Source organism: Ascaphus truei, chromosome 1 (genome assembly GCF_040206685.1).
Source record: "Ascaphus truei isolate aAscTru1 chromosome 1, aAscTru1.hap1, whole genome shotgun sequence".
NCBI classification, from domain to species: Eukaryota; Metazoa; Chordata; class Amphibia; order Anura; family Ascaphidae; genus Ascaphus; species Ascaphus truei.
Window position 1 is genome coordinate 248,354,353 of NC_134483.1, and position 108,913 is coordinate 248,463,265.

At 44.5% G+C, this 108,913-nt stretch overlaps 2 protein-coding genes and 1 long non-coding RNA gene across 3 annotated transcripts; 2 read left to right on the forward strand and 1 right to left on the reverse strand.

Moving 5' to 3' along the window:
* Positions 1-6,867: 6,867 nt before the first annotated feature.
* On the forward strand, positions 6,868-61,869 carry LOC142496180 (glyoxylate reductase/hydroxypyruvate reductase-like). Its single transcript, XM_075602670.1, has 9 exons — positions 6,868-7,078; positions 23,658-23,788; positions 32,795-32,867; positions 43,365-43,481; positions 47,799-47,887; positions 51,859-51,963; positions 53,709-53,844; positions 59,250-59,380; positions 60,165-61,869. The coding sequence occupies exons 1-9, from the start codon at positions 6,906-6,908 to the stop codon at positions 60,284-60,286; spliced, it is 1,077 nt and encodes a 358-aa protein (XP_075458785.1). The 5' UTR covers positions 6,868-6,905; the 3' UTR covers positions 60,287-61,869.
* Positions 49,334-74,720, reverse strand: LOC142496190 (uncharacterized). The gene is made up of 2 exons (XR_012801911.1): positions 74,674-74,720; positions 49,334-49,779 (listed from the first exon to the last, which is right to left on the reverse strand). It is a non-coding gene; the product is annotated as an uncharacterized LOC142496190 (long non-coding RNA).
* On the forward strand, positions 72,656-90,519 carry LOC142496186 (glyoxylate reductase/hydroxypyruvate reductase-like). The gene is made up of 9 exons (XM_075602682.1): positions 72,656-72,814; positions 80,375-80,505; positions 83,023-83,095; positions 83,799-83,915; positions 86,209-86,297; positions 86,976-87,080; positions 87,531-87,666; positions 89,465-89,595; positions 90,333-90,519. Exons 1-9 carry the CDS (start codon positions 72,729-72,731, stop codon positions 90,452-90,454), a joined length of 990 nt encoding a protein of 329 aa, XP_075458797.1. The 5' UTR covers positions 72,656-72,728; the 3' UTR covers positions 90,455-90,519.
* The last annotated feature ends 18,394 nt before the right edge of the window (positions 90,520-108,913 follow it).

Below are 108,913 nucleotides of genomic sequence, written 5' to 3' on the forward strand. Positions count from 1 at the left end.
CACACCCCCTCCTCAAACATCATTCTGGGACTTCCGTGGCTCCGGATCCACAATCCTGTCATTGACTGGACAGAGGCCACACCACTTCGTTGGAGTTCTTTTTGCTTGGAACATTGCATGTCTGCTCCAAAGGCAGTGGCAGGAATGGAGGTCACGGATCCTGACAGGGTACGGTTGCCGGGGATATACGAAGATTTCCGCGATGTCTTTGACAAACGTCAAGCAGAGGTACTTCCGCCACATCGGACGTACGACTGTCCTATCGATCTTCTACCCGGGGCCATACCTCCCAGAGGAGGGTCATACCCACTATCTATTCCTGAGACCCAGGCCATGAGAACATATATTCAGGAGAATCTCCAGAGGGGGTTCATTAAGAAATCTTCATCACCTGCGGGGGCAGGATTTTTTTTCGTCAAAAAAAAGGACGGAACCCTCAGACCCTGCATTGATTACCGGGGCCTCAACAAACTCACCATAAAAAACCGCTACCCCCTTCCGTTGATAGCCGAACTGTTCGACAAAATCCAGGGAGCCAGGATCTTCACCAAACTGGACCTCAGAGGAGCCTATAATCTGGTTAGAATCAGAGAAGGAGACGAATGGAAGACAGCATTCAATACTCGCGACGGGCATTACGAGTACCTGGTCATGCCATTTGGATTGTGTAATGCTCCTGCGGTCTTCCAAGACTTTGTCAACGACATTTTCAGAGACCTTCTGGACCACCATGTTATAATATACCTGGACGATATATTAATTTTTTCCAGATCCATGCCGGAACATATGATGCATGTCAAACAAGTCCTGCAGCGTTTAAGAGAGAACCATTTGTATGCCAAGCTCGAGAAATGCCATTTCCATCAAACATCCACCTCTTTTCTCGGCTACATCATATCGGATACCGGTCTTGCTATGGATCCTACCAAGGTCAAGGCGGTACTCGAATGGCCCTGTCCCCTCTCCCTCAAGGCCATCCAAAGGTTCCTCGGTTTCGCTAACTACTACCGGAGGTTCATTCAGGGATTCTCATCGGTAGTAGCACCCATCACGGCACTCACACAGAAGGGAGCTGATCCTACAAAGTGGACTGAGAAGGCCCTCCAGGCTTTCGAGAGAATAAAGACGGCATTCGCCTCAGCACCCATCTTAACCCATCCAGATCCTTCATTACCTTTTTTTTTGGAGGTCGACGCCTCCGATGTAGGAGCAGGTGCTATACTTTCACAGAGAAAGAATCCTCAAGCTCCACTTCATCCTTGTGCATATTTTTCAAAGAAATTTTCCTCCGCCCAAAGGAATTACGATGTAGGTAACCGGGAGCTCCTCGCTATCAAGCTGGCTTTGGAAGAGTGGAGGCACTTACTGGAAGGCACAGAGTCGCCAGTCACGATACTTACGGACCATAAGAATCTTCTGTACATTGAGGGAGCACGGCGACTAGGATCTCGCCAGGCAAGATGGTCCTTATTCTTTACTCGCTTTAACTTCCTCATTTCCTACATCCCTGGTTCAAAAAACATTAAAGCCGACGCCTTGTCACGACAGTTCCTGGTAGAGGATAACAAGGTGGATCAACAGGAGACCATTCTCCCTTCCACTTGTATTTTGGCTGCAAATACTTTTAGTGCCTTAACGGACATTACTAAGGCTCAGAACAACATCCCGGCAGGACTCAACGTTCCGGAGGACCGGTTGTTCACTCCCCGTAAATTCCAGAGGAGAGTCATGGAGTGGGGACATTCATCCAAGACTGCAGGCCATCCTGGCACCAAAAGAACTACTGAGTTCATCGAACGCACATTCTGGTGGCCCTACATGCGGAGAGACATACAAGCCTTCGTAGCTACGTGCGCTACTTGTGCTCGAAGCAAGACGCCACACAACAGACCAGCAGGTCTCCTTCAACCACTACCCATCCCAGTACGTCCATGGACACATATATCGATGGACTTCATCGTTGAGTTGCCCAAATCTAGAGGCATGGACACAATACTTGTGGTGGTGGACAGATTTTCCAAACAGGCACACTTCATCCCTATGAAGGGTTTACCCACTGCACCAATGTTATCCGAAGTTTTCATCAGGGAGATCTTCAGGTTACATGGGTCCCCTCAGGTCATAGTGTCCGATAGAGGATCCCAGTTCATCTCCCGGTTCTGGAGGGCGTTTTGTAAAAATCTGGACGTTACCCTACACTTTTCATCAGGATATCACCCCCAGACCAATGGACAGACGGAACGCACCAATCAGTCTCTGGAACAGTTTTTGAGGTGCTTTATCGCTGACACTCAGGACGACTGGGCGGAACTTCTCCCATGGGCAGAATTCTCCCACAATAATCTACAGAACGAATCATCCCGACAGTCACCATTTATGGTCAACTATGGCTTCCATCCGTCGGCACTTCCTTCCCTCATCTCCAAGTCTGGAGTCCCGGCCGCAGAGGACAGGATTCGCCACTTACTGCACCGACACACTTTATTCGAGCAAATACCCGGTATGTACCTGGCAGATACCTGGAATGCGCCGCTCCTCACCTCTGACAAGCCCCGTTGCATTTGCCTTCCCAGCCTGGGTTCATGCCTGGCTGATGGGCGGCTGATCTGTTAAATGATAATGATTAGGATTTAATAGGCTGCAATGCTTCGCGTGTCTACCAGATGGCATAAATTCATGAATTGTAATGCAGTATATATATATGTACTGTGCAGTATTGCTGCCAACGGGAATAAAATGCTTCAATCCCTGCCGGAAAATAACTCAATGCACTCGGGCAGAAAACAGTCACAAACCTCAATACACCCGGGTATACCCGAATTCGTGGGACTAGCCGAGCTCGAATAAAGTGTGTCGCCAGTGTACAAGACCTATGGCAGAAGATCCATCGGAATCTACAGCACGCTGGTATATTACACAAGAGACAAGCGGATCGTCACCGAAGAGAGGTCCCAGGGTACTCTGTAGGACAAAGGGTTTGGTTATCTACCAAAAACATTCGGCTAAAGGTAGCTTCACCCAAACTGGCACCACGTTTTATCGGCCCTTTCCGCATCACCAAAAGGATCAACCCAGTAGCCTATCGGCTTGAACTGCCAAAAAATATGAGGATTCCTTCTGTATTTCACTCATCCCTTCTCAAACCTTATCATCAAGACTCATCCTCCAAAGGACAATCTAAACCTCCGCAAACCATACTGGTAGAGGGCCAACAAGAATACGAGGTTCAGACCATTCTCAACTCCAGAATATCCAGAGGAGGATTACAATATCTTGTACACTGGAGAGGCTATGGCCCAGAGGAGAGAGAGTGGATTCCTCATCATCAGGTACATGCCAACCGCCTCATCTCTGCCTTCCACCGTAGGCATCCTGAGAAACCATCTCTGGTTCGCCCGGAGGTCTCCCCTCAAGGGGGGGATACTGTCACACTTGCCTCTGATCCGCGCGGAGACCGACTCAGGGAAGCACCACGGGGCAGAGTCATGCGCCCACGCACTGCCAGGGCAGTGCAGGCGCAGCGGCGTGATGGCGGAGCTCAGCGAGATGCATCGCGCACGCGCACGGGTTGCTCGGCAACCAGGAAGCAGGAGAACGTGAGGGAGCTGCTGGAGCCTCCCACAGGCGGAGACTTGCTGAGTAAACCGCATGACGTCATCACGTCACGACGCGCATCGCGCACGCGCGCGGGTTGCCCGGCAACCAGACCTAGCATCAGGAAAGCCTAATTGCAAGCTGTTTTTGATCAGTGTCTCTCTGACACCATTGGTGGACCAGTACACACCCCTGCAAGGTAATTGGACCCTTCCCACATATATACCTGCTTCTGCCTGTCCTTCATTGCTGAGCATAAACTCCTGTTTATGCATTGTGCTCACCGCTGCTGTCTAGTTTTGTCTTGAACTTTGTCTGACCTGTTTGACCCTGCCTGTTACTTGGATTTCTGCACTCTCCAGCACTTTGACCCCGGCTTCGTTACTCGACTACTCTACCTTCTATTACCCAGGACCTTGGCTACGAAACTCTACCTACCCGGACTCTCCAACCCTGGAACACGGCAAGTACCCTGACTACCCTGACCTCTCCAACCCTACGACGCGGTACGACTAGGACTACGCATTCCGGACAGGACTGCGTGGTTGTGGGTCGGTGCCTATTAATCCCCACCTCAGCCCCGCGGTCTTCCGTCCTGTTTGTGGTGAGCGCAGCGCGACACACGAGTGGTATGCGGTTTAACCTGGCGAATTCAAGATCCACAAAGTTTCCTCCAGCTCCAGAGTCAAAGAAAGCGGCGGTAGAAGTCTTGAACTTATCGCCTGAAAGGGAGACTGGAAATGTAAGTTTCTTAGGGAGTTCACCTTTAGAAAGGGGACGTGGAGACATTACACCCAGAGAGAGCCCCTCTGTACTCACTGGGTGTTCCCGTCCCGGACGCAGTGGACACTCCCGAACCAGATGTTCCATGGATCCGCAATAGAAACACAATCCCCCGGCGTGGCGGAACTGCCATATCGGTGTGCGGATGCGTTGTACCCCGAATTGCATTGGCTCTGGCAACTCCAGTGCAGGAGTGTTGCTGAGAGTACTGGAGAACGGAACTTGAAAGTTATGGACGCGAGTGCGCTGACGCTCTGAGCGGCGTACCTGGATACGTTGATCCACTCGGACAGCCAAATCAATGAGGACCTCCAATTGATCCGGCCTGGATTGGCGAGAGAGTTCATCCTTGATGGGATCTGCCAGGCCTTGCCAGAACACGGAGACGAGAGCCTCTTGTCCCCAGTTAGTCTCGGCTGCTAGAGTCCGGAATTCCACAGCATACTGTGTCACCATTCACCGTCCCTGAGTGATCTGGAGGAGAGAAACAGATGCCATCTCCCGACGAGCGGAAGAATCGAATACTTGTTGAAACTCGGCTTTAAATGCCGGGTAATCTTGGGTAAGGATATGGTAGCCACAGATGCAGATGATGCAGAGCACAGCAAGGTACAGGATACACTGGAACAGCAGCAGTAAAATAAAAGTCCTTTATTATAACTTCATGTTGCAGACAGGGATGGGTGCCAAAAGCCTCCTTCTTTTACGCGTTTCACGCCTATAAGGCGCTTCGTCACACTCTAAGTTTTTTTTTTTTTGCGGCCCACCTAGACTTAAACCTTGTCTATTTGGCCCTTGTTAGCATTTGAGTTTGACATGCTTGGTTTAGAGAAAAGGCACTGGTCTCTGAAATGGGCGTGTGAGAGTTTCTGCTAGGTACTGCAATAGGATTAAGGAACTTTGACAAAGATAACATTGATTCTGAAACTAGAGCTTTAGATGCAGTGGCAGGAAACTCAGAAATATCAGTAAGGGTACTCTTTAAGGCAGGAGTTTTCACATTAGTGATAGGCATATCACCTACTACAGGGGAGTCAGAGGAAGGGAAACTTGGGTTTGAAACAGGGGACTTGGAAACCTGATCTGTCAATGCAGGAAGGGAAGGCTCTAAGAAAAGAGATTTAGAGACACAGGCAGGGATTTCAACCTTCTGAGAAACTGGAGGGGTAACACTAGGTGCTGTAAAGGTTTTAGAGACAGGGACGCTGGTCTCTGGAGTGGGAATTTGAGAAGTAGCATGGGTTAAAGCAAACCCTGCAAGAGAGTCAGGAAGAGGAGTTTGACTTTGAAACAGGAGGCATAGTAAGTTCATCTCTTGGCTCTAGGAATGTGCCATTGGCTTGGGCAATGCAGGAATTTACAATGGGAGCTTCAACAGGAAATCTTGGGTGAAGGTGAAGGAACCTTGAGAGAAGCCACTGCAGCGGAGATGCTTCAGCGAAGGTGCTGCAGTGCATCAGGAAAAGGCCAGGAGTAAACGGCACTTGGAGGAAACAGGAACCAGAGGTGCAGACATGCCACAGGAAATGCTAGGGAAACCAGCGTAGCCGCTTCAGCGCGGCGAAGGCGAAGTCTGCCAGGAACAAGGAAGCAGCGACCGAGGCTACTATGCAAGAAGCCCTAGGCAGCAGGGGACTAGGCGCAGGATACAAGACACAAGGAGGCCCAGCAACTTCCTGAGGGCGGGGCAGGAACTAAATAGCACAGGAGGCCAATCAGGCCAGAGCTGCATAGGTAGGGTAATAGGAGAGCCCCTGCTGCTGCCTCATAGAATATGAATGGTGAACGGTGCTCTGAGTATATCTACTCTTTCTATCCATTCAGAGCTGCATAGGAGGCAGCAAGAGGCAGGTGATTGCAGAAGTAGGGAATAGTTTGTCTGGAACCTGCAAAGCTCCGGATGGATGGGCTCCAGCCAAACCCAGGGGCAGATTCCTGACAAAAATAGAACTAAAACTATAGGAGACAAAATTGTTACTGAAATATAAAATGGTTACTAAAATATACATTATCATTTTATATATCCTAACCTAGAATTTATGTGCTTATTATATTAATTTCTTGTCATATTTACATTGACCATCTTTGTGCTATAATAAAGGTTTATGCATCCACCACCTTTTTGTTGAAGTATTTATTATTGTCTAGAGTTATATATATTTCAGTCATCTTTGCACTGGTATTTTTCCCACTGGATGATGTGCTACCTTGGTTTATAAATGTAGCAACTTTCATGAACCCAACCAAATCTCATCTAAAATGTTTGAACCCATTCGCATCTTGTCCCAATTTAGAATGAACTTTTAAAACATTCTGTTGTATACAAGTATTCATTAATGATCTACCTATTCAGAAAGGAGGTCATAGGTGTTTTGAGGGACTTGTAACTTATTCATTGGTCAAAAGATGACTGTTATATCCTCCCACTCTCATTGTATACACAACCCCCCCCCCCCCCAACTCACTCATCTGGCACAAGTAAGATCCAAAGTCCTTACAGACCGTTTCCTAATATCATCTGGATTGCTATGTGGAGTTTCTGTTATTTGAAAGGTCTGCAGAGAACATTGGTAGCTGAGTTTAACACCTGTTGCAGGAAATCAGCAATGAAAGCTGCAGGGAAAGGGAAGCACATACCCAAGATTTATGTGACCAGACGTATCCCAACAGATGGCTTAAAGATTCTCCAGCAGTCTGGAACGTGAGTGAAGTTTTTCTATCCAACAGCTCATCCATATAGACATGCTATAGTTTATACTGCTTGCTCCCTTCTTAGTGAACATCTTTCCACTAATTTTGGTCTGAGCTGCAAAAACACGACGTGTTACTTATCAAAACTAATGCAAAAAACAGCAGCAGAGGTATCAAAAGAAAGGAGTCCCATTAAAAGCAATTGAACGTAGTAGTTCGATGAATACAATGTAGTTTTGGCCACCATTTGTAGCAGGAGTGACTTTGATGAATACACCTCATAGGGTTAAATTAAAGAGACGTCGATATTGCTGCGTTAAAATTTGTCGTAAAAAAAGGGATTACGGCGATCATTGTAAAAATAACCGCTGTATTGCCAAACAGTGATTTATTCATAAATGTGTTGCTATATTCATTCTCCGTTGCATCCAGAAAATTGCGTCTACTCAGCGTTAATTAATGCTAGCGATACAAATGTGTTAACTCTGCATTAATCAGCGATAGAGATGCAATTCTGCGTGAGAGGAGTGGGGGAGGAGGAGAAATCACAGTTTTCTACTATATGGTTATGTAAAGAGATTTCTAACAAACTCCTAAGGCACAAAATTGCTACCAATGCATTGCAAAGGAATGCCTTCATGTACCTAAGGGGTTATCATACAACACAAACACACACAAACATATCCATATATAGTAGAGGTATCTGTACTGTGTTAGCCCAGCTTAATAATCAAAAATGAATAGATTATACCGTTCCGTGGCTAACTAAATGCTTTTATTTGTACGAGCTTTCGAGATACACTGATCTCTTCTTCCGGCGGTATTATATATATAATACCGCCGGAAGAAGAGATCAGTGTATCTATATATATTGTGATGCCCACACCACGTTGTAGCATCTTTTAGTCCCAGATTAAGACAGGAAACTTAGTATTTCTCTAGATGGGGTTTATTTATTGGGATACATAATATACTAACAGGCCCACCGTCCCTTTAATTCAAAACGAAATCATAAAATAAACTCCTATTCCCCTTAGGAGACTAACTACACTTAAAGCTTTAACCCTTACTACCCGGATGGACAGCTAAACTGATTACCACCCCAAACTGGTAATAGTATCAGGGCCGCCAACAGAAATCATGGGGCCCGGGACAAATGAAAAGAGCAGGTCCCCCCCTCCCACCCAAACCCATAGCGCACCTACCACGAAAAAAATATCTTTTTGCGCGCAACTTTTACTTAACTGTTTTTTTATTGTGATACAGAAAAAAACATTACAATGCAACCTGTTTATTTTTATATTTTCAACAAAAGACAGATGACTGCCTGCCTGGGTGGGTGAGTGAGTGAATGACAGTGACTGGGTGGGTGAATTACAGTAGAATGAGAGTGGGTGGGTGAATGACAGTGGGTGGGTGGATGAATGACAGTGGGTGGGTGGATGAATGACAGTGGGTGGGTAGATGAATGACAGTGGGTGGGTGGGTTGATGAATGACAGTTGGGTGGGTGGTTGAATGACAGTGGGTGGATGAATGACAATGGGTGGATGAATGACAGTGGGCAGGTGGGTGGATGAATGACAGTGGGTGGGTGGATGAATAAACAGTGGGTGGGTGGGTGGATGAATGACATTGGGTGGGTGGGTGGATGAATGACAGTGGGTGGGTGGGCAGATGAATGACGGTGGATGGATGAATGAATTATTGACAGTGGGTGGGTGGGTGGATGAATGACAGTGGGTGGGTGGGTGGATGAATGAATGACAGTGGGTGGGTGGGTGGGTGGGTGGGTTGATGAATGACAGTGGGTGGGTGGGTTGATGAATGACAGTTGGGTGGTTGAATGACAGTGGGTGGATGAATGACAGTGGGTGGATGAATGACAGTGGGTGGATGAATGACAGTGGGCAGGTGGGTGGATGAATGACAGTGGGCAGGTGGGTGGATGAATGACAGTGGGTGGGTGTATGAATGAGAGTGGGTATTGGATGAATGACAGTGGGTGGGTGGATGAATGACAGTGGGTGGGTGGGTGAGTGGGTGGATGAATGACAGTCGGATGAATGACGGTGGATGGATGAATGAATTATTGACAGTGGGTGGGTGGATGAATGACAGTGGGTGGGTGGATGAATGAATGACTGGGTGGGTGGGTGGATGAATGAATGAATGACAGTATGGATGAATGAATGAATGAATGAATGACAGTGGGTGGGTGGGTGGTTGAATGACAGTGGGTGGGTGGGTGGTTGGATGACAGTGGGTGGGTGGATGAATGACAGTGGTTGGGTGGGTGGGTGGATGAATGACAGTGGGTGGGTGGGTGAATGACGGTGGGTTTGAATGACGGGTTGAATGACGGTTTGGTGAATGAAGGTGGGTTGGTTGAATGACGGTTGAATGACGATGAGTGAACGACGGTGAATGACGGTGGGTGGGTGAATGACGGTTGAATGATGGTTGGTGGGTAAATGTTGTGGGTGGGTGTCTGGTTGAATGACGGTGGGTGGGTGAATGACGGTTGAATGATGGTGAATGACGGTGGGTGGGTGAATGACGGTTGAATGACGGTGGGTGGGTGAATTTTGTGTGTGGATGGGTGGGAGACAGTGACTGGGTGGGAGACAGTGACTGGGTGGGAGACAGTGACTGGGTGGGAGACAGTGACTGGGTGGGTGACAGTGACTGGGTGGGTGACAGTGACTGGGTGACAGTGACAGTCAGTGACTGGGTGACAGTGACAGTCAGTGACTGGGTGACAGTGACTGTCAGTGACTGTCAATGACAGGGTGACAGTGACTGGGTGACAGTGACTGTCAGTGACTGTGGGTGAAAGTGACTGTCAGTGACTGTGGGTGACAGTGACTGTCAGTGACTGTGGATGACAGTGACTGTGGGTGACAGTGACTGTGGGTGACACTGTGGGTGGGGTGACTTACCTTGACCGGGTCGGTGCAGCTTGCCACTGGACGCTTCCCCCTCCTGACCCCGATATCCCCGTGGCAGTTGCCCGGGACTGGAGGTGGGCTTGGGGAGGGGGCGCGGGAGGTGATCTTGGGGAGGGGGCGCGGGAGGTGAGCTCGGGGGGGGGAGTGTGACGGGAGCTTTGTAACAGGCTATAATAATACACCAAATAACTGGGTTCGAACTGAACGAGGCTTAGTATAATAAAGCAGTGATCGCGCATACGCAGGAGGCTCACAGGAGTCAGTAGGGACTCGTGCAAGCGCAGGGCAAGCGTGCACGTGGCCCCAATGGTACAGAGGCCTCCACGGGACTACAACTCCCATGAGGCTCAGGGCCAAGCACCCCAGGTGTCCCCAAGTGGCCAATGAGAGGCCAGGATTCCCTAGAGCAGGGATTGATACATTTCACGGGCTTAGGAGCACGGCAGTTGAAGCTGGGAGCAGGAAGGGGGAGGAAGGGTGTAGGGAGCAAGTGGCTCCTGCACCAGGTAAGGTTATCCCCAAGCCCCAGGCAGGCCCCAATCCCTGTTAGGGTAGTGGGTAGGTACTGAGGGATGGCCCCTAGGTTAGGGACTCTGCCCTTAGGTGTGGGTAAGTGTGCAAGCTTGTCAGTGTCACGACTGTCAGTGCTGTGAGCGCTGACAAGAAGGCATGGTGTGTGAGTGCAGTGTAGCTGCAGGTACCAGGTTGGTTGCAGTGGGTTGCTGCAGGTACAGTTAGTGCAGTGGGTTACTGCAGGTATTAGCAGAGAAGTTAGTGAAAGGGGATCCGGGAGGTGAAGGGAGAGATAGTGTGGGTGCAGGGGGTCAGGGACCCGCCTGCATAAGACAGTTCTACCCCGCAGGCCCTAGGAGTATTCCCTGAAGTCACCATAGGTTGCTGTGCTGCAGGGATGGCCTATAGTGGTAGCGAGCATCACCCTTACTGAGTACCAGTTAGGGACAAAGCACAGAGTTGTGGCGGTTGCAGCCATCTGGGACCAGATGGCTGGACACCGTGATATCTGGAGACTACGTGTTGGAGGCGTCTGACCCTTTGTGAAGTTGTTGCCGGTCACCGCCATGACCGGAAGGTATATTACATCAAGTGCACCAACACCGGTCAACAGGCGCTGATCCCTGCTTAGGCGTAACTCTTTAGGGACACTGAGCGAGTGGCTAAAGAACTAAGCCTATACCAATAGTACTATACATGGACACGGTGTGTGGGGCACGCGGTGAGGGGACGGAGACGTTACTCCTGATGTGTGGGTGAGCCACTAAGGTTATACCGTTAGCGTATAAGTGTATATGTTGTGTTATTGCTACCATGCATTATTATAGTAAAACCAGTTACAATCATAAGGTGTTGTATGTTTCTTGCCCAGGGGAATCTTACATCACGGGGATCCTGGGTAAGTGGAGGCGCTGCGCTAAGTAAGTGTATAAGTGTTACCCTAGGCTCTCAGCTAGCGGAGGCTCAGATCTCCTGGAGCCACAGGTTGTGTACAATGACCAGTAGTCTCTTTGGGAAGAGTCAGAAAAAGGGCTACATCAGTCTGCTCAATTAGGCAGCAGCTGCTGCTGGGTTCTCTAGGGAGCTTAACTCTGTGTGTTGGAAAAGTCCCATAGCTGCCCTATTCCCAGCACCCAGTGATGGTATCACTATATTGTGACGGTAACTTTGTGACAGGCTATTAATAATACACACCAAAAATATAACTGGGTTGAACTGAACGAGGCTTAGATATGATAAAATATAATGTATTCCTTGAAAAAGGTGAACACAACAAGATAGTACAAATAACAACAAAATATAGACACTTACTTAAGATGGGAATGATGAAATAGTCAGAAATCGTGACTAGCAGTTCATACAGCAATCTTGAATATCACAGAAAACACGAAAGACAATTGAGTAAGGGCTGATCCTGGTTTAAATACCATTTCAGCTCTTTACTCCCAACCCTAGGCGCCGAGCTGGCTAGGAAAAATCTCTTTGAAGTAGATTGTAAGTGTAAAGGATGACACTCCCAAACCACTCAACTCCCTTTGTTCCGGCCCTAGTACAAACAATCAGGGCAGTTAACTTTTGATCACTTTTGATCACAGGACTATGCTAATTCTTCAGGATGCCCTTCCTGCCCTATTTAGCATAGCAGATGGAGTCTGCATTTTCAGAGCAGATCCAAAATCCCATATACACTTTAATATTTTAACCTATTAATAAGTTCCTTTCTGATGGGTCAAGTGGGTCGAAATCTGCTAGTTTTTAAAGCCTACAGTGACCCTACATATTGGTCACATTTCAACTCTCTGCGACCTCCAGAACCGGAGATACAGAAATGCATTTTAACACATTTTTAAAATACAGGATTCTTCCCTTTAAAAAATTAATCTCTGTTTTTCACTCTTTCCCCATTGAAATCAACGGGGTCCGCCGCCATAGCGTTGAATGGCGGGCTCCACCGTTGCCGTCAATGGGGTTTCCCGCCTTAGGCTTTCAATGGAGAAACCGCCGCCATTGAAGCCTATGGGAAAATCCAACAAACTTTACATCTGTCCATACTCCGTCTGGTTGTTCGGAGAGGGCTGGGAAGGGTCATACATTAAAGCCGGAACCTTGACTACATGCCACCCAAATCCCATCCCTCTGGTCATTCCAGAACCGGAGATATGGACTTACCTTTTTCATCATTTTACACTTAGTCGTTTTTACGCCACACGGCTTTTCCCCATTGGAATCAATGGCCGGCGCCGCCATAAACAATGCATGGTGCACGCTGCCATTAGATTCAATGGGACCTCCGCTCCGCCATTGAAGTCAATGGCGCGACCCTCCTTCTCCGCTCGACCCCTTACGGGGGTCTCTCAATCCTGGACCCGGTGTGGATCGTGAGTGGGGGTTCCTAGGAGCTAGGGGCAAAAAGAACTTTATTCCCAGGGGCCCTAGAACCTAAGATTCCCACGCCAATTGTCTTTGAACTTGACCGAAGTGATTAAACGCTTTTCAAAGACATTGTATCCGCTTTTGCGGTCTGCGGTTTGGATGGCTGCCAACCTGTTCCTCGAGGCCGGCGTTGAGGAATCTCCATTGAAGTCAATGAGCCCATTGACTTACAATGGGAAACCGCCGCTCCTCCTCTCGGACGCCACCTGCTGGTCGTCGCTGGAAACCAGGTCCAAAACCGCTACTTCTGTGATTAGAACGCATGGAGTCGCAATGGCGGCCTACGGAAGGCTGCAAAATGGAGCCTGAAAAGGCGGGAAAAGGGAACAAAGGGCTATAATCACTAAATTAACATTAACCCCTTGCCTCCCGCATCAACCCTAGTGTATGTGTGAGTGCAAACACCAGGATGAGACATTACATTTACACAGGGGAATAAACATTTGGATACTGAAGCAAGGTAAAAAACACATTACTGGACCTCAATCCAGTTAACCCCTTGCTTCCCAAGTGAGAGTAGAGGGTGGCCAAATGGGGTGAAACCCCTTTAATCCCGGGCCAAACCCCCTCTATCGTGACATATATATATTGTGACAAACGGCTTAATCCGGGGCTCCACTGTCTGTCCAGGACTGTTAGAACACGGTCTTTTAGGGTAGGTTAAATGACGAGGCGTAACGTGCTGTTCCTTTAAACAGGCTACTGCCTGGTTTATTCAGCCCCAGGCACTGAGATTGCCACACTGCATACACAAGAGACACAAGCAAAACAAAAGCCTGCTCACCTGAGCAATAACTTAACTGAGGTTTTACCCTGACTAGAATTGGGGCGGCTTATCCGCTTCCAATAAACAAAAATAAGGAACTTTGCAATTTGATAAAGGTACAAAATGATTTAACCTGTTTGGGGAGAGGCTTTTCCCCTCTCTGCTTCCAGCAGCCTTCCTGCCTCCAGTCTCTTGGGGAGAGGAACCAGGAAATCAGCCTTATATACCTGATTTCCATCTAGCAGGACAGGTGACAGAAATCAGGCAGCAGACAAACTTTGGTCTGGATCCCTCACCCCTCAGTTCCAGCACTTGCCAAACTGTGGGATGGAGTGCATGCATTCTGAGGCTGCACTTTCCAGCCTAAACAGGATACAAACTGTTCAGTATCCTGGGAGCCCTATATATGGAATTTATTACCATCCCCTGGTTTCTGTCACAATATATAGTACATATAGTGATATATATGGCATTACCTGGAAGAAGGTCCCTCTCTGTGGACCGAAACATCGGTTGCGGTGCCGGTATGTTTTAATTTTAATCTTTGGCCTACATGATGCGGTGTGCTGTCTCTTTTTCTCTTTTTGCCAGGGTCATTCCTGGTTTATTTGATCTATTGACTATATAAGGGACAAGCATCTGTCTTTATGACATGGACGGAGTGTGCATTTCTGGACTGACATGTATGTATATATATATATATATATATATATATATATATATATATATATATTTTTTTTTTCTGACTACCGGTTCCTTTTCTCCTCAATTGGTGCGCTCTTCTTGACATTTAATTTAAATGACCAGCAGATTGTTGCATCTGAAGCTGTGTGCCTCCACCTTTTTCCTTGGAATTTATTCTAGGTTGGCTGGTCTTATCTTGCCTATACTTATAGTGGCCATTATGTACAGTACATAGGCAAAATAGGCCTAATGCCAGCCTGGAGTAGGTGATAAATATTGGTGCTCTTTTTTGGAGGTGACCTGATATCTCCATGTATCAGTGTTTAGTGACTAGCATGTGACTAAATCATTAGCTGTTCATTTCTCATTTGCCAGTAAGAATGACGCCATGGTAAAAAGCCTTGCTTCTTTACTACTTGCAACATGGCTTTAGTGAATGAATAGGACACTAAATAAAACTGGTGTTAAATATCGATGAAATCTATTTTTGTATTAATTTATGGACATTAAGGGAATCCTCCCATAGTGTCTTTCTTACAATGCCAGAAACTTAAAGTCCCTCTAAAGACTTGCAGTCCATCCGAATGAAAGAGGAAAAGAAAGAAAGAAGGAAGGGGAAAAAAAAAAAGAAAGGAAAACCTATCAAAATTGTTCCCTCTGGTTCAAAAATATTATTTAAAATTTCCTTTAGTTTACACTCACCTATACTTTTGACTTAAAGGTTACTATCCTATCCTTCAGCAATTTATTTAGAAATAAATACTGGTGTAAAATTATTTTTAACAAGTCTGTAAAAATTCCTAAAAAAATAATCACCCCCAAAACGGTATCTTTGTAATGCCTACAACATCTTTTAGGATTGTTTCTTAACGTGCCTTAATATGGTATTTACTGTATAATTGTTGGAGTATATCATTGTGCCTTTGGAATGGATGTTTCAACTTAGATTTGAAAAAACATACATTTTGAACTATTAATTAAATATTAGAGAAGGTGTTACACGCCCGGGTTCTTTTACTTTGTGAGAAATCCACTATATGCTACTGTATAAGCTATAAGTTCTCTCCAACAACCGATATCTCTGTACAAATGTGAGTGCATTACCTGTGTATTTTTGTGCCACATTATACCCTTATGTACTACACCATTGTGTGCTCACTTTCTTTATCATATCCTCGGGAGGTACACTCAGCATTTATGGACCCATCTAGCCCACCAGATGCACAGATCTAATATTACCATTATCAGAGGGCTCCAGTCAGGGAGAGAAGGATCTCTGACACGTCTGTTACCTATCCATTTATTGTCAGTGAGACCTATTTAGAGATTACTGTTTGCACATATTATTTATATGGTCTGCACTATTATTTCTTCCATTTTTGTCCCTGCATATTATCTCAAGAATTGAGCGCTCCCCTCACCTGGAAGACAACGCAAGAACTTTGGACATGGACAGTCCTTTAAGGGTGTAGAGCTGCTGTTTATATATTTTTTCACATTTGGTGAAGGATATTTTATTCACTATATTTATTTGTATATTCTTTTGAAGTTCACATTTATATATCACGTTTATATCTTTTTAACAATTGTAATTAGTTCACTATTAGAAGCGCCCGGTACCATTTTTGTGTTACATCACATAGATCCCTGTCCCACCTCCCGACCCGCCTCTGCCCACAAGCCCCGCCTACCAGAGCACACGCTCTGTCTGATGGGCAAGAACATGAAAAGCAGCCGCTTGAGGTGAGCATCAGCGCTGGAGAGCACAGCCACTCTCCACTATAAATTCAGCCTACACAGCCTCACCTCTCTGCTGTATGCTTTCTCCCCGCTCTTTGGATCCATCCGCCAGGCTCCTGCCACCTCCCGATTGGCTGAATTACACAGCAGCAACCAATCAGAAGCTGCCCAGCCCCCTAGCAGCAGCAGCCCTTCTCTATCCCATGTCCGGTATTATCTCTCATATTTAACCGGACAGGGGAACCAAATACCGGACACCTGGCAACCCTAAGAGCGAGCCGGGGTGCCGGGCGGGGGGAGAGCATTGGTGGGCCCGCATGGGCCAGGCGCGTTGGGCCCCCATATGCTGTGGGACCGCCGGGCAACTGCCCAGAGTGCCCATATTTTAAGACGGCCCTGTTCCTCACATCATACTGCCATGATTATTCCTTCATCAAGCAAGTTTATATACATGTTATATCTTCGCATCAGAGTTGATACTGACTTGTGTCTGTAACCAAGTTTTGGCAGCACCGATCTATGGAACTTTGTTCTGTTCTAGTCTAAATACAAACTGAGTTGTATGTTTGTGTGTTCCAGTGTTCATTAAAAATTATATAATATGCAAAATAGCTGCTTAATGACTGATTTGCATGACTTCTATGAGAAAAAAGAAACATCAATTTTAAAAGTGGTCACATGCCTCCTCATTTATAATCAGCTATTTCTGGAATGCGTGAACGAACACAAAAAAAGCTACCTCAACAAAACATGTATAAAAATGTACAAATCGTTGGTGTTCTTCCAGTGCAGGGAATAGAGATTCATTGAAATGCAACATGGTGTATAAAGAAGGGCTTATTAAGATCATCTATGCCATCAACCAGGTGATATTCTGTAATTTAGCATTTTCTTAAAATATATACCAATACACTTTTTCATACTCAGACTATGTTAAATCCCAGCTGAAAAGGGCAGCTGATTTATATAGTAGAGAAAATTACATTGAGACATTCCTAAAATGGATTGTTGTCAGACAGTATGTGCATTAAGTAACACTTTTCACTATCGCTCTGTTGTCCTCTTCCCCTATATCGTTATATGATACAGGTGGGCTAAATTGATGCAAGGTACTCCAAAAAAATTAAGGATAAAAGAGACATATTCCCATGACTACTCTTTAAATGTCAAGAATAGCTACTCTGGAAGGTTGACATACTGCAAAGGGCTAGTTTCACTTAAGGTCAATGAATGAAAGAGTTGGTGATAGCAGTGTTTAACACCACTTTTTTCCATCAACCTACTCATAAAAATGGTCAGCCATTTAACCTACTGTAGTATTGATTAAGAACTCCCTCTCCAATGTACAGTACGAGTCCCTTCACTCACCTACACTCAAATCCCTCGGATTTCTCATCCCTGGCTACTCCTTGCAATATCCTTCTTACCACACACTTGAACAAATGCACTTTATTTATTAATCAAATATTTTACCAGGAAATATACATTGAGTACCTCTCATTTCCAAGTATATTCTGGATCATGACAAACATGTTTAAAGTAGGAAAAGGCCAAAGTCTTGAAGTAATTTCGACAGGAAGCTGATTTAAGGTACTCTAACATTTTTTCTGGGGTGATTGGTACAAGAAGGAAGAGCACCCAGATTCTTTATTGAACAGTGGGACTATACACAGGTTTCTGGAGGCATATTTAAGGAGATACGGGCTGTGTACAGAAGGAGTGAGAAGCCTGCTCAATGACTGGGTAATTTGCCCAGGACTAGAGTTACGTCCGCCCCCCCACCCTGCCGCCCACCTGTCGGCGGTATTGTGAGCCCCCCCCCGTGTCGCGGTATTGCCCTCACCCCCATTTCACACCTTACAAGCCCCCTCTATTTCCTCCTTTCTTCCTATGTATTTCTCTCCCCTCTGTCTCGCTCCTTCTTCCTCTCTCACCCGCTCTCTCCTCCGCTCCTGCCTCACATGTATTTCTCTCCCATGCGTCTCACTCTTACTCCCTCTTTTCCTCAGTCACTCACTCCCTCCCTCACCCCCTCTCCTCTCACTCACCCCCACCTTCCATCAATTACCCTACTCTCACTCAACCCCCCCCCACAAAATACATACCCAAAAAAAACCACCCCAATACATTTTTTTTTAAAACAACCCCCACCACCCAATACATATTGAAAAATACCCTCACGCCCCCCAATACATATGGAAAAATACCCCCACTCCTCCAATACATATAAATAAAAAACAATACATATAAAAAAGCCCCAATGCATATAAAAAAACCAATGCATATATAAAAGCCCCAATACATATAAAATACAAATACATATAAGTAAAAAACCTAATGCATATAAAAAAACAATGCATATATAAAAAGCTCCAATACATATAAAAAAAGCCTCAATACATATAAAAATACAAATACATATAAATAAAAACCCAATGCATATTAAAAAAAAACAATGCATATAAAAAAAACCCCAATACATATAAAATATACACTTACCTTGTGGATGGTCTTCGGGGCCTAGTGTCTGCTGGGGGCCTGGCCGGCGCTACAAGTTGGGCCCGACTTCTGGCCAGGCCCTGCTGCCAGTCGTGGCCGGGCACCGGCTCTCCATCAGCTGCCTGCAGGCTTCTCCCTCACTTTGTCCCACGCCGAGCTTCCGATATCACAGTGCACCAGGCCTCCAATACCAGTGCATCCCGGTAGCTAGGCCAAGTTTACTACCGGCGCGTTGACGTCAGAGGCCGGTCGCGTGCTGCCAGCATTGTAAGCTCAGCGGGGGACAGATAGAAGAAGCGGCCTCCAGGCAGCTCATGGAGAGCCGGGGCCTGGACGCGACCGGCATCAGGCCTGGCCAGAGGTCGGGCCCAACTTGCAGAGCCGGCCAGCCGGGCCCCTAGTAGCCTCCCGGCCCGGGACACCTATACCTTCTATCCTCCCCTTTCGGCGGCCCTGCCCCCTGCACATCACACACCTCACCCACTCCTGCACATCACACAAACAAACCCCTCTGCACATCACACACCTCACCCACTCCTGCACATCACACACATCAAACCCCCCTGCACATCACACACCTCACCCACTCCTGCACATCACACACATCAAACCCCCCTGCACATCACACACCTCACCCACTCCTGCACATCACACATATCAAACCCCCCTGCACATCACACACCTCACCCACTCCTGCACATCACACACATCAAACCCCTCTGCACATCACACACCTCACCCACTCCTGCACATCACACACATCAAACCCCCCTGCAAATCACACACATCACCCACTCCTGCACATCACACACATCAAACCCCCCTGCACATCACACACATCACCCACTCCTGCACATCACACACCTCAAACCCCCCTGCACATCACACACCTCACCCACACCTGCACATCACACACATCAAACCCCTCTGCACATCACACACATCACCCACTCCTGCACATCACTCACATCAAACCCCTCTGCCCATCACACACATCAAACCCCCCTGCACATCTCCCACTCCTGCACATCACACACATCACCCACTCCTGCACATCACACACATCAAACCCCCCTGCACATCACCCACTCCCTCACATCACACACATCAAACCCCCCTGCACATCACACACATCACCCACTCCTGCACATCACACACATCAAACCCCCCTGCACATCACACACATCACCCACTCCTGCATATCACTCACATCACCCACTCCTGCACATCACACACATCACCCACTCCTGCACATCATTCACCTCTGTACATCACACACAGAATACTCCCACCCTGCTCACCCCACCCCCCCCCCTGCACATCCCCCCCTCTGCACATAGGGTTTTCAGATGGCTTCTCCAAAAATACTGGATACAATGGTGAAAGGTGCGACACGCTCGAGACACACACACACACCTCTCTCTCAACGCCATGCTGTTTCTTCTCCTTGGCTCCACCCTCGAGCTCCTGTCACCTCCTCATGATTGGCTGCATTACTCAGAAGCAACCAATAAGGATGAAGGAAGCTGCCCAGCCCCCTAGCAACAGCCATGTTCTCTACCTGCTCAGGGAAATCCTGCGGCCCCCCAAGCCTGTCAGGTCCCTATGTCCAGAGAGGTAATACAACACACATATATGTTCAGTATTACTTCTAATTTTTTACTGGACAGAGCGTCCAAATATAAGACAGTCCGGTTCAATAGTGGACCCCAGGCAACCCTATTTGCACATCCCCTCCCCCTCCCTCCCCCCTCCTCCTTCCTCCCCCTATCCCCCCTCTCCTCCCTTTCCCTACACCTCCCCTCTCCCCCCTCTTCCTCCCCCCCATGTCCTCTGCCCCTCTTTCCTCCATGCTCACAGACAAGCGACATCTGTAGGTGTGTCGCTTTCCTCACCTACATCTGCCTGATATAATCAGTGGTGGCTTGTATTACCATATACAGTATATGGTATTTTTATCTGCCCCATTTATTTAATATTTTGTTTCTACCATTAAAATGTATTTTTTACCCTAATAAGACTGCATTTTGTTTATTACCTGGGGGCACTAAGTATTCTTATACAGAGTATCATATAGTGGTGTTGTCTCTCTGTCACAGGAGACCAGGTTTATTAACACCTTTTATACCGGGATCATTCATTGAGCAAAGCAAGGAGGTAAAATAAATTGTAATTTATTTCAGGAAACGATATACACACAATGTAACACAATTTACAGGGTTAACACACTTACTGGGAACGGGGCTAACGAATAAACTTGTCCTTTAAACAAAATTGTCACAAACGACCTCGGTAGGAGCCCTTTCCAATGACCGGGAGGTACTCACGAAAGTCCTGGAACGCAAATCGGCCTGCAATCCAAGCCACAACTGCTACGTTCTCAAAAAGCGGGATTTAGAAAATGTTCTGAGTCAAAATCTCTGAAGCCGGCTCGCGTCTATTCTTCACAGCGCATTTTTTAATATGCTGCTGATTGTTTGGTGCTTGGAATCTGCCGTCCTGATTGGCTGCAAGGCACCTTATGGGTTTCAGTGTCCCATTCACAAACCACTACAGCCTATCAGAGCGTGGGAATTCTCCTGCCAGACAATTACCGATTTGCCGGTATCAGTACATGCAAAGAAAAGATGAATGTGCTCCAGCGCTAATGCTTAAAATAATATAATGTGCTATGGACCCTACTAGTCTATACCTAAAGTGCCTAAAATATAGGAAGGCTGCCTGGAACAATGAGATTTTTGCAAATCACACACAGAAATAACAAAAAATAAACCAATGCCTAAAAGCAAATATCTGGTGAAAAAACCTGAACATACAAAATGTCCAGTCCTGTTGAACTAGGGATCTTCTGATGAGTCTTGATCGTTGTCTCACAACATGTGGAGAAAAATCCAGAGACCAATCATAGTGTATAACTGTAGAATGATTACAAAACCATAAAATCTATAAAAAAAAATTGCTGATATAACAAACATTACTTACAGACCAACACACATAAAACATGGAGACTAACTCTAACATTAAACAACACAACACTTTGTGATGAGCCAAAAAGAAATGGACTGGTTTAATAATATATACTTAAAAATAAAAATGAATAATTATAACATACACTGGGATTGTGACGTGGTGACTGTGTTCCGGATATGGAAAAATTGAAACCCTACTTGCAAGATGCAAATGGGCACAGTAGATTGTCCATTTCGGGGTCAGTGTCCACACCAGGAGATTAGATGTTCCTCCAGTGAATGGCTGGTCTTGCTGCCGCATGCACTGCCAATCTGGATGATCCCTAACGGTAACACCTCCTGAGCTGGGCTTCCTCGCTTTGTGTAGCCACTCGGTATGCCGGCTACAGACATTTGCCAAATTGCGCGCGCATACGCGGAACTGCGAATCACTCGCCTCTTCGCTTCAAGCTGATAGTCCTGCTTTCCACAGGCTCTGCAGCTACTGCCGGTGTCCACTCCACAAACATCACTACCCACAACCCTACGCATACCGTGAGGTCAGTCACTTCCTCAGGGGCTGATGGTTTGGCGCTTGGAATCTGCCGTCCTGATTGGCTGAAAGGCTCCTTATGGGTTTCAGTGTCCCATTCACAAACCTCTACAGCCTATCAGAGCGTGGGAATTCTCCTGCCAGCCAATCACCGATTTGTCGGTATTGTAAGGCCAGGTGGGCACTTTTTCTCAGTCTGCCAAGGGGCATGAGCCAACCATATTGAGCCCACCCGCTGTCCAGGCTCCACAGAGTCTGGGTTTGGGCAAATGGTGGCCGGATAGCCCTGTGTTAGCCCAGGACGGAGGTACTCAAGTATAACTACAGTACTCCTCCTGTTCTAACAACTTGGCATCCCTGAGGCTTTCAAGTTCGGACTCCGAACAGACCTTGTGGCGCCGAGCTTGGTAGCCATTTGGTCTCTCGGAACCCCAGACTCGGAAATCCCACAGTTCATTGACAGGTTATCAGTACATATACCTATTAAACATAACTCTTTAATAAAATATACTGGTCCCTGTACCTTGTGTGTTAAAAAGGTGTAAGTCCTCGTTCTGGTGTCACAGATGGAGTAAGGGGGTTTACTGCCTACACTTACTAGCTGCATCTTTGTCACACTCTAGAAATTACTTTAAAACTTGTACACACAAAAAACATTCACAGCTTCATCATATAGCTGGAGCATCCCCTAAACCCCTATACTAGGTTCAGGGTACCTGGGCATGTACCTGGGCATGTACCTGGGCATCCCCCTTATACTAGGGACCCCTGTATGTTGCAGGGATACATTAACCCCATTACAGTAATGAAGGAAATTGCAGTCAGTAACATTATAGGTATGAGCCTACAACAGTAGTCCTGTAACAACAATTGACAATAATTTTGTACGTAGATGTAATAGTGTGCACAAATTCTAAAGGTATCACAACTTAATGATATATTTTAGAAGTCAAGAAGTTTACAGTAAGCTCTTCAACCTTGGCTTTTTTCCTGTGCCTTCAAGCAATCCCTTATACTGTACATGTTCTACCTGTACTTCACAACATGGCAGTACTGCCTTCTCCACTACTCATCTGTCTGGGTTACACCATCACAGTACAGTTACATTTTAGACACAATATTCTATATGTTGGTTAGCTTTTGGGAGACTACTCTTTAAAACTGCTTTTCTCAGTTATAGATAGATCATAACAAATGCATTTAGATTGATATATTCATTGTTATAGTATTTAAAAACATGCCAAGCATGCCTGTAATTCAGAAGCATGTTTAATATGTTAAAGTTGTTGTTAAATTGGAAATGTGCTTTTAATTTAATGCGTCTCCAAAATATTTTTCTAGATAGTACTCTACCTATAAAATGTAAAGAACTACAACATTTTCATTTTAGATTTTGGTGGAACCAGCATTGTTTTTTTTTACAGTCCTCACAATCTGTAAAATGAATCCTACTGTAATGAGGAATGTTCTCACTGAAGTTTGTTGTCCCTTTTTCCATATCAGCTGTGAAATTGAGCAGTGGGACTCTGATGATCCAGTGCCACGTTCTGAACTACTCAAGAAAGTTGTTGGGGTGCAGGGTTTATACTGTCTTTTGACGGAGAAGATTGACAAGGAAGTTTTAAATGCTGCAGGTAAGTCTGCTCCACTCAAGGTCAACTCAAACAATGATTAGTAAGTATACAGATCTGTCAATCAGACACTACATTAGGCTAAGTCCCCGCTGCCTCAGACCACGCGCCCCCCCTGCAGGCAGGCGGCGCGTGGAGAGGCACTTGGGGCTTTTTCCGGTCCAAAGGGACCATTTTTGCGAGCGGGGAGGCGTGGCCAAAACGGGTGGGGGTCGGGGCCATGACGTGGGGGGGGGGGGTGGCCATGACGTGAGGGAGCGGGACCGCCCGTCAGCCGTTTAGCCCCTCAACTCCTCAGCCGTTCAGCCCCTCAACCTCTGAGCCCCTCAAATCCTCAGCCCTTCAACTCCTCACACATAAACACGCACTCAGGCACACACACAGACAGGCACACACATACACACACACAGACAGGCACTCACAAATACACACTCGGGTGGGTGGGTTTTTTGGGGGGGGGGAATCGGAGCCCGGGGGATTAGAGCAGGGGGGGAATCGGAAGGGGGACACCCCCCCCCCCAAGAGGAGCGAGTCTGTGGGAGGGAGCAGGGGGGACTTCCTTGGTGCTGCAGAGTTTATTTAAAATCACTGCTTTCCCTCCACACTCTCCTCCCCGCTCCCCGAAGCCTCCTCTCCTCATTGGCTCACAGCCACACCACGTGACGCGTCGCTGCTTGGGATTACAATTCTTTTGAATCCCCTGGTGGCTGACGCGTCATAGCGTGTAGTGAGCTGTGCAGCGAGGGGGGACTGGGACCGGCTCGGGAAAATTCCCCTGCTGGTGGGGAACGCTCGTGCGGCCGCCAGCGGGACCAGGCCCTTAGGTACATTGACGTCTAGAAATGTATCCTTAAGTTGTGATACCTCTGGAATTTAATTAGTCTACTCTTCTGCTGTTATTAGAACTTTGTAGATGTCCTCTGAACACAATATTAAGAGACATTGTTTCTTCCAGTTAAACATAAACATGGTCTGAAAAACTTTGTTTGAATTCCAAAGTAAAATAGAAATATTCCGGCCTACGTATCAAGGCCTAAGATGTGCAGTTATGGGTTAAAAGAAATCGGTTGCTATATTTTGGTCTCAGTACTGCACCACTTTTGCCTTGAAACATCGGCCATTTAAATGTATCCGGTCTCTTCTCCCACTCTGTAATAGGTGTATTGATGAATTTGTTGAGCTGTTCATTTCCCCGCCGATGAGGGTTTCTTATGAACCAGGCAGACCCATAACCTTCATAGAGATGTTTTTCTTCTAAAAGCAGAAATCCCCCCAGAGGCCGATATGAGTTTAACTCATACAATGTTTAACCCATGCAATTTTAGTATATTGCTCTCTGAGCACGTCCTGCTCTTTAAATTTTTTTTATTATATATATATATTTTAATAACTCAAATTTTATTGAGGTTTTCATGGGATTAAACAAAATGTGGGTGGGGGATATGGAAAAAAAGAAAGGGAAGGGGGAGGCATATCCAATTGTAGTACATGTATACATGTACAGTGGTGTGAAAAAGAAAGTACACCCTCTTTGAATTCTATGGTTTTACATATCAGGACATAATAACAATCAATAATCTGTTTCTTAGCAGGTCTTAAAATTAGGTAAATACAACAACTGATTTACAACAACACATGACATATTACACCGTGTCATGATTTATTTAACAAAAATAAAGCCAAAATGGAGAAGCTATGTGTGAAAAACTAAGTACACCCTTACTGCTTCCATAGTAATTAAGATGCTAAGTAGTAGTCAGGTGCTGCTAATCAAATGCCCTTGATTAATTGATCATCAGCAAGTGTGACCACCTCTATAAAAGCCAAAGTTTTAGCAGTTTGCTGGTCTGGAGCATTCAGGTGTGTGTTAACACAATGCCAAGGAGGAAAGACATCAGCAATGATCTTAGAGAAGCAATTGTTCGTGCCCATCAATCTGGGAAGGGTTATAAGTAGGGTGACCTGATGTCCCGGTTTTGTCGGGACAGTCCCGTTTTTTTTTTCATTTCTGTCCCGTTTGCGGGTCCGTCCCGGTTTTTCTAGCAGGATTTGGATGCGGCGGCGGTACGCAGGGGCGCGCGATGCAGGGAAGATGCGGTAGCAGATGAGGATTTGTAGAATGCCGGGCGGGTTGGGCTTTTAGAGAATGCCAGCTGGGCCGCAGGGGATTGGTTAAAGGATGCTGATGGCTGGGCTTTGTAGGATGTAGGGCTGGAGGACTGAGCTGGTGTGTGTTCCCGCGCGGTGCATTGTGCGTTCCCGACCTGCTGTGAGAGAGAGGGAGGCGGATGGAGAGCCGGTAAATGGGAGGAAGGATCACAGGGGAGGCCCCCGCCGCCACCAAATGGGAATCATTAAATAAGAATATATATCCTGTGAGTAAGAGCCGCGTCACCGCCTCGCACGGCCCGTGTGTACGCCGTCATCTTCCTTCCCGAGGGTTAGGAGGAACCCAGGAGAGACCTCTGCAGCACCGGGCTGCTGCTGCTGCTGGGTCCCTGCGCCTTTAACAGTCCCAGGGCCTGGGGCCCAGTGCAGCAATAATACCAAGTCCTATTCTGCCACATACTGCACCGACACACTTTATTCGAGCAAATACCCGGTATGTACCTGGCAGATACCTGGAATGCGCCGCTCCTCACCTCTGACAAGCCCCGTTGCATTTGCCTTCCCAGCCTGGGTTCATGCCTGGCTGATGGGCGGCTGATCTGTTAAATGATAATGATTAGGATTTGATAGGCTGCAATGCTTCGCGTGTCTACCAGATGGCATAAATTCATGAATTGTAATGCAGTATATATATATATATACTGTGCAGTATTGCAGCCAGCGGGAATAAAATGCTTCAATCCCTGCCTGGAAAATAACTCAATGCACTCGGGCAGAAAACAGTCACAAACCTCAATACACCCGGGTATACCCGAATTCGTGGGACTAGCCGAGCTCGAATAAAGTGTGTCGCCAGTGTATATACCCCCTTGCTCTATGCAATACCCCTTTACTGCACTGATTCATTATATATCCCCAAATCTCACCTCATGTACCCCCAACAATGCTCCCTGCCCTATTACATACCCCCTTACTGCACTCATTCATAATATAAGGATAGTGTGTGTGTGTGTGTGTGTGTGTGTGTGTGTGTGTCCCTGTGTGTGTGGCCCTGTGTGTGTGGCTCTCTGTGTGTGTGTGTGGCTGTGTGTGTGTCACTGGCTGTGTGTGTGTGTGTGTGTGTGTGTGTGTGTGTGTGTGTGTGTGTGTGTGTGTGTGTGTGTGTGTGTGTGTGTCACTGGCTGTGGGTGTGTGGGTCTTTGGGTGTGTGGGTCAGTGGCTGTGTGTTTGTGGCTCTGTGTGTGTGTGTTTGGGTCAGTGGCTGTGTTTGTGTGTGTGTGTTTGGGTGTGTGGGTCAGTGGCTCTGTGTGGGTGGGTCAGTGGCTCTGTGTGTGGGTGTGTGGTTCAGTGGCTCTGTGTGTGGGTGTGTGGGTCAGTGGCTCTTGGTGTGTGGGTGTGGGTGTTAGTGGCTCTGGGTGTCAGTGGCTCTGTGGGTGTGGGTGTGTGGGTCAGTGGCTCTCTGGGTGTAGATGTTTGGGTCAGTGGCTCTGTGTGTGGGTGTGTGGGTCAATAACTCTGTGTGTGGGTCCGTAGCTCTGTGTGTGTGTAAGTGCCTCTGGCTATGTGTGTGTGTGTGTGTGTGTGTGTGTGTGTGTGTGTGTGTGTGTGTGTGTGTGTGTGTGTGTGTGTGTGTGTGTGTGTGTGTGTGTGTGTTGGTCAGTGGCTCTGTGTGTGGGGGTGTGGATCAGTGGCTCTGTGTGTGTGTGGGTCAGTGGCTCTGTGTGTAGGTCAGTGGCTCTGTGGGTCAGTGGCTCTTTGTGGAGATAACATTTTTTTTAGATCTATTTATTATATATTTATTTATCTTGCTTTGGCTGTATCCTCCCCTCCAAATTCCGTCAACATGGCTGCGCGACGTCACGTAATGCACATTGCCATAACAACGAGCCGCTCCGTGACGTCACGCAGCATCAAGTTGATATGACAACGGGATGCATTATGGCACGGAGGCATCACGTGATGCCCCATTGTCATGGCAGCATGTCACCGCCTGACGTCAGTGTCTTGTTGTCATGGCAACAGGGGACGTCACGTGATGTAATTTGTTTTATAAATCATTTTTTTATGTGTCACGATTTTTCATTTTGAAAATCTGGTCATCCTAGTTATAAGGCCATTTCCAAACAATTTAAAGTTCATCATTCTACAGTGAGGAAGATTATTCAAAAGTGGAATATATAGCCATATATAGTGTGGGCCACCAGTAGGAATACTTGACCCGGAATGGGCCTATGAGGCATTTCAACCCTCTTGGGAGGATGGAACTATTTTGCCATGGGAGGGAGCCTAGGGGACTTGACTTGGTGGACTTGACCCAGGGCCCAGAGGGGATATTTATAATTTTTATGTTAAAGGGATTATTGTTCATGATTTTCATTATCTCTAGAGTCTGAGGTTACCATGGTAACTTTTAGACTGCAATTGGCTCTGGGGAGAGCTTCATTTTAGCCCTCCGGAATCTTTATATTTCAAATGCTTCTGTAGTTTAGCTTCCGTCCCTTACCTGTTTCCCTTGGCCCCACCAGTGTAAGTCCCGTTAGGTGCAGGCAGTGGATGGGTTTCATTCCTCCAGAAGGCCTTGTGTGCTATTGCAGCCTTAGATGCAGTAACTGTATCGAAGGGCAGGCCTAGCAACAGCCAGAGACTTGTGGGTTTGTGCTTTGTGTACTGGTACATACTTCCCCTACCACTATGAGAATTGGGAGCAGTTCCCTGAAGCATCACCGGGGAGCCTGCTGCCCAACCACTGAGGATACACTGGATTAGTTCCCTGAGGCTTCACCAGGGAGCATAAGACCCACATAATTAAAGCAGTTGGGGATGGGCCCCTGAGGCTTCTCCAGGGACCCCGTATCCCTATTCATCGTAATGATGCAGAAATAGAGGGGGGAGAATGCTCTCTGAAGTGCCACCAGAAAGGGGGGTTACCTCCTGAACACTTGGTAAAATACAGTTTGGGAACGGGCCCCTGAGGCTTCACCAGGGACCCCTGTGCACCCTCTCATCGGAATAAAGATGAGCCAAACAGTGAGGCGTACCCTGAAGCTTCTCCAGGGAGCGTGGTACCCACAAATACAGAAGGAAAAAAGGGGACAGGGCCTCTGAGGCGACGCCAGAGATCCCTGTGCACCCACCCCCCAACTTAAGGATGAAGTAAAAGTGGGGCGTTTCCTCAGGCTCCACCAGGGCGCGTGGTACCCACATAATTACAGCAGAGAACAAAATGGGGGCCCTTCCTGAGGCGACACCAGGGTGATGGTTGCCCACACACAACACCAGATGGCCCCTGAAGAAAAAGGGAGCTGCACAAGTACTTTCTAGTATTATAAAATTGTGGTTCCCCCCTGAAACGGAATCCGCATGGTTGCTGGACTTATTCTAAAATGGTGATTCCCGCCACACGTGGGAAGCCGCATGGTCTTTTTGCAAAAGTGCGTGCAGTTGCAAGCTTCGGCTGGTACTCAGTTTGCAGAAAACAGTGTGAACTGCCGAAACCACACCCCTTCTTGCTCCAGGATTGGACGATCGCATTCACAAGGGGGAGGAGCTGGGTGTGCGAGCTGAGTGTGCGAGCTGGGTGTGCCCAAATGGAGCAAACAGGATGTGAGGAGCAAGATGCACGTGTATTTCAATAGCTACAGTTGTGTATGCAGAGCTGCCTTACTTGCTCCACTATGGAAGAAATCGATCAAGTGTATGACCAGAGGAGTCCTAGTGATCAAGGACAAAGATGGAACTTTCCTGCTGGGAGTTTGTCCTCTATCCGGGTGGAGAGCTCCAAGAGATGGGTAGCTTTCTGATCTGCCACGTGCCCTACCTGCGGCCTAAACCAGAGGAGATCTACTGGCCTAATCCCAGCATGAGCACAGCATGAGCACCGAATAGTTGCTGACGCTATACACCCTGGTACGCAAGCTAACCGCGCTGGCTCAGGGATCCGCAGGCGATGCCACCAATTATTACCTAGCCATGGTATGTGAAATGTTTTATCCTGGCCTGCAAATGGTAGCGGATTATCCAAAACGGCCTGGGTGAGTGCCTTCTGTAATTCACCCGATACCACCCCGCCACCAGATTTGTGCTCTATCGTGTCCACCACAATCTAGTCCGAAGCCGTCAACCGTCAGAGCCCCACGGAGAATCCCCACCTGAGTACTGTGAAGGGCGTTCTGCTGCTGCCCCAGCAATTTTCTCCGAGAGGGAGAACTGTGCGGAGGTGACCACCGTCAGTGAATCGGAGGATAAGACGGATGACATCTATGAGGTACCGTCCGAAACTCCCTCGTCCGTGCTGAGACCTCCAACGTACCTGAGACTGATGTCGATCTGCAGGTTTCGGTGGTCTTTGCGAGTGACCTGTGGGAGATCCATGATGGTTATCTGCGCTGGAACCTGTACCTATGCTGCCGGAAGGAGATGCGTGAGGCCCACAGCTGCTGCCTACGTGGAAGTTGCCGAGAGGCACTATGACATACTGGGACTGCTGGAGCAATTTTCCCGGGATGTGTCTGCCAACACCACCCCAGATGACAACCCAGCGACCCTGATGACAGCTCCACTACCGGAGACGAGAAGGTCGCAAAGCGGTAAGGCCGGACAGGATTACCACCTGCTGCTAACTCTCTGGTGAGTGACTGGCCCGCTGTGGACCCCTTCTTCCTTCATTGCAGGGAGTGGAAGGAAGCAAAGGACTCTCTTGACGCTGCAGCCATCGCAGAAGCAAGATTTCTAAAGGCTAGAGGCCATGGTCAACTAAGCCTTGCTTGGACTGTGGACATGTCTATCGCTCCTCCTGGGGAGACTCCCAAAAGCTTTCTTGTCAGAGACGTTAGAGTGGCCACTTTGCCCAAATCTCCCCGCTTTGCCCCCAGAGTCCCTACAGACCCAATTCCTAGCAGTAAACTCTTGACCCCTTGGCCCTTGTCCCCGGTGACTCCCGTGGCCCAGAGCAGTAAGGAAAAATGTAATAGCATGTCTGTTATGTCCACACTATCTGTGGGGAAAGCTGTGCCTTGGGGGGGATCAAGTGGAACAGGGTGATGTGTCTCTGTTAGATCCACTATCTGTTGGGAGAGATAAGAATAGCATGTCAGGGTCAGTGCTCAGTACATTTCTAGTCAAGGAAGAGAGTGTAGAAACACCATTATGGGAAGGGTCCATATTTTGGGTGTTACCCAGAACAGCCAGAGAGTAGAGGTCACATGAAATTCAGCAGGGCTGAAAGAGTGCTAGTGCAAAGGTTCTGCAAGATGGGGTATGAGTATCCTTATCGCCCCGAGAATCTTATGAGGAGTGTGGAAGAACACCGGGTACAATGGGTTGAGGAAGCTATACTAGCACACCTAGCCAACACTACCAGAAGGTCTAAGTATTTTGATCTAGACAGGGCACAAGAATTACTCAAACTATGGGTAGTGGGCTGCAACATACATCCAGACAGAGTAGAATACATCTCTGAGTCTGGGAGAAGGAGGTGCTATTCCGTTAAGGTACCTGATAGTCAGGGCAATATGGTCAAGAAGCCTGACCCGGCCCACTACTACTGAAGTAGCCCAAGTACAACTCACATTAGATCCAGGTTTCAGCCGGGGGTGGCTATCTGAATGTATTAAATGTATACACATGTAATGCATATTGTGTTAACTAATTATCAGGTTGTTGGTACAGTATGCTACAGTTGAGTATACTGTATTTCCCAAGCAAGGTTATTGGAATTTCACCAGAGGGAGATTGCTACCTGTTTCCCTGGGCCCTACCAGTGTAAGTCAGGCAGTGGATGGGTTAATTCCTCCAGAAGGCCTAATGTGCTATTGCAGCCTTAGATGCAGTAACTGTATCCAAGGGCGGGCCTAGCAACAGCCAGAGAGTGTCAGCCTGGGGGAGGTACTGGCTGGGTCACATGCTGGATTGGGATGACCTGTCAGTATCAGACCTGCTCTGTTATGGGGCAGGGTTACAAGCACAACCTCAGGGTATATAAACTGGCTCGCTCACAAAAGTGGGTGTGTCTCTTTCCTCCCCCTGTGGAGTGAACAACAGCTACCCTGGTCCCATAAGGGGACACAGGAGGAGCACCATATAGAAGGAAGCTTAGATGGGCCTCAAGCCTTAAAGTAACCTTCTAGGGGAAGCAAGGAAGTAATGTGCCTGCTGTAATAGCTAATGATGCAATAAACACCATGGAACCATATGCAAGTGTGATTCACTGTCTTGGGATATGAAAAGGTGTCAGCATGGACCATCCTAATATCATAGAGGATCCTCACTGACTGCTGGCACTATCAATGAACAAAGGAACCCTGTAAACCTGTCCTGATAATCCCCACATCATCGCGGAAGTACTCAGCCCTCCTGTTACCTCACAGGTATGAACCACTTCGCACGAACGACATTAGTAGCAAACACGATCTCACTTAGGGGGGGGGGATGAAGGGGCTGCACTTCTATCTCACGAAAAAGCATCAGATTTTAAGAATAACAGGTTTTGTCTCAAGATAGACACTCACTATTTTAGACAGAAATAAAAATGGAATTGCAAGTACAATTAAATAGAGGTAGGGGGGTTATTTATTAAACGGTTATAGTGCCAACTGGGGCATTACCGCACGTAAACTCCCATAGAAGTCAGTGCAGTAATAACCTAATTAGGACTGTCACTGTTTAATGAGTAACCCCCAAGGTGTGTTTCTCTATGTGTGAAATATATGCATTTAAATGTCTATTTATCGTTTCTATTTTATATGCTTTATTATAAATACAACTTAGACCCCCAAAGTACATTGGTGTATTTCATACATATCAGCCCAGTATATTTTGATCCTAGAAGTTGTTTTTAACAGATTAACAACATTGTATTGCTCAGTGCATTTTAATGTGCAGAATATTCTCTTCATCTTACAGGACCCGGCCTTCAGGTGGTCAGCACCATGTCTGTGGGATATGATCACATATCACTAGAAGAAATGAAAAAACGGTAAAATTTCAAACATGTATCGTTGATTTTACTAGTCAAGTCACCCGCAATTTAAGCATAACCTCTTCTGTCATCGGCTGATATTGGGCAGATCCATCACACTATAACCAATAGGGGTCACAAAAGCAGCACTGCTGAGAAGTATTTACAAAGGAGAAAAGAATCCCTAATATGAGCACTCCACCTCTACTAATATAAATAATAATATAAAGCTTAATGATCTTGTGTTAATCTAAATAGAGACAAACAAATAAGAAATATACTACATTTAAAACCTAAAGGACACTATGTACCAGACTGGGTCCTATCATGGATCCCTATAATAAAGACATATTTCTAAATCCCAGAAATATGCACACGTAAAACGATGCTACACGAATATGTGTGTTGATGACCCGTGCTCTATATATTATGTAGAGTCCTACACTAGACGTGTAATATACTGGTAGGTAGCTGTGCTTTGACAAAAAGGCGCCAGTATTTAAAGTGCAAACAAATAAAGCAAGAAACAAAGTAAGTGAAGGACAAAAGGGTTTCCATCCTATATAATATATAGAATAAAACCCAGAATAGGGTGTACAAAATCAGTGCAATTAAGTAAGGCTATCTACAAATTGCCAGATGGTGTGGCTAGGGATTTCTACATTCATTTTGACTGATGTAATATCAGTGTTAAGGACGGCAATTATATCACCCCCCTATTGAGCATTGTCGAATCAGTACTCGCTAGGAGATATGAATACAGCAGGGCCCCGCTTCTCGGCGATCCGTTGATACGGCGGCACCGAGAAGGGGGCCGCCATCTTGGATCCTCAGTCGCGCATGCGCAGAACGGGCGGGTGCGCCCGGCGCGCATGGGCAGACCGTAGTTTGCGTGCGCATACTGTAGTCTGCGCGCACAGACCATAGGTCGCGCATGTGCAGAACGGCAAAAATGCCGATTTGTGCATGCAAAATCACTGAAAATCGCCGGATCCGCTTTCCGGCGATTTTCTCTATACGGCGGGCCCCTGGAACGGAACCCGCAGTATACCCGGGGCCCTCCTGTATAACCAGCTACGGAATCATACTCACCGAAACCTAGTGTTTCGGTCACGTCAATAACATCACAGTAACCTTGTCATCTAAACCCGACATGCGTTTCGTTCTCGTGGGAACTTCTTTGGCGAGTTCTGGCGTCTTTCTCGAGTGATATACTTACAATTGTAGCCAGGTAAACTGAGATGTGGGCCCTCTGAGGCAGCCACTAGTTTGAGTCGGGTTATATAATTGATTACTCTGACTAAGTATGATTCTGTATCTGGCTAAATTTATATCGTCTGTGACACACATCAGGCCACTACAACACAGCGAGTACTGATTAGACAATGCTCAATAGGGGGGTGATATAATTGCCGTCCTTAACACTGATATTACATCAGTCAAAATGAATGTAGAAATCCCTAGCCACACCATCTGGCAATTTGTAGATAGCCTTACTTAATTGCACTGATTTTGTACACCCTATTCTGGGTTTTATTCTATATATTATATAGGATGGAAACCCTTTTGTCCTTCACTTACTTTGTTTCTTGCTTTATTTGTTTGCACTTTAAATACTGGCGCCTTTTTGTCAAAGCACAGCTACCTACCAGTATATTACACGTCTAGTGTAGGACTCTACATAATATATAGAGCACGGGTCATCAACACACATATTCGTGTAGCATCGTTTTACGTGTGCATATTTCTGGGATTTAGAAATATGTCTTTATTATAGGGATCCATGATAGGACCCAGTCTGGTACATAGTGTCCTTTAGGTTTTAAATGTAGTATATTTCATATTTGTTTGTCTTTGTTTAGATTAACACGAGATCATTAAGCATTATATTATTATTTATATTAGTAGAGGTGGAGTGCTCATATTAGGGATTCTTTTCTCCATTGTAAATGCTCATAGTGCACATTCCCTAGATCACCCCTCTAGTATGTTTTTACAGCGTATAATACACTAGCTGAGCGGAGGCCTCCCTCTGTGTTCTGCTGAGAAGTAGTCACAAAAAGTTATTCAAAGGGACTTGCAAATAAGTAGAGGTACTCTGCATGGTTTAAAAAAGATCTACATGTACTGTATTAAGCAGGGGGAGAAAACCCTTTGAACACTGTTTTTATGTTGTACAAATAGGAAGAGAGGGAGGTTTTCCAAAATAAATAGCTTTTTCTTTAAAATAAATAAATAAAGTGGAATTGTAAGCTTATAAATAAAGAAGTAGTTGATCTTTGAGCATGAAAAAAAAAAAAGTAGGTAAACTCCGGGTATAAAAAACGAAATAATAGTGTTGCTCTGGGTGTAAAGATAAAACATTAGTGGAACTCCACACCACATAGTGCAGGGGTGGCCAACTCCAGTCCTCAAGGGCTACCAACAGGTCAGGTTTTCAGTATATCGCTGCTTCAGCAGTGGTGGTGCAGTCTTCGACTCAGCCACTGATTTAACCACCTGGGCCGAAGCAGTGATATCCTGAAAACCTGACCTGTTGGTGGCCCTAGAGGACTGGAGTTGGCTACTGCTGCCCTAGTACCATACTAATTTTACCACTGTTGCTTCCACCTCTAACAGTAAAGAGGATAAGGCGAGAGATATTCACAGCTGAAAATACAATTCAATACTTCTACTTTTAGTTTAAGGCATTTGTCACGGACGACACCCCTGCGAGTATGCGACCTGCATACGGGAGAAGGGTTAATACTCACGCTCGCGCTCCCACTTTTCCCGCAGAGGTCCATCAAATGGAAAATATCTCCCCTAAAGGACAAGGATCAATACACAACTCGTAAGCTGCCCCACTCTTCACCTTCGCAAAGGTTCCTCAAATGAGTAAACATCTCCCTAGATCCGTCCCAATATACCAACCACCATGAACAGCACACAAGTGGACACGTGACTTAGATATGCAACCAGGGTTAATACACTTGGCTACGCTAGCCAACTCACCTTTCACCTGTACAAGGTACCTCCAGTGAGTTAATATTAACCCCTACTCAATTGTAAATCATATCTATCCACTGCCACCATCTCAGGTATGCAAATGCGATGTCAAATTAATATTTGCGAGGGCCGCAGGTCCGTGTTTATTATAGAGAAAATTCAGCACTTTAACACACAAAAATCGGTTGTAGCAAAATGTGTCCCAAAACATAAATACTCTCTCCAGAGCGTGCAAGAGTTAATTCAGAGCACAAAGCATTACTTATTAATTGTTTTAATATATATAAAAATACAGTGCTTAGGTTACAAAAAAAAAAAAAAAGATTACAAGAAACATACAGGGCCTCATGCAGAGAGCATAGAATTTTCAAATTGGCGAATTTCATAAAAAGTAGCTTTTTTGGAGAGTTTTATTCTCCATATGCAGAAAAGTGCGAATTCTGCTATGTTTAACATGGATGCGTGTGGCGAGTTTGAATGGGAAAGATGCGCGCTTCAGAAATGTGAAGAAAAAAAAATCGCGGCTTTTTTTTCCCCTTTGCTATAGGCGGCGAGCGCCATTTTATTGCCAACTTTTCCTGGCGCTGCAAAAATGAGAAAATCGCGCCATTTCCCTGGCGCGAACAGCCGCTACATGCCGTTCGTACCTCTCTGCATTCGGAGAGTTTTAAAAATGGCGAGATGGAGGTTCTCGCCAGCCGCGAGGCGAGTTTTAGCAATAGAAAAAACAAAATGGTGCGTTTTTCGTAACTCGCCATTTTCTGCCGGTTTCTGCGCGAAATTGTACAAAAAATGGCGAATTTTGAAATAACGATGCTCTCTGCATGAGGCCCACAGTTACAATTAAATGCAAACAGCTTCTTAAAATAAAATGATAAACATAAAAGAAAACCTATACATTACCAAAAGCCATAGATTTTCCCCAGAGAGGCCACTGGTACAGAATATGAGATCTACGTGTTTTTATCCAAAACACTCCTCTGGTATGATCTGATCATCATAATCTTTGCTTCGACTTAAATATTCTTTCTTCCCATGTAAGCCACATAAACCCACCCACTGTCGAAAAACAGCTGTGAGATTGCCCTTTTTACGACAGAGTAAAATCCCTCCTACCACATAACGTTTAAACTCCCTTTCAATATCAAAATGTGCTCATAACTTTCAGTACATTCAGGCACTCATGGCGGACAGAAACAAAAAAAAGCAGCGCACTGCCAAGTGAGCCAGGTTGTATAAAAATGTTATTGAAAATAAAGCATCACCCAAAGGAGGTGTAGGGCCTCTTACGCGTTTCGCACACTAATGCGAACAATTGATAAAGCACATTAGTGTGAGAAACGCGTAGGAGGTCCTACACCTCCTTCGGGTGATGCTTTATTTTCAATAACATTTTTCATTCTTATACAACCTGGCTCCCTTGGCAGTACGCTGCTATTTTTTTGTTTCTATCTGGATTTTTCTACCAGCGGCTGGACACGCCACAAATATACTCATTGAGGCTCTAAGAGTGGGTAAGATCTTTGATTCATCATTCACTTAAGAAGAAAATTATTCTGGATGTGTGATAATATATTTTATTACTTCCAGTAGTTATTTATGGTTTCCTCCAATGAGGTCACAGCAAGGTGATTCTTCATCATTTTTGACTGCTACCTTCAGGAGGTTTTATTATATCACACTGGATACTCACACACTACCATACCCACTCCATGCAAGAGTTTAACTCATATGTTGTATTTATTGACATACTTTATTGAATTTTGTAACTATTGGAGCACCCATTTTCCTTATATTCTGAACTCATGGCGGACACAATGAGACTAAATATGACCATGTTAATCCTAAATTTAAGTGACAAATTAATATCTGTCCCTTATTACCTCTTAAACATACAGTATGTGATATCCAAAGGAATCGTCTTAAACATACAGTGTGTGATGTCAGAACAGGCCCCTCGGTGACACAATTACAGATTTGTAACTTTTATTATGCAGAGGAGATGACATCACAGGATATTCTCATTTTTAATAAAGTCATTCTTGGTTTGATACCTTCTGTAGCCACACCCCGGGCCTCCATACACCCCCTGCAGAGTAACACTTTTAAGCTTGCGGTAAAACAACCATGTTTATAAAATTTTATTCCCACGTCTGCCCTTATCTGAAGACTATCAACAACATGCAACCCATGTGGACCTTTTAAGTGAGCTCATACAGGATAACCCACCAGTTAAGTTCTGTTTTAAACCAAGCACCCACCCGTGACAAGCCTGGGCTTGTCATAAACCCAATATATATTGTATTTTTAAACTCAGACTGTAGCTCATTAACCATTTTAGCACCAAAGGGATTAAAATACGTAATATATCATGATATTATCATGACAGCATCCATCATGTAGAGTTTATTTATTAAAGTCTGGTACATACTTCACATTTTGATGGTAACCCGAGGTATATTAATCTCTGTCGGAGTTGTATGATGAATACTCGTTTGCTATTATTAGCACTAATCAATCAATTCCAGAGAAACCCAGTCACTAGGTCTGTAAAAGAACAGATCAGCTTGTGTGCCACCAATAAGTATGAGATTAGAAGTCAGTCAAAGGTAATGTTTCTAAAGGTATGACCATAAATAACCAAAGTAGTCATTGTGTCAATATAGAATTGATTCTGCATCTCACAAGCAGGGAATCTGCGGAACAAACCATTACAAAGAAATATATGAAAGCAATCAAACGTATACACTATTAATTACTACGTAATTGTCCTTATATTAGTCATGCTTTTGGGCAACACCTCCTCGTCAATATTATGATTTGTATTTTCTTTGAGACACTAATTGGTTGTTTTTATTCTGTCTCCTCTCTGTCTGATGTAACAAAAATATATTGACCTTGGTTACATAGTTACATAGTTACATAGTAGATGAGGTTGAAAAAAGACATAGGTCCATCGAGTTCAACCTATGCTAAATGTAGACAACAGATACTTTATCCTATATCTTTACTTACTCATTGATCCAGAGGAAGGCAAACAAAAATCCCCATTAAGGGGAAAAATTAATTCCTTCCTGACTCCAAGAATTGGCAATCGGATTAATCCCTGGATCAACATCCTTCCCATGTATACTTATTTGGTATATCCCTGTATACCTTTCCCATCTGAAAAGATGTCCAACCTTTTTTTGAACAAATCTATTGTATTTGCCACCACAGTCTCCATGGGTAATGAATTCCACATTTTAACTGCCCTTAATGTAAAGAACCCTTTCCTTTGTTGCTGGTGAAATTTCCTTTCCTCCAACCTTAAGGGATGGCCCCAAGACCTTAGTACTGCCCGTGGGATGAATAGTTATTTTGAAAGCTCCTTGTATTGTCCCCGAATATATTTGAATATAGTTATCATATCTCCTCTTAGATGCCTCTTTTCTAATGTAAATAAATCTAATTTAGCTAGTCTCTCCTCATAAGTTAGATTGTCCATCCCCTTTATTAATTTGGTGACTCTTCTCTGCACTCTCTCTAGTTCCATGTCTTTTCTTAGGATTGGTGCCCAAAATTGTACTCCATATTCAAGGTGTGGTCTTACTAGTGCTTTGTAAAGGGGCATAATTATGTTTACTTCCCTTCCATCCATTGCCCGTTTGATGCAAGATAAGATCTTGTTTGCCTTTGCAGCTACTGCATGACATTGGGCACTATTGCTAAGCCTGCAGTCTACAAGCACTCCTAAATCCTTCTCCATCAAGGATTCCCCCAATACAGGCATACCCCAGTTTAAGGACACTCACTTTAAGTACACTCGCGAGTAAGTACAAATTGCCCAATAGGCAAACTGCATCTCACGCATGCGCCTGTCAGCACGTCCTGAACAGCAATACCAGCTCCCTACCTGTACCGAAGATGTGCACAAGCGGGGAGACTATAGAGCCTGTTACAAATGCGTTATTTACATCAGTTATGCACGTATATGACGATTGCAGTACAGAACATGCATCGATAAGTGGAAAAAAGGTAGTGCTTCACTTTAAGTACATTTTCGTTTTTACATACATGCTTCGGTCCCATTGCGTACGTTTATGCGGGGTATGCCTGTATATCTCCATTTAATTTGTAAGTCGCCTTTTTATTCTTGCATCCCAAATGCATAACCTTACATTTATCTGTATTAACCCTCATTTGCCATTTACCTGCCCACGTTTCCAGTCTCTCCAAGTCCTTCTGAAGAGAAATTACATCCTGCTCTGATTCTATTACCTTACACAATTTAGTATCGTCAGCAAAGATGGAGACTTTGCTCTTGATCCCAACCTCAAGGTCATTAATAAACAAGTTAAAAAGCAGGGGTCCCAGTACCGATCCCTGAGGTACTCCACTCACGACTTTAGCCCAACCTGAAAAAGTTCCATTTATGACAACCCTCTGTTGTCTGTCCTTTAACCAGTTTTCAATCCAGGTGCATATATTATTACTGAGTCCAATTTTCTTTATTTTGTACACCAACCTCTTGTGTGAAACTGTATCAAAAGCCTTTGCAAAATCTAAGTAGACCACATCAACTGCATTACCCTGGTCTAAATTCCTACTTACCTCCTCAAAGAAACAAATAAGGTTAGCTTGGCAAGATTTATCCTTCATAAATCCATGCTGACTATTACTAATAATTTTGTTTTCCATAAGGTATTCCTGAATATTATCCCGTATTAAACCTTCAAGTAGTTTCCCTACTATTGAAGTCAGGCTTACAGGTCTGTAATTTCCTAGTTGTGATCTAGCTCCCTTTTTAAATATAGGCACCACATCTGCTTTACGCCAATCTTGTGGTACTGAGCCTGTGGAAATGGAGTCCTTGAATATTAAATATAATGGTTTGGCTATTCCTGAGCTTAACTACTTGAGAACTCTTGGATGTATGCCATCGGGGCCAGGTGCCTTATTTATTTAATTTTTTTCAAGTCGCTTATGAACTTCTTCCTCAGTTAACCAATTGTTCATTAATATGGTGGTTGTGGCTTCCTCCTGCAGCACTACTATTGAACTTGATTCTTCCCTGTTAAACACAGAGGCAAAGAATTTGTTTAATACCTCTACTTTTTCCTTATCTCTAATAATCTGCCTGCCCATCTCACACTGAAAGGGTCCTATATTTTCTTTCCTCATTTTTTTGTTATTAAGGTGCTTAAAGAACTTTTTAGGGTTGACCTTACTTTCTATTGCAATCCTTTTTTCATTATCCATTTTTGCTAATTTGATTGCCCTTTTGCAATTTTTGTTACATTCGTTATAATTCTGATACGATGTCTCCGTCCCTTCTGACTTAAAGAATCTAAACGCCTTCCTCTTTACCAACCTTATCTTTATTTGACATTTAAATCCTCACACTGAAAACTATTGGGACAGTAAAGGGGACCTTGAGAAATATTAGTATTAGGCCACGTCCATAGTCAGCGCGACAGCGCACGCGATGCAAACACAAGGCCGTAAGGCAATGAGCATGGCCATAGTATGCGCACGCGTGCACGAAAGTGAAAGCGCGGCCGATTTTTCGGTAGACAATTTTTTTATTTTGTTGTGTGACGGCCGGGTCACATACGCAGTTCAGTCAATGAGGGAGAACCGCTCACGTGACGTCACAAGTACGCCTACGTAAGGAAGAAACTGTGAATCACAGCTGATCTTGGACTACTCCCCTTCGTGTCTCCTTCTCCAGATCCATGTGGCCACGGATCACCTCTGCAGCAGAGCGTTGCGCGTGCCAACTATATCCGAGGCCTTAGTTCTTCTGCAACTAGATATCAGTAGTACTGAGCTAAAGAAATCACGACAATAATGGAGAGAGAGAGCGACAGACAGAGACAGCCAGAGCAGATAGACAGACTCAGGAGCTCAATATAAAGAAAATATTTTATTACTAAGTTAAACGTTTCGGTCCTCCCTCCCTTTCCAGGGTCCTTTAATGGGTTTGGAATGTAGATCTTTGTAATAAAGCAAATAAAGTGACGAGTGACAAGCAAACCCAGATATACCCTACACCTGAGGTGTAGGGTATATCTGGGTTTGCTTGTCGCTTATTTATTTGCTCTTGAGAAAGGTCCCAGTGGGGACCGAAATGTTGTCAATAAATTTAACCTTTTTGCACATACAGTAGGAGTGCCTCTTCCGTTTTCCTTATTCTGTATCTTTTTCAACAGTATGCACCCTCCCTTTACCTTTATTTTTTGCTCTGTTTTGTGTTTCTGATCAGGCCCTCTGTATACTATACTTTCTTTTCCCTCTTATTTCACATTTCAAACTCCATGCCACGGTGCAAATGTGACCTTGGTTACCATCCATGCTCTTGCCTGAGCCATGTAGTATCTGCAACTCCTACTTGATGCAGAATTCGTGCAAGAGTGTAATTTAAAGTCAGAGGCACCATTTTCCTCCTTTGCATTGAATATTTCCTAACATCATTAAAAATTAAAAAGGCAGGCGTGTGGGAACGGGGGGTAGGATTATTACACCTCCACTACCCACTTTCTGATCCATTCTCCCCCCCTCCGCCCCCCTTCTTCTTTCTCCAGTTCCTTTTTTCTTTTTCCTCTTCTTCTCTCTCTCCTTCTCGTCTTGTCCTCTTTATAAGGACATTAACCTGATAGCGCTAATGGATATGACACCGAACCACCCGACCGAAACTAACATGCCTACAGTACCTCTGAATAGACGATAAGATCTACGATACAATATGGTTCGCTGAAAAGCAATTAATTGTATTTTGCAATTCTCCATGTATGTACATTAAAGCATCTTATTGTATCGCTCTGTTCAAATGTGTATGGATGTGGTATGGATGTGGTTTGTAATCCGATTACCCAATAAATTTTTTTTAAATAAAATAAATAAAAAATGCACATTCAAGGGAATAAAATCACCTTTTTTGCACCAAAACCATGAATTTATTAATATAGAGGCAGGACCAAAGTAAACTAATGGCAGGGACATGTTTAAGGGGTTACATCTGTCTTATTGGTGCCTTTTTTTCCCTTACCAAAATCTGACACAGATAAGTGTTTTCAAATATTTGTCAAAGTTATTATGTAAACATGGTGATCTGAGACTTGGGAGGGGTTCGATTTTCCCTTTTGTTGTTGTCACTGGGTTTTCAGTTAGAGCCCTATCTCCAACCCCTCATCTTTATTAGCTCTGATAAGGACAAGGTGGGATAGGGATAGAGGGAACACTTTTTTTTTGGCAAACAATCTCCCTGCCAGAGGCCCTGAAGAATATACATACAGTATGGGTCTACTGTCCAAAGAAACAAAAGTAAGCAAATATTTGATTTGTGTCTGTACAAAATCCTATTTGCTGCATACCACGTGTTATATTGTATTTGTGAAGTGCTTTGAGTCCCACTGGGAGAAAAGTGCTATGTGGGATTTCTACTTTAAGCCAATTGAATTGTTGGATTTAATATGAAGCATCATGCTATATACAGTAAGAGTATGTACTGTAACACTCCCTTTTGCATCTTTCATTTCTTTCTAGAGGTATCCGAGTTGGATTTACACCTGATGTGTTGACGGAAGCGGTTGCTGAGCTTACGGTTGCGCTGTTGCTGGCAACCTCTCGAAGACTCATTGAGTCGGCGGAAGAAGCAAAAAAGTACCAGAAACAGATAGACAATAACAATTTATTTGTTTTGTGTGTTTTTCTTTCCATTTTTTACATTCCTAGTTCGTGCCTGTGATGAGCTCTCTCTATTTCTCTCACCTTCCTAGCGCCTTCAAAAAAATTAACATGCTGCAGCTACTGTAATACAGGGTTCTCACGGTTACTTCAATGTTCATCATTCTTTAGAGAACCACTGTAGTTATACTTAATTTTGATCATCATCATCTATAAAAGTGTGTGTGTATATATATATATATATATATATTGTGACATAGTCCAAAGATGTTAGGCAGCTTTCTGCCCCATTTTAGAGCAGAAAGTGCAGGAATAGTTAAAAATGATCCGTTCTACAGCTTCCCATTAACTCAGGCAGCTGGATGGAAAATCCAGACCACAGATTACAATGGCTCTAGTTCTCCCTCACCTGCTCTTCTAATAACATGCACAGGTATTTAGAGCAGAGAGGTTTTGCATTTCACTCTCTCTCCTTAGAGCCTGGGGGCTGGGGGTGTCGCTGCTCCCCTGTTTCCAGTGTCGGGGTTGATGGCCCCTCCAAGTATCACAGTACCAGAGGATTTGCCTGGACACCACGAACAGATAAGACAAAACAAATGGTTATTGCTGTTGCTAAAAGACTGTGCTGTATCTTGTGACCCTAAATGAAAGAGCATTGTTTTAAGCTGGGGAACCAGTTTAGTTGGCCAGCAGCTGTTAGAGAGACTGATTCTGATGTGTAGTTAGATCCCTGAAAGGGATAGGATTTTGCTTATATGATTTTGGTTTTATTTCTTGAAATAACAGTGTGGGAAATATTGTAACACTGAAATATGTGAACTGCTGAATGAAAGTATCTGAGTACCTCTAACCTTCACATGTTAAAGCTGCAGTACCTTACTTGGATGAAAATAAAGCAGGCAGAAGCCTGAGTTAAGCAGCATAATACTTTGCATGATCCTGTTTGTTGTATAATTAACCCTAGAAGACTGTGTCGGGAAGAACCCAGACAGACGTCAGCACTACAAAAGAGGGGCGTTTGTCACAATATATATATATATATATATATATATATATATATATATACATATATATACATATATATACAGTGTTCAACAAATCCATTCACTTACAGGCCCATGGCGACTGGATTTAACTCAGTGGCGAGCTCCTCATGGCCGCCCAAGCAGGGCGGGATTGGGGGCGGGAATAGGTGGAGAGTAGCTTTTTTGGTTTGGAGAGTAGATTTTTGGGTGATTTGTCAACCAATATATATATATATAGAAGAATCTTCCCGCAAACAGGACAGGTAAACGGCAGCACAGCAATGGATGAGGAGAGGCTGATGGTAGGTTTAAAAGTAGACTTTATTCAAACAGCGTGCTGTCCGGTCCTCTGACGCGTTTCGGCCCGTAGAACCTTTGTCAAAGAGTTCTTTAACATGGTTCCCTATAGGTTTTTGAGGCAAAAAGTGACACTGTGTGCTCATTTGCATGTCATTTCCCAGAATCCCTTGCTGCAGTGGAAGTGCTGTATGCTGGGTGATAATGGGGAAAGGCGGGGTTGCAGACCTGCCTAAGACATGCAAATGAGCATACAGTTGTATTTGCATATTTGCTTTCCTGTGGAGGGTTTTTGTCACTTTTTTTACTCACCATAACTTAACTCAGTATTATGGTATAGCCTATCCCATAGCCTCTTTGCATACCCAGTTAAATCAGCCCCACACCATTAAGGTCGAAACAGCTGTCTGTGGGTGGTTTTCTGGGTATGCACCTTAACCCTGGCTGTGCTCAAAGCTGTGACCATGCAGCAAGCTTAAGCCTATAGGGAACCATGTTAAAAATGGTTTTTGAGGCAAAAAGTGACACTGTGTGCTCATTTGCATGTCATTTCCTCAGAATCCCTTGCTGAAGTGGAAGTGCTGTATGCTGGGTGATAATGGGGAAAGGTGGGGTTGCAGACCTGCCTAAGACATGCAAATGAGCATACAGTTGTATTTGTGTATATATATATATATTGGAGAAACAAGAGAAAAAGCGCCCGATCCATGTGTAAAATCTGGTAACAAAATTTTAATAAAAAATCACAAGACAAATGCACACTCACAATTTGTCAATGCAAATTAAGCATTGTATGGGTAAACACATGCGCCAACAAGTAGCTGCTCGCCGAATGTTTACTTCAGTACATCAGACCTCACTGCTACCGGTGCATCACAGTCAGATGTCCCTCTGGAAATTCAGGTATACAGTCTGTTGTTCCAGCATTAGATGCTGTGTGTGGCTCAGGGAACGTCCTCCCTCTCCTAGCAGCAGACGCACGAGCTATTCCACCAAACGTAGCTCCTTGAAACCACGTGAAACCACCGTTAGCAGTGAGGTCTGATGTACTGAAGTAAACATTCGGCGAGCAGCTACTAGTGGCGCATGGGTTTACCCATACAATGCTTAATTTGCATTGACAAATTGTGAGTGTGCATTTGTCTTGTGATTTTTTATTAAAATTTTGTTACCAGATTTTACACATGGATTGGGCGCTTTTTCTCTTGTTTCGCCAATAGAATTTGCTGGGAGGTTGCTGACCCCAAAGAAGAAGCAGCCCGGACATTGTAATCTCCATACAAAATCATCAACTTTTTTTGTGAAAAACACATATATATATTTTTATAGTTAATTTTTTACACGTTTTTTATTTTTTATTTTTTAACATTTTCATTTTTTGGTTAATACATTTCACCTAATCATATTATATTTTGATAATCATATTCTTCAGTGTTTTTTGCAATAATAGTTCATCATTCATCATATTTTTTAACACACAACAATTATACATATACAATTTTTACATTTATTTTATATTTTACACACACTCACCATCAATACTTATGACCACCATCTGAGTTCCTATATATATATTTTATAATAATACATTTTTACAATTGTTTTATACGGGTCATCTGTGCTAACATTTGTTGTGGTCTGTTTGTTGTCAGGGTCTACTGTGGGGCTAGTACACACCCAGGCACTGTTGAATCTTTCAATTAATATATATATATATATATATATATATATATATATATATATATATATCCAAAAGAGGTCACTGGCACTCCTAGGAATATAGGTATAAGAGCGGTGCTTGGCCCATAAAGATGAATAGTGCATGTAATCACCAGCAAGGTGATAAAAAAGAAAGCACTCACCAGGTAAAGTCCAAATAAACTGTATTCAAAGTGTTTCACACAAATTCCAACGTTTCGATCCTCTTCTGTGCACACCTCCTTGAGAAAGATCCCTTGAAGAGGATCGAAACGTTGGAATTTGTGTGAAACACTCTGAATACAGTTTATTTGGACTTTACCTGGTGAGTGCTTTCTTTTTTATCGCCTTGCTGGTGATTACATGAGATATATATATATATATATATGGAACCATGTTAAAAATGGTTATTGAGGCAAAAAGTGACACTGTGTGCTCATTTGCATGTCATTTCCCAGAATCCCTTGCTGCAGTGGAAGTGCTGTATGCTGGGTGATAATGGGGAAAGGTGGGGTAGCAGACCTGCCTAAGACATGCAGATGAGCATACAGCTATATTTGCATATTTGCTTTCCTGTGGAGGGTTTTTGTCACTTTTTTTACTCACCATAACTTAACTCAGTATTATGGTTTGGCCTATCCCATAAGCCTCTCTTGCATCCCAGTAAAATCAACCCCACACTGATGAGACCCATCAAGGTCGAAACAGCTGTCTGTGGGTGGTTTTCTGGGTATGCACCTTAACCCTGGCTGTGCTCAAAGCTGTGACCATGCAGCAAGCTTAAGCCTATAGGGAACCATGTTAAAAATGGTTATTGAGGCAAAAAGTGACACTGTGTGCTCATTTGCATGTCATTTCCCAGAATGCCTTGCTGCAGTGGAAGTGCTGTATGCTGGGTGATAATGGGGAAAGGTGGGGTTGCAGACCTGCCTAAGACATGCAGATGAGCATACAGCTATATTTGCATATATATATATATATATATATATATATATATATATATATATATATAGACACACACGTTTAATACTTTAATACATCTCAAACGTGTAACTTATATCTCAAGAAGAAAACAGCTTGCGGTAGTGATAAAAAATGCACAGACTGCAGGAAGGAGCAGTCTCAAGTAAATTTTGAAAGGCTTCCTAGACCACTGTTAAAGTCTTCAAGGACCACTGTTTGACAACCACTGCTAAAATGTATTGTGATACTGAGAATCGATATTCCCCTATGACTCCCAAATCACCTCCTTACTTTGACTTTCTTTGCATAGTGGTGGATGGGGCACCTGGAAGCCACTGTGGATGTGTGGAAGTGGGCTTACTGACAGTACTGTGGGAATCCTTGGCCTAGGAAGGATAGGTGAGTTTTGAGAAGATACCATGAAGGCTATGTACTGTATGCATTAGCTTCCAAAGCTTATGCTTTAACATTAAATTCATGTTAAGAGCATCATCTGGACTGGAGCATGCATATTTTTGCATTAATGTACTGTATGAAGGTTGTTTCAATGTGTCTTACTTCTATGATTTGGCGTGTTAAAAGGAAATGTAACACGTTTTGCATTAATTAATTGGAGTTTAACTGTCAGCCCTCCAAAATGTTCTTAGAACATGTGAATATTCCTGATTTTGGGAACAGTCCTAATATTCTCCTACTTCTTGCCCTTGTAATGTAAACGTATCAACAATCCAAAACAATGACTTTATATAACGACTCTTTAAATGTTGGTATGTTACCGGGTGGTTTATAATTCCTTTCAGCTACAGTAGGCTAATGTTTTCATTAGGACCCCATACACAGGTGAATAAAAGTTACAATTACAGATTTTAGAAAGGATGTAGCTACCTAGAACATGTTAATATTGCATCTCACATATGATGCAATGCATATATATATATATATATATCTATGTGAGTGAAAAGAGAAAAAAGTAACCCGTATGGGAGCACTCAGGTATGCAATTGATATATTTGTTTATTTATTTGACACAGTGCAAAAAGGGATGAATAAACAGTACATGATTAAAAACACTTAAAAAAGAGGCATGGACCCTTAAACACTAATGAACAGCACTAGGGAACGACACAAGTTGTCAACCCTAAACATGAAAAGGATAGTGACTCAAAAAACACTAGGGTAAATCAAAAGTGAGTCACAACAGGTTAATGGGTTCAAAGGCACCTATACAAGGCTAAGAATAGTACACACTACACACCAAAAAGTAGACTGTACTGTCAGTAAGCCCACTTCCACACATCCACAGTGGCTTCCAGGTGCCCCATCCACCACTATGCAAAAAATATCAAAGTAGGGTTGACAACTTGTGTCGTTCCCTAGTGCTGTTCACTTGTGTTTAAGGGTAGCACCCGTGACAGGGGTCCATGCCTCTTTTTTAAGTGTTTTTAATCATGTACTGTTTATTCATCCCTTTTTGCACTGTGTCAAATAAATAAACAAATATATCAATTGCATACCTGAGTGCTCCCATACGGGTTACTTTTTTCTCTTTTCACTCACATAATTCACAACCCGTGAGCACCGCCAAATCTTACTCATGTAAAGCAAATAGTATATTTTCTTTGGCTTATGGTGGCATGTATATTGTACAAGTAGATGCGAGGTTTTTCTTCCCTATCCCTTCCCCCTCTTTTCCCCCCGTTATTTGAACATATATATATCTATATATATATATATATATATATATATAGATAGATATATATATATATATATATATATATATATATATATATATATATATATACCAATGCTTTCCCAGGCGAGAAAACAATGAAGCAGCACTCAAAGCAATATGATAAATAAATTGTATTAAAGACAATACATCAGTGCAGATCAAACCAAAGTTTCAGTCCAGAAAGGACCTTCCTCAGGGAGTGCTAGAGGACAATGGGACCCAGGAGTGTATTTATACCCATAATGCACCAGGTGTATCCAATTAGAGGGAGCTAATCAGAAAGACAGGGAGATCAGTGTCATCAGACAGCATCTCTGTTCTGCCGTGGCCATCTTATTTGTCGGAAGTAAATGAGTCATACAATTGCACATGTGACCACATAGAGGCGGTCCTTTTATGTGTAAACAAATGAGGGCTTCCTCTGTTGCTGGGGAACGATCCTATGGCATCTAGTAACCGGATATAACAGTCCATGCACATGCGCACACTTCCGTATGCAGCAATCATGGCCAGCCAGCATAAACAGCAGCGCGAGCGCCCAAAATGACCTGAATACTCCCTGCAAGACATTTCAAGTGAGGGGAGTGTTTAGTGAAAAGGACACATAGGGAAATAAAATCTCTCTCTCTCTCTCAATCTCTCTCTCGCTCTCTCAATCTCTCTCTCTCTCTCAATCTATCTCTCTCTCTCAATCTCTCTCTCTCTCTCTCCTCCCCTCCACAGGTCTTGAAAAAGAAAATATAAATATTATATTTTTTTAATTTTCAAGACCTGTGAGTGCTGGCCATCCTTCTACTGTTATTTGATTGGCCTTATCTGCTCCCAGGCAAAAGCATCTGTATACTGCACCGACACACTTTATTCGAGCAAATACCCAGTATGTACCTGGCAGATACCTGGAATGCGCCACTCCTCACCTCTGACAAGCCCCGTTGCATTTGCCTTCCCAGCCTGGGTTCATGCCTGGCTGACGGGCGGCTGATCTGTTAAATGATAATGATTAGGATTTAATAGGCTGCAATGCTTCGCATGTCTACCAAATGGCATAAATTCCTGAATTGTAATGCATTATATATTTATATACTGTGCAGTATTGCAGCCAGAGGGAATAAAATGCTTCAATCCCTGCTTGGAAAATACCTCAATGCACTCGGGCAGAAAACAGTCACAAACCTCAATACACCCGGGTATACCCGAATTCGTGGGACTAGCCAAGCTCGAATAAAGTGTGTCGCCAGTGTATTGTGGGTTCTCACTTACATAATAGCATATGTATTATTTATTATAAAATTATGATATTATGTACGGAAACACACACACACACGAAAACCCCACCTATGTGCTTTCTTTTCATCCTATTAGATAGCATGCCATGTTTGGTGGCTCACGGATTAGGCGTGTGGAATTGTATAGCTGGCCAAACAAAAAAACTTTTTGAATTATAGATAATATTGCACACTCTATAATTCTAAAATCGTATTACTACTCCACCAAAAGCTTATTGGCGCAAGTGGAGCAACATTGAAACAAACCAGTAGAAAGTTAGTACACTGTACAATGTAATTTGCCCCTGTATTTGGAGCAATGCTGCAATTTTCATTGCTTGATACTGTATCTATGGCCCTTTGTGGTGCTGTTGTCTTCCATGGCTCTGAAGTAATTATTTGAAACACAATTAAGTTCCCAGCACTCAAAGGTAAAGGATGAGTAAGTATCAAATGGATTTGCAAAAAAAATCTTTACTTAATTACAAAGAAAACACTAATGAATGAACAGTGTAGGCACGTAAATATATATGCAAACACATGCCGATACAGATAAAACAGAGCACACTGTGCTTTTTGAATTTTTGCTTGTACCTTGTCAGTTTTTTTGTGCACAAGCTTCTGAGTTTGTGGAACACTTCTCTGCTCTTGAGTACATACCTGTCTCTTGGGCTATTACATAGGCCAGGCATTGTGCAATTGGTTTCCCATCTTTGGGACTACACATTTTATATATGTCTCCTTTACTAACAAGTGAGGTCCTAACTGGGGTCTTAAGGGAAGTACCACAGTCCCCCCTGGTCAGTGCGAATGGGCCAGAAGAAAGGCCTCACTCCCTAAAACATTGCCCCCCTTGATTTTCATTGTGTTCTTTGTCCTTTTCTTTCTCTTTTTTCTCCTTTCCCCTGCCCCTTTCCTTCCCCTCCCCCCCTCGCTCCCACCTTTTTTTGGTCATCTGTTAGTTTGTGTAGTATTTCCCTCTTGCACACTGTGCTTTGATTTGTGTTCATACAGTATTTATTGTGTTTACATAGTGTGCTCTGTTTTATCTTTATCCACGTTTTTGCATATATATTTACTTTGCCAAGCTGTTTATTCATTAGTGTTTTTTGTGGTAATTAAGAAAAGAATTTTTTGGCATATCGATTTGATACTTACTGATCCTTTACCTTTGAGTGCTGGGAACTTAATTGGGTTTTTGTGTGGATACTCTCAATGGTATAGGGTCCCTCGCTTATTCCCACTGCACCACTATTGCTGTTTTGCATTGATTTATTTCTTTTTAGCGTGCTGCCTACAGTATATTGTATACTCATTCTCTAATAATTTGTGCAGTTTCCCCTTTCTCATGGTCACTGTCCATATTTTTACAGGTGAAGCCATTGCCAACCGCTTGAAACCATTCGGTGTCAAGAAATTCCTGTATAATGATGTCGCACCAAGAGAAGATTTGGCAGCAAAGATATCAGCTGAATTTGGTAAAAGCAAATATGCAAAAAAATTCTATGTATTAGGTAGTTTTGTTCTTATTTTTAAATCCTAACTAATATGACACACAGCAGTTACACAACAAGCTTGGCTAAATGTACTTCAACAACAAAGTCGTGGTTTGCAACACAGGTGATTACAGATTGTATTTATAATATTAATAATATGGAGCACTGCACATTGATAATTGGAGCCAAAGCAGTACTAGGGCTGTTATTTTCATTTTGTGTATGTTTGCATTAATGTATGGTAATTTGTTCCAATTCTGTCCGACACACATTAACTTGCAATTTGGGGCATGTCAGCAGGCGGAGTTAGTGAGGAGTTTAATGACATGTATATTATACCATTTTAATCCACACTTTGGATCAATTCACTAAATATACAAATTGGAGAAAAGTTACAAATCAATTATTATTTTGAGTCTGTCGTCACTTTTGTGAGGTGCCCTGAGGTGTACTTTACATGGAGGGGTCCCCCTGGCTTTTTGCAAAGGGGGGTTTAGCTCCATACCCCATTTCTTGACTTTTTTTCTATTATTGGGAGGCTACGCCATGTTGAATTTAGCTGTTACAGTAGATACATTCCCACTGTCATTCCATCCTAACCAGTGTGTGATGCTTAAGAGGACCCTCATAGTGCCTTTGTGTTAAAAAAAATTTATTTCCCCAATATTTTCCAATTAGGGTTTTAGGTTAACTTTTTGTAACACCATTCATGGTAAACACTTTCCCTGGTAGATTTGGCTGCATTTGTGTAGTCTTGGTACTTGAAAGATGTTTAGCATATTTTGTGTGAGTTATCTGCTTCTCTGATACTGGTGCCACTCAGCCGCTACTGCTTATCATGTTGGCTCTTAGAATTGTCATTCTTAACATTAGGGGTTTATTCTACATCTGCCAAGGTGTCTAATTGGGCTGTTGTCATCTGAAATGATCCTTTGATGTCAATTGGAAATGTCATCCTATAATGGCCCGATCGACAGCACAGCGGATGTAGAATAAGTCTCAAAAGCTTTTAACTCTCCTAGAATAGAAACACTGTCCTATGTAAATAATTTTTTTTAAGTTAAAGGCTGACATTATTTGAATTTAGGAGAAACATTTTAAGCCTGGGTATCACCAATCCTTGAGAGCTAATTTTTTTCCCATTTTCCTACCTAGCTTCAGCTAACTCTACAGAGGCAGGAATGGGAGTGCTAATGGCAAATCACATACCCTTTCAAGCGCAGGGCACACTGTCCGACGCAGGGGACAGGTTTAGTGCGAGGCCCATTACGTGCAAGACAGAACCTTTTTTTCCATCTATGCTCCTAAAGTTAAACAGGATTTTGTACTTGTGGAAATTACAACTTTTGCACAGGGTCATGTTATAGTTGGGAGCAATTTCAATATCCCCCTTAAAAGAGCATTGCTGGCTCTTTTGGCATTAAAGCCCACTATTTAATATCAGTTGGAGAATATATTAGTGCTGGAACTTAACTGTTCTCCAGCACTTGAAAATGTCTTCACCGCACATTCAATAGGGGCCAAAGGTGTTAAAACAGTAAGAACACGGCTATTAACATTCTAATATCAAGATTAGAAAAGCAGTCTATAACCGGATCCACTAGCCTCAAATACAGATTATCACACTGTGATCCTGAGTTATCTGTCATTGACTTGAATGACAGTGAACACAGCACAATATCCATATCGGTGATTAGTGAATCTCCCTGTGTATCTCTACTTTACAGTGTCCTTGGATGAGTTGGCCAAGCAGTCTGATTTCCTTACTGTATGCTGCGCTTTAACACCTGAAACACAGGGTATCTGCAACAAAAAACTATTCTCCAAAATGAAAACCAATGCTGTGTTTGTCAATACCAGCAGGTAAGGGAACTAAAAAAGGGGAAAAAAATATAAGACATGGAAGGAAGCAAAGTCTTGCGGGTCTATTCATGAAACTGCGATAAAGGGCAATATTAGACAGAAATGCATCTTGTCATATTCATCAACCAGTTTTTGCATGTCCAAAAACAGAATTTTAACAGCAGTTTTAGTTTCTAGCGAAGCAAATCTGTGCAATATGCAACCTTTGCATGCAAGCGAAGTAAACTTCCAAATGTAGGTATTCACATTCACATAAGCTGCGAAAATGGAAAGTCACACACAAAGTACTACCACATACTTTATGTCCCAAAATCACTAATGTCTTTGTGCAAATTTTATTTTATTTTCTCTCTCTGCCTTTTTAGCGCAGATTGTTTTGGGCAGTATAACGTAGCAAAACGTGCAGCTTAATGAATAGGCCCCTTCTAAAAATTAGGGAACAATACAAATAATTAAATATAGTCTTTGTCAAAGTCTAGTTGATTGATTGCCATCCGTCTCTCACATGGGGCTCAGTAAAACTTATGTTAATCGTGACAAAGACTGACATGGGATTAAAGACTCGAAAACACACAGACCTTCACCCAACACTAGCACAGAGTCATCTCTTTCTTTTACATTTTTATTTTACTCATCTTACAATTTTCTCTCTCTCTCTCTGCATTACTAGGGTCTTCCCTTTCTTCTGTCACTCTACACCCCTGTTCTCGCCTGTCTTGACTATTGCAACCTTCTACTAATTGGTTACACCTTACTATCCTTAATATTATGATCTATACTTCTTGAATCATCTTACAGTACTCAATTATCATACTCTTACAATTTTTTCCTGAAAGGCCTTTGCTAGCTTCCCATTAAAGGGGCAGGCCACATAGGATCAAACGGAACTAATAACATATATAATTATCTAAGATAATCTAATTATGATCTATTATTTTCTAATATTAGATTAATAAATAAACTATATAACTAACATTAAATAAAACAGACAGTTGCCAATATTTGGAATAGTTTGTGACAGTTTGGAAATGTCCCATTGTTTCCACGATCAATGGACACTTTGAGAAAAGGTGATTATTAAACTTGTTTCCTCCAAGTCATTGATAATGTAACCATATATATTCTCAGGTATGGCATGTCAAATAACCTACTAGAACGCCAGGGAAATAGACAAGGGAGCAATGAAGCCGAAATAAGGGCACAATAACCCTAAACATCAGGACGCAGTGGGCTCCGGTAGTACTGAAGGCAATCCCCACCATGACAGTCTTTTATCCCCATACATCTGGCCAATAGATTGCGACTCAGCCAGATATATAAAAAGGGATGGTCTTTATTCTGCAGCCACTGCATGATGTTATTACAGTGATTGCAATCAGTTGTCAGGATAGCTTCCAGGCTCCTGGATGGTACAGGCCTGCTGGTAATGATGAGGCCTCACTAGAGTAGTGGAATGCACCCAGCCCATGAGGGACTAAGCACGTCTTCCCCCCATCCTCATCCCTTGAAGAGGGAACTGCCTGAACCCCACCCTGTGAGGGCTGGGTTTATCTCTATAATGTAGGACACCTCCTCCTTGGTGCAAAAGGGGAGGGCACAGGCTCTGTATCCTTATTGGACAGACACAGAGTCCTATGTCATCTCCACTTCTGTCACTCACAGAGGCTGCAGGAGGGGGGGAAACCCCCACAGGATAGCCTGTCACTGCCTGGATCTTACTAGAACTTATATGACAGGGAAGGTAGAAAGGTATCTGGCACAACCATGGCTACATAAAAGGTATTATGGGACTTGGTGCTTTTAGTGGTGGAATAATTGATAAGAATTGTCATTAAAACTCACCTATGGTGCTAAAGTAAGGGGTCAGTGCAGAGATTCTTCCAGGTAGTCGCAAAGAACACTCCAGCAACTGGGTCAAGTCAAGTAAAGGGACAACAATGGTTAACCAACTTCTGAAGTAGCACAGCAGTGTGACTGGGGAATGGATAGTACCATGGGAATGGACTTAGTGGACTTAGCGCCTCCCACATGCAACTTCTACTCCTTCTGGTGTTAACCCCTCCAACCTCATACCCATCCCCTGCCACCCTCCCTCCTCTCTCCCTTTCTCCTGTGCCCTTTGGAATGCTCGCTCCCTCTCTAACAAGTTCCTCTCTGTATATGACTTCTTTCTCTCCCACTCCCTGCTTCTCTTTGCTATAACTGAGACCTGGCTCACTCAGTCTGACTCTGCTCTGGAAGCTGCCCTCTCCTACGGTGGCCTTTCCTTCTCCCACACTCCGTGCCCTGATGGCAGGGGTGGAGGTGTGGGGCTCCTGCTCTCCTCTCTCTGCCGCTACCGAACCCTTCCTATTCCCCCCTCTCTTGATTTTCCCTCCTTTGAGGTTCACACAGTCCAGATCTTCTCGCCTCTCGCAGTCCATGTGGCGGTCATCTATCGTCCACCTACATCTACTCATCCCCCCCTCTGCCTTTCTCTCTCACTTTGAATCCTGGCTCTCTTTCTTTCTCTCCTCAGACACCCCAGTTCTTCTCCTTGGGGACTTCAACTGCCACATTGATGACCCCTCTCTTCCTTGGGCCTCCCGCTTTCTCTCTGTAACCTCTTCTTTTGGTCTGCAACGGTGGACTGAAGCTAGCACCCACAAAGATGGCCACTATCTAGACCTGGTTTTCATTAAAAACTTTTCTCTCACCGATTTCTCCATTTCTCCTTTTCCTCTCTCTGACCATCCCCTCATCTCATTTTCTCTATCACGCTTCTTCCCCTCACCATCTCGCCCTCGTTTTTGCAGAAACCTGCGCTCTATTAACCTACCAGCTTTTGATTCCACTTTACGCTCTTCCCTCTCAGTTCTACTTCAGACCCTGACAACCTGGTCAGGAACTACAGCTGTGCCTTATCCTCCTCTCTTGACCTACATGCCCCGCTTTCGCTCTGCCGTCCTCGCCCTTCTAACCCCAGACCCTGGCTAAATTCCAACACATGCATGCTGCGTTCCTCCACTCGCTCCTCTGAACACCTCTGGAGGAAATCTCATACGCTCGCAGACTTCCTTCACTACAAATTTATACTGTCCTGTTTCAACTCTGCCCTCTCTCAGGCTAAACAAACCTACTTTTCATCACTAATCAACATGCACAAGTCTAACCCACGTCGACTATTTTCTGTCTTTGACTCTCTACTCAGACCACCGTCGGCTGCCTCCTCTTCTTCCTCCATCTCACTTCAGGACTTTGCTGACTTTAAGGAAAAGGTGGAATCCATACGTCAGAACATCCCATCTGTTGCCTCCTCCCATCCCACACCGCTTCCTAACTCTCCTCCTGCCTTTCTGGACTCTTTTTCTGCTATCTCAGAGGAGGATGTGTCACTGCTGATCTCCTCTTCTCCCTCTACCACCTGCCCTCTTGATCCCATTCCTTCCCATCTCCTAAAACCTCTTGCTCCTTCTATAATCCCTATGCTCACACAGATCTTTAACTCTTCCCTCTACTCTGGTACTTTTCCATCCTCCTTCAAACATGCAACCGTGATACCATTGCTCAAAAACAGCAAGCTTGACCCTACCTGTCCGTCTAACTATCGACCTGTCTCCCTCCTGCCTTTTGCCTCCAAACTCCTTGAACGTCTTGTATTCCCTCGATTGCTACACTTTCTCAACACCTATTCTCTTCTAGACCCTCTACAATCTGGCTTCCGCACTGCTCACTCTACTGAAACAGCTCTGTCCTGGGACCCCTTCTCTTCTCTCTTTACACACTCTCTCTAGGTGACCTAATCACATCTTTTGGGTTTAAATATCACCTCTATGCTGACGACACAAAAATTTACCTTTCAACCCCTGACCTTACACCTGCTATACAGACCAAAGTTTCTGAATGTCTGTCTGGAATATCATCCTGGATGGCCATCCGTCGACTGAAACTTAACATGTCAAAAACAGAGCTCCTTATACTTCCTCCCAAACCTGGCCCTACTGCCTCCTTTCACATTACTGTTGGAAATACGATCATTCACACAGTAGCCCAAGCACGCTGCCTAGGGGTCACACTCGATTCCTCTCTCACATTCTCCTCTCATATTCAAAACGTATCTAAAACTTGTCGCTTTTTCCTCCACAATACCACAAAGATACACCCTTTCCTCTGTTACTCGTCTGCTAAAACTCTGACTCAGGCCCTCATTCTCTCCCGTCTCGATTACTGCAATCTCCTGCTGTCCGGCCTCCCTGCCTCTCACCTGTCTCCCCTACAATCTATACTAAACGCTGCTGCCAGAATCACTCTACTCTTTCCTAAATCTGTCTCCGCGTCTCCCCTCCTGAAATCCCTCTCCTGGCTTCAGATCAAATCCCGCATCTCACACTCCATTCTTCTCCTCACTTTTAAAGCTTTACACTCCTCTGCCCCTCCTAACATCTCAGCCCTAATTTCTCGCTATGCACCATCCCAACTCTTGCGGTCTTCTCAAGGATGCCTTCTTTCTACCCCCTTTGTATCTAACGCCCTCTCCCGCCTTAAACCTTTTTCACTGACTGCCCCACACCTCTGGAATGCCCTTCCCCTCAATACCGACTAGCACCCTCTCTATCCACCTTTAAGACCCACCTTAAGACACACTTGCTTAAAGAAGCATATGAATAGCACTGTGGATATTCTGAACACGATACATAAAGCTTGGCCCCCTGCAGACGCACTTACCAGAACTCCCTCCTACTGTCTCTGTACGTTCTCCCTACCTACCAATTAGATTGTAAGCTCCTCGGGGCAGGGACTCCTCTTCCTTAATGTTACTTTTATGTCTGAAGCACTTATTCCCATGACCTGTTATTTATATTATCTGTTATTTATATGATTACAACATGTATTACTGCTCTGAAGCGCTATGTACATTAATGGCGCTATATAAACAAAGACATACAATACAATACAATGGATAGTACCATGTATAACTAACTATATCTAACCTCAGAAGAGACTCAACCCAGGTGACCGTTTATCACATAATATGGAGAACACATTTTACCGTCACCAGAGCCACTTTATTTCTACACATGGATTGTGAAAAACTTGTAGAATTGAGCTTCACAATGCAAGGCCAGTAAACACTCTCACACTGATGATACTAAAAAGGTCAAAAAGGTTGTCTGTGAGTACAGTAGGTTTACTGGCCATGCACTTCTTTAACCCAGGTTTTGATTTAAAAGCTGTGTAATAAAGCAGGCTTAAGCTTATAGGGATCCATGTTAAAGTGGATAAGAAGCAAAAAGTGACACACGGGGAGCTCTCATTTGCATGTCCTTACCCAGAATAATTTGCTGCAGTGGAATGTACAGAAATGTCGAAATGAGCAGATGCTAATTTATTTAAGTTCTAATGCACTGTTTGGTTTTACTTCATAGAGGTGCTGTAGTAAACCAGGAGGATCTTTACCATGCTTTGGTGAGTGGGCAAATTGCAGCCGCTGGGCTGGATGTTACAGTCCCAGAGCCCCTTCCTACGGACCATCCGCTCTTCCAACTGAAAAACTGTGGTGAGTCTGCGGTGGGGAATTTGCTTGTGCATAACATGACCAGCACCTTTTTATCTTCCAGTGTGATCAACAACTAATTGCTTATAGCAATAAACTTAATTATTAGGAAGGTGGCTGTAATACTGTCTGGGAGTGGATAATTGCTTCCTCTACCACATTTTCTTATTTAAATATGAATTATTTATGGAAGTTTAAATATAAATTCATTTTTCTTTGCTTACCGTTTTGATACTTCCCCTCCCCCCCCTCGTGACAGATGCACCACTGATTGTCACTGATGTGTGGAGTGAGCCTCTCTCTAATTCAGGGGAGTGTAAACTTTACCCGCTGCACCCCCCTGCCTGCACTCCCCCTCCCCCCCTGCTCGCAACCCCCTACTTACCTTGTCTTCTGTGTCAAATGACGCAGCGGGGGTCACATGACCAAGCAGCGCCATTGAAGTCACGTTGCCATGGCGACACATCACCGAAGACAAGGTAAGGGATGGTGCAGAGGCCTTACGCGATCCTCCGGCATTCATTTAAATGCCTGGGGAGAATAGCGCGGGGCCTCTGCAACCGCTGCACCCCCCCGAGAAATCTTGCGCCCCCCACTCTAGTTTATAGTGTCTGTACTCTCATAGTCCTTGAAGTAACGTAGAGAGAGAGAGACAGAGAGATATGAAACCTGATTACAAAAAAGATAGCAATGCTTTTATTGCTCTAACTGTAGAAAGACCTTTCCTTTGAAGATGAGGAAATGTACGTCCATGTAATGGGGGTGGGTGCTTGTTTCTCTTTTTCAGTCATTCTTCCTCACATTGCCAGTGCCACTGTCGAAACCCGGAATGCCATGGCTGCCCTTGCAGCAAAGAATCTGTTGGCAGGTCTGAAAGGAGAAGCAATGCCGAAGGAAGTGCCTTTATAACGATTCAACTCACAGTGTGATGTAGTTGTCTTAATTAAGCTAAGAAGAGATTTTTTCTAACTAAATGCAGCACATGGCTCCAGTGGCTATTTCCATTACAGAGTGAACCGATCTTAAGTTGTAATACCTATTATTGGACCAACCTAAGGAAAACCTACCAAGTGGTTGAAGTGTGATGGTACTAGGGGGTTCAGAATACCTTTTTTATTTACAACCTCAGAGTACCATAACTTTTTGTTACTGAGAAACTCTACTTCCATTTTCTTTCAAAACAAAACAATAATGCCTTTATTTTAGGAACCCTCTCTCCCTTTATAATTTATGAGCATAAATATTGTATAAGTCTTTCTAAAACATAATCAGAATACTTATTTGAAATGTGGAATTATTTTGTTTTTAAATCTGGTGGAGTACAGCTATTTTAGTTACCCACTTCCAACCACTAACCCTATCTAGTACGAAACTAGGGATAACGTAGATATTATGCACGAGCATTCATGATCACAAAGTAATTGCAGAGAAGGATATGTTGATTGTAAGATCATGTCAACAACTCTACTGTTGATCCTTCAAAGGGTGTCTAATATCATAAGAAGGGCCTTTGTAGCCATGTTATTATGCTACTGTGTAGACTTCAAATAATGTTTGGGAGATGCATGGAACAGTTAGCTGCACACAAAGAGTGGGTAGAAGAGAAAACTTTAACTGATATTCTTTGCACAGACAATAAAAAATCATAATATAGGCAGAAATGAAGATGAAACAAAATCGAAGGTTTTATAGTACAATAAGTAGGGGAAATGTTGGTACTTTTATATTTCTATGAAAGTTTATACATACAGTAAAGACACATTAGTACCATTCATTTTATCATATGAAGACCTTGAGGTCCACCTAGTTGGTCAGTTTGTTACATTTAGCTACTTAGCTTCCTAATTGTAGCAATTACTTGCAGGGCAACTTTTCTTAAAGTACGCTTGGATTTGTAGTCCTACTTTGCTGTAGGTATCTTGGCATTTGATGTACAACCCTCTATGTTCTAAGCCAGGAGTGGCCAACTCTAGGCCTCAAGGGTCAACATCAAGGCAGGTTTTATGAATATCACTGCTTCAGCACAGTCAGACAGAGCCACTGATTGAGCCACCTGTGCTGAAGCAGGAATAACCTTAAAACCAGACCTGTTGGTGGCCCTTGAGGACTGGAGTTGGTCACTCCTGTTCCAAGCATTCTGGGATGTGTCGTCCTGGCTGCCTTTCTCAACACATCACAGAATGATTAGGAGTTGATGTTGAAACGAACACTGGCTTAAATGATCATGACCGTTCAAGTGTAAATTGACATAAGTATGAGTATTGCAATTAAAGTTGTACTACAGTACATGGTTGGGGCTCAGAGTTTTTTTAATTTCTTGGAAAGAATACAGGATGAAAATGTGGCTGTGATCTAAGTCAATATTTGTATGGAAATAGACACCTGTTACAATTGTGCACATTATTTTAATGATGCATATTTTATTTTAAAACGTTGTGCTTTCATTTTGTATATCTGCAAACAAATGATAAAATAAAAGAGCATCAAATCTCTGCCTAGCACTGGCTTTTTGTATAGTGTTCTCGTGTTCATGTTATCAAGTTATTAGCATATCTTATATCTTATCAATTTTTCTGACTTTTTGCTTATTTAAGTAAAATTCAAAATAGTTCACCTTTTTGTTTTTGAAAGTTTTTACAGTATATGAAATTGAAATATAATATGTTCTAATTGTAGCCAGGTCCCCCCCTCACGTACTCACCCCCCCCTCCTTCCAGCACGCGAGCGGGCCGGTTGCCAAGGCCGCGATCGCGTCGTTAGGGTCCCGGCGGCTAGCGGAGCCGGGCGCCGCCATTGAAAGATAGCTCGCGCACGCGCAGTTAGAGCAGGTGCGGGAGAACTCCAATCAGCTCGCGCATGCGCAGATGTAAGCCCGCGAAGCCCTAGCCTACCAGGGTAGGTATTGGCCAGGGACTACAGATACCAGGAGCATTAGGGAACCCCATGTGACGCCAGGGAGCCAATAGGGCTGTAGGAGCTCCCTGCTTGCAGGGAATAGATACTTTTCGCGGGGTTTGGTGCAGAGGAGTTGTTGACCGGAGCAGCGAGGGGAAGGAGGTAGGGTGCAGGAGTCAGTGACTCTCTGCACTAGGCCAGCCATTCCCCTAGGCCCCAGATAGCCCTGAGTCATCTTAGAGGAGTATTGTAGGGACAGGCCCTAGAGAGGGATCAGCCCCATTAGCTATTAGAGAGTAAGAATCAAGACTACTGCGTGTCTTGCGGAGCAAGCTGGACTGTTATCAGGGTGGGATCGCCCCTGAGGGATCATCCTGTGTTGGATCCGGAAATCGTGAAGGAGATCGTCTCGATCCTTTGAGAAGTCCGTTGCAGGTCCGAGTACTGGAGTGCTCGGCAGGTACTATCTGATACACAAGTGCACCAACGGGCCCTTAGCTTAAATAGTGACTGCGCAGTCACCCATTGACTATCTCTGTAGGAGTACGGGACATTGGGTGGGGTTCTTGGGACACTGGGTGGGATCACCTAGTGTTGGGGGAATCATCCTGCGAAACGTCGCGGTTAGTGTCTCCTCGTGAGAGGGACACATGTCATTATGAGTGTGATGAGTTATTATGCATGTTAGTAAAGTCATTAGTTAATATACATGCTGTCTATGTGATTATTGATTGTCCTGCGAGGAACTACTCCCCCTCTGGTGGGAGCCATCGCAGGTGGAGGCGCTGCATCGTTGTAAGTGATCAACCCTAGTGTAATTGCCCCAGGTTCCCCGTGGCGGAAGCTCAGCCCTCCTGTGAGCCAACAGGTTATGCACCACACTTGAGTAACAATATATGTTCCTTGCACCTACACCATATCTGCGATTGGGTGGGGGAATACCCGTTACATTTGGAGGCGCTGCTGAGATTAGACCTGGGGTGCCCTATCTTATTTTTCCAAATTGTCCAATTCCTATTTTTTTATCATGGTTGTAAAGTCCGGACACGAGGTCCACGACTGGGCCCTGAAGTTGGGAGTGCCGCCGACCCATGCGCTGGCGGTGTGCCACGTCCCTGTAGATATTCCCTCATCAGAGATACGAGCGGCATTGAGGCAAAACCCTCATCTCCGGAGGACTGCCTCCATAGTCGTGGTTGATCAGCACTTGGAAGACAAGGGGTATTGCTCCGTGTTAGTGAATATCGGGCGAAATATAAATGAAAGCCACGGTCCGTCCATCTTGTGGTTCGAACGCTCGGCTGATGTTGATTGTCCGGTGGTGTACTCGGAGCGACCCATCAAATCTGAGCCCCGCAGCTCCCACACGAACTTGGAAGAGGTGGATATGTGTACATCACCTTCCCCCCCTGGGAGCTATTGCGAGTCTAATTTAGGTACCGTCGCCGACTACAGCCCACCCCTAAGTATTGCCCAGCCCTCTGCTACCGAGGGAAATGACATCCGAATGCTAGCTCAGATTATTGCCAAGCTGGGAGGGGCCAAGGACGAAGCGTCGATCCAACAGCAGTATCGCAAACTAAAAATCTTTTCAGGAACAAAACCAACCCCGGCGGGTGAGGAAGCGTTTGCAGTGTGGATAGAGTACACTTCCCAGGTTGTAGAAGAATGGACGTGCCCTGAGTTAGCAAAACGACAACGCATAATGGAATGCCTGCGGCCACCCGCTTCCACCACCATACGACTGGCTAAGGATCAACATGCGGATGTTACCTCTCAACAAATGTTAGAGACTCTTGAACGGGCCTACGGGCGAACGGAAGACGAAGGACAACTGATGACGCGCTACTTCAACCTTCGCCAGAAACTGGGAGAAGAGCTATCCGATTACCTTCAGCGAATTAGGACTGTCTTATGGGAGATGCGAAAAAGGGACCAGATTAAGTCTACACAGGTGAATGAGTATTGCTGGAATCAATTCCTGAGAGGAGCACTTCCCGACAATTCTATCGCCCTCATGATTAAATGTTCCCGGATGCGAGGTGACCCCCCTTGCTGGGAGGAGTTAATGGGTGAGATAAAGCAACATGAAGCCTACGCCCGGTTGCATACTCCCGCCAAGGTTAAGGAGCCTTCCACCAGTGACCCGACTAAAGCCACTGGGGCCAAGGCCAAGAACACCGCGAACCAAGAAGAGGAGGTCGCCACGAAGGGCATGGCCCCCAAAGCTAGACCCCCCCGTAACTCACCTCCGTACAGGGGTCACCCTGAATCCAGAGACTTCTTTTGCTACACCTGCGGTAAGAAGGGCCACCTCTCCCGAGCCTGCCCAGAAAGGGAGGGCCTCCCCGAGGACAAAGGCTCCGACCGAAGAAACCCAGCCCGGTCGATGATATGCATAGTGCAAACCGCCGGATCTGACATGGAGACTTCCCCGGAAGCTACTGATACCGACACCGGGGCTGGAGCTTCCAACCGGGAAGATTACTGCCAAGTAGGCCCCGCCGCTATCGTGCGGGTGTTAATAGAAAAGATATATGCAGCGGCTCTACTGGATACGGGATCGCAAGTGACCATCATATACCGCCCGTTCTATAACCAGCACCTCCGGCATTGCCCTTTAGAAGCGGCTGACCATGTGAAAGTAAGGGGGTTAAGTAATGAAGATTACCCCATCGATGGGATTGTAAGGGTTCAAATGGAGATACCCCAACTGAATACCGGCAAGCAACACTCTATGTTTGTAACGGCGCTAGTGTGTCCGGAGCCCCAGGATCAGTATAAGTATCCGATCATCCTGGGTACCAACACCGACATAGTACAAGCGGTGGTCAGAGCGTACTTGAAAGAAACTAACGAATTGCCGCTCGCCACCTCCCTCCTAGATCCAGTCCTACGAGAGGAATGCAAACGGGTATATGCTCTGGAGCGTCATGGGGATCTATACAATCGGCAACGGGGGCTGACGACCATATTACCAGGGGGAGTACAAAAGATGGCCGTCTGGTGTTGTTATCCCGAACGAGAGGAGAGTGATCAGCTGTTCTCCCTGGAGAATACGCCTGAAGACGAAGAAGTCCAGAGAGGGTATAGGATCCTACCCGAAGTGAGGGAGTGGATAACTAAGATCCCACTTCAAACCCACGTGTATGTACAGAATCTCTCCCCCTTCCCGATGGAATTTGATGCCGACCAGAAGTTAGGTTGCATATATCCCGTCAGCACTGTAGAAACCACGCCTCAGGTGAAGGCGGTGGCCGTGGACGAACGGCTAGTCGAGCTGGACTTCAACTTTGGGGAGTCGACGCTGTCCACTCAGTGGAAGGAGAGGCTAGCCACTCAGTTGAACCAACGCCGACAGGTATTCTCCACAAGTGAGATGGATGTGGGGTGCAGTCGCAGTGCCCAACATACCATCCGACTGAATGATACCACCCCGTTCCGAGAACGCTCTCGCCGCATCGCCCCGCGGGATATGGACGATGTGAGGGAAACCCTTGACGACATGAAAGGGGCCGGGATTTTGAAGGAGTCTCGGGGGCCCTACGCGTCACCCATAGTGGTGGTGCGTAAAAAGAACGGATCCGTACGACTGTGTGTTGATTATCGAACCCTGAACAATCGTACGATACCGGATCAGTACACCCTTCCGCGTATTGAAGAGATCCTGAATGCGCTGAATGGAAGTCAATGGTTCAGCGTGCTCGACCTGCGATCGGGGTACTATCAGGTACCTATGAACGAGGAAGATCAGGAGAAGACAGCTTTCGTCTGCCCCTTGGGATTCTACCAATTCACACGTATGCCCCAAGGTATATGTGGGGCGCCTGCTACCTTCCAAAGGTTGATGGAGAAGACAATCGGGGATATGAACCCGCGGGAGTGTCTGGTATATCTGGATGACATCATTGTCTTCGGAAGGACTCTAGAAGAGCACGAAGAGCGGTTACTTAAAGTAATAGACCGGCTGGGGAATGAAGGACTGAAATTGTCCCTAGACAAGTGCCGGTTTTGTCGTACCTCAGTGACTTACGTGGGACACATCGTGTCCGCCCAGGGGATCGCCACCGACCCCGCCAAGGTAGAAGCGGTAGTGAACTGGCCTCGTCCCGAGAATGTCACGGAGCTGCGATCCTTCCTGGGATTTTGTGGGTATTACCGCCGCTTCGTGGAAGGGTACTCTAGTAGAGCTAAACCCCTGAACAGTCTGTTGAAGATATATCCCTCAGAGACCGGGAGGAAAGCTGTATCGGCACGCCAACCGTTTGGTGATAAATGGACGCCGGAGTGCGAGCAGGCCTTCCAGAAATTGAAGAAGTGTCTAACCGAGGCGCCGGTGCTTGCGTATGCTGACCCTGAACAACCTTACGTTCTACATGTGGATGCCAGTCTCAATGGACTGGGTGCCGTCCTGCATCAAAAGCACCCCGAGGGCCTTCGGCCTGTGGCCTACATCAGCCGCAGCCTGACCCCCAGTGAACAGAGATACCCCGTCCACAAGTTGGAATTTCTGGCTCTCAAGTGGGCTATTACCGAGAAGCTCCACGACTACCTGTACGGTGTTACCTTCGAAGTAAGGACGGATAACAATCCCCTCACTTATGTCAACACCTCGGCTAAGTTAGACGCCGCTGGACACCGCTGGCTGGCCGCTCTAAGCAGCTATCGGTTCACCATGAAGTATAAGCCGGGACCCTTGAATATAGGGGCTGACGCCCTATCCAGACGACCCGGGTTAAGTGCTAATCCCGATGACGAGGAATGGGAGGAAATCCCAGGACCCGGAGTGCGAGCTATGTGTAGCATGGCCGCTATCGTCAACGACCAAGTGGCCTTTTCAGAATTAAGAGTGGCCGACTCAGTGGGATGCCGGTCGCAGGCTGTCCCCGCCGCCTACGGCGGACCAAAAGGGATGAACATCACGCAGGACAAGGTGTTACGGTGGAAGGATCTAGTAGACTACCAAATACGAGACCCGGTCGTTAGTATCATCAGGCGAGCCGTTGAAAAGCAGAACCCAGCCCTTCTGAAACGCGCACCCAATGACTTGGTGGCCTTGCTCATGCGGGAATGGGACAAATTCGAGATAGACAATTGCTTGCTCTATCGGGTGGTGCAATACCACAACCACCCGGATAGGCGACAACTAGTGCTCCCTAAGAACTTACAATATCTGGTGTTGAAGTCTCTACACGATGATCATGGGCACCTGGGTATAGACAAGACTTTTGGGCTGGTCAGAGATCGTTTTTTTTGGCCCAAGATGCGAGAGGCCGTCGAACGTCACTGTCGCCGCTGTACTAGGTGTATACAGCGCAAGACTCTGCCTACTCGAGCAGCCCCCATGGGCCATCTACAAAGTTCGGGCCCCATGGACCTTGTGTGTATGGACTTTCTGTGCATTGAGCCTGACAGCCGGGGGATATGCAACGTGCTAGTCGTCACGGACCATTACACCCGGTATGCTCAGGCTTTCCCCACTAAAGATCAGAAAGCCATCACCGTGGCAAAAATATTATGGGAGAAGTACTTCGTGCACTACGGTCTCCCCAATCGCCTGCACTCCGATCAAGGGCGGGACTTTGAGAGTACCTTGATCAGAGAGTTACTCAAAATGCTGGATATCACCAAGTCTCGAACAACCCCGTATCACCCCGAAGGAGATGCACTGCCCGAGCGCTTTAATCGAACCTTACTGGATATGCTCGGAACACTACAGAGTGCTCAGAAAACTGAATGGAGCCGACACGTAGAGGCCCTGGTGCATGCGTACAATTGCACTAGACACGAATCAACGGGATTCTCCCCCTACTTCCTCATGTTCGGGCGAGAGGCAAGACTGCCAGTGGACATACGTCTTAGAGTTTCGACAGATGGGATACACAATGCTACCCATTTTAAATACGTACAAAGACTCAAAGACAGTTTACAGCAGGCCTATCAACAAGCTGAGAAGGCTACAGCTAAGTTGAACGCTAACAACAAAAGACGATACGACCATAAGGTCAGATATCGGGAACTTCGTCCTGGGGATGTGGTATTGCTTAGGAATTTGGGAGTCCCGGGAAAGCACAAATTGGCCGACCGATGGAGAGACGGAGTGTATGAAATAGAATCCCAGATGCCGGGCCTCCCGGTCTATCGCATCAAAGACACTGATGGCCGGGTAAAGGTATGGCACCGCAATCATCTTCTCCCCATTCCACAAGTAGAAGATGAAGAGACAGAGATACTGGCCACACCGCTCAACGGTGAGTCCGAGTCGGCAGAGATGGGTCAAGAGACTGTCAATAATGAGACACACTCTGAAACTGCTGAGGATCCTATGGAGGGACCCTCTCAAAGGGACTTCCCCACAGAAGGGGCATCTCCTGGAGGAGCTACGGGTAAAGGGCCCCGTAGGCCAATGCCTACTAAGGTGGCCCCAACGGGCCAGCCTTTGGATGCCCAGAGCCCTTGCTTTGTGCCTAACGGAGACTGTTCAGAGACAATTATCCCCTCAAGGGAAGAGGCTGAGCCTCAGGACTGTGTTTACTACTCCCCCGAGGGAGTTGCAGAAGAACAAATCCGTAGGAGCCAAAGAGTCAGGTACCCTCCAAACCGGGTAACCTATGATCAAGTTGGGGCACCCCATTATGAGGCTCAGCAGTGGGCTCGCAGCAAAGTACAGTCAGTTATTGTGATGTTCAATGAAATGTACAATCTGATTTAAAGCTGATAATAGTGAGATCACGGTTGGTTGTTGAAATTTTCAGTATATAAGTATGTTACGCTATTTTCATTATATAACCTTTGTATATAGTTGCATTGCATGGTGTCCCAAGCGAGGACGTTGGGGATTTTACCAGGGGGAGGATGTAGCCAGGTCCCCCCTCACGTACTCACCCCCCCCTCCTTCCAGCACACGAGCGGGCCGGTTGCCAAGGCCGCGATCGCGTCGTTAGGGTCCCGGCGGCTAGCGGAGCCGGGCGCCGCCATTGAAAGATAGCTCGCGCACGCGCAGTTAGAGCAGGTGCGGGAGAACTCCAATCAGCTCGCGCATGCGCAGATGTAAGCCCGCGAAGCCCTAGCCTACCAGGGTAGGTATTGGCCAGGGACTACAGATACCAGGAGCATTAGGGAACCCCATGTGACGCCAGGGAGCCAATAGGGCTGTAGGAGCTCCCTGCTTGCAGGGAATAGATACTTTTCGCGGGGTTTGGTGCAGAGGAGTTGTTGACCGGAGCAGCGAGGGGAAGGAGGTAGGGTGCAGGAGTCAGTGACTCTCTGCACTAGGCCAGCCATTCCCCTAGGCCCCAGATAGCCCTGAGTCATCTTAGAGGAGTATTGTAGGGACAGGCCCTAGAGAGGGATCAGCCCCATTAGCTATTAGAGAGTAAGAATCAAGACTACTGCGTGTCTTGCGGAGCAAGCTGGACTGTTATCAGGGTGGGATCGCCCCTGAGGGATCATCCTGTGTTGGATCCGGAAATCGTGAAGGAGATCGTCTCGATCCTTTGAGAAGTCCGTTGCAGGTCCGAGTACTGGAGTGCTCGGCAGGTACTATCTGATACACAAGTGCACCAACGGGCCCTTAGCTTAAATAGTGACTGCGCAGTCACCCATTGACTATCTCTGTAGGAGTACGGGACATTGGGTGGGGTTCTTGGGACACTGGGTGGGATCACCTAGTGTTGGGGGAATCATCCTGCGAAACGTCGCGGTTAGTGTCTCCTCGTGAGAGGGACACATGTCATTATGAGTGTGATGAGTTATTATGCATGTTAGTAAAGTCATTAGTTAATATACATGCTGTCTATGTGATTATTGATTGTCCTGCGAGGAACTACTCCCCCTCTGGTGGGAGCCATCGCAGGTGGAGGCGCTGCATCGTTGTAAGTGATCAACCCTAGTGTAATTGCCCCAGGTTCCCCGTGGCGGAAGCTCAGCCCTCCTGTGAGCCAACAGGTTATGCACCACACTTGAGTAACAATATATGTTCCTTGCACCTACACCATATCTGCGATTGGGTGGGGGAATACCCGTTACATAATATTAATTTAAAAAAATGTTTATATTGCAGCACAAGTAGTCCAACAATTTCAACTTGACAAGCTGATTCATTGTATGCTATAGCTTAGATACCTTGCAGGCAGTGCCACTGTAAGAGTATTGGTTGGCCTAGATTGTTTATTTTCTGTATACTTTTTCTGCTCTCAGGCTGCCAGCTCTCCCCAGAGAAAGTTGCATGTTTTACCTGTTCAAGCAGTCAGTGCTGCTCTGTAAATTGCAACATAGTTGTTACATTTCACCTTTTTCACAAGCCACTAGTCAGTTGGCCTGGCAACCGCCCAATGCTCATAGTTTGAGATTGGTTTAGCCTTCTCCCCCTGCCCTTATCTGTATAGTGCAGTGATTCCCAACCAGGGTTCTGTGGAACCCTGGGGCTCCTAGAAGCAGTCTCAGGGGTTCCTCCTATAGACCCCCCCCAGGGGTGGGTTTTTTTGGTATGTATTTTGTAGGGTGGATTGAGAGAGAGTGGGGTAATTGACGGAAGGTAGGGGCGAGTGAGAGAAGAGAGGGGGGCAGGAGGGAGTGAGTGAGGAAAAGAGGGAGTAAGAGTGAGACGCAAGGGATAAATACATGCGAGGTGGGAGGGGGGAGAGTTAGTGAGACGGATGGGAGAGAAATACATGGGTAGAGGGTGGAAAATAGAGGTGGCTCGTGAGGTGTGAAATATTGTGACTGACCCCTGTCGAACCTAATATGTGTTAGCCAGATAGGGGTTCCCTGAGATTTTTCGAAATACTTCAAGGGTTCCTCCAAACAAAAAATGTTGGAAATCACTGGTATAGTGTTATGCCCCCTGGCTTGTTCCTGTCTGGAAAGTGTGCTCTCTCTTTTCAACAGCAGCAAAAGTGAGTAGACACATCATCCACTGCTCCCTTAGACTGGGGCTATGGTGCCGCAGACCGTGCAGGCTGAGAGATCAGACTGCCTTAAGGCAGTGATCGCGTCCATGCGGCATGTGGAAGTGGGCGCGCGTTGCGCAAGGAATCAGTTGAAACTGATTTCTTGGTTTGACAGGATGGTCACGCGAGCGGTTCGCCCAGCTCCGTGACGCCCCCGACGGCCAGTCCACCACGGTCAGGGAAAGCACCCGCTTCACACGGGTCACTTCCCAGCCTCCGCACGCCTCGGCGCAGGCGAAGGCACCATGGCCCCAGCCTTAGAAAGGGATTCCTTTTTACCTTCCCCTGATAAAAAAGCCACTACCTCTCAAATTGGATATTTCTTCTCACAAGAGACATTTTCTACCACAAACTACATGCAAGTACTTTTATATTTCTGTTAACCCCACTCAATAAAGTTGATGAAAATAGAATAAATGCTTTAAAAAGGGGATGAGTCTATGCTACATGGATCTTCACAGATGCTACAAGTGAGCCTGGATCCAGAATAACCACCCTCCTACCCCCCCCCCCCCCACCCCCCCACTTAACTTGCGAAAATGTACATTATGCATGTTTGCATGCAAATTATGCATTTATAATTACAGATGTATTTTATATTAAAAAGGAGAATATGATACTGATTGTACATGCTCATTGTCCTGGGGAGTGAGGGGGGGGGTGCAGGGGGGAAGTGAGTAGTTGTGTGCTTGGTAGGAGGGAGGGAGTAGAAAGAGTATAGTCGGGGGGCAAGGAGGGCCACAACAGTGGGAGGGAGGGGCAGAGTCCGCTTACCTGCAGGTTTGAGGGGGGCCTGAAGAGTGGCCTGTTACATGGAATCCCCAGTTTTTAACTTCCCCAAGCTGCCACCTAGCTTGTCTAGAGGCTAAACCGGGCCTGGGGACCAACATTACAGTTTTGCATAGATGAAGTCATAGTGTACAGAGGTTTCAATACCTCACTGGTTTCTTCTTCCAATATACCCACTGTAGACCGTACACTTGAAAGAGAAACCTATTAAGTTTTGAAAGCTCAGTACACTGCGATTTTATGACAGAAGAACTTTAATATTGATCCATTATTACAACCTACAACAAATCTCCATTTCTCCTGGACAATATGACTACTAGAACTTTGAATGGCATCTTGGCATGTCCCAGCAGTCCGCAGCTAAGCCATTCCTCTGCATTCAGCTACCGAAAGAGCTTTGCCCTGATCTGCTCTCGAAAATAATTGTGCTCTCCCCCTATCAAAGACAATGCCATGTTGTAATAGCACTTACTGTACTGTACACCATTTATTTTAGCACTGGGATTAATAATGTATGCTGTGTGCCCTTTTGACAGTTGCACAATGATGCTGAAGTGGCAGCTGTTGGACACTGGGTGGCGCTGCTCTACCACTACTGATTTTGGTCATGTCAGCATTACCCTTTTTAATGCTATAGCGAACTCCTCCAGACCCTCTCAGCTCCTCCCTCCTGCTTTCTGCTTCCTCTTCAGCTGGAGGACAGAGTCAGAGAGGCAATGAAAGCCGCTCAGCAGTTAATGAAGGTCTTTGTGACCAGGAGGATACCCCCAGAGGGGCAGAAACTCCTGTTCCAAGCTGGCATGTAAGTGACTTTCCCAAATGTGTCTTCCTTATCTCCTCAGCAGTCAGCCCGTTCTAGGTGTTATGTATTGATTGAGGTGCCAATGCAATGGAGTTGTGCTATACTGTAGTTCATATTACAGTACCTGTCTTGTTCGCTGTGCAATGTGTAGAAACGCACAAGGGCTTTAATTATGGGGCAAAGCAAAAATGAATGCTTCAGGCATCTGCTACATGTATTTTTATTTATGTTTCCTAAAACACTGTATGCATGTGCGTTAAAAAAAAGTCGTGGTAATGTGTATCACCCAATGGGGCTGTAAATCAAAGTGAAATTACAAAATGCCACCTGGTTCGTAAGCAGTGAAGTTAGTACAGGCATTTATCATTATTTCTATTGCAGCACCAAACCATGTGATCATGCAGCTAATTTAAATATACAGGGAGTTGCATATAACATGAATGATAACATCTAATGTAAACACAAGGGGGAAAAGAGTCTTTACCACAAATAGCTTACAGTCTAAGGAGGTGATTCTATATTGCCACAAGTGGCAGTCCGGGACGGTTTTTGGGAAGAATCTGTATTTACTTAAGTGGGGATTTTCAGCTCATGTCTCGTAAGGCCGCATAGGATTAGGTAGAATAAGGCCTTAGCCCTAACATACCCTCCACCTGTACCTACTTGGCAGGTACACTACATGTTGTGGGGCCTATAAAGCCTGCCATACCTATTAAAGAGAGATGTTTGTGTGTGTTAAACTGTAGATTGGGAAACTTCCATAAGAATTACTTGGACGTATAAATATCCAGCACCAGTAAAGGAAATATACCTGTTTTGATGTGAAAAATGTTAAGTGATCTGTCCTAATACATTTATTGCCAGGGGCATTTGCAAAACCTTGATTTGCTCAGGAAGGTGTCTTAACCTTTGCTTGTATGTGTAACCGCCTTCTGCAGTTGCATCATAATGGCAATTGCTGTGCAGGGACGCTATAGGTAGAGATGGTCGAATCTGCCGAAATACGTTTCCCGGATTTTGGCTGATGCTACCGCAAATGGAGTTGGGCGGTTTCAATCCATGTGGATTCATCGAAATCCGCCATTGGATACAACCCGTGGACGGATTTGTAGAATCAAATCTGTGGATTCAGCAATCCTGATCGCTAAATCCGCAGAGTGGATTCTACAAATACGTCCACAAGTTACAGAATCTACAGAATCTACAGATTGTATTGTGAAAATAATATAAAAAAAAAATCCACAAAATACGAATCACTCTTTTTGACATCGACCGGCTGAAAACCGCAGACCAAAGTAACCGGCGGCTCCGCTGCAAATCCAAATCCACCCCAAAAATGTGCCCATCTCTAGCTATAAGTCACGGCTTTCCAACTGGCAGCCTCCGGATGGAGGACCTTGATGTGGCCCTTGGACTGTCTGTCCTGCTAATTGTATACTAGGGGCTCGTGTTTCACACTAAAACACATTTGTAAGTTAAGCTAATGTAAATCTATATGGTGCAGATGTAATAAATGCTTGCAACATGTTGAAATATTATTATAGGCTTGTGTTGCTTCTACTCCTAAAAGTTTTTTTGATCTGGCCCCTTTTGTGGATCTAGTTGAGGAGCCCTGTTGTTCTGGCCCAAGCACACCCTGATAGATGCGCAGGGACAGGCAGGTTAACTCAATCCCATATATCAATCAAGGGAACCTTCTTACTTGCTGAAGTGCTTATTTGGAGCAACAACATACAAATAAAAAGGGGGGAATAGTACTGAGGGAACAGTGGGATATGAGAGCAATGAAGGGGAGATATAAGGGAAGTGGGCTAAATGCAAGACATAGGGATAGGTTAAAAAAAAATCAATAACTTTACCAGGATAGAAGAGATGACTACTCAAGATGGCTGCTGGTACTAAAAGACAGCATGCTGGTCTGGGCTGATGGTAAATTAACTGGGACAAAACCACCTGGCAAGGGGAGGGGGAGCAGTCCATCCTGGTAAAAAGGCAGGGGTGTTGCGAAGGCAACTAGCTGAAGCCTAGAAACCCACAAGGGGTTGCAACAGCTAGGCTGAGGGTGCTGGCAGTCTGAAGACAGAAAACACAATCCTGTTCCAGGACACTTGTTATAGGTACTGTAGCTCTCTGCTGCATTGCTATTCCTGCCTCATTTTTCAGGCGAGGGCTGCTTAGTGGTGTCACCGCACAGAGTTCTTGAAATAAGCCCCAAAGTCTGGCTTTATATCTAGGTGATACAGTAATTGGTATGCAATACGTGTTTTTAAACTGTGGAGGTCTGAGAGGTCGTCCACATAAATATGAAAGAGGAGCAGAGAAAGTTGAGCCTGTAAGACAAAGTAAGTATTCATTGTTTGCAGAGGACCTACCCTTCCTGGCAAAGCTTGCTTGTAATATGTAACTAACGTTCCCCACTATGGAAGAAAACATGTGAAAGGGTTAATGACATTGCAGTCTGGATGCAGCTTGCTAAATAGAATTGAGAGGGAGGAACTGGTTAATGACATTTCAGTGTAACAAAGTTGGGATGTGCGTTGGTGTCTTACTTTTTTTTTTTTTTTTTTTTTAAGTCACGTCTCCCTAGCTCTCCCCTAGAAACTCGCTAAACTTTGTTAAATCAGGGCAAATGACATTGGCTAAATCAGGAATCAACGTTATTTTCCTTCAGTTAACATGTTTGATATGCAAGCACAACGCCGTTACTAGGCACACTGTCGTTAAGATAATTTCACATAACTTCAGGATACTGCTGTTATCTTTTTAAAATAAAATAACATGACATTACTGCTGTCCCTATACTGCATGATAAAAGTTCATTCAATTACTACTTTGTAATTTATTAACCCCTTAGTAGCCCAAGTGGTCAGCTAGCCATGGTTAAGGAACCCTATAATTTATATTGTGAAATTCTGCCCAACCCCAACCCTCTCTAGTAACGTCCCTGACATCAGATGCATTGTAAAGTACCCCAACCCTCTCTAATAGCACGTCTGAGATCAGATGCATTGTAAATTCTTCTGTATTTGGTACTATTTTCAAATGACTTGAAAATTGCAAGGAACTTTTTAGGGATGCCCGGAGGAACCCAAGGGTTCTTAAGAACTCCAGTGGAAAAACATTGTCTTAAGTGTTGCTGGCCACATGAAGATGAAAGAAAATGAATGATATAACCTACTCTGGGGCTGCCTCCTTTTGAAAGATTCTTTTATAAGTCAATGTTGAAAAACGTCAGGTCAGGAGCCATGAACCGGCCAGTTTTTACATACTCCTAAAACATAGGCACTTATTTTCTGCTCAATTTCCACTAAATTATGCAAATTGGTCTTGTGTATGTATGTATGTATGTCTTTATTTGTATAGCGCCATAAAATGTACATAGCGCTTCACAGTAGTAATACATGTCATATAAATAACAAATATAAATAACAGATCATGGGAATAAGTGCTTCAGACATACTGTAAAAGTAACATTAAGGAAGGAGTCCCTGCCCCGAGGAGCTTACAATCTAATTGGTAGGTAGGGAGAACGTACAGAGACAGTAGGAGGGAATACTAGTAAGTGCGTCTGCAGGGGGCCAAGCTTTGTCTCATGTGTCCATGATTATCCAGTGCTACTCATATGCTTCTTTAAGCAGATGTGTCTTAAGGTGGGTCTTAAAGGTGGATAGCGAGGGGACTAGTCGGGTATTGAGGGGAAGGGCATTCCAGAGGTGTGGGGCAGAAAGTGAGAAAGGTTTAAGGCGGGAGAGAGCTTTAGATACAAAGGGGGTAGAAAGAAGACATCCTTGAGAAGAACGCAAGAGTCGTGATGGTGCATAGCGAGAAATTAGGGCTGAGATGTAATGAGGGGCAGAAGAATGTAAAGCTTTAAAAGTGAGCAGTAGAATTGAGTGTGAGATACGCCAGCGGTGCGCAAACTGGGGGGCGCGCCCCCTTGGGGGGGCGCAAGATTATGTAGGGGGGGCACGTGCTGAGTGCGGGGAAACCTGGGGGCGGGCAGAGCTGTGGAGGGCGGCCAGAAGCTCTGTGCACTGGCTGCTTCCCTGCTGTCTGTGTCAGAGGGGGCGGGGCCAGAAGCTCGGTGCAGAGACTGCTGCTGCTGCTTCTATGCTGTGTCTGCCTGCAGAGGGGGCGGGGCCTTGCTGCGGGGCCTTCCCTGCACACAGACAAGCCCTCCTCCTCCTGTCTGTTACCCGCCCGTTTTCTGCAGCACATGGGGGTACCGGAGCAGGTTTAGTTACTCCCTCCCCCAGGTAGTGTGTGTGTGTGTGTGTATGTGTATGTGTGTGTATATGTATGTGTGTGTGTATATGTATATGTATTTATGTGTGTGTGTGTGTGTGTGTGTGTGTGTGTGTGTGTGTGTGTGTGTGTGTATGTGTGTATATGTGTGTGTGTGTGTGTATGTGTGTATATGTGTGTGTGTGTGTGTGTGTGTGTGTATATATGTTTGTGTGTATGTATGTGTGTGTGTGTGTGTATATATATATGTGTGTGTGTATGTATGTATGTATGTATGTATGTATGTATGTATATGTGTATATATGTGTGTGTGTATGTATATGTGTATATATATGTGTGTGTGTGTGTGTGTGTGTGTGTGTGTGTGTGTGTGTGTGTGTGTATATATATATATATGTGTATATATATATATATATATATGACTGCAGTGTGTATTGTGTCTGTGTGTTGGTGGTGATTGAATGCAGCGGTGCACAATCTGAGGGGGGTCGCCCCGGCGCAAGATTATTTAGGCGGGGCGCGTGCGGCAAAACCTGACTGCGCAGGCGAAAAAGATGTGCGCGCGCGGCCGAACAGAATAGTGCAGGTGGCAGTCACATAATTCGGAGGTACGGGGGAGGAGCACGCGCGAGCCCTGTGATGTCAAACGCCCCTCCCTCCAGTGTCTGCCCTACAATAACGCTGTGTTGCTGCTCTCCTCCGCTGGCAACCTGCTTCGCTGCGATCTTCTGCAAGTGAAAGGGTAGGCTGCCACTTTATCACTCATACTATGAATGTACAGAATTAAGGTAAAAAAAGTGTAAACACTTCCCCACTCGTGCTTGCAAAATTATGCAGGACACCCTGTGCTCATGCTTGGAGAGTTGGTGATGTCACCGCTCTCAGCGGCAGCGTGGACACAGCCTAATTTTGCAAGAGCGAGCTGTTGAAGTATGTAAGTATTTAAGCTGCGCTTATAGTGCCGGCGACGCGACGTCATCCGAAAAATGCATTGTCGCTGCCGCGTGCGCTTATAGTATGCGTGACGTGGCGATGCGATTTTTTGAAGCCGGCAATATTTGATTTTTCAGGGGCTGTCGCCTCATGTGACAGCCCCTGAACCAATCAATGGCCAGGTCGCCCGCACCGCCGCCGCAAAGCGAAATACAACTTTTGCTAGCGTCGCCGTCGCGGGCACTATACGCGCGGCCTTAGACATATTTGTATTTACATTGTATACCGTTTAATAAAGGTTTTTTTTTAATGTGATTTTGATCAGACAGGGGGGGGCCCGAGAAATTTCATGGATTAAAAGGGGGGCTCGGCCTAAAAAGTTTGCTCACTCCTGAGATACGCGATTTAATCGGAAGCCAGGAGAGGGATTTCAGGAGGGGAGACGCTGAGACAGATTTAGGAAAGAGTAGAGTGATTCTGGCAGCAGCGTTTAGGATAGATTGTAGGGGAGACAGGTGAGAGGTAGGAAGGCCGGACAGCAGGAGGTTACAGTAATCAAGACGGGAGAGAATGAGGGCCTGAGTCAGAGTTTTAGCAGTTGAGTAACAGAGGAAAGGGCGTATCTTTGTGATATTGCGGAGGAAAAAGCGACAAGTTTTAGAAACGTTTTGAATATGAGAGGAGAATGAGAGAGAGGAATCAAGTGTGCAATCCTTGTGCAGGGATATCCTCAAACTGGACCCTGTGTGCTGCCCCGTGGGCAAGTGGAGTAAGAAAACAGAACCCAGTTTGTGGAGGCTGCACAGTGTGAGGGAGCTGAGAGGAACATTGCTGATCACTATCAGTGCAGCCCTTTTGTCATCTCTTCCTCTTTGCATGTCCAACACAGAAAAACATCCTTAAAGGACGTTATTTTCCTGTGAGTTAAACGTGAATCAACAAAGCTCATTTTATGCAAAAGCAAAGTCTGTTAGTAATAGTGTTGACAGTGGCAGTCGAAGGATGAAGGTTAATCTGATCGAAGGTCCACATGAGAGAGTGATATGAAATAACCTGTGGCCTTACTGATAATAGCACCCTTTTATATGGACATTTTATTGATACCTCACCGGTTGAGAACATTGCAACACCAGAGCACCTGGGCAGTGAGGAGCCACGTAATACTTTGCAGTCATTACGAGTGGCGAATACGTCAATATATAAATATTTCAGAAATACTCAACATTTGTAATCACCAAGCAGAAGGAACATTCCTTACCTTTTATATTAGGCTTGATGCTTCTATTTTGCAGATGCAGAGTTTGTGTGCAGAGTAATTTTTGTCTACAATCTAAAAAGAACTATTCATCCCAATAACAGTACAAAGGACTCTGGGCCATCCCTTTAGGTTGGAGGAAATGAGATTTCACCAGCAACAAAGGAAAGGGTTCTTTGACCTAGTTATCATATCCCCTCTGAGACGCCTTTTTTCTAATGTAAATAAATTAATTTAGCTAGCCTCCTCATAAGTTAGATCTTCCATCCCCTTTATTAATTTGGTTGCTCTTCTCTGCACTCTCTCTAGTTCCATAATATATATATATTTTTTAAGGAGTGGTGCCCAAAATTGTACTCCATATTCATGTGTTGTGAAACCAAACCTCACACACTGCTTTTGGAGATGTAGAAAACTCAACGTTCTGGGAGAAAGTAATAAAGCATATCAAATTATCTCTAAAGATCACTGTTTTCAGGGAACACGATACTTCTTGTTAATTTTGGCGCTTGAGTGGGGAAAAAAACTGCTATACTGTACCTAAATCTGCTTAGATGATTGTAGCTCTAGGTAGAAAGTTTCTGTTAAGAAATTGATGAATTTAAAACCAGATATACTTGTGGCAGTTTCCTTTGACAGAAGAGGAATCTGAGAATATGTAGATGTTGGTTCCAAAAGATTCTTGGATACGTGAGATTTTTTTATCTTTTTATATTATCGGAAGGCCAAAGATCCCAACACGTAGGGTCCTTGATTGGCACAAAAGGGGCACCATTGATACAGCACACGAAACAAGGAACCAAAATAACGTTACATTATTGATCTTTCTCCTTTTATATATTACTTTTACTTTATTTATAGATCTTACCCCCCCCCCCCCATTACCCTATTCCTTGAGCTAACCTACTATATAAAACAATATATTTTCTATTTAATGGTTATTTTAATTTCACTTGATGAATCCCTCCCCCCCCCCCTTCTTGTTTTATTATAAACATGTAACCTTCAATAAGAAGTGGGGGAAATAGTCCCGGAACTTTAAAAAAATAAACGTGGATGAATGTGTGATCTGTTCACTGATAAGTCTGTGTATATGATTTAACATGATTTTCTGTGCCTCATTTTAGCTGCCTTGTTCAGCAGTGGAATTCAGATGAGCCTATACCGAGAGAAGAACTGCTGAAAGGTGTCGTTGGAGCACATGGGTTACTTTGTCTTTTGTCAGACAAGATTGACAAAGAACTTCTGGACACAGCTGGTATGTATTTCTCATTTGCCCTTTGTTCAAACCATACCACAGGTGTTGGGCAAATGTATTCAAGAATGGCATAGTGTACAGTACCATGACAGATCTCGCTGAATTCTGCATTCTGTATGGGGGGGAATGCTGGTATTTCTCCAGTGGCATGTAATTCTTGTTGAAAAATGTGTCTGTGCATAATCGGCATAGAAAAACCAGCAGGTGTATTTTTTCCTCTTTTGAGACTGAACACTTATTATAGTTGCAGTGTTGCTGTTGCATTTAGAGCTGAATATCTGTCAGCCCCAGGTTTATATCTCTTCCTTTTTTCTTTTTTGTTATGACAGATTCTTGTCTCATATGAAATACGTCGATTACCGTGATTCCATGTTTTCTTTTAACGCTCCTTTGCAGAATGTTTTTTTTTTTACTGCAACATTGCAAAATATCTATTAAAATTGGGGGGGGGGGGAATAGTTCAGGGGGGACAGAGGAATTCAGAATGTGTGACAAACAATGTACATACAGTAAATTGACAGAAATAAGCAGACCGACACCCCCCCCCCCCCCCCCCCCCCCCCAATATGAGCTCTTCTTTATTTACTGGGGGATTTACCTAGGTTTTCCATTTAGAATGTCCCAAAATGAATGCAAATTTTTTAAGGTAAAAAAAATGGAATTACATGTGGACTAATCATGAAAATAAAAATGTCGAACTTATGTGGAATATCTTCAGTCACGTCTGCAATTTATAACTGCAAGCTAATTTATTGATTTGGATAGGATCCAATGTTTCACGGTGACCTTCACCAGACATGAACACAGATGCTGGAAACTGGTCATAGTCATGTCACAATGTGTGTGACATGACATCAGAAGAAGCACTGCTGTGTATGACAACACAGATTGAGACATGCCCCAAAGTTGTACAAGGACTTGTGTGACAGTCTTGCAATGTTTAACTGAATAGTTTCAAGGTACATGAACTTTACTTTTATTTAAGCTGTAGTTGGCACTAATGCAGGGGTGGCCAACTCAAGTTCTCAAGGGCCACCAACAAGCCAAGTTTGAAAGATATCCCTGCTTTAGATCAGTCATTGACTGATACTGATTTGAGCACCTGTGCAGAAGCGAGAATATCCTTTAACTTGACCTGTTGGTGGCTCTTGAGGACTGAAGTTGGCCACTACCGCACGAGAATACGTGCAACATGTTTGCAGCTTGATGCCAATAGTTGGACTGCACTGGTAGAAGTAATTATGACTAAATTATTACAACATGTAATACAATCCATGCTTATTGTTTCGGCGGAAAAATATATATTGTAGTGGTAAACATATAGTGTGTGATTTCCCGGGGCCCAAGACTAGTGTAAGTCCACCCCACCCCCTCTGCGGTATTTTGAGCCCCCCCCCCCCCCCCCATCATTTCACAACTCACAAGCCCCCTCTATTTCCCACCCTCTTCCTCACTCACCCACTCTCACTCTCCCCGCCTCCCACCTCACAAGTATTTCTCTCCCCTGCGTCTCGCTCTTGCTCCGTCTTTTCCTTACTCGCTCCCCCCCTCTCCTCTCGCTTGCCCCCACATTCCTTCAATTACACTCTCACTCAATTTCCCCCCACAAAATACATACCAAAAACCCCACCCCCCTAAATATATATAACCCCAATACATAATAAAAATAATCCCACCCCCCACATAATAAAAAAAATAAACCTCCACATCCCAATGCATATTAAAAAGACCCCAACCCCCAATACATATTAAATAGACCCTCCCTAATACATATAAAAAGACCCCCAATACATATATATAAAAAAAACAGACTTACCTTGTGGATAGTCAGGCCGGGTCCAGTGGCTGTGTGGGCCCGCGGCCGGTGCTGCAAGTCAGGCCCCTCCCCATGCGAGGCTCTGCTACCGTTCCTCTCGCGGCCGGGCTCCCGGCTCTCCCTCAGCTGCAGGCCTCTGTCCCACGTCCAGCTCCTGACGTCAGCACACGCCAGAAGCTGGGCCACACTTACTTCCGACATGCCGACATTGGAGAGGACCGTCACGCAACAGCATCGGAAGCTCGGCGCGGGTCAGAAGAATAAAGGCCTGCAGCTGAGGGAGAGCCGGGGGCCTGGCCATGGGAGGACCGGCAGCCGGGCCTGGCCAGAGGTCAGACCCAACTTGCAGCACCGGCCGGCCGTGCCCCCCCAGCCACCGGACCACCTGTCCCTTCTGTCCTCCTCCTGTCAACAGCCCTGTGTAGAGTAAGTACACTGTAGTGTAAGTAGCCAGTGAATATTCATGAATACTTTTGGCATGTAACAAATTGGAAAGAAAGGGTAAAGGTTGAAAGGTGCAATATGAGATCTTCGAGCTATATTTCATCATTTCTGGCACCAGATTTTATTGTAAACTCTTGATTTACAATCCCCTATACAGAGAGCAACAAACACTACCGGTAATTCATATACTTTTACTGTATGTTTTCTCTTCGTAGCAGATAAGGATGACTTAATTGCAAATATGTTTCCATTGACAGGTTCTAACCTCAAAGTCATCAGCACACTATCTGTGGGGTTTGATCATTTAGCTTTGGATGAAATAAAAAAGCGGTACGTGTATATTTTCTCATTATTTCTTCAGATTTTTCTTTTTTTTTAGATTCTGTAAATTGTCAGTTTACAAAGCCTTTGTCTATTTCCATTTGTTTGAGATCGGAAAACACCATGGAATAAACTATTTCTCTGCAGGTTCTCACCTTCAACCTGGGTAATGTTTCTGGGAGTGAATGTGGTAAAATGGTCAGAAGGCTTTATACTCCGAATTTACAGAAATTCCCCCAAATTTTCACTAGTGGATACTATAACTCCTATTATAAGTTAGAGTATTTATCAGCTGCACTTCAACAACGTAACCCTCTTGCAGCAGGAGAGACGCCTAACACCGGGTTAGAAACCTTAGGATACAAACAGATAATGTTTTTTTGTAATCCTTTCTACTCCTCGCTGTGGTAAACATTTTGGTATATATTTACATGAGTCTACCTGTGATATTTACAGGATCAGAAATGATATTACAGAGTGGGTTAATATCTCTGATGACCCCAGTAGCGCTTTGTCGTAAAACATTTGTTTGAACATTAATGCTTTGCAAGATTGTGTCGAGGTTTTTAAATGACATTACACTCATTCATTTGATCTCATTCGTGTAATGGCAAAGTAGAAGGTACATTGGGTACAACATAACTTCTGGCTTCTTCAGTAGGACCCATACATTACAATTGTGTAAGCAATAAATGTGTTGTGTGTGTTACAGTGGGATCAGAGTGGGATATACACCAGATGTTCTGACTGATGCCACAGCAGAGCTATCTGTAGCCTTATTGCTAGCGACTTGCCGCCGGCTACCAGAAGCTGTGGAGGAAGTTAAGAAGTAAGTGGTTAAACGGTAGAATAATGTTTGATCCTCTTTGCAGAGATTAATTATATCTTCTAGGTTTTTTAACCTGCTTGGGAGGACTTTACCTGGCACTAATTCTGTATTTATTTATTTTATTTCAGGCAAATTTGAGGTCTTAATTTGTTTTTTTGGGGCAAGGAATGAGCAAATATACATTGGTGGTGGAAAGGGGAGGGAAATATCCTTTGGGGTTGCACACTTAAATTAATCCCTCAATCTATTGGTATTAGGTAGGGTTCATTAGCTATATAAAGCTACAAACTCACTGAGCTTGAACAAAGTAGAAAGGTATTGGGGTATGAATACATCTGCCTGTACAAGAGACAGTACATAGCAGATAATTCCGATTGCCCCACTTGCTATTGCCTGCTACTAGATGTAATAAGAGCTTGTACTACATCATAATACTGCTGTTAAATCATGAGGCAATACTCAAAGCTATGCCAGACGGCAGTCAGTTTGCGTGTGCTCACGCTGTAAAACTGATACAACTACTGCTTCCCCTCCCTCCTGCAGTCAGTACCCGACAGCTGTTTCGCCCAGAACTTGGCTTCAGTGAGTTTGTAGCTTTATATAGCTAATGGTAAACTTGTATCCACACATTACCTAGATTATCTCTCTGTCTGGGTTATACAGTTTATGTATATTTGAGGAGCATGGTCCTAGTGGCAATTAGAATCACTTACCTATGTCAGTATACACAGACAGGTTGATTCAAACCCCATTTTGGACAGGGATAGTTACTCCTAGATTATAAGTGCCTATTACAATTTATTTATGACACTAATGAGGGTCTTGGCAATCTAAGGAAGTCTGCCCATCAGCTCCTCATTATTACAAATATATATGTGCATTTCACCCTGGTATTCTACCAAGAGTTTTGATTGTATACCATATAACCCTTACCAGGTCTGCCAACTATGACAATATCCAAACCTATCCTATAGGGCTTACTTGTTGCCTAGAGCAAAGATCTTTTGCCTACAATAGTGTATTTATCTGTATTTACACTATCCTGGTATAACTAAGGCATTTGTCTGGCAGGTATACATTATTGCACATTATGCTACACAATATACCTTACATACACCATTAGTAGGGTGTTTGATAAGTCGCCTACCCCCATACCCTCTTTTTATATGTTTTTACTATTTTAGTGTATTTTTTATTGGATGTATTAAAGTTATAATAATAATCAGTGGTCGACAAATCAAAAATCTACTCGCCACCTAGTACCACACGTGTGCTGCTTGGGCCAATAGGAGCTCGCCACGATGTTAAATCCACTCGCCCGGTGCGTGCAGATGTATAGGTTTGTCGAACACTGATAATAATAATAATAATAATAATAGCATGTTCTTGGATAGCGCTGCTAGTTTTTTACGTAGCGCTTTACAGAGACATTTTGCAGACACAGGTCCCTGCCCCGTGGAGCTTACAATCTGTTTTTTGGAGCCTGAGGCCCAGGGAGATAAAGTGACTTGCCCAAGATCACAAGGAGCCGGGAATTGAACCAGGCTCCCCTGCTTCAAACTCTCAATGCCAGTCAGTGTCTTTACTCACTGAGCCACTCCTCCCATATTATTTTTAACTATACCTGGATGTTCCATCAATATCCTATACATCAAGGTATTTGATACTCACTATCTAACCTTAGCCACCAGAGTTCACTAGGTTTCAGATTTGTTATAGAGTAAGAATATACTCATATGTACTGTATGTACATGAACCCTACCCGATACCAATAGATTGAGGGATTAATTTAGGTGTGCAACCCCAAAGGATATTCTTCTAATTCCCTCCCCTTACCCCCATCAATGTATATTTGCAACTTCCTAGGAAGTCTATTATACTAGATAGCACGCTTCAGGTAGAGCGAGCACATTCTCTTCTCTGTGTGTTCCAAGGAATTAGCATGCATATAAATGTTTGTGTGCAGTGCAGCATACTTAGTCTGTACTATATAAGAAAAACATTATCGACTGTACCTCCTGTTGGGGATCCTATATGGTTTTTAGAAAAATGTTTTCAAACATTAAAAAAAATAAAAAAATCTAGTTTAATGTTTCTTCCCCCCCCCCCCCCCCTAGGTTAGCTGTCCTTGTTTTAAACATTAATCTGGACATAAACATACTTCTGTATATATTATAAAGGATAAAGAAGTATAGCTTCCAACCTTTTTCTTAAAGAAGTTGCCAAGAAAACATTATTGCAGAATTTCAATCTGTAACCGAGATGTGATTATGACTCTGCTTTTGTTCTATAGTGGAGGATGGAAGACCTGGGCTCCGATGTGGTTGTGTGGCTATGGACTTTCTAACAGCACTGTAGGCGTTATTGGACTGGGCAGAATAGGTGAAGTGTTATCATTAAAATGTTATATACTTTGCTTGTCTCATCTCTAGAGTTTAGTATAATTTAAAGTTGAATATTATCTCTTGGCTCTGAACTGAACATACAGGGCCCAAAATTAATTACTGATAATTGATTACTTACTAGAATTTTATAATGTGATCCCAATGCAAAATGTTAACTTATAAATAACCAGTTAAATTACGAGGAATATAAAATAAATTGTTTATATGCCATCTTGCTTTGCGGACTCGGGTAACTGGCACTGCCGCCTTGGCCTATCCATGTTGACTCAAGTATTTTATTAAAGAAGGCTAAATGAAGTCCGTAACCAAAGATGAGGGGGCATTGTCTTGTTCAGTCTCAACCAAGATGCAATTTTTATATGACAATGGCATACACATCCTGCCATTTTCTCTGCTTCCTGACTTCCTATACTATTGTATAACTACAATAAATGAACTAGTATATACTTTTTTGTATAAATGACAGGTTCAGGATTATTGTGTATCATATGTGAACGTCTGTTTTCCTTGTGATATCGCAGCCAATAACAAGTTGTATATGTAAAGGTGTTGACATTTTTTTTGTAATTTAATTTAAAAAATGTATTGTTATGAAAATACCTGATACTTTGGCATTGTCTATTTTAATAGTTGGTCTTTTTTGGTTTATTTCCAGGACTGGCTATTGCCCGCCGGCTCAAACCATTTGGTGTGAAAAAGTTTTTATATACAGGACGTCAACCCAGGCCGCAGAATGCTGATGAGCTTGAAGCTGAATACGGTATGTGCCAATACGTGTAATTGAGCTTCATTCTATGCTGTGGAGGGAACGTTGACAAGATCCATGCCAAGTTCTGTGTTGGTGAAGGATTTACTTCTTCTCTATACAGGTAGTCCTCGTTATCCAACGTTTCACTTTACAATGCAACCATATGGGTCGTTTTTCGACGCCAGAATGCGTTATCCAACACTCACCGCCACTGATTAACATGGGACTCACATTACAACGGTTTCACTATCCAATGCTACTTCCAGAACGGATTCCGTTGGATAACCGAAGACTGCCTGTAAACTACTGATAAAACACCACCTAGAGTCTATGGATGGTACTTGCTCTTCTGGAGACATGGCATCCTGAAGTTACATGCGGCCTAATGTTGCACAACCATAGTACTGTGGTATTCTTCAGTTGCAAGTAGGCACTGCATTAATTAATCTGTGTGTTTTCCAGTATCTTGTGATAAGCTTGCAGAGGATTCGGACTTTGTCATCGTGTGCTGTTCGTTAACACCGGAGACTATAGGACTTTGCAACAAAGATTTCTTTCAAAAAATGAAGAAAACTTCTATTTTTATTAACACAAGCAGGTACGCTATCAGACCAATAACAAATCTATGTACACCTCTTACTGTGCGTGCACCGATACACAGGTCTATTCCAGGCATACTTCATCCCAGGGAGCATGGAAAAATGATGTCTTGATGTACCACTTAGACAATAGATTGATATAGATTTTTTTTTTATCACTAAGCAAAAAGAGACCAATATTTTCTATTGCCCTAGAATCTATTCACAAACTTTGAGAATAGAGGTCTTTCTGTTTACAAAATGTGCCTTAAAGCATTAGTAACCCTAACCTTTAATTTTCACTTTTATTTTTTTTTACAATTTCCCTCTCCAGTAAAGTCAACAGATTTAAATCTTCATCTAGGGAAATAAAATGGTTGCCAAATCTCAGGCCAATAGGAAGCCGCATCATCATCGATTGCAGCTTTCTATTGGACATCCATTTTAACTCTGCTTTAAAAACCAGGAAGTAATACTATGTACGTCACCAGTAAATATCTCAGGAACCAGAGATGGTAGCTGAAAACTGCACGATTCAGCTCTGGAAGACCCTCCGGTTTCACTCCTGTAAATAACAGTGGTTAAGGGGATTGCTGCTTTAAATTTAGAGATGCTTAAAAATGCTACACTTAAATCTGGTTAGTGTAACATCCAGGCATACTAAACAGTATATCCCGTCTTTATGTACAAACATCCAGAGCACCATGATGGTCTTAAAAATGCATTCCATATGAGTTTCGGTATGGTTTTTCTTTGGCATATTTGTAAAAATGGTTGTGTTATCTACGTAATAGAAAGGGGGGGGGGGTTACCCAGTGCTCTCCTAATCCTATTAGGAACTAATATGGTAAAAGGTGCTCAAGGGATAACCGACACTGGTATAGTAGCCGGAAATATTCAGTCCGTGGGACGGTGATGTCCCATATAGCTACTCCAGTAACTATAATAAAATATTTTATTGGGTATATGCAAACAACAAATCAAACACACATATACATATAAAAACAATTAAAATAAAGAAAGCTAATGCCAGACTTAAGTCACACTTTCTCTAACAAGGGCTATGATTGCTAGTTATACCCTTGTAAAGTAGAGACAGTGTGGCATCGGTAGTAATCAGCGACTGACACCTAAGCCATCGGTAGTAATCAGCGACTGACACCTAAGCCATCGGTAGTAATCAGCGACTGACACCTAAGCCATCGGTAGTAATCAGCGACTGACACCTAAGCCATCGGTAGTAATCAGCGACTGACACCTAAGTCTCTAAAAAGGCACGGAGCTTGTAATCCAATGATACTTAGCACCGTGTAACTTATGTGCAATATTATAGCACGAGACCTAAATTAGTGTTGTCAGTTTACGCTGTATCTTTTGACCAATCTAATTATTAGCATATTGATCTCTTAAATACCGTAAGACATGCGCATGGTGACCGCAGGAGTGAATGTATATATCACACACACACACAGTCAAAGCCATGTATTGTTAAACCAGCATACGTATATGGATCAATATCCCTGGAAGCAGCTTTAGTGTAGCTATGACTAACGCTGGTGGCCTGTTAGTTGGTAATACTCAGAGGCTCTCTGCCACACACTGAAAGTAGTTATTTACACCATGTAGCCACAATGTATACCATGATAAAATACTGTGTCTGTCTGCTTCACTAGAATAGGATACAATCAGTCCGAGTATAGCAAGTAATCATAATATACCCATGTATGAATTGCGATTCACATTAGTATAAAGAATATACAACCTGATACATCTTGTCAGACCATGCTACCTGATGCATCTTGTCACACCATTTTTCAGGGGCACGGTGGTAAACCAAGAGGATCTTTATCAAGCCTTGTCCAAGGGGCAGATTGCAGCCGCCGGTCTGGATGTTACAACCCCTGAACCTCTTCCAACAAACCATCCACTCCTTAGCCTGAAAAACTGCGGTACTAAATATTTATTTTTCTCTAAAAGCTTTTAGGAATAGCCTAATGCTGTAAAAAGTACTTCTAATGCACACCAATATATTGTTTCAAAAGGCGGAATCCATTTTTAACTAGAGCATCTTTGGGAATATTCCCCACATTTTTTGATTGGGCAGATTATTTTATTTCTTGACAAAAGACCGGGGCTGGGAACCAAAAATTGCTCAGATGAAAATAACTTTAAATTATTATATCGTTTCAGTAAATATGTTCAACGTGAGTTTCATTGCAAGTTCAAGTTGCTAAGTGAAATTTTGCCTATGAAACCCAAGACCAGCAACTACTCCTATCCTGTGTCGTTGTGCAATAAGCTTTAACTTTATTCCCAAAAGCTCCGTCCTGCTTCAGAGTATAACAATATTGTGTCATTGTGCTCACCATACAACTGAGTTTTATTTGGATTTTTAAATAATTGCATAAATTATTTTAGGTAAGGCTGTTGGCCTTACACATCATAGCAATCTATCATACCTCTTTATGATTTAATATCAGGCTCAACGTTCTCCTTTATTCACACGTTTTACTTATTAAGCATAAGGATAGGACACCAGGAGTGGCACTTTGAAGTTAAGATTTTGTAGACAAAGGGGCTGCCTCTCGCATGTGAGGAGATGATGAATGGCTATTTTAACATTCAATCAACAGCCAAAACTGCATGTTTTTTGCTTGGTGACTAATTTTCTTTCCTCTCCCACCAGTGATTTTGCCTCATATTGGAAGTGCCACCTACACGACTAGAAATACCATGTCTGTGCTGTCTGTAAATAACCTGCTGAAAGGTCTAACTGGGGAGCCAATGCCCAGTGAACTTGAGCTGTAAGGAAATGGAGGAGTTTACTTTTGCAGTGGATCTTATGTGTAGTTATATTAAAACACTTCAACTTGTGTTTTTTGTAATAGTTTGAATGTGTTCTCAACTATTATCCAGCAGTAAAAACAGGAAATCGTTACGATTTGTACTATGCCCTGTAGAGATGGGAACATGCATTTAGATTGACCCTTGCATTTTGACCGCATAGAAAACCTACACTTCTCTATAATGGACTGCTTACCATCATGTGTTGCAAATACGGTGAAAACCAATAAGGCTATAATCTAAAATGTTTCATCATTTAATTATGAAAACTCCAAGCCGTATAAGAAAACATCATTACACATACTCTTCTTTTGGGGCGGATGTTAGAAGATATTGCGGTTCTAAAATTAAGTCCCAGTTATATATATTTTCAAAAGCCCCCCCCCCCCCCCCCCCAAAGGGACATCAAACGTTTCTCGGTGCCTAATGCAGAGTGGTCATTAGTTGATACTTTTTCCTGAACCAAAGTTCATCTTGTGGCAGTTGCCAGGGAAAAGTGAATGCACCACAGTTTGTTTAAAAATAAACAAGTGAAACATAGAAAAGTCCTAGCTCTTTAGAGCTCTGGCTAAACCGTTGTTCAACTCTAAACTGCCGTGCAGCTACCCCACTTACCAGTTAAACAGGCACAGGTTTATCATTTCAGCAGATAAGTCGGAACACAGGCTTCCTTACCTTCCCACACATTTACCAGGCAGCTTTGCCTTTCTGTCAGGCTATGAGAGGGAAGAAAAAAGTGGGAGAGGGGCCCCCGCAATGATGCTCCAATGCTGCGCGGTCAAAATTAATGAATAAAAGAATAATATATGCCGGAATGAATAAATATGAAAGCCGTGGCTCCTCAGTGAAGCCAAAGAAAGTGCATAGTCTGTGCTGTAATCACCTCACCTGCACCCCGTAGCGAGGACCCTCCTGTCTCCCCGCTGGCCGTCTCCCCTGCACGCACAGAAACCGAGAGAGCCTAGCTCCCACCTCTGCACTGCGTCCGAGGGAGTAACACTCCCACCCCGGTGCTGCAACCGAGGGAGCCAACTCTCCCACCTCGGAGTGATCACCGAGGGAGTACACCACCCACCTCGGACCGCGGGGATGGCGACCTGGGCAGCCCAAATCTGAATAAGGGCAGGGACCTGGAGGATGGACTCCTATTGCCCCCTCAGGTGCCGCGAACTCACCCGCGCGATGGGAACCGAAGCCGTGCAGGGGGTGGGGACTGAGGGGTGACCCGCAACAGACCACAGCTGGATATTGGTCCCGTTGGTCAGAACTTCACTCTCGCTGGTAGGAGGGTCAAGGCGGTGGAAAGCACAAACACTGCACCGGCTAAACGAGCACCACGGAACAGCTATGGAAAAAATCTTCCTGCTGGAACAGCTGATAAAGTGTCCGGAAAGGCGTGCTGCTATACCATAATGGTAATAGGAAAAATTGGGGGTAAGGTAGAGCACTGCAAAAACAAAAGGCTGGAGGCATAAAGTGAAATAAAAAAATAAACGATTTTATTTGGCCATTATGCCATGAATCTGACAGACACAGTTAAAAGGAACTCTGACGCGCCTCCACAAAGCCTGGGAGCGCGCGCCAATCAGCAGTCAGGTAGGGGAGTTTTTTTTTTTTTCAGCTCAAGCAGGGAAAAATTTCAGCGCGAACGGGGGAAATGTAAAAATAAAACACGTGTGCTGCTTGGGCCAATGTTTACTCGGCTGGGGGCTAAATCCACCCGCCCCGGGCGTGTAAATGTATAGGATTGTCAAACACTGTATGTATATATATATATATATATATATATATATTTTTTTTAGTGGTGCTCTAGGGTTAATGTGACGACTGAGAAGAGAAGAGTAGGGTTGATTGTTGCCAGTTTTGCAGCAATCTCCTCAAGTAATCCCTTACAATGCACTCGCCTATAAATTGGATAAGCAATATCAAAAAGACAGACTGGACTGGTACCAGAAGTCAGCACCTACATCATCAGGTGTATTTGTGTTACTCTATCTTAAACACTGCACAGTGGTAACCACGCTGTAACTACTGAGACAGTGGCCTATACCTGGGGGCACAAGATTTTATTGTGGAGGCACAGTGGTTACAGATACCCCGCACTATGAACGCGAGGCCTTTGTAAATGTACTTACCAGCTTCAGTCCATGCGTCTCCATGGCAACGCGGCATCAAATGACGCCCATTACCATGGAGACATGACGTCAAATGACGCAGCGGGTCACGTGATGTGACGTCACATGACCCCGCAGCGTCATGACGCTTCATTAGAGGTAAGGGGGGGGGCGTGGCCGAGGAGGAGAGCAGGCAGGGTGGGCGCAGTGCAGGAAGTTTGCCCACCCCTGGCTTATACGATACACATTAGTAATCACTTAAGGCCATCCAAAATTAAACTACGAAGTGAAACATGACCATGTTCACTGAAACAGTGGTTTAAATATATTTATACCCACCCCAGTATTGATTATAGTACCCGAGTAATCTCAACCAACACAGGGATGTGAATACAATATATATTCACTGAAACAGTGCTTGAATGTCAATGGCTGACCTTTTTTTGACCTTAGGTGATTTATTTACACATTGTGGTGAAACATATTGTCCTGGAACAGGATTGCATATTTTCTATATATTTTTTTCTGCTCTCACACTGCCAGCTCTCCCCAGGGAAAGTTGCATGTTTTCCCTATTCCAAGCTGCCAGTGTTCCTGTGTATATTGCAACATAGTTGTTACTATAATTACTTTTCCACATGCCACTAGTCAGTTGCCCTGGAAACCTCTTAGCCCTCTCCCCCTGCCCTTCTCTGTATATTATTATGCCCCTTGGCTTGTTCCTGTCTGGAAAGGAAAGTGTGCTCTCTCTTTTCACCAGCAGCCAAAGTGAGCAGACACACCTTCCACTGCTCCCTTAGAAAGGGATTCCTTTTTACCTTCCCCTCAAAGAAGCACTTCCCCTGATACCAAAGCCAATTAGGATTCCTTTCCTCACAAGATACATTTCCTACCACAAACTACATGCAAGTACTTTTATATTTATACCCTACTCAATAAAGTTGAAGAAAATAGAAGGACTTTGTGGGCTTTAAAAAGGGGATGAGTTAGGCTGCACTTATAGTGCATGCGAAGGCTTGGTCGCGACCGCAGCGTGACGTCGCTTTCGCCGGCACTATAAATGCAGCCTTAAGCTACATGGATCTTCTCACATGCTACAAGTGAGCCTGGATCCATAATAGTAAAAACGACACCTGCATAGGGATTCAGCACAGAAGGCTTCAGCTTCTACAGCTATACTGCTGGGAGGCAAGCTGCAGTACAACAGCCTCCTGGAAGATCAGATACTGCATTACAGCTGCAGACAGCTAAAGATAATAGAGCGCCTGCTTTCTACACAGCTGAAAGACTGCAGCACAGCTATAAAGAGCAACCAGCTCAAAATATCTACACAGAGCAACAGCTTTAAAAACAGTTTCTCAGACACAGAAGCTGCAGCACTGCTACACAGATCTGTGCATTATACACAGCACCAGCATTCTCTTATCCTGCCTGAGTACACTGTGACGATGAAGGGGTACCCAGGCCATAAAGGTATTATTCCCGGTTGGGTGCCCCTGAGCCATATTGAGGAATTGTGAGTGTCAGCTCTTCAACCCAATTGTGGTATAAAACTGCTTGTATAATAAAGATGTATGTGGTTTTACTGTTCCAGGAGTGCCAACCAGCGGGATGCACCAGGCGTGAGCATCAGGGATGATTTTACGGGAAAATGTTGTCAGTGTGTTTGGGTAGAAGGGGGCCCATGTTGCGAGTTACCCGAAACATGCTGTCAGGAATCCCCCCAGATTCACGAGGACCACAGACCACCGGATAAAATCCCCCCTAGAACGCAGTTTGCAGCTCACCGTCAAATCCCCCTGCTTCAGCACAAACCAGAGCAGTACGACCAGGCAGGGAACTGGGTTACATTCCAGGTCCCGAGATATGCCCGAATCCCAGGTCCCAGTAAGGGGTTCCGTAACTCTCTCACCAGGGATAAGGTGGAGAGTTGTAGGGGTTAAAGTTTACGTTAAAGCATAGAGTGTCAGCTCTGCAGCCAACTGCAGTCCTGTGAATGTGTACAAACTGTCTATATGTGCCCGGCTAGGAATAAGAGGGCCATATCACTGTATTAAGGGTTAATGAATACCCACAAACTACACAGGGCATAAGGGGTTAATGTATATCCCCACACTATACACAGGGTCACTAGGATAAAGGGACACTGCCCAAGTAATACCCAGGTACTCTGAATCCATTATAGGGGTTCAGGGGGTTACTCCAGCTCAGGATAAAGCCGAGAGTTTATTGGTGTGTAAGAAAAATGGTTGTCAGGTTAGAGTAAAACTAACACGTAAAGAAAACCCGCACTGCTGTAAATTAACCTGTGAGGTGCTGACTGGATGGAGACGTGATAGTATCTATTGAAGAAAAAGAACCCAGTCTTATAGCACTCATTCACAACAAAGTGTATAGTGATAAATTTAAAATACTTTATTAATAACTGTGAATAAAAAATAGGGTGTTAAAACGTAATTAAATACTGTATAGAACAGCACGTGACTGTATCCTTTAGTGACCCACCCTAGTTTAGGTGGGTGGATATGGTATGATCCCTGATTGGTACTAGAGATCAGATGCTATGAATTATAGCCTCCTAAAATATAGGAGCGGAGTCAAACAGAGCCCACCGGATTGACTGTCTCTAATAGAGTGTATCTAGACGTATAGTGCACTCTAAAAAGATACACTCATTGTGAAATGGCATGTACTGCGCTTAGTTAGACCTATAGATGTCTCCCCCCCCCCCCCCAGATTAGAGATTGCACTGGTTTCTGTGTAAATTCACCAGCACTATAAAGGCTAGATCTCTATTGGGGATAAAAATTGCTAGTTCTCTTAGGTGCAGACTATTAGGCAAGAACTGAGATCGATAGTGTGGTATTAATGAGCTTAAAGCAGCTATAGAAAATCACCAAATCACCTCTAACACTGAAAGTGGGGTGATGGTGATATCTGCTGTACTCTAAATGTTTGTGCAGTACCCCTTACAGTCTAGGCACAATATATGCTAAGCTGCCACACAAAACTACTTTGCACTCAGGAGTAATCACCCTTATCATAACAGGGTCAGATAGAGCGCAATAGGTGGAGGCTAATGTATGAGCAACCTCCACAGTGTAGCGTGGGTATTGTAATGGTAGCGCTGACTGTATGGGTTAATGTAGGCACATAGACAGCTGAGAAGCTACTCAGCAAAATTTAAATACAGGTACTAGCCTGCACCAACGGCTAGTACTGAGGTGGGGTACACAGGGGGTTAATAATAAAGTGAGGTCAGAGCCCCAGAATCACCCCATCCCCCCTCACTAGGAGTTAGAGCAATCGTGTGCACAGAGTGTAAAGTGGGGAGCCGGTCTAGCTGATGATCGCAGTGTCCCCTACATCAGCACTGATCCTGATTATATCAGTGCCGATGTGTTCGAGGACCTGCCTGTCTATCAGGTGAGTTGTGCAGTGACTCCTATGAGCATGGAGGGTCCCGCAATAGTAATATATAGCGCGATCCCTAGATGAAAGAACATGCACATCGGGGGAAGCCTAAATGCATTGACGCGGATCAATATCCAGAGGCTGTACTGTTTGAATAAACAAACTTCCCGCGTGTGCAGGGAGGAATTGCCGACGCGCGCGTTTCACGTAATAAAACGCTTCTTCAGGGCACGTAGGGGGAGGTCCCTGCGTGTGAGGTGGGTTTATATAGTCAACGTGGAAATTGGCTGTTAATTCACTTAACCCCTTCATTACTGGTGCATGGCTGATATAATATCCCACTTCTAGGAGTGCACTTATCATGGTATGCACACATGTAACAGCCTCATTGCCTGATTCAATGTGTCCTTGAACTGCTGCAAATGTATCAGATTAGATGCAAGAGTATCATGGACTGAATAACTGTGGCTTTGGTGATATTTGTATATGTGATGCTTTCATGTCTTGATTGCTCACATAGGCTATGGGGTACTATGTTATGTCAAATTTAATATTCATTGAAATATGTGATGGTTAGTCACTAGTAGTGATAAGGCATATCTTAAAGTTTTGAAATATACCTATTAAAATACACTATGGTCCATCAATTTGATTGTGACATGTGAAAGAAAATAATAAATTTAAATAAAAAGAAAATATTAAAACACACTTGGTCATTTTTTTCATCATTTTGTTTGTACTTGATTTTAATCATATTGTATATTCATGAATGTAGGTATGAGCGGCTGCTCTAATGTGAAACATATATTACATTAGATGTATTACTGTATATATGGGAGTTTTTTTGTTTGACTCCGTTCCTATATTTTAGGAGGCTATAATTCATAGCATCTGATCTCTAGTACCAATCAGGGATCATACCATATCCACCCACCTAAACTAGGGTGGGTCACTAAAGGATACAGTCACGTGCTGTTCTATACAGTATTTAATTACGTTTTAACACCCTATTTTTTATTCATAGTTATTAATAAAGTATTTTAAATTTATCACTATACACTTTGTTGTGAATGAGTGCTATAAGACTGGGTTCTTTTTCTTCAATAGATACTAGAGTAAAACTAAGTTAGGTTTTTGAAGTAATGTCAGAGGAAGTAATTTATTATAAAATAGCACACACACACTCATATAGAAAGACACTGGATCCGTCCATTCGTACCTTTTAGGAACTGAGAGGCCACCGTAGCAGTGCACTCCTGTCTTCACTTTGGGAGCTCTCACGCAGCACCTGACGCGGTTGAGAGGGTGACCGGATACCACAGCGGGCGCGGACACGCCGTGGATCTCTCCAGTGTCTTTGTGTGTGTGTGCTATTTTATAATAAATTGTTATATATTATATTCCCACATACTCTCCTTGTCCATTTTCTGACGGGGGCCCCATGTTGTGACGAGGGGATAAGCCTACGAGCCTGTTTGGATCCATTTCTGAGGGATTTCCAAAAGACAACTGTGGGAGAGTGGATACTTACACGAACCTGCACCAAAGATTTTAAAGATACCAATTGATGTACATCACTCACACTAGGCCGTGTGAGTAGTTTTTATTCTCCATATCAGTTTATATTCCCCATACCACCTATTGTGGGTGTTCTGTTAAATCTGCACACCTACAAGTGTGCGGTTGACATTATACTCCACCTTCTATTGACTCAGAAATCTGAGCAGTTCTTCATTCTCAAGTCAGAGTTCGCTCACCTTATTTCTTTTTGTTAACAACGGTGAAAGCCTGGAAGAATGAGGCTTACAGAATAATATTGATCTGACACGCGACAGCCACGTGCGGACCGCTATCACGGAAGCTGAGAGTAGGAGAAAGGGCTTTGTGCGGGAGACAGCATCATAGCGCTCCAGCACATCGAGTCATTCATCAAGGTCAGCAAAATCAGCATGGTCTAACGCGTCTAGCGCAAGCGCTACTTAGGCGCGAGCCACCGCAGAGGCTGCACGTGCAAGGGCCGAAGACGCTCAGAAAACAGGCAGCCATGAGGAAAGAGAGAGCGCACGTAAGAGGAGCAGACAGGTGCCGCCACAGCAGCTGCCGCAGCCACTGCGCATAGGAAGGCCAAGTTGGACGTGGACTTCGAAGCCTTAAGGAAGAGGATGCTGCTGCCCAAGCCGAAGTCTTAGAAGCAGGCGCACGACAGGATGGCGGGGAGCGATCGTACAGTCAGATAGCCTCAGAGGATCCAGCCAATGCACCGAAGATTATGTGAGGAGCATCCCCAATGTAAACACCAGCGCACCATCTCAACACGATGAGGAGGACATCACAGATGCCGAAGAAACGCACACACACTACCTGGGATAGCTACAGCCGCAACAGTGATCCACACATCAGCAGGCATACGGATGCACTACTACAGGCTCACAATACAGGTACCCCCACATGGAGTAACACAGCTCCTCACACTAACCAGCAGTCATCGCACATCCACACCAAAGAAGAGGAGACCGCAAGGTTCTTCCTGGCAACCACCCTTGCGCCAAGCACACACTTCGCACATAAGTCAAAAGACGCACAATCCAACAGCACAAACATAGACGGTGGACAGAGCACCATACCAGGGCGTGACCAACCACATCCTCCGCAAGACCAACACACTGATGCATCAGGCCTAACAGACATGGGCAAGTATATGATACAGCGTGATATGGTGCAAAAAGGACTTGCCAACTTCGACGACCATCCTGAGAATTACAGAATATGGAAGTCCACATTCAAGGGTGCAATCAAGAATCTGGGCTTCTCTGCAAGGGAAGAACTCAGCCTGCTAGACAAATGGTTGGGAAAAGAATCTGCAGAGCATGCAAAGAGGCTCAGGGCAGCAAACCTAACCCGCCCCCAAACAGGTCTTACTATAAAAGGCTAACTAAAAAACCCTAACTAAACAGCGCTTAACCTTATATGTGAATTAAACGTGCAACATGTACGATAAATAAAGATGTGCAAAAACGTGCACAACAAAATGCTGAAATGAAAAACCAATTTTGATAACAAAAAGGAAGGAGCTGCCAAAGGCTTCCCTCAATGTAAGTTACCTCCTCAACTTGCATACAGGACTATGATGACGGAAAAAAGGGATACCTGGCGCTCAAAATGTCCCTATGTCCACAGGATACAAAACAGTCCCGAGATTCCCCCAGAGTCCAATTCTTTTATAGATGGTATAAGGAGATTTTCTCACTGCTTCAACTGATGATCCACCTGGTGTTGAGGATCATTGCGTCGAGTATCAAGAGGTTCTCGCTGTTGCTGCAGGCTTAGAGAAGGCCGAGCCTCGGTTAACCAGGGAATCCTTATGTCAAAAGGAGAACCGCATCCGTGATCCCACGATGCGGGGCCTCCAAACAATGTCCTTTCTCGCCTTACATCTGGCAGCCACACGGTCGTCCTCCAGGCTTAGGGAATCCTCCCCTGCAGTTCATCCTGCTCCGCTAGCGATCGAGCTAATGGGAAAGTCCATTAGCTATTGCCGTCCCTATAGTACTCAGCTAGGGTGGCTCAGGGCTTAACTCGGGCCTATGGGGCATTCTCTGGCCTAGTCCCGGCAGCTTGACTGGCTCCCAGGACACAACCTTCCACTCTGCGGTCCCAGGCAGCTCTGACCTTGCGGTCCCCAGTTCCCCGGGATATCCTTTTGGACCACATTGTGGACCACCCAGCCATCCTGCACTGGTGCACCTACTTGGCATCCCTTGCCAAAAGGGATCTCGGCCAGCACCACATTGTTAAGTGAACATGAACTTGATACATTGTTATTGTATTTTATATGTTCCACATTTATGTTCGATATAGTGGCATCTACTGATACCAGACGGGGAGTGTCCTGAAAAAGGATTGTATATTTTTTCTGCTCTCACACTGCCAGCTCTCCCCAGGGAAAGTTGCATGTTTTCCCTGTTCCAAGCAGCCAGTGTTCCTGTGTATATTGCAACATAGTTGTTACTATTTTACTTATATTATTATATTACTTATCCACATGCCACTAGTCAGTTGCCCTGGCAACATCCCAATGCTCACAGTTGAGATTTGTTTAGCCCTCTCCCCCTGCCCTGCTCTGTATATTGTTATACCCCTTGGCTTGATCTTGTCTGGAAAGGAAAAAGAGTGCTCTCTCTTTTCAACAGCAGCCAAAGTGAGCAGACAACTTCCACTGCTCCCTTAGAAAGGGATTCCTTTTTACCTTCCCCTCAGAGAAGCACTTCCCTTGATACCAAAGCCAATTGGGATACCTCTCCTCACAAGATACATTTCCTACTACAAACTACATGCAAGTACTTTTATATTTCTGTTAACCCCACTCAATTAAGTTTAAGAAAATAGAAGGCTTTGTGTGCTTTAAAAAGGGTCAAGTAGATGGACTTTCAAATGAAGAAAAACTGCCGGTGCACTGCTCATTCACAAAAAGAGGTACTGGGACATACTGACCAAAATTTTATTTAATGTTAAAAAAAAAAAAACATGCAAAAAAAGTACTAGCACGTGTACTCTGACACGTTTCACACGCAGGGTGCTTTATCAAAGACTCTTTGATAAAGCACCCTGCGTGTGAAACGCATCAGAGTGCACGTGCTAGTACTTTTTTGCATGTTTTTTTTTTACATTAAATAAAATTTGTCAGTATGTCCCAGTATCTCTTTTTGTGAATGAGCAGTGCACCGGCAGTTTTTCTTCATTTGGAAGTCCTTCTACTTTACCTGATCTTCGCCTGGGGGCACGCGCAGCGGGAGACTGTCCAGCGGTACCGTGAGTTTTTCTTCAGTCATCAACTTTATGGTGCTTAATACTTAGGCAGTTGTTGCTGTAACTTTGATTATCAGAGACTCTAGCCGCAGGGTAACGGGGTCTCGTTAGCACAGGGCTTTGCACTTACCCGCTTCTCACCCAGGCTTATGGGACGAAGCATTTTCAGTTACATACACACGGAAACGCTAGCGGAGGGAGATCAAGATAGCGGAGGGAGATCAAGATGGAGATATATATTATCTATATATACACACACACACACATTTCTCTTGAGCACCGGATTGGGAGCTGGTTCTAGTTCTATTTGCTTTTAAAAGGGGATGAGTTAAGCTACATGGATCTTCTCACATGCTACAAGTGAGCCTGGATCCAGAATACATATTTAAATTCCCCAAATAGTGGCTGTGTAGATAAGAGGATCCTGTATGCTTGAGAGACACTTCATGATGACAGATACTCAGTCACCATAGTAGTGGTTGTGTTTAAAACAGATCATATGCTTTTGAATCAGAATGTTTACATCATTGGTTATGTACTAACAATGTGACAAAACATGTGTATCCCATGTATCTAGCTGAACCAGCATTTATATCGTTTAATACATACATCTCCATGTTGAACCTATGTCAGGCTCATATAGGAAATGTTTCTTTCTTAAATGCATACACTTCAGTGAACCAATAGCTGGTTCGCTGTAGTAGTGAACCAAAAGTACACCTACCATGTATACCGAGGTCCACCAACAGGTATAATCAGTTGTCGACAAATCACCAAAAAATCTACTCGCCACCTATTACCACACGTGTGCTGCTTGGGCCAATAGGAGCTTGCCACGATGTTAAATCCACTCGCCCCGGGCGTGCAAATGTATAGGTTTGTCGAACACTGGGTATAATACAAGGTGGCCAACACATCCTACATTTTTTAGACTACTCCACTGGTGGTATACTGTAATAGCAGGGCGAGAGAAAGGAGAAAATTTAAACAACTTACCAATTTTCTTTTCCTGGAACCATGGCAGTGGGCACCATTGGGTTAATCCCTTCTCACTCTAGGTAGGACAGGAAATAGACTTTTGCAGGTAGGCCATATAAGGCCCCTCCCTCTACCTGCACCTTAGTCTTACGATTCTTCCATAGCTGAAAAATATAACTGATAGGCATTAGACATACATAGGGAGGGTAACTATGTGCCCTCTGCCATGGTTCCAGGAAAAGAAAATTACGGTAAGTTGTTTAAATTTTCTCCTTTCCTGATCACCCTGGCAGTGGGCACCATTGGGACATACCCAAGCAGTGCAAATTTTAGGGAGGGATACATCAGAATAGACAACACCAGTTTAATGCCTTATCAGTTTGACCTTTATTAATACACTTTACACTTTATTTCACTACAGTTTCTAACACTCTACGTCCAAAGCTTGCGTCAGCTGATGATTGTACGTCTAGTCTGTAGTATTTCAAGAATGTATTGAATGAGGACCAGACAGCTGCTTTGCATATTTGTCCTGGTGTAGTCTGGGCCTTAAATGCCCATGAAGTAGCCATGGCCCTTGTAGAATGAGCTTTAATGTTCAAAGGTTTATCTTGTCCTTTGCTTTCATAAGCTTTTTTAATACAAGACACAATCCACTGGGAAATTGTTGTCTTTGATGCTGCTTGTCCTTTCTTTGGTCCCTCTGGAATGACGAATAATTTGTCTGACTTTCTGATATCTCGCATCCTTTCCAGGTACACTTTAAGACATCTTACCACGTCTAACTTGTGTAGTCTTTCTTCTTTCTTATTTTTTGGTTCTGGACAAAATGACGGAATCACAATTTCTTGATTCATGTGGAACTGTGATACCACCTTTGGTAGGAATTGATGTACTGGTCTGAGAACTGCCTTGTCTTCATGTATGACTAGGAATGGTTCCTTGGTAGATAGAGCCTGTAGTTCTCCCACTCTCCTTGCTGAGGTGATTGCTATCAGAAACGCCATTTTTCATGACAACCATTTTAGGCCTATCTCCTGTATAGGTTCAAACGGAGCTGCTGTTAATACATCCAACACTAGAGACAAGTCCCATGTAGGTACCCTGTTCTTGATTTGAGGTTTTAACCTTTTAACTGCTTGAAAAAAAAAAACCTGATTATCAATCTTTCCATTGCCATATTTCTTTCCAACAAAGCTGATAGTGCAGACACCTGTACTTTCAATGAGCTGAGACTGAGACCTTTCTCAAATCCTTTATGCAGGAACTCCACTATAGATACAATTCTTGGTGAAAGGAAATTTTGTTTCTCTTTTTCACACCAATCGCAAAAGCAAAGCCAGATTCTATGGTATACTCTTGATGTTGAACTTTTCCTTGCTTGTAACAGGGTTTGAATTGTTTTGTCTGAACAACCTTTCAGTCTCAATGTTTCCCGCTCAATCGCCATGCCGTCAAAGCCCATTGTTTGGCATTCGGATGACATATTGGCCCCTGTCGCATCAACCCTTTGCGATCTGGTATGTGCCATGGTGGATCTACTGCCATATTTACCAAGTGTGTGAACCAAAGCCTTCTTGGCCAGTAGGGTGCTACGAATATCACCTCTGCTTGGTCTTCCCTGATTTTCCTGATTGTTTCCGGAATTAAGGGAATTGGAGGGAACAGGTATACCAACTTGAAGTGCCATTTGAAACTGAGAGCATCTGTACCTTGTGCGCTTGGATGAAACTGTCTGGCACAGTAGTTCCTTACCTTGCGGTTTTGGTGTGTCGCCATGAGATCTATGTCTGGCTGACCCCATTGCTCTACCAGTTCTTGAAACACCTGTGGATATAATGCCCATTCTCCTGGGTGTATGATGTTCCGACTTAGAAAGTCTGCTGTGACATTTTCTAGTCCTGGGATATGTATGGCTGTAATTTCCAACAAGTCGCATTCTGCCCAAAAGAGGATTTCTGCTGTGAGGTTCATCAGCTTTCTGCTCCTTGTTCCTCCTTGTTCGGCTATATACTTGACAACTGACCTGTTTGATTCTATTTTTATACAGCCACCTCTTATATGGTCTTGGAAAGCTTCTAAGGCCCGTGTACTGCTTTTAATTCCAGCAGATTTGATGGAAGATGCTTTTCCTGGTTTGTCCAGGTTCCTTGCACCAATGTTTCTCCCATCTGGGCACCCCGACCTGTGTTGCTCGCATCTGTTGTAATTCTTACCCAGTGCACTGGGTGTAGTGTTTGTCCTTTTTCCAGGTTTCGGGTATCTTCCCTCCACTTTAATTCCTGTTTTGTGTGTGGGTGTAACAAGATTCTTGGTCTCATATGTATTGCTGCCCATTTTCTGACGCTTAATGTTGAAGCGAATTTCCCTAGGAGCTTCATGCATTCTTCTGCTGAAGTCCTGGTAGCTTTCCTGAGCTTCTTTGTTGCATGGCTATGTCTTGCCTCTTTGCGTCTGGTAGTCTCACTTCTCCTTTTGCTGTATCAAATTCTACCCCCAGAAATCTTAACAGCTGAGTGGGCATGAGATGGCTCTTGTTTCTGTTTATTAACCAACCGTGGTGTTCCAGGAAGGTTATTACCATCTTCTGGTCTTGCTGGAGTTTCTCCAGACTCCCTGATTTTACCCGGATGTCGTCCAGGTATGGGTATATTTCTACCCCTCTTTCTCTCATTTCTGCCACTAGAGGGGCTAGAACCTTTGTAAACGTCCTTGGGGAAGTCGCCAGACCAAATGGCAGTGCTGTGTACTGATAATGATCTTGATTTACTGTAAACCTTAGGCATCTTTGGTGTCCCTTTGCTATGGGCACCTGTAGATAAGCATCTTCTAAGTCTATTGCCACCATCCAGTCTCCTGGTTGTACCTCTTGAATAATCAGGTTCAACGACACCATCTTGAATTTTCTTATTTTCAAGAATAAATTCACACTGCTTAGGTCTAGGATTGCTCTGTACTCCCCTGTAGGTTTCTTTACTAGAAAATTCTGGAATAAATTCCACTTCCTCTTCCTGAGGTACCTTCTTTATTACTTCTGCTTGTAATAATTTCTTTAAAGCCGAATTCATCTGCCTTCTTTTTTCCTTGGACTGTATCCATGTTATTAAGAACATATTTCTTCTTGGCATCTCTCTGAATTCTATACTGTACCCCTGACGAATGGTCTGTAATACCCAACTGTATTGTTTGGGCCCATGTTGCAGAAAACTGCTTCAGTTGCCCTCCTACTGGCAACTGTCACGAAAAGCCGGTCCTGGCCGCCCCTCCATGTTGTTCGTCTTGGAGATGACCTGCCAGGTCTATATGCCTTTGCTTCCTTATATTGGTTTCTATTAGCCTGTTGGAAACCGAATCTTCTGCTTTTCTTGAGGTAAAAAGTGCTCTTACCTCCTGATGCTTTTGTTATTATTGCATCCAGTTTGTTACCGAAGAGGAACTCACCTTCAATGGTAATCCACACAAGTTGTTCTTTGATGCTGTGTCAGCCATCCACTGTCTGAGCCATAAAGCCCTTCTTGCTGATACCGCCAGTACCATAGATTTTGCTGCTCATTTTACTTCGGACAGTGCTTTAAGAATAGCACTTCTTTCCACACCTTTGTATATTGCTTCTTCAATGTTGGCAATCCACACTCGCATAGCCCTTGCTGCTGACGTATTTGCTATGGCAGTTTTGAGGATGTTCCTGCGGTAACGTATGTTTTCTTCCATACGTATCCATCTTCCTATCCATAGCATCCTCCAATGACGCAAGTTCCTTATTGGAATTATGGTCTTTTCTACTATTCTGGAAATAGCCGTATCCACCTTTGGGCTGACATCCCAAAATGTTACCTCCTCTTGTGGGAATGGATACATCTTCCCAAACCTTTTAGGCGTAAATACTCTGGCGTCTGGTTGCGCCAACTCCACCTGAATGAGGTCCTTAACTACTTGATGGATAGTAAAGACTCTACCTTTTTAAAGCAGCAGCAGCAGCAGACTGCTTAGCCTGTCAACAGCAGGCCAGTACAGAAACTCTTGAAGCAGCCAGGACACTCTTTGTCTCGCCCCAAAAAGTTTATCTTTTTTGTGGGTTAACTCCTCAGTGTCTTCCAGTTCCAAAGCCTGTATCATGGCTTTGATGAGTGGATCCACCCTTTCTACATCAAATTCAGATTCCTCTTCCTGAATATCTTGATCTGATGAATCCATTTCACTCTCTGACACATGAAAACAATCAATTTCAGACTCATATGATGAAAAAACCTTTCCCCTTATCCAGACTGGTCTGGGATCTAGATCTTCCTGCGTAAAGTTAACAGCTTGCTGGACTGCCGCATCAACACTCTGTTTAACAGCCTCCTTCATCAATAAGGAAAGTGCTCATTTGTTCATTGGTATCACCTGCAGGTGCCTTAAGACAATCTTCACATAATTACTTCCCTATTAGGGCTGGTTTCTCACAAGCTGAACCATTTAGTTTTCTTAGCAACCTTTCATTTATGTTGCAGGGATTCCCCTGTCCCTTTTGAAGATCCTGCTTCAGGGAGGGTAACCACCGAACTAAATTATAAAAACAAAATAAATACTAAACATACACCCTAATGTATATATATACCATCTCTCTTTCCCATGTAGAACTAAAACTAAGGACTCACCTAGCCTTGGGAACTGAAGTTTTAGGTGTCTCCATTTTCGAATCCATTTCCAGCACTTGGCTTCTCCCTGCTGAGCGTTCCATGCTGCAGCTCTCACTCACACATACACACAGTGTGTTTGTCGCTTCTATGACGTCATCAAGTGCTCGTGCACGGCTCGCGTGTCTGTGAACGCATCTGCCGGCCGATGTGACGCGCGCGCTCCCGAGCGGCCGCGTGCACTGTACCCTTTACCGCAGTGTCCAGACACTAACGCGGTCAATATGAACCTTCCTCGTATAGCAGGGTTCCTGGGGTACTTTACCGCCGCGTCCCAGACGCTAGCGCGGTCAATTGAGCCTTTCCTCCGGCTCGCAGCTATGGCTGCTCCCCCCTCCACGTGTAGCGGGCTCCTGGATACTTTACCGCAGCGTACCAGACCATAATGCGGCGACTCTGAGCCTCCACGGCTCCCAGCTGCAGCTGCTGTGCGCCTTCGTTTGGTCCTGGGGCTTTGCACCTAAGCTTCCCTGCCCGCGGCTGCAGCTGCTCCCCCCCCAATGGGTTCCAGGGGCTCCCCCGACTCTAAGGGGTCTCCGTCTTGCCACCCGTAGGGCGCGTCGATCGGAGCTTCAGGGCAGAGAGGCTGAGACCCTGGATATCTGCACTAGGTGCAGTAGGTGAGTCCTATTAGAAAATAAAAAATCCTACTCCTAGCTGTGAGGACAGGAAAAAGACTAAGGTGCAGGTAGAGGGAGGGGCCTTATATGGCCTACCTGCAAAAGTCTATTTCCTGTCCTACCTAGAGTGAGAAGGGATTAACCCAATGGTGCCCACTGCCAGGGTGATCAGGAAATAGGAACTCTTCCATATCAGAAACTCTGCCACCCTAATTAGGGTCTAAGGAGACATAAAAGGGATGCAATTCACGTCAAATACTATACACTATAAGGACAGTAAAGCAACATACCTATGCACTTGATCCTAGGGGAGCATATATAGTAACTTCCCCTACTTTTATCTTATATGTATGTCAACCGTTTCACCGTCTTATTTTAATTGAGTTTAATAAATCATTGTAATACTACCAACTATATACAGCTCAACCCCGTTATAGCGCGATCCCCTTATAACGCGGTTTGAGCATGGACCCCGAATTTAAAAAAATATATATATATTTAAAAATATTTTTTTTTGCACACTGCACACTGCACACTGCACACTGCAGACACTCACAGAACTACAGTGGCAGCTAGGGGCCATGTAGGGCTGCCGGCGCCTCCCTCCACCTCCCTCCACCTCCCTCCTCCCCCCGATCAGGCACGCGACGGCCATTTAAAAAAAAATTAGCGCTACTTCAGTTATAACGCGGTCGGATCGGGTGGCCCCCGAGGACCGCGCTATAACGGAGTTGAGCTGTACTACTTTAAAGTGGTTATTTATAACCATTTGATTTTTTTCACATTGTGTACCAGTCCAGTCTGTCTTTTTGAGATTACTTAATCTAATGTATAGGCGAGTCCATTCTAAGGCTGCGCTTATGGTGCCGGCGACAGCAAAACAAATGTATTGCCACCGCGTGCCCTTATAGTAGAAACGACGCGAGACGGAGCGACGTCTTGGTCGTGATCGCAGGAAGTGAATTTGATTTTTACAGTGACCGCAGCGTGATGTCACCGTCAGTATAAGCGCAGCCTAAGTAGTTACTTTAGGAGACAAAAAGTATACTTTGCAATAGGTTTGTGTACTCTTTTCATAACAAATAACTACACAGATATAATGCAACTCGGGCAAGGCAAAAAAGATAAAAGCAATAAACAGGTTAGAGATGTGTGCCGTTTTGACTTTTTTGGGCTAATATGCCCAATAAAATGACTTAATTGTACCTACTACCAGCCTCCTCCATTTCTAACTCTGCAGTGCCCCAGGTTTTCTTTTTCTCTCTCTCATATCTCTACCTTGGGAGCACGCCACAGAACGAAGACCTTTCCATATGATTACTTTATTTTTATTATGAACGCCCTGCAGCCGTGAGCGATACCCTAGCACTAGCTGATCTGCTAGGGGCTGGACCATACCTTACAGGGACCTCCCACCGGGGAGAGTCGCACCCAGTGACGTCACAGCCAGTTCGACTACCGGATGAGAGCGTGCCAGGATCAGAGGGCTGCATCGCCGCGGATCGTGCAGTGTGTCTGATAGAGTCAACCCCGGAGCACTTTTGGATCAGGCGAGCCGCCTCTGTATACAACATTAGATTCACATCTATCAATACGGGGAAGCAAGTCAGGCTCTTACACCTCCACGGACGGGGGCACTCAGACGGACCTGTTACTGCCTATTCCATTCCAGACATGTGGTGACCTGTTTTGTTTCATTAGCATCATTACCCAGCTACGGTATCACTCCTCTTTATGACTTATTTTCCACTTCGTTCCCTTACTTCATTTCCAATTTACTACCATCCACGGTGACCAGCATTTGATCTTGAA

Bases quoted from the DNA above. Each gene is read 5' to 3' on its own strand.
- LOC142496180 (XM_075602670.1), top strand. From the start codon at position 6,906: ATGTGGAGTTTCTGTTATTTGAAAGGTCTGCAGAGAACATTGGTAGCT. The intron at 47,888-51,858 runs GTGAGTTTTGAG...ATATTTTTACAG, and splicing joins CCTTGGCCTAGGAAGGATAG to GTGAAGCCATTGCCAACCGC. The intron at 59,381-60,164 runs GTGAGTCTGCGG...TCTCTTTTTCAG, and splicing joins CTTCCAACTGAAAAACTGTG to TCATTCTTCCTCACATTGCC.
- LOC142496186 (XM_075602682.1), top strand. From the start codon at position 72,729: ATGAAAGCCGCTCAGCAGTTAATGAAGGTCTTTGTGACCAGGAGGATA. The intron at 83,096-83,798 runs GTACGTGTATAT...TGTGTGTTACAG, and splicing joins TTGGATGAAATAAAAAAGCG to TGGGATCAGAGTGGGATATA. The intron at 89,596-90,332 runs GTACTAAATATT...CTCTCCCACCAG, and splicing joins CCTTAGCCTGAAAAACTGCG to TGATTTTGCCTCATATTGGA.